The sequence below is a fragment of the Sylvia atricapilla genome, chromosome 16 (genome assembly GCF_009819655.1).
Source record: "Sylvia atricapilla isolate bSylAtr1 chromosome 16, bSylAtr1.pri, whole genome shotgun sequence".
Taxonomy (NCBI): domain Eukaryota; kingdom Metazoa; phylum Chordata; class Aves; order Passeriformes; family Sylviidae; genus Sylvia; species Sylvia atricapilla.
In genome coordinates, this window is record NC_089155.1 from 1 (window position 1) to 107,021 (window position 107,021).

General features: G+C 43.5%; 3 protein-coding genes across 7 annotated transcripts; all 3 read left to right on the top strand.

The window, feature by feature from the left end:
- Nucleotides 1-9,235: 9,235 nt before the first annotated feature.
- ITCH (itchy E3 ubiquitin protein ligase) lies at nucleotides 9,236-73,278 on the top strand. Of its 5 annotated transcripts, none has more exons than XR_010744831.1 (26): nucleotides 9,236-9,271; nucleotides 33,894-33,984; nucleotides 36,439-36,577; nucleotides 38,441-38,565; nucleotides 39,794-39,931; nucleotides 42,019-42,061; nucleotides 44,237-44,406; nucleotides 45,534-45,768; nucleotides 47,037-47,132; nucleotides 48,389-48,563; nucleotides 49,437-49,503; nucleotides 50,982-51,066; nucleotides 52,559-52,687; nucleotides 53,328-53,400; nucleotides 54,802-54,873; nucleotides 55,503-55,591; nucleotides 56,244-56,403; nucleotides 56,686-56,819; nucleotides 58,975-59,115; nucleotides 60,852-60,972; nucleotides 61,917-62,021; nucleotides 62,200-62,296; nucleotides 62,667-62,739; nucleotides 63,426-63,564; nucleotides 71,849-71,924; nucleotides 73,222-73,278. XR_010744831.1 is itself a non-coding variant. In XM_066330456.1 (25 exons), exons 1-24 carry the CDS (start codon nucleotides 12,381-12,383, stop codon nucleotides 63,523-63,525), a joined length of 2,748 nt encoding a protein of 915 aa, XP_066186553.1. In that variant the 5' UTR covers nucleotides 12,361-12,380; the 3' UTR covers nucleotides 63,526-63,564; nucleotides 64,293-66,812. The 5 variants fall into 5 exon arrangements, 2 of the variants coding, with proteins under 2 accessions (XP_066186553.1, XP_066186554.1); XR_010744830.1 differs by lacking the exon at nucleotides 9,236-9,271 and adding an exon at nucleotides 24,250-24,350; XM_066330456.1 differs by lacking the exons at nucleotides 9,236-9,271; nucleotides 71,849-71,924; nucleotides 73,222-73,278 and adding exons at nucleotides 12,361-12,470; nucleotides 64,293-66,812.
- Nucleotides 69,570-74,941, top strand: DYNLRB1 (dynein light chain roadblock-type 1). The gene is made up of 4 exons (XM_066330458.1): nucleotides 69,570-69,618; nucleotides 71,849-71,924; nucleotides 73,222-73,389; nucleotides 74,442-74,941. Exons 1-4 carry the CDS (start codon nucleotides 69,616-69,618, stop codon nucleotides 74,483-74,485), a joined length of 291 nt encoding a protein of 96 aa, XP_066186555.1. The 5' UTR covers nucleotides 69,570-69,615; the 3' UTR covers nucleotides 74,486-74,941.
- A 4,679-nt stretch (nucleotides 74,942-79,620) lies between these two features.
- On the top strand, nucleotides 79,621-95,968 carry MAP1LC3A (microtubule associated protein 1 light chain 3 alpha). The gene is made up of 4 exons (XM_066330459.1): nucleotides 79,621-79,743; nucleotides 89,438-89,493; nucleotides 94,128-94,234; nucleotides 94,763-95,968. The coding sequence occupies exons 1-4, from the start codon at nucleotides 79,704-79,706 to the stop codon at nucleotides 94,923-94,925; spliced, it is 366 nt and encodes a 121-aa protein (XP_066186556.1). The 5' UTR covers nucleotides 79,621-79,703; the 3' UTR covers nucleotides 94,926-95,968.
- Nucleotides 95,969-107,021: the final 11,053 nt, after the last annotated feature.

Genomic DNA, 107,021 nt, shown 5'->3' on the forward strand with positions numbered 1-107,021 from the left:
TCAGTGGTTTCTGGGTGCATAAGGAAAGCTTAAGAAGAAGCCACTCTAGCTGCATGGTTCATCCTGACCCTCTAATATAGAAGATTAATACCTCACAGCACACAGTATCTTACTACATTTCATGTATTCATGCCTTGATTGCTCCTATATATCCTGGTCCTATCATTGTTGCTGTCACTGGTGAACTTGGGACACCAGGGGCACAAGATAGTCATGAAGGGAAGAGAATAGGATGTACTGAAAAAGGACAGGAAAAGGAAGAGTACAAAACCCTATTACCCAACACAGTCCACGACACAGTAACAGAATGTTATTCTGGTATATATCCCGTGACTGTTCATTACTGAAGGATTTCAAGCAGGGAAGTTCTGAGATGTAAATTTACATATTTCAGTGTCATATTTCATAGTCACTGAAATGCTGTGGAACTCAGGGGGGAAAGTCCCACTGCTTTAAAATTAAGAATATGACATTTCTTCAGAAGTACATTTTAAACACGCCACCTCCCTAAGGGCTTACTGGTATGGCTAGGAAGTGCTGTAGATGCCAAGATCAAGAGGAAAACATCAGTCTGAGCCTCTGCAATGCAGATAATATTGACACAGGGCTCCATACAAAGCCAGCTAGTGACTTGCTTGGGACGATTTTATATGCTATAAACATTATGAGAAGGATTTTGTGCAATCTGATTTTTTTATTGATAAAAAAAGAATTATTTGTTCAACCGGATTTTCACTTGACAGGACATTGGGAGGATCTGTATGAGCGTGAATTAGAAACACATAGAAAATGAGACTGTTGTTCACAGGATTTCTGTCACAGTACAGCTGGTCTGTAGCTGACAGATAAATCTGGCCATAATAAGAACCAAATTTGGCTTCCTAGTTGATAAACAAGTCCCTGGGGTGAGCAATGATAGGATGGATTTAAACACATATAAGGGACCCTCAGCCAACCCCACTTGATCCTAAGTACAAACACATCATTGGTCAAGGAGCTGGGTGGTGTTAACACCCAGACCAATCATCTGTCTAAACCCGTGAAATTCAACCCCCCCTATAAAAACAGCTGCCATAATAAACTCTTGGCTGTTTGTTTTTTAAACTCTTGCATGAACCTCGGTAAGGTCATGTTGTTTCTGTCTCCAGCCAACAACCCCTAACGTAATAGATTTCATTTGTCACAGCAGGCAGAAGATGGACACCGAAGAGTGGAAAGGATGGTCTGGCAATTTATGTAGTGCTGTGTGAGCACAGAGAACAGGGTTTGATACCCTCATAGCACATCATCCCCTTGTGGTGATGCCTCAGCCCCTAGGATAGGCTTTGCAGTAATCCTTAATTTCATACTCATTTTCTAAGTGTTCATGACAAGTGTCCTCTGCTCTTTCCTATTTCTTGATCAATGTTCTGTCAGGCTGCATGGACCAAAGTCCAGAGTATATTGCTGACCTTAGTAAATGTTGCACAATGCCAAATACTCAGACAAAGCATTCCCTGCATGTCTCAAAGTGGTACCTACAGAGAAAAAAAATCACATAATGTTACATTCTGTACTTCAGGTTGCCTTTGCATGCAAACTGCAATGATTTCACCCTTACAAAAACTCAGATGCACATTTGCAAACACAAATTCAGTTCTGCCTTTTAGGCACTACAATATTGTGGTGGTGATGTTCAGGAGACCCTGGTTAGGAAACCAGTATTGTTCTACCCTGCATAGTGGTTTGGTGACAAGTGAAGAAGGATACCCATGGTGAATGATGCAGATGAAAGAGGAGGTGTGTAACTGCTGTTCCAGCCAGCACAACTGTTCTGTACAGAGGGACACATGGAGTGTTTGATGATCCAGTTAGATCACATCATGGCAAATGTCACAAGGTGATGAGTGAAGACACCAGTGATGGCATCACTGCTGTCTTCTAAGCAAAGTGCTTTGTCTGTACCCTCACACCTGTAAGAGCCCTAGCCAGCAGTGCAGAATGGCTGGGATCCAGTTCAGTTAATACTGTCTCCATCTACAGAAATATTTATATTACTGTAGCAAGCATTTGCATCATGATGATTATAGCACTTGCCCCAGTGATATTAATTTTAACACATTCCAGTTTTACTTCAGCTGACTTTCTCCCACCCTGTCCTCTGTAAAGGCTTCTGCAACATGCCAGGTCCTGATGCTGTAATGGTACCATCACTTCCCATCATGAACTGCCCAATAGAGGGCAGACAGAACCTTCATTTTGCTTCCCTGGGAATGATGACAAGCAACATTCAAAAGCTGAGTATAATTGAGCTGGTGCCTTTTAAGAGAAGCATAGCTAGTCCACGGATTAAAAGATAGCTATGTTTTTGCTTCAAGAACACTAGAAATTATTAACTCATGAACATGCTCAGTATGTGTACGCCCAGTGCAGGCAGAAACTGAAGCATTACCCAGAAGATAACAAATGAACTGGTGTAAAGGGAAGCTTGGACTAATTTTATTACCTCTTGCATCTTATTTTCCTTTTACCTTCAACAAAAGGAAAACGAGAACATTTTGTTCCTTATGGGAACCCTGGGGCCAACCTATTATACAAGAGGCTGGTTCAATCCCTGAGAGCCCTAGGCTCTGGGTTGGTGTTAAGTCAAGTGCATTATCTTGCCCTTCCTCCCCAGTCATAGCAAGCATGCATAGAACATCAATTGAGGACCAAAGCCTGGGCCTTGCAGAGCAAGTTTAACCAAGAATATTCTCCCTTAATCCAGTCTGGGAAATCATGAGCACTACACCTGGTATGTTAATGGCATGTGATGGGACTGGTACAGCAACCTTCCTGCCCCTGCTGTTACTCACCCTCAGATTGCAATTCAGTGCCCAGTTACTCACTGAACACTGAGCATAACAAAGGCTGGATAAAAGAAATTTAGTGAATGAGAAAGATTTCTGATCAGTCAGGGATCTCTTTAACCTGGACTGTAAGTCCAAGACCAGAGGCTTTGTTCAGAAATCACAAGTGTAATGCTGCAGCTCCAAGGGACAGAGGGACACAGAGGGACACTCCACCTCTCACTCATCAGAATTGATAGTTTGCATGGGGCTTTAATTTTTAGCAAAGGTCATTCAGGTATCGTGTTATGAGGTGCTACACAAGATAAGGAAGGTACAGAGCCCTAAAGCTGATAAGGACTATTGAAGAGTTATTAATGGAAACCAGTTCATTAGCTTTATTTGGCTTTAGATCAAGCTCCAGGTATTTAAATCATACCTCTTCCCTTTGTATTAGTTTTGACATTACATGGCTTTTTATCAGCACCTGCTCTGCTCTGAAACACAAGCTGATTTATACCAGAGCAATTTGGAAGGAGGCAAACTGCTCAGAGGATGAGTCAGCCTTTCAGATATAGATAATTCACAACTGTATAAACGAGGGAGGTGATCAGGGTGGGACAGGAATAAATCTGGGTCTAAACAAAAAAGATCCATCTCTACAAACATCTGTGTGTCAAAAACTCTTTTCAAAGAACCTGGCAGAAGCAGGCATTCAACTCACACTGACATTGAGCATCTGTTCCCATTGTGCATCCTCAGTGCATCATCCAGAGGGCAAAGCCATGATGGGATCCAAGTAGTGCCTGTGGACATGCTGCAGATCTGCTGTGGTGCCTCCCACAGGCCCAGCTGACTCTGTTTGCAAGGCCCCTGTGGAGACAAGAGCTGGACAGATCCACCAGTTAAGCACTGCCTGGTGTGTTTTACCTTTCCCAGCACCAACATCTCATGTCTGCTTTTGAAAACCCCCCCAGCACATTTACAGTGTCGTGTTCTTCACTCCCAGGGAAAAATAATCTTCAGTCTTTTGTGTGGGGAAGAGAGGCACAATTTTCCCAGTAGCTTCTCCTTCCTTTAAAACATCTGTGTATCTTGGTTGTGTCATTTCCGTTCTCAAGACACCTAATCACTCCCTCCCGCTTCTGATTATGCATCATGTTAGATGCTGTAGAGCAATTGAGTAATAAAACATTTAATTAAATAGCCACATGTCTTTGTTACACCCTTTAATTAGATTACTTGGATATAATAATAGCTTCTTGCCAACCTGAAGGATTCATTAATTCCCTCTGCAGATAACAGGAAGTAATCTGTCTTTTTCTACTGGTATTTTTCTAAATACTAAATCAAATGAATCAATTCTGATTTTAAAGTCAATTAGAAATAGATACACTCTGAGACTACACCACTATCTTCATGACTGAAATGAATTCAGACTCTCCTTACAAGGCAGCTTAACAAAATTTCTCCTTCTTGGGATGACAATTTCAAGACAAGAAGTCAGATTTTAAAATATAAAACACTTTCTGGAATAATTACCCAACTAACAAAATGCACCAGAAGAATAAGAAGGTTTATGTTATAGTACTGACAAAGTGCTTTAACACCAATAAAGAAAAATTATGTGAAAACAAAGTACTCCTGCATTTATAAATCACCAACTTTACACAGCCTTAAGTCAGACAGCAGCATTAAGCCATAAAGACTGACAATTGCTTAGGAGCTAATGCGTGCTGATGACACCTGATGATTATTCCACAGTCATTGTGTGATACTTGCTTGGGGCTGTGTCTATCCCAAAACAGGTAAACATCCACACTACCAAACTGCCTCCATGGAGAGATGGTTAGTGTGGTATCCTCAGTACCAGGATCAGCTTCATGTTGTTGATTTGATCAGCAGTGGAGACTGAGGTCCTACAGGAAGGAGGACAAAACCCTAAGGAAACTCAGCAAAGATAAATGCAGGCGGTCAAAGATAGTTCTGTGTCTGAGAGGGAGTAACTCAAATTCAGCAGGACATGGGGTGCTGCCTTGAAAGCAATTTGGTGGGAGAGGTGCTGAGGTCCTGATAAGCTGAGTAGGACCCCAGCTGAGTGCTCTGTGACAAAGAAGGACATTCAGGGCTGTGTCACCAAGAGTGCAGCCAGTGGGGTGAGGAACCTCAGCTTTTACTTTGCACCTGTGAGTGCTGAGACCAGCCTGAGCTCCCTGGTTCCTGCCCTATAGACACATATAGTGCCTATACATATATATATATATGCCTATATATGCCTATACATATGTGCCCTATAGGCACAGATGTACCAGAGTCCAGAGGAGACCACCACACTATCAGGGATGGAGCACAGGACACATGAGCAGCTTCTGAGAGAGCTGGATCTGTTCAGCTTGGAGAAGAGAAGGTGAAGGAGCACCTTACTGCTGCCTGCAACTTCCTGCTGAGAAAGTGTGAGGAGGACAAGCTGTACTCTCTAGAGCTGTGAAGTGAAATCACAAATAAATATAAGGAAATAAAATGAACTATGAGGGGAATCAAACACTTGAGCAAGGCTGTGGGATGTCCAGCCTTGAAGGTATTTATCTCTTACCTATGCAGCATTATCTAAGTTCATTCTGGTTCAAGCATAGGGTGGACCTAGAGGACTCCAGAGGTTACTTCCTACTTGAATTACTTTGTATTTAAGTGATTCTGTCAGGATTCTTGTGTGCCTCACATATACACACACACAAAAAAAAAACAACAACCCAAACCCCAAAATAACCCAAAACAACACCACCACCACAAAAAAACCCCAACCAACCAACCACCAACAACAACCACACAAAAAACCCCAAACCTGCATCACAAAACAAAAATATCATTAAACACTTGTCAAGGAGCTAAGAAACCCAGCCTGGTTTCCAAGACTGAGAAGAGACTTGCTGTGCAACCTTTAGGAAATTATGTATTGTTGGAAAGAAGAGGTTTGTCACATGTAAGGTCAATGGAGTTAGTTGAGAGTGGAAAAATGGAGGGAAAGAAGGCAGAGTCTATTTCAGGAGAGGGAATCTCATACTCTAGGGATGGAACGATAATAAGAGTGTTCAGTGCTTCTGTTACACAGTCTTGTCCCAGCCCTTTAGCTGAGAGAGCCCAGGGCCCAGAGTTACCAGAGAGCAATCTCCATTTGCAGAATTGTGCTCAAAAATCAAATAGAATCCCAATATTTTAATGATCTTGCAGGGGTTTTTTATTACCACACAAAAGGTTCAGAACACGAAAGGTTCAAACATGGAAATAATTTACACCACTCTGCCACACAGACCCTTATCCTCAGAGGCTTCCCAGTCAGCTTTCAGTACTAACAACACTCCCTGAGTGTGATAGCTCTGTTACTACAGGATAGATTTCCATTAGGGATGTGAATATTATAACTTAAAATATCCCAGCCAAGAATAAATGCTACACATATTTTGCCACAAGCACGAATCTCTGTCCCACTGACCAGTCTGGATGGGACTGAGAAATAAAAGAAAATATTATGAAAATTATTAAATATTGTTTCTCGGAAATTGTCTCCCAGAAGCACAGCTTCACCATATCAAACCCAACTAACATGCAAAGCTACTAAGCATTCGATTTTCCTGAAAAGCCCTTGCACAACATCATCCTGCACTACTCTGGGAGACCTTCCTATCTGTTGAGGTTTATACTCGTCAAAGGAAAGCTATGACAGGAAATAGCAAGAAAATTCCATCCTCCCTGAGTATCTTGTAGTTATAAAAGGCATAGGGAAAAAAGACAGTAATCAAGCATTTTACTCCTCACCCCAGAGGTAAAATCTTAGATACATAGTCTTCTGTCACTCAATTATATTCATCTTCACTCACCACATATTCTGTGTAATTATTTATTTGTTTTTTCCAGTTCACTGACAGGTCAGGGAAAATGATATCTGAAAGGGATGATGTGAGGATTGCTCTGTGCTCCTCTTGTCCTGGCAAGCACAAACTGATCAGTATCTCCCCTGGAGTACATTCTTTTTCTCATGAATTTTACAGAGCAGATGGAACCAATGGAACTTGACTGGAGGGATCAGAAGCTGGAAAACAAAGAGATTAGGGCTACTGATGTTAAAAAACAAGCACTTTGTCTGAAATGCCAGTTGAAAAAAGGAGGGGGAAAACAGTAACACAGAGGACAAGTGATGTGGATGTTCTTCAAAAGAGACACTGAGTGTTATCCTATCTGCGTTAGGCAACTTTTACCTCCCAAAGTCCAGGTAAGATAAAAAGGAGACTGCAATGGCCACACTGCCCTAAAGAGGGTAGATGCCACCAGCTGCGGGATTCCACAGGGGCTACAGGGATGCGTCCTTGGGGCGACATTCCAGTTCTTCCTGCAAACACTTCAGCTCTGCTGAAGGGTAAATAATCCATGCAGCTGGGTGAGGAAGGGTTCCAGTGCAGTGTTCCACTGCTGAGAATCAACCACGGCAAACTGCAAATCAAACAGTGCCATGTGCCAGCTGGGAGACAACAAATCCACTGCACAGGAGGGATGCCCAGGCTGGGCAGATGTGGAACTTCAGCTGCAGCCAGGCCAGAGTGATACTGGCCAGGAGAGGACTGGACCAGAGACAACTGGTTTATGTAGGTGATGATGCATGAGACAGAAATCTCTGTTAAGCAAGGCTTATAGACCTCATTTTTTATTGTTATTAATTTGAATAGACCTTTAACTATCAACGTATAAATGTATGTGTGTGTGGTCAAATATCTCTAAAGGAACATAAAGACTTAAATTACATAGAAAAGGTTTAGAGAAAATAAAAAACCCTCCAGACCTTATTTCAGCTGATCAATTTGCCTGTCCTTATACTGGGCTGTAACCTTGGCTCCAAACTTGCTTCCCTAGGATGCCCACCTCTCTGACAAAGCTGCACGCTCCTGACTTCCAAGCTCAGCCTCTGGCTAAGCAAGCATGCAGCGTTCTGTGCTGGAATTAAAGTGATTTCTGTGCTGAAGTGATGTGCACATGTACCTTGGTCAGTTGGAACCACAGATGGCTGATTGGCATTGAACCGTGCATGTTGGTCTGTTGGGGAAACAGTTGGAGCTGTTTTCCTTGCTTAGGCCTTATCAACAGAAACAGTCACTTAATTGTGGCTGTGAGACCTTATGGGAGTTTATGCATGGAAGAGAAGATGGATTTCACATCCCTACCAGTTGTAAGGAAATGCTAAACTTTGCACTTTATGTATAGTGTATATTTTTCTGAAGAATTATTGAGGATATTCTCCTACTGTCTGGATAGTCTTTCCTCCGATTTCAGAGTGTGGACTCTCTCATTCTTCACTGTCAAAAGAGGGACGTATATTGTAATTTCTAAGCATTCACTGAATGCAATAGTGTGTTCAGGTTAAGAAAAAATGAAATTGAAACACGAAAGATTTTATAGAAAGGTTAATAATATCAATGGCATAAGCACCTGCAGTAGATACTTAAAGATCACAAAAGTGATTTTATTTAGAAAGGATTTCTTTTGTGTCCCAAAGCCCACAGTGACAGCAATGATGTCCCAGCTGCTTAACTGTTACAGACTCACGTTAGCCAGAATGTCCCTTTGTGCTGTCAGAGATTCCTGTTACTGGTGCACTGCAGTAACGTTGGTCCAGGGATGGCCCGTGGGTTCCTCAAGGTGTTCTTGTACCAGCCAAGCCTTCAGGGGTGCTTTGATTATCTAAGATTTTTACTGTAGTGTGTGTATGTACATACACATACATACACACACATGTATATATACACACTGTGTTTACAGAATCATAGATTCATTATTTGGGCCGGAAGGGATCTTAAAGATCTTGTTCCAATCCCTGCCATGGGCAGGGACACCTTCCAACCGTCCCAGCCTGCTCCAAACCCTGGTCCAACCTGGCCTTGGACATTTCTAGGGATCCAGAGGCAGCCTCAGCTTCTCTGGGCACCCTGTGCCAGAGCCTCACCACCTTCACGGGGAAGAATTTCTTTTCAATATCCCATTTAACTCTACCCTCTAGCTAGCAGTGGGAAACCATTGTCCCTTGTCCTGCAACTCCAGGTCCTTGTAACAACTCTCTCTCCAGCTCCGTCGGAGCCTCTTTATGCACTGGAATGCGCTCTAAGCTGCCCCTAGAGCCTTCTCTTCCCCATGTGAACACGCCCAGCCCTTCTCGCCTGCCTCCATAGGGTACGGACTTCTGCTCGATAAAGCGGACCTCACGCTCCCTCACGGCCCGTCCCAGCCACTCCCTGCCGGGCGGCTGAGCAATGCGCGGTGCCTGCCGCGGGGCACGCTGGGAGCTGTAGTCCTTGCGCGGCAGCCGGGGGGGGACTCGGCGCCTGCGCACGTAGACGCCCGACTTTGCCAAGTCGCTGGCAGAGGCCGTTCTGGCCGCCCGCTGCCATCTTGGACCTGAGGGACTGGGGGAGCTGCGGCCGGTGAGCGGAGCGGGCCGGGGCGCGGAGAGGGGGGCACAGGGGTAGTGCTGGGGAGGGGACTCTGCGGGGGAGACGCGGGGGGCGCAGGATCCCGCGGTCGGGCCCGGATCTGAGGAGCCTACTCTCCCCGGGAGGGCTCGCTGAGGGCGGACCCGCCGCTCTGGTACCCCCGGGCCTCGCGGGGCAGCTCCGGGAGCGGGGCGGCACCGCTTCCCTCCCGGGGCGCGGGCGGCGGTCCCGGGACCCTCGCGCTGCTCGGCCCCGCCGCCCCTTCCCGGCTGCCGGGGGCACCTGCCCACACCCTGCTGCGTCCAGTTCTGAGTTCCTTCCCCAGCCGTCCCTGGCAGTGTCGCGTCTCTGCCCGGCCGGACCTCCCCCAGCCTTTCCCGGTTCCTCGTCGCCAGGGTCTGCCCCGAAACCTTCGCCCTCTCGGGGCTCGCTCCCTTCAGGACTGTGCTTTCCGCAGCCCTTCCAGCGCAGCCCTCCTTCCCCGGTGTGTGTTCCCCCTGTCCCGGAGCTCCTTCCAGGTGTGCGGGGCTTCGGTGTCTTTGTCTCGGCCGGGTACAGCCGGACATTGAAGGAGTGTTTCTTAGCGTTAAAGCGTAGCTACAGCCAGAGGTTTATCCCGAACTGTGTTCCTTCTTGTAAACACGGCAGAATGGCAGCGTTGGTGCCACCGCTCTATTTTGGAAACACGGACAAGTTCTGGCTGTTAACTCTTCCGTTCCCACGCAGGTTATCTTTGACCTTGTGTGCCAGTGCTATGGAGATAAAAGCAGACAAAGGTGTTCGAGGATGGATTTCTGTAATTTGCTCTGATATTCGAGAATTCTAATAGCTGGTTTTAATCGCTGTGATTTGTGGTGTTAAATTGGCAGAGGACCTTCTAATCTGTGTGTGATGCAGAGAAAGGGGCAGATGTAGTGTTTGAGGTACCTGTGTTGTGGCAGCCTTTACCCTTGATGCTTCAGGAAATATCCCCAGCAAAACTTATCTTTATAGCGTCGTTAGAATTGAAGAAGTCAGAAACCAGGGTATTTTAAAATATATTTTCCCAATATATTACTGCTTATTTTCGAGGGTTCTCATTGTTTTGCTTGGTCTCTGCTATCCTGCCTGTCAGCCTTTTCAAAGAGAGAAATCTGTACTGGTATTTGGAAGAAGGCATTCTGTGCTGAGAGTGACAGCAGATCCAACAATTGCTTGTATTTACCTGAGAAAAGGCACAAGCGTTTAAGAATGAAACATGAATCACAGGCCGCCTTTGGTTCTGAGGACTTTAATGCTTAAAAACTTACTGTTTGAAAAAGAGTAATTATTTTCTGTTTCCTTGAAGTGAAAGTCCAAAGCAGTTCTAATTTAATTACAATTAACTTGCTTCTCACTACAGCTCTTTGAATATGAAATGTGTCTAGAAGTGTGCATTCTTAGTTGTGATTTACATGACATTTAATCACTGCACTAAGTGCATTCACCTCTAGGTCATCTTTGGAATAATATGTAGCATTCAGACCCAAAGTGAGTTTTCTTGTCGTTAAAACAATAACTTATATAGTAGATGTGAAAGATAATTTTGGAGTGGAAAATAACTGAGACTCGAGTGCTAATTTTGAAAGCTTCTTACAGATTAAGGTTATTTTGGGGTTTAAAAGAGATTGAGAGAAGATTATTTATATGAATTTATTAGTTAAGCAGCATCATCTCATTTTCCTTCTCTCATTTTCTCTGCTTTCTTAAAGTTCTGTTTCTTCCCTTGTGAAACAGACCTCAAACATGAGTTATCTTATTTCTTTAAGTTTCAAAACGCTTAGGGGAAAACTACAGGATAAGTTAATAGGAAGAAAGGCAGTAAAGTAGCATGGTGTTTGTCTTGAGGAGTTTGAATTTATATTTTTTAAGAAAGCTTGTCATAGACTGCTTGAAAAATGTTTCATGAAAGATTTACAAAGGAATTTTCTCCTATTTTACAACATGTGAAAGAGATAAGACCTTGTCAGCAACATTATCAGTATCGGTCAATGATAGCATCTAAATAAACATCTTTTGTGAGTTAAAGCTGTTTGAACAAAGTGATAAATGTATTCAGCCATAGTGAAGTACTTTTCAAACAGTAAAACCAAACTGATTTCTTCTTAAAAGCAAGGAAAAGAGTCTGCAGGGTGAGAGTAGAAGAAAAACCCTTTGCACAGGGTAATGGTGAAGCTTCTGGGAGTTTATTTTTAAGCTTTTCTGTTTGGGTGTCCAGTTATGTTCATGTAATGTTCTAGTTTTTGTCATTCTGCTGTACTTACATGTAATTGCAGGAACTTCTTTATGCCCTCACAACTGAGGAAAATGAAGGTGTGTGCATAACCCAGAGGAGTGCTGGCCACAGTTCCTTAGTGTAACTGTACTTTGCCCAGCTGCAGAAGCATTTTGAAGTGAGTGCTCGCCTCAGAAGAGGAAGTAGACAAGCTATGATTATAGTCTAGTTTGGGAGCATTCTAGATATTTAGTTTTACTGTCTCGTAACTTGACTATTTTTAAAGACTTGAGGCAGTGCTTCTTAGGCTTGGTGGGACTGTTAGCTGAGCTAATTCTGTGTGCACATTTTGGTGAGAGAAAGGATCTTCATTTTTCTCTCTGAAGACTAAAGCAATAGAGACTTGGTCATTTTGTCTAAGTGACTGACACTCAGGTTTACTATAGTGCAGAGTTGCTGGAGCTGAAGGATTTGTATTTTTCTTTATAAGAATTGCAAATTACGCGTAATAGAAATTAAAGTATTGCAACAAACTTGGAAAGAGTATTTTGAAGAAGCCAAGGCCCTGTTTCCTATGACCAGCTCTCAAGTTATGCCTGGAATTTCTACTTTTACTATACCAAAGCACAGCAGGTTTTTTCTCCCCTCTGAGGAAACACCATACCAGATCTTGTTGTGCTGGTTTATTTCAAATAGTTTTTTCAAACTTGGCACTATGTTGCTGTTCTTTTTAAAAAAAAAAAAAAGTTTTATTACCCTCCTCTTGTTTAGGAGCTGATAATTCCTGGCTTCCACCCACCTGCTGGAACTGTTCTCAACTCTGCTGCTGGGAGAGGCCTATTTTCAGTCAGGCACAGAACTCCTGTCATGTTTGCATTTACAGGATTGGTTCTGAAGCTGGAGCTCAGACTCAAGGGGTTACGGCTGCTCAGCAAAAAAAGGCCTATTCTCTTCAGGGTAATTGTTCAAGTTTGATTGTGTGGAACCTTGTTTCTAATCTGGAAGTGAAAGTTAGGTGACTTACCTTTACCTGAAATGTGCAGATCTCAGGTTCTGGATTTGTTAGCCCATGATACGGAAGCTGGAGCTTTCAAGAGGAGTGTGTTGCATCAGCCTCTATAAATCTTTGTGTTCTCAGTTTTCTGTTCTTTATAGGTCTATTTTTCTTTCAATGGTAGAAAGAAACACACATACTTTACACATATTTTTTCTTTCTAACTATTAGCTGGGTACCTAGTAATCTTTTTGAAGTTTATTACTAAGGAAAAGAAAGATCAGGTAAAAGATTAGGGTGATCTTGAAACAAAAAAAGACATGGTAATACAGGTCTGCAATCTGCTTTGATTTGTTCATTAATTCATCAAATAAATTGGGATTGGCAATGAAATATCCATCAGGAATATAAAATTTGTGACTAGAAGTATGTTAATTTACTGAAAAATAAAATAGGTTCTTTGATCCCTTAAGTTTCACGTGATTGGGATGGAACTTTTTCCTGGGCAAGTCATTCATAACTTACTACCCTTTTTAGCTTTGCCTCATTCAGTGGAAAAAGAGAAGGAAAGCTCACTGCTGAGCAAGCTGAAGAGATGAACTGAGACATAGAAGGGTGGATTGTGTTAATTTTTAACATGCTTTTGGTCAGTATCTATCCTTAGTGCCTCCCCAGTTCCCAGTGCTAGCCAACTTTTGATTGTGTATTAATAATCACTACTCTTGCTTTAACAGTTAGAGTGCTCAGATATCCATATTTTTTATTTTATTCACTGCTGGCTTCATAAACACTTGAATGGACTAAGACCTGTTGCTCTGAATACTCCTCTTCTATTTTTCTGACACCCTGAGGTTTTTGCTGTCAGTGCTGCTCTTTTCATCTATTTGCAGAGCAGCTAGATGGAGCGAGTTTATATAAGGATTTGTATAAGGATTCCTCATCTTTAAGTTTTTTTTCTTTTTACTTTGGCTTGTCAGACCCTGAATTAAGTGATCTGTAGATCACTCTGATTAAGTTCTCTTAATAAGGCTTGCCTATACAAGTGTGTGTGCCTTGTATATGTACATGTGTATTCCTACTGCTGTAAGTATGTAATTTCAGAGACTAGATAAGAAACATGGTGACCAATATATAAAAATGTCAGTAAAATGGTAATGTATTTAGCCTAATCTTTAACCAGGCTTGCTAACTCTGTGAAAGTCGTGAGCTGTATATTTTCATCAGATTTACCTCAACAGCCTTTCCTGTCTATTCATATTAAGCCTTCCTGGGCAATCCTGTGTGTGTAGGGCACTTTATAAAGCAAATAAAGAAAATTTGTGAGGCTTAGAAGATAAAAAGTGAGACTCGTGAAACTGACTTGCTTTTGGTATCAGGGTCACAGCATGGTTTGGGTTGGAAGGAACATTAAAGACACCAGTTCAAAGATCACAAAGCTCCTTTGGTTCTTAAATGTCTGTGATTGACCCAGTGCATGTGATGTTTTCAATGATGAAACCTTCACAGCAGTTCTCATTCCAGCTATTTGAAGGAGAATAATGTGTATAATGGTAACAGGAAAGAGGAGGGAAATGGTGAAGGAAGACACTTTGATCACCTCACTCTACATGAAAGAAGTTTCCGTAGATACCCAAACTGAACAGCAGTCACCTGTGTTTTCAGGTGAATACTCACCACATGTAACGTGTAATTCCATTTAAGTGCTCATCATCTAAAGATACAGAGGGAAAATTTTGGATCCACTGGCAGTAATCCTGCATGTAATTAGCATGCTCCACTTTGTGCATGTTAAAAGGAGTTTTCCAGTAAGATTTTAGAATATCCGATTTTTGCCTTATACCAGTGAGGCATTTTGTGTGAATATTAAGAGGACCAATTTCCAGGGCAATGCTGCATTTATTAAACATTTGCCTGAACCGAATTGAGTTCAGGTCAATGGAAAGCTATCATGAGGCAGTGGTGTTCTCATTGTTCTTCTGTGCACCAGTTGAAATCAGGATGTTTAACTCCTGTCTTGAAATCTGGTTTGGGCAGGTGGATTTGGTCTGTGGAGACCTGTTGACATTGCTGGGTGGTTTATTTGATATTCTCCATGGTTTAAAGGTTTTAAACATAGCCCTGTGAGGTGTGGCACAGCGTATGATGACTTTTTTCTCCTTTCCCTTCTTTTCCACTTGTCATGAGGCTCTCAGAACTACATGACTTAATGCACTAGTGAGAGCTTGAGTTACAAAAAAAACCCCCAACATTTAAGCAATGTCTTGCTTTCACATCTGCGATGTGAACAAAATAATAATGTCCTTAGGGGGATAATAGAGGTGAAAATATTTTTAGACTAATGGCTGTTCATTTAAGGCTGGAAACTGCCCAATGCACTCTGAGTGGAGACGACACCAACAAAGTGAAATTTGTAGTTAAGGGTGGCTGATGTGGGAGGTGGGAGAGGAGGGGATTTACAGGCAGTAATAACAGGATGAGATCTATTCTAAGAGAGCCTGTGTCACAGCTGGAATTTCTTTGCTTTTTGGAATTTCACTTCCTGTTTTAAAAATAGTCAGCTCTATACTTCATATTCTATACTTCTGCCTTCATGACCTCTCATCTCACAGTAATGTTCTAATGTATTGCAAACTAGATAAAGTGTCTGAACAGAATTTGGAAGAAGATTGTCAGAACTCCTCCATGGTTCAGACTCCGGGTTTGTATCTGTAAGGATGTTTTGGTGATTAAGGTGGTCATTGCACAGCATTATAACCCTATGGGCCAGCTCTTTTCTCCAGTATGTGGGTTCCTTTTTGATGTTCCACATGATGCATGGCCAAGGGAAACCATGAAGGAGTGGATATATGGTGTAGTGTGTTCACAATGAGTTACTCTCCCTGCATAGAATATTTTTCCAGGGCATGCAAGATGTGCCTACTTTGTTTTTAATAAATACACTGTTTCACAGTTATGAGTGACCCGAGGCTTTTGACCCTGAAGATTTCCTGGATTAAACAGGTCAGTGAATGTCAGTTTATGACTAGAATTGACACAAAGATATGGAAGGGACTGTGTGACAGGAGAGTGTCACAGGGAAGGGAGTATCCTGCATCTGGATACTCCTTGGGCAGTATCCAGCTGCAGGAAGAGAATCCCCATCTGTACTGACCGATAGCTGCAGCAGCTGCACTGCTGACACGTGTGGGTGGTGCAGTTACCCCTGGTTCTCCTTACAAGCTTTGGTTTTGGAGCCAGTCCTAAGCTTTTCATCAACCTGTGGGCTTCCAGTTGTCTCCCAGCAGTAAGGCGAATCCCTTGAAATTGAAGTATACAGTCAGTGTTGGTTGTGAGAAGATGATCTTCTTCTTTTGTTTTTATTTAATGTGTAATTGTCAGGTTTGCATGCAGAAGATCTAGGATATAAAGACTGAAACTTTTGTTTAAGGATTATTAGTTTTACTTATTACTTTAGTTGGAAGAATTAAGATTTCTGACATCTGCCTTATCTTTTGATAAAGGTCAAAGGAATTTTAGGACAGCCCTGCAAAACCCAAGTTTAATGGAAGTATTGAGAATATTGGAATAGCAGCACAGTTCTAGGCCACCTTTCTCCTACAGTTTCTATTTACAAAGAGGCATGAGCTGGAATGTAGCAAGCAGTCAGATTTTGCAGTGTTGGGCGGGATGGCTGTGTTGTCCACCCATGGCTATACTTTCATGTTACCATCTGGTCACTTGTAAAAAATTCCTAGGAAGCAGGTAATAGACTTCTATTGAGATTAGAAAACATGAAGATGACTCCTCTGAAGCTCGAAGTTGTGCTTGCAGCAGTTTGCAGTTTTGGAAAAGACGGTGACATATAGCAGACTTTCAGATACCTCAGGGTTGACTTACATAATCTCAGTACTTTTTCCCCTCCCTGAAATTGTAGTTTCCATTTCATCTTTTGGGTTTACTTTAGTAATAAATAATTTAACCTTGGAAAAATGCAGTCTTAATTTTCAGCTTACACTGACATTTGCACACAGCAGTATTATTTCATTTTGTTGGAAGTACTGGCATACCACTTCTAGTTTCTTTGATTCTACTGTTTAAGAATACTCAGAGAGGCAGCTTATTTTTCTTAGGGGGTAGTGTGTATGTAGTCATACCTTGGGTAACAAGTTAACTGTCAGAATTTTAGTGCCTTGTCTACAGCAGTTCTCATTCCCACAGCTGAGTCAATCTACAGGGCCTGTCTTACACCATCTACTTGCTGAAGCAGGTACAAGCAGCAAGTGACGAAGAGTTTTCTTTTTCGAGAGATTTCAAGTCATCAGCATATTTCAGATGTGTGGTTGTCGCTGGTAGTAGGGAATGATTCATCATTTCTTTGATGAGCCTTGCCAGGCTGAGTTGCAGTGCTGTGCAGTCTGTTTCGATTTCGTTTATTGCTCAGGTACCTACAGTGGCAATCTGTTTAGCAAGCTTTTATAGGCAGTATCTCCTGAAAGCTCCACAGGCCTTTTTATCTGTGCTCTTGGGAGCAAAGGAGTGGAGGTGTGTCTGGAGCTCTCAGAGGGAGGTAGTTTTGTGCTCATTTAAACCTTCACCAGTGCTGTTGGATACTTAAAGCAAGGTGCACTGTGTACTGTACAGTCCTGCACAGAACATCCTGAAAAATCATGTTTAGGTTCATGTAGATGCCAACATTGCACTCTTGAAAATTGTATCTGCTCCATTTGAGGCTTCCAGGTGAGATGATCAGGGTTGCCATTTTGCTGATAGACAACAGTCTCTTCAGAACTACTTTTAAAAACATTAAAACTGTATGAATTTGCAAACATAAATATGTACAACAACTATAATGGCTGTTTAAGCTGTCATTCTCAGTAATTGCTGCAGATAATTGGGTAATTTAATTGTCAAATTTTCTGGGTTTTTTCATTCCCCAGAGTTAAAAGCTTTCTGCAGGTTTGTTTAGGTGTGTGTACAAACCATTGATAATGGAATGTAGCTCTGAGAAAGGAATGGGGAAATAATGTGAAGCAAGCACTGAGCTGTAAATAGGAAGTAAAGCTAATGGCTGGAGATGATGAAATCCTCTGTAGTTGCTGTCCTCTGTTAATAACTGAATGTGTAACTGCTTCTGAGGGGACTTGTTCCAAAGCTGCGAAGTGGGTGGTGAAACAGAAGGTGGTGGCCTCATATTTTGTTTCACTGTGCTATTTACAGCAGAGAAAGTGTTTCTTATTGACACTTTGATGTGCTTAGGCCTGAGCAGCAGGCCTCAGCCAGAGCTGACTAGGGAGATGAAACCCTGGGCATTATGTGACTAACACCATCAGTATTATTTAGCTAAAAATAAATGACGCAGACGCTTATGTTAGCTTATAACCTTGTGTAGTTATCTGCAAGAAATTTATCATTTTAAGAAACTTTCCCAACTGACATGAATAGAGGTTTATTTATAGGGTATTTTAGGGGAAAACCCTCCCACCCAAGACCTGGGCTCTGGCCAAGCTCTGGCCCCTGCTGGTCAGGAAGTGTGCCATCAGATCCAGGAGTTTCTTTGCTAAAAATATCATCAGGTCACTTTGACTTACTATTTGGGCCTATAAAAGCTGGACTCATTTTCAAAATGAATTTGGAGACCTCAGTTAGGGGTGGATGCACCCTGTGGGATTTTCCCAATTGCTGGGAAGGGTTCTCCAGGTCCTCACTGTGAAATGGGGCTCCCCAGTGACTGCAGACTGTGGATGAGGGACAACTTAGGCAATCGCTGATGTATCTTTCTCAATTGCTATCTGGTCTCTCATATAGCAATTATTAGGCATATTACCTTTCTTCTTTTTGCATGTTGCTAAATCCAAGTGTGTAGTTTTATTGAACGTATTATTTTACTTTTGTGTTGCCTTAATATTCATAGTCAGATAAGACCATTCTTTCCATTGGTGTCTGTGTCCTTTAAATTGCCCTCCATCAATTGGCAGAACGCACTTCAAAAGTAATGCCTTTGAAGCACATTTAAAAATAGCTGTAATACAAAAAACATGGCTTTTCTTCTGATGACAAGTCACAAAATAACATGTCAAATTAGTTAAAGTTCAAGTGGTTCTCTTAACATATCCAGTGATACCAGTCTTTTATCTCTTTCCATAAGCATCAAATTAAGTTCTGCAGTCTCTGAAATTTGCTCACAAAGATTGACTATTTCCACGTTTTTAATTGGCAAATAACTTAAAGCAGTAATGTAAGTTGTGATGCTGTGTGAGTATGTCTGTACTAATGAGATAGGGAAGATAAATGCTGGCGCAGGAAAGTGAGAGAAGGTCAGTGGATATGTGAAAAATCATCAGGCCAAAGTGGTAGAAGAGCACGCTGATGGGAATGGCTGCTATGTTATGGTATCCAGCTATATTATACCTCCAAAATCAGTTGCCTATATAGATATTGTGGGAATTTTTGGCAGCATCATTTTTGTTTGGTTTTAGTATCATAAGCAGAACTTCAGTGCCAATCTTTGCCACTGAGGTTTGAATTAATTTATATGGACACTTAAGAGAAGCTTTTAGAAACTGTTAGAGGATCAGCATCCTTTAAGCGACTCTCCAGCCTGATTTTGTCACAGATGGGATATTTTTCAGGTGAAAGAGAATAATTCATTTCATTGAAAGCACCAGGACAGCAGCTTTAAAGAACCATGGGAGAGATATGGAACAACACACAAGTAACTGTCCAGATTTGCTTGGACAGGTAATAACCATATAAGTTAAAATGAAGGAAGGATATGAAAGAATCAACAAATTATGATATCTTTTTGAATAAACATAGTATCCAGCCATGACATTTAATGACTTTCTCATCTCTGATGTTGTTTTTATAACAATGGGATACCACTGGTTCCAAGGCGTTGATATGTGAATTTTTAATGAGGTTTCTTATTAGGGCAAAAGAAAATAAAAATAAACCAGGAAACCAGTGGGCATCTGAAGTGTCCAGTAACATCTTTATCTTGAGACAATTGAACCAGTTGACTTTTGCCTGTTTTTCAGTTTCATGTTACCCAGTTATCATTAATTGTAGCTGGCTATCACTTGGGTCTGCATAGTACTGGACATGTAGGAAATTTACTCAAGCTTTCTTCTTTATAATACACAGCAGCAGTAAGGGAAATGGAAGTCGTTTTGGAAAGTGAGAAGAAATAACTGGTGTAGACTTGTGCATTGAATTTTAGTGTAGGACTTAGGAAAGGCTGTAGAAAGGAAAAATCTTGATGTTGAAGATGAATATCACTGAACCTGAAGAAAGTGCAATGCTGAATTTTGCAATCCATGCATTTCTATTCAAACTTGTAAAACTTAAGCTGTGTTAATAACTGGGCACTGAAAGGAATCCTCAGTTTGGAAAAAAAATAGCCTATATGACCAGCTTGATAGATGTCTCTTTAGAGGAGGAATCTGCTATAGGACAGAGACCCAAAAAGAACAAGAAGAACAGGACAGGAGGTTGTTTTAGGGAACTCAAAGAATCACAGAATGCTTGATGTTAGAGGAGATTTCTGGACATGACCTGATCCAAATTCATCTGCTTAGAGGAAGGCCAGTTAGGGCAGTCAGTAGTTTGTTCAGTCAGATTTGGAATGGCTCTGAGAATGGTGATTTACCTCTCTTGACAATTTCTCTGTTGTTCAACCACCCCACCAAAAAATAACTCCATCGCCTGTTTTTAAGTTGAATTTCCAGTATTTTAGTTTGTGCCTTCAGCTATTTTCCCATCCCTGAGCACTCCTAGGGAGAGTCTGCCTTCAGCCTTCTGACCCCTCAAGTATTTATACACACTGATAAGATCCTCCTGATCGTTCTTCTTTCCAGGCTTAACAATCCCAGTTTTCTCAGCCTCTTCTCAATCATTTTATTGTCTCCACAGCCCTTTACTGGTGTCACATCAGTACATCTGTGTCACTCTTGATTTGGGGAGGCTAGAATTAGAATGAAAGAGAAGGATCAGCTTCCTCATGCTGCTAGTGATGCTTTTGTCCTAATCCAGGATGCTGGCAACCCTTTTATTTGTTGTTATTGTGAGGAGGCATTGCTAGTTCATGTACAACAGTGTCAGTGTTGTCTGCAGAGTTGTTTTCTGCCCAACTGGTGCATGGATTTATTCCCCACCACGTACAGAACTTTGCACTTCTCCTTGTGGATTTTTTTGTTTCATCAGCATATTTGCTGAGGGTGAGCTGGGTCCAGGTCATAAATGGGGAAGTTAAACAGCACTGGTCAAGTCTTTACCGCTGGGCTACAGCACTAATGCTTGGATTATAATTGGATGATGCACATCTGATCCCAGTCCCGGGAATCTTGCCCTTCATCCAGGCTTGCAGTCTGCTGCCTAGTCCTGCTTGGCCTCTGCTTCATCCCCTTGTGTGAGGATGTTGTAGGACATGGTGTTGTCCCAGCTACCAAGTCGTCTTTTCAAAGAAAGATCTCAGGTTGATCAACCTTATTTCCCCTTTATAAATCCATGCTGACTAATGCAAATCACTTTCTTGTCCACATTATGTTTGGAAATGGCTCCTACAAGAATTTGTCCCCTGACCTCCCTGGGATCGAGATGACAGATGGTCAGTCGGTAGTTTCTTGGATCATCCTTCTTGCTCCTTTAAAGAAAGGAGTGTAATTTGGTTTCTTTCAGTACCAGGAATATGGGGAGTCATGCACAGGAGTTGGACTTTTCACTTTAATGAGGGACAGAGTGGTCTTCACTTCATTTTCTCTGATGCATAAATGAACAGGAAAAGAAATTTCAGTTTTTCAGCATCTCTCTAGGTGCTTAATAGTTTTGAAATTTATCCTCCTTGTAAAAAAAAAAACAATTGTGCTTATAGAGATAGTGGTACTCAGTTACTGCTCTTCCTTCCACATGAAACAAGCAGTTCTGTGGTCTGGCTTATCACTTAGGCCTCAGGGAGACAATCTATTCCTCTGTTTGATGACACAAATATGTTGTGCTTTAGGACAGACTTTCTTTTACCTACAGCATTCATTGTTTGTATTAAATAGACATATATTCAACATAAACATGCACTGTAATCTTAATCTAGTTGACTAAAAATACTCTGATTTTTGCTTAGACCAGAACACATCAGGTAGAATTTCCTAGTAGTTTTGTAGAAGTAATTTTATGGCCTTGGTTTTGCACTGAAGAAGAGAAAAAGCACGCCTATCCCACTGATCGAGAGTGAGAAACTTTGGGATTTCTTTTTTATAATTTTATAAAGGACAATATTCTGAAAGACTCTTTTCTGAAACTGTCAAAATGGAATGAAAGATGGCAGTCTAGAAACAAAGTGGCCAAGCAAGGTCACATATGCAAATACTCATATCCATATGCAGGAAATTAAAGAAGGAGAACAGAAGTAATGCAAAAAGAGTGAACTTGAGCCAATGGATGTGGGAGAGACCTGTGGAGGTTTTCCTCATGTCCAGAACGCATAGAGAGAGAATGGGAAAAGAAACAATCTTCATTAGTGGTTTAATTGCTTTAATTTGGACAAGGAGGGCATCTTGGAAATTAATTCACTGAATGTTCTCACAGACTGCACTTGATTTGACTTGTGAAATGATCTTGGATCAAGGAAGCTGAGTTGGTTTTGGGTGCAACTAAGCTGGAGGCGGTGATCTTGCTGATGTGGGACGGTGGGATTCCAGTAGAGCTGTTCCAAACTAAAACTCCAGGAACATATCTCATGTGAGTTTCAGGTCTGCAGACCTTCCTGCCTGGCCCCCCTGTTGCACTGCACTGCTTGTGGGTGTGGGCATGGCAAATCCTTATGGAGGAGTTCAGAGACCATCACTGGAAAAGGCTGTGCCATTGTGAAAGAGGTAGTAGCAAAAAAGAGACACATTGACTGCGGTAATTTTGAAAGGTCTGGGCACAGAGTTTTTAGCAAGGTTACAGTACAGGAGGTAAAAATGGGTCTGTAAGAAAATAGGAGTCTGTTTTGGTGAGTAATTCCTGCAGTGAGGCTTAGAAGCCATATGACAATGCAATTAGCTGGTGCAAGCTTCAGGGTAATAGTCTTATTCTTAAATATAGCTTTTATTATTCCTTTTATTTTGATTTTCTCTGAACGTATATTATATCAACCAGTTTTAAAAATGAAGCAGCAGTGGAAGTCTTCAAGAGGAAACAAACAAAAAAAAAACACCTAAATTGAGAATAAGTGAAGCATTTATATGGATTGTTATTAATAAAAGGCAGGGAAATACACATCCTGAGGTATTAAAGGAGTAGCTGAAAAACTGAGCAGGGAGTCCTTCTAAAGGAGTTAGCTTGGAAGCTCTTCTCAGTCATTCAGCTGGAAGCCATCTGAAAGGAATGTACAAACATACACTGAATAAATGATTGCACTTCTAAGAATTAAATCATATAATGAAATAAATCTTGTCATATACAATGTTTGGGGGTTTTATTTTAACTGTTAGGTTTTTTCTCTTAGGTTTTAGTGAAGCAATTTGATTTGTGGTACAAAGTTCGGACAGAAGTAAGCAATCTCGACTGTGAGCAATCTCTTACTGTGTTATTGCCAGTATCAAGAGGAATAAAATTTCTAGGGAATGCATATTTTTTGTAATTTCATATTTAATGCTTAGTTTTCTTGATAGATTTCAGCAGCAGTGTGGCTGGGAGATGTGAAAGGCTGACATGTTAAGAATGGAATTATATTATTATATAAATTATGCACATTTATGCCCTAGTAAAATAGCATGTGTTTGTATAAAGCCTCAGAGCCACACACTTTGTTGTCATTGTATCTGCAAACATGAATGTCTGTTAAGATGCCTTTATTATAACTTATGTTTTGCTCCTACATGAGTGTAGTGAACATTTCTGCAAGACATTGAACAGCTTGGGTTAGCACTGATGCTCCCTGTTTTGGAGGGTTCCAGCACAAATTATTGCTTGTTTCTATTAAAGAAAAAGAGGAAGAAATTGAAAGCAGTTCCTAGAAGTATGTTCTTGTTTTAGGATATCCTTGTATGCTCTTTTAGTAACCCACTTTCATTTATGTTATTTTCATATCAGTCTTAGATCGTGTTTTGCTTAAATGCACAACATAGGAAAGAACAAAAGTACATGGAAAGGATCTGAGAAGTAAAGATAAAATTGTAGCTTGGCACTTGTTTAGACTGTTTCCAGAAATCTCCAAGAGTTAAACCAAGCACACTTTTCTCATCCTCAGTAAAATTTTTCACAAGATTAGGTACCCTGACTTCAAAGTCAGTGTCTGTTCTGTGTATTTTGTCTCCTTGTCCTTAATATTCTCGGCTCTTCATAACAGGCAAAATTTTGGGGTTTTTTTCTGGTATCTTTTCACCTTTTCAAGTTTTGTTCATGTGTCATATGTTTCATGTTTTTAATCCATTAATGCCTTTGTGTTAAGTACATAAGTGTTAATTTGTGTTTTTCCTGACTGCTCCTACTAACTTCTTGGATTGCAGGAAAACTGTTGAATCTGCAAAAAGATGGCTAAAAAGAAGGTTATTTGAATTACCTCTTCCAGGCAGACATCAGTTAACAGATTATAAGTAAGAAAATTGCCTAAGGGAGGGAAATAATGCAAAATTTTGGCTTGATACTTTTCCTCTGAGTGATCACATTATTTCATTGCTCTGATCAGATATTAATTGAATAACATGAATAAGTAGCTTAAAGCTTGTGGATTTATGTGACTATCTCTTTTCACTACTGTGTCTTGCAGCTGAAACAGTGATAAGCAGAGGCCTCCAGATCAATTCATTCCTTCCCCTTCCCATAGCAACAGGCAGGAAGGAATTTTGGGTAAACTTCTTCAGAAGATTCCTTTGCATGCTGTCATGGTAAGGTCTAAAATAACCTGTTGGGAACGGTACCATGAATATTTGACTAAAATGCTCAAGCTTTGTAGGAGCCTCTCTGCCTTTAAGCCAACTGAAGCTAAACATGGCTGTAGGCCTAAATAAGCTTTTACAGGACATATGGAACAAAACATTATTGCTTTGGGTACTGTTTTGTTAACTATCTACTGCTACTTCTCTTCAGTTCTTCTTTGGACTCAAAGTTGTCCTTTCCGATAAAATGGGAGCTGAGTTGGGAAACCTGATCTCTGAATTACAAAACAGATATATGTATTTCTACAGTCAGGGTGGGATGTTACTTTGGTGAGCCATAACTGAAGCTGCATGCTGTAGGATATTGTGTTTATCAAGCAGCTGCAGTTTATAGAAATCACTAAATGTTCTGAAGTACCTGGTCAGGTTAATGTCAGAGCAGTTTAACAGTGACTGCTTGGAAGTGTCTGGCTAAGTGTGTGCTTTTCCCTGGAGAAAATTCTCTTCCAAGGTTACCACTGAAAAAATACTATTTATACTTTCTTGGTACTTTCTTTATAGAAACCTAAAAATGTAACAGTTGTTTTTAAAAGTGAAATATAAAATATTTTAGTGTCTGCTAGGGAAATACATGCTGTTGGTTACATTGCTTCAGTCTGTCTTCTTCATGTCTGAGGAAGGATATCCTTGAAGGTACAGCACATAATATTTCTTTAACCTCTGTTTTCTCAAAAGTCCATGTAGGACATGGTTCAGAGTGCAAGGAAGTGGAAGAATTAAAAGGGGAATCTGTAATTAATTTGTACAAGATACGAGAGTTCTGACTGCTAGAACCTGATGCCTTTTTTGTTAGAGATCTATTGTAACAATCATAAAGTCCTAGTAGCAGAATTATTTAAGATAAGAGGGATTTTGGAGATGCTAAAAAGGTATTTCCCTGTGGAAGAAGAGTGTTGCTCATTCTGAGAAGTTGGTTCACTATATAGTCAATTCATTCCCCATTCTAGGACTTTGACCTTTTAAGGGCATAAACTCTCACAATAATGTCACCTGGTGGGTTTCAGATTGTCATTTTAATTTGTGTTTTGAAAGCTGAACTTCATTTAAGTCATTCTGTAAAATATCTGATGGTCACAGCAGAACAATGGAGTGGGTTAACCATGGCTGGCTGCCAAGTGCTCACTCTGCCTCCTCAACCAAATATGATTAGATGTGTTTGATAAGTAAAACTGTTGTATGCTCACACCTTTAGGGGTTTCCATTGAGAAAAGGCAGCCAGCAGTGAATTAAAACTCTTGACCTTCCAGAAAAGGGGACCTAGGAAAGAGTTTTGCCCATCATGAACCAGATGAAAGTGCACAGACCCCTATAAATGAGCTTTTACTTTGTGTATTGCCAGCCCATGATAACACTTGGGAACTCTCAGCTGTAAAGGAACAGGCTTGACTATCTGGTTTCTTCAATGAAAAGCAATTTGTCTTGCTTTGCAAGAAGCTAGGTAACTGCTTACCTTTCACTCCACAGATTGTAATTTTGTTCTGGTTGTGAACCCCCACTGGGAAATTTTCCTGAAACCTCATCACAGAAGCATTAGAATGAAACAGTTCTGAGTCACTGCAGTATTGTGTTGAAACTGTGTGATTACCAAATTTTTTTTTGCAAAGAATTTTAAGGGCCAAAATTAATTTCTAAAAGCAGTGGTTTGTAAAACACAGGAGTTAGTCTAGTTAATGTCCAGTTAATATGGGTAAATCCAGTAATTCAGATATCTGTTTGAGTTTCTGGTAGTTACTTACAACTATTTTGGTTTCACTGCCGTCTCCTCTGTCATCTTAATTGTAGCTTAATTCTCTGTACTGGAGGTTACTGTGCGTGCCAAGTTTCATAAATGTTTTCCAGTGACAGCATTTAAGAACCAGCCATTTTAAGTAGAGCCATTTTCTCTATTTTGAAGATTACAGCAGTGAACCAGTTTTAGCTTAATGGTTTGCATATATGAATTGTTGTCCTCTTTGAAATGGATTGTACCATGAGAAGGAAATGGCTAAAATAAAAATAGACCATCTCTTTTGTTTTCACAAATGGTTTTAATTATCCTGTGCAGCTCTCTGCAGTGGCTGCTCTTGCCAGGCTTTTGGAAATGAAGCCAAAGGCATAGGATGTTCATGTACATTTTTCTTTTTTTCCTCTCTTTGAGCATTTCTTAAAAGTTAGTAAAAGCTAACATCCTCCTAGTTAGGAAGGAAATCCATTGGGAAGTTGTCTGAGTTGGTGGCAATGCCAATTTTATCCCTTTTGTTCTGCCTGCCACAGTTTTAGTCTAAGAACAGCTTGTGGATGGGGAATTTCTGATGTACTGCTGAGAGTGTGAAAAACTGTCAAATTGTGCTTATCTTTTTTGGATTTTTTTATATTGCAATTCTGTTTCTTTACATGTCTTTTTCCCATTCTTTTATTCAGGATCAAATGCTACATATGTGTAGAAAAAAGTCATGTGAACTCTTTCTACTGAGGTTCAGGTTTTATAAGCAGGCTTCTCATTGCAGAGAAATTCTAATGACTGAATTCTGTATAATTTTGCTGTAGGTTTCCAGTTTGGGAGGCCTGAAGACAGTTTAATTGGGACTGGAAGCAGTGTTGGAAGCATTTTTCTCTTCGGGCTGAAGTTGATAGACCAGTTTTTCTAACCTGTGCCATTTGCACAAGGAACACTACCTGGTGATCCCAGCTATTCAGGGAAAGTCACTGGGTGTCTGGCTACATTTCCAGAGTTATTCTGCCTTTCATTGGGCATTGTCTTTGTTTTGGTAGGCAGGGTGAATGTTTCTCAACACTTCCAACTTAAAAACTTCATATTCAGAGTAGTTTTCCATGCTCAGTTCTCTCTTGAAGTGGTAGATATTTATGAACAAGAAGGAATCAGCACTGAGGATTACTGTTGTATAAATAATTGTTTCTAGAAAAGTTGTTCAAGGTTGATAGTATGCAATTTCTTAGTCTTTGCTGTAATTTAAGATCTGTTTGCAATCATTTTTTGATGCAATGTATATAGTATATATATAGTATCATGCTCATTATCATTCATGTTGCATTGAGGATGAAGGAAGTTAGTAAAACAAAACTAAGTATGAGAGTTTAGAGGGTAAAGAGACTCAGTCTCTTTGCCACGGACAATGTGACATTTATCTTCAAAATCTCACATTACTTATACCCTGGCAAACATTTCATTAACTCCTCCTCTCACTGGTGTCTCACTCTCAGACACCAGAACATTTCCATGTGTTGAGGTGAGCTAGCCAGTGTCTCTTTTATGCTTTGCAGAGGATGGAACTAATGGTATCTGTCGCTGCTTACTATGCTTCAGGTTCCTGTTGGTGACGACAAACCACTTCACATACAGATATTTTATATCCTTTGGGAGTCAAGAGTTGTTTTTTGCTAGTCCTTTGCTTCAGAATCTGGCTTACTTCAGCTTCCATAAATCTTCTGTGGATGCTAGTGCTGCTTGGTTTTTTCCTTATTTGGAATATCCATCTGTTTAAAACTATAATATGTTTTCCTGTTGGGCTGACAGGAAATGGAATGACATATGTGATGTGACATAACCCTGTTAGCACGCTTCTTTGGGGCACAGGCTGTTTTGCTGGTCAGGCGTCTGTGCTGGAATCTTATCAGAGTGAAGGCATCCTGGCCTTGACACAAACACTCCTCAGTTTTATTCCTGCAAGAAGTGGCCTTTGTTATCAGTCAAAGCCATTTTAACACTTGTTTAGCTGATTTATGCACATTTTCATCCCTACTTTGTTAATTTCAATTTAGCATCTTCATCACATTCTCTATAAGGTATATTTGCTCATATGGATTCAGATAATCTCACTTGTAGAATTAGACCTGTTGATTTCGAGAAGATGTTACTTCTGACTCTTGATAGATCATTGTCCTTGGAAAGGGTACAGGAAATGATCATCTGCAAGGAGATATAACAAGAAAGCGATTCCTTTGTTGAGGCAGGAGTACAGTAGATCATATATATTGTATACATGGATCAGGTATGAAAAAAATAAAATACACAATTTTAAGACTGGATAGTAGATGAAGCTTCTACTTCAGCATCGAGGATTTCTCGTTAGTAAGTCTGCTGTAGGACTGGTACAGAAGTTGGGCACCTCTTTTCATTTGTGTTTTTGGTTTACATATCTCGCTTGTCCCTCCTTGCAACCTCTGAAGGTTGTGTCACTTGGTTTGCTTCCCAAACCTATTAAATTGTATTCCCCACAAATACATTTTTAGCCTGTGTATTGAATTAGCTAATTCCGATCCAATCTTTCAGTTGGGATCGCTTGTTGCTCTTGGAGCAGCTGCTTGGATATTTGCTGTTACCGGCATAACCTGAGTATGGAGGCTGCAGGGAGCTGTGCCTGTGCTGACTCTGATGGCAGGGGAGACAGGACCACACAGCTCAGTAATCCAAACCACAGCCTGTTTTCATACCCACCATGTATTTCACATTTGTTCAGAAGACAGTTTGGGTATTTTAAATTCCAGCAAGTCGTATTATGGTGCAGACTTCTCGGACTTTCCAGACTTGTCAGTGAATGGATGTAGTGCTGCTCACAAAAGTCATCGCCAAAGGAAGCCAAGCTGCATTCTGTGTTAAACCTCTCTGATCCATTCCTTATAGAAATACCCCTTGATGCAAACCTCATAATTACTTCCCTTTCCAGTGTGTAGTCAACACTCTTAAAATCTGTTTCTATTCTTTTCTCCCTGGTTGATTACTCAGCAGTTTCTTCCTTTCTGTCTTTTGACTTGTTTGAGCAAACCTGACCACGTCCTTAAAACTTATTTTAGAGGGGAAAAAAGTGTAAACCACTAAAACCAGCTTTGTCAAACCACATTTTACTTTAAAGATGAAACTTAAACAGTTAAAGTAACTGCAAATTTACTAAGCAAGGAAGTTGCCAAATGCCCTGTCTCTGCCTGGACTAACTGTATAGTTAGAGCGAACATGAAAGAGAAAAACCTTTGCCACAGTCTGCATTCCTTCAGTTAAAGAGATGCTTCAGTGTGTGGGGGGAAGGAGAGGAAGTATTTCTATAATTTCTCACACACAAAAAAGTGCATATATTTATCACATATACTTGTTGATAAAAGGGATACGTTACATTTTACATGCAGTTTTTAAAACAAAATTTTGTATATTTTATGCTTTTTCCAAAAGTTTGTATTCCTGTTACATAGTGAGGTTCTCAAAAACATTTTTAAATTTTCTACATATGCAAGATTTTTTTTTTTTCATTTTGCAGTGTTTTTTCTCCATTATTGAAATTGAAATGTACTTTTGATAGGAACACCTGCAAAGAGCAGCTTAGCCTATTCTTAAAAATAATGACTTAACATAAGACTTAAAGCAGCCAACAATGTGCAATTATTTCAGTATTTTTTAAAGTATAGGGAGCATGTGCCAACATATTTCAAAGTTATGGGTGTGTAATACAGTCACAGAGTTTTATTCTCACCCTGGTGTCCTCTTTTCTTTCAAATAAATATAAAACACAGTTACCTTCTTCAGTAAGCTGGTTCCTTACCAGATAAATTCCAGTGCTGAATAAAGTCGTCACCCAAGTTAAACTGGTGTGACAGTGAAGGACTCTCAGTCTATTGATAGCATTTTTCTTCTGTCTATGCTCCCTGATTTTGTGGGTTGAGGAGCTCCTCCCCAGTTCTTCCCTTCCCTTGCTTTAACCATGAAGCACTGTTAAAAAGATGGGAAGAAAAGCAGCTTTCTCATGATTTCTTAGAAAAATAACTTAGGATCCTCTTTTGCTGCCTTCCTTTTTCCCAGTGTAGCATTTGGGCTGCACTCTCCTCCTCCTTCGCACCCCTCACACTGTAAATTGTAGTAGAAATTTGTTGTCTTGGATGAAAATGCACCAAACTTCCCTTGGAGCAGGTATGCAGCTCCTGAGGAAGTTCAGACACCAGTTTCAATGGTTTATTTTTAATGGCAAGAAGATATTCCTTCTCTGTTCTATTTTTTATATGCCGAAGAATTTGGCATATAAAATCTTGTTTATTTCTGAGAAAATCGTGCCTACCTGATCATGCTCTGAATATCCATTACACTGCCCCAGTCATTCTGTTACAGCTCTCAAACCTTTCAGCTAATGTTCCTAAATTTTAGATTCTGACAGTTTCTTGGAAGTGAATGGCAGCATCTGAGAGAAAAATGGCAATAGGAGTTTACTATAATTTAAAACATAATGAAACCAGAACAACAAAACAAAACACCAACCAACCAAAAAAGAACACCTCAAAACCCAACCCAGACATACACAAATCCCTAAATATCCATGAAGATGTGCTTAATTTTCTACTGCAGGAAAAAACCTGAACATGCATGCCCAGGTTTGGAATGACAGTTTCAACTTGTGAAAGTGCTTGTAGCATTACATTGAATTTATAAAGACGTTTGTTTTTCACCTTCCTAAGTATCATATCTATAATAAAACTAGGTGGAAGTACTTTAACAATTATTGAGGAGTGTATGCTTTTTCATTTTGTGATTAGGCTTATAAGTAGCCCTAGGCTGCTTTTGAGTTGAAATCATCTGCAGCTTTTAATAGAGTAATTTTTTACACACAAACAAAAAAAAAATGTTTGGTGTATTTGTTACATAAATAAAGAGGAGTAAAATGTTAAAAATTCAGTGCAATTAGACAGTAGTTGAATATGTGTGGCTGATGACATTACTGCCTTTGCACTCTTGCTTCTTTCTAAGTCTAATTCATTAATCACCATAGATTCTTCTTTGGCTAATCAATATATTTTAGCTTTGTTTCGTAACACAGTGAGGTATATATAATTCCACCTGCTCTCTTCCCATTTTCCTGTATGTTGCACTAAAGACTTTCTAAATTACTTATGTATTCCAGCTAAAAACTTAATGGAGGTAGAGAAATAGATAAAATTTCTATGAGTTGTGAAAAATCCAGATAAAGTATACATATGCATGATAGGGAAGAGACTTAAATTAGTGCCCAGCTGAAAGAAAAGCTGCATTGTGTTTTTTTCCATGATTAGTCTTTGCTGGAAGCTTGGCATGGAACCGGCTATTCTGCTTGTGGAGTTTTTTTTCAGCAGGCACTTAAGGGGAGTGAAGAGCCACTGCAGTAAAGGTATTAGAAAGCATGGAAAGAGAGGTTGGGATGTTGAAGTGCAAGGCAGAGGTAAATTGTTACTTCCTTCTTCTTCCTCTGGAACTCTGCTTTTCCTGGTTAATTAATGGAGCTTGCTGTAAGTGAGCAGCATCTAGATTTTAAGCAAGAGTAAAATAAAATAAGACTCTTCAGTTTTATTGTTCAAAAATAATTAGAAACTTTCTAGCAGCTGAGAGAGCTAAATAATGTGTAGTCCAGTTTCTTTTTTAAGAAGTTTTGGCAGGTAGTATATTCCTGGAATTTTCCTTAAGCTGGTTGTTGGTGAAGGCTGTGTCTCCCAACATACACATTTCTACATCCACATGTGTTAACTTAGCGGGTGTTTGCAGGACACTCATTTCAGATGTGGTTAAGCTGCTAGGTTCTTCTCTGCATATTCTCAATGAAAATGATCAGTTGTTACTAAAATCATTTAAGGAGTGTATTTGTTGGGTTAGAAATTAAAGTTGGCTTTAACATGTGCTTCTGAATGAGTATTGTATGGTGTAAGTACTTAGTGTGGGAGTTCAGTTCAGAGTGATCCCCTTCAGGGATCCCAGGTGTATTCTGTGCAATGTTATTTCTCCAGGTGGGAACTGGCAGCTCTTTTGTAAATCCAAACTCCGTCAGACTATCCAGTGTGTCTGTGTTGGTGTAGATGTAATCTGATTGCTTTCATACAGCATAAAGGATACCCAGGGAGGTTGGTACAACCAGTCATAGAAGCAGAATTTTGAATTGCCCTCTAAATAATTTAAATTTAGGCTACTTTTTAAGTACTTCCATTAAAATATTTTTCACTCTAACATGATTTAAATTTGTGATTTACATCTGAAATTTAGCACACAGCACTGAGTTCTACTAATAACACCAAATACTATTTGACCAAGTCATTTTGCAATAGGGTACACTTGCATCAGCAGGCTGCAGGATGCAAGAATTACCCATTTTGTGACTTTCTAATACCTGTGGGATTAAAATTTCTGCAGTCACTGTCACAGACATTTGCTTCAGGTTGCAGCCTTGAAAAAGAAAGTTGCTGTATCGAGACCTGATCTTCTTGTAAAAATTGTGGTTTCCTTGGTGTGGCTGAATATGTTTGGGGTTAGATAAACTGCTTGTGGTGTTATCAATTTTAAGTTCATAAATGGAGTCTTTTGACTCACAGATAGCATTAACCTAAGCTAACACTTGCCTTTCCTAGTTGGGAGTAATGTGTGCAGAAAACGGCCTGAGAACTGGCACGGGATGTTTGCTCTGCGTTGGGATCCCATTTGGTGGCTGCCCAAAGTGGAGCCTCAGTGGGGGCTCAGGGCTGATGAGCTGAGCCCCACAAGAGGAGGGTCACCCAGAGAGGTGCACAAATGGTTTGCAGTAGGTTCTGAGCAGGGAAATGGTGTGGAAGTGGCATAAAGGATGGAACATGGCATGACAGGGATGCTGTGAGTGGTCTGGAAGTTGCAGCAGGCTTTGCAGTGGAGTTCAGTTGGTAAGAGATGCTGAGGTGAAATGTGTTTTATAAATGGAGAGGTGACAGGGGTATCTGGGTATTTCCAGAGTGATCTCTGTGTTTTATGTAATAGTACACAATTTAATTTTTCTGGAAGCTCTATGATGTCCATTGTCGACTTTGCCTGCCCCCACCCTCCTTCCCGAAAAAAAACAACCCAACAAATATTGCAAGGAGGGACCTGTGCTGCCTGGGGCTGGGAAGGTCAGACCAGCCTTGGGGTGAGTGGTGGGGTGTGCCAGGAAGGAAAGTTTTGCAGTGGCTGAAAGTTGTCTTGCTCTCTTTCAAAAGTGATGTGTTTCCTTTTTTAAGTGCTTTGTAGAGCTACAGCCCCTGTCTCTAGACTTGTTCTGACTAGGAAAAAACAAAAAAGATACAAAAGCAGGTTTCTCTAAATTAGAAATTCCCGTTTTCATTTAATAATTTATTTTCAGTCTGTTTGCTATGCTTGTGGATTGTAGTGTTTGTTTATTTTTTAAAACCAAGTAGTACTTGATACAGAAAGATAAACTTTTCCAGGTTTTACTATACTAAGACAAGCAGATGTTTTAGACATAAGAGGTATAGCAGACTTTGGAATTAGAACATCATTCACTCATTAATTGGCAAATTGAAGTGACAAAATAAAAATACCTTTTTTGCCTAGAACCTGAATACTTACATGTCATGTAATAGAGACTTGAGCCCTTTTTAAGGGATTTTCTGTGCTTTGGGGAAGGGGAAAGGAACTAGACGAAAAACAAATGTGGTGGGTTTGTTTGCACTAATGTATCCACGTGTCAAAAACCAGATGAAGTTTTAAGCTTCTGAGTATTGAAATGCTTGCATTCTCTCTTTATGCAGATTCAAGATCCAGCCCATATTATGGCTGGCAGTGGGTCCAGATCAGGACCAGCCAGTGGGTTGTCCATGAAATCACAGCTTCAGATCACTGGTGAGCCTTCTGAAATTATCTGTCTTTTCTGGTTAGAAGTGTGACAATGTTTTTCCACAATTAAACAGAGTTTACTGTGTTGCATTTCAGGAAGTTTTGCACTGCAAAATGCCCAGGAGAAGTCAAGATTGATGTTAGGCCATCATTACTTGGCAACTATTTTATTCTGGATTTTATCTAAAATGCATTTTGAAATTATACAGATTTGTGTAAAAGAAAAAAGAAAGGGATTTTCTTTCTGGGTGCTGTTAAATAAATTGTAGAGGGAATCCTTCTGGAAATGTAATAGTGCATTATGATATTGCTTGCACTTGCTGAAACATGGCGTAATATCAAATTAACACTTTTTCCTGAGAACTGCTGTTTGTTAAAGTTGACTTACAGCTTCTCCCTTATTACATGTTTTTATGGCCACCATTGAAATGGGTAAAAAATTTGACAGAAGTGTTGGTGAGGCTATCACTGTAATTGAACACCTCTGGATCATTTGGAAATGGATTTACATTACAGACTTTGCTTTTTGTATTGCCTCACCAACAGAGCAGCTGTTGAAACTTGATTACTAATGTTTCCTCACTTTTGCTCTCTGGAAATTTAACTGAGGCATCAAAACTGAATGGGAGATCCAGGGGTGTGTGCAGGTCTCTGCTTAGAAGCCTCAGGAGTAAATTTTGCACCCTCACTGTGAAGATCTGTGGGGATATGCAGTAGATTCAGAAAAGGGATATTGTGGGGATGAAAAGAATTGTCAAAAATAGACGGGAAAGCTTTAGATTAAGAAGGAGGTTGGATCTTACTGAGTTATAGAGGCTGTAGCTGTCCCTCTGAGGTCACAAGCTCTGTGTTTCCTCAGTCGGTTGTGAGGCTGTAGAGAAATCTTGTCCCTACAGGTTGATTGGAGAGAAATTGGAAGAGGTTTTCACAGAGATACCTCCTCCATATGGGGGTGGAGAGCAGAGCCAAGGATTGAAGTGGTGATTGCTGTCCAAAGGCTTTCCCTGTTAAAGGCCTGAGACTCACACAAAGACAGTGAAGCTGAATAAATGTCTTAGTGTTTAAAATTGAGACTACTGAGGTATTTGAATTTCATGTCTGAATTTCTGTAGGTGTTCAGCCATTATCTGCAGCAAAACTATTGCTGGTGTTACCTCTCACCTGCCCTACTCTCAGCGCCCCATTCTGCTGCCCTCATGAATGTTTTAAATGAATTTTCAGGGTGTCTGGATAGGAACAAACCTTGAAAGTAGGTTCAAATTTGCTGATTTCTGCTGCTGCAAAGCAGGTTTTCAAGATAATTAGAGATGTCGAAGTATGATGGTATAATAGCACAGAAGTACTGAAGATGGGAGGGAAGGGATGGGGAGCTGTTTGTGAGAATTAGTTAAATTCTGTGTGATGTCTGTAATATACAGAGTAAGAGTTTTCTTCGGGAGTAGTTCAGAACAGTTTATACTAAGCTACTTCTCTAAATCTCTAAAGGAGCATAGACTATAAAGGGAATCTGGAGAGATTAGCCAGATGGGCCCGAATTAGTCATCTCTTTTTTAAGGATGTAGTGAAGCTGTGGTGGGTGACAAACACTCAGAAGAGCAAAATGTTTTTTTGTTAGAACAGTGAATTCAGGGGCCAACTGGAAATGCTAATATCTTTGTGTTCAGTACTGTTTTGTGAGTTCAGTGTTGCCAGTGAATCCAAGAACACTTGGGACTCAAATATCAGGGTAGACACACATTGTAAAGGAGGCAGCATTGCAATGGTATTTGCAAAGATGGGAGTGCTGCAGTCAGTAATAGTGAATGCCTTAAAAAAACCCAAACACCAAAAAAAAAAACCCCGGTCAATACCCAGCACAGCCACTCCCCACCAAAATTAAAGCTCCAGAGCTGCTAACCCTGTCCAGATTTGTTGTTGCTAGAACAGGAGGTAATTACTGGAACCCAAGGTTTGGATTCAGCTTTTCAGTAAGTTTGTTTAGCTACAGAAAACTTTACACAAAATTAATTTTCTCCGTGATACTCTGTTCATGAGAAGTTGTGGCAATTTTCCACAGTGCCTTGATGAGAGGCAGATCATGTTTAGAGGTTTTTAACAAGCAGTGTAATAAACTTCAGGAATTCTCTTGGCTGGTGATAGACAGAAGGTTTTAGAGGATATTTTCTGCTTTCAGCGCTTGAGCACTTCTGTGGATCTTGTGCTGGTTATGGTTAATTAGAGTGTCTGATGTTACAAAAGTACTGTTGCATGTTTTAGGCATTTGTGTGAGCTGTGGCATTGTATAAATGAGCTGGAATGCAAGAAGGTTTTTACCCATCTAATGTGGGTTTTTTTCTTGAGTGTTGCCTTGAGTCAGGCATCAATGACCTGACACTTGAATACTGAAGCACCCACCTGAAAAATACTATTTGCAATTGAAATCTTCCTGAGTAAACTACTGTTTTTTCTCTTTCTTAACAGTTATTTCAGCAAAACTAAAAGAAAAGAATAAATGGTTTGGACCTAGCCCTTATGTGGAAGTCTCAGTAGATGGACAGTCAAAGAAGACAGAAAAATGCAACAATACAAATAGTCCAAAGTGGAAACAGCATCTTACAGTGTAGGTTTGGTTTTATTTTCTAATTTATACAAGCTAAATGAAAGCAATTGATAGTGAGCTTGAAGACTGTGCTTTTATTTTAAGGCAGGAGTGGAATGTTGCATGAGGTGGTAACATTTTTGTAATTTTGAATAAATATAGTACAGTCTGGAATAGATATTTACAAACTATTACAGTGCTTGTACCTATATTTTGTATTGCTGTGTGTGATATCAGAGGAGCTCTAATTCTCTGAGTAGTAAGGACAGTAAAGTAATTTAGTATTAAAACTGATGGTCCCGTACACATTTTTGTTGTCATATTTAAAGTTACAGTTTTCAGAAGTTCTGTGGCTGTGAAAAGTGTAGCTGTTCTTTATGTCCCACTGTGGTGTACCATGCCATAACACAGGTGGTTGTCTCTGCCTTGTGCACCCCTAAATTCAAGCACAAATCCAAAATTCTCAGTTAGTTTATGCAAATTGTTAGTACAAAACTAACATTAGATTCAAGATGAATATAGCTGTTGATGTTTGCTTGGCCAAGTATTTGTGAATAAAGAAGGTACACAAGGTATTTTTACACCTAAAATCTAATTTTCTCCTAATGTCACATGGAACACTGGGATAAAGATCATTCTGTGCTTGCACATTGGACAGGGACTTTTCACAAGGGCATGCCAGGTAGGATATTAGGAAGAAATTCTTCCTTGGGAGGGTGCTGAGGCCCTGGCACAAGTTGCCCAGAGAAGCTGTGGGTACCCCATCCCAGGGAGTGTCCAAGGCTGGATGGGCCTTGGAGCAACCTGGGATAGTGGAAAGCAGAGTGGAATGAGGTAGGCTGTAAGGTCCCTTCAATGCAAACCATTCAGTGATTCTGTGATTTGCTTGTACTTAAATTGTTGACTGTTCTTCTTGAAGTACCTGGAACATTGCCCGAGGAAAAGTCTTTTTTGTATCTGTACTTTTATTGTAACTTAGATTATTGTGAGGTTTTAGTTACTACTATTTATTACCTTACTTTGCACTGAGATATATTAAAAAAAATAAAATCTTGCACTTTATATGCATGTAATGTAGAAGAGCAGAATTTTCTTCTACCTTTTAAAGCTTGCCTTTTTCGTATTTTAATGGGAATGTTTGTGGTTTGTGCTGTGCAAGTCCATACAATAATACATTTGTATTATGGGCCATTTTTGCTCTTGCTGAGTAAGAGCAGAGCACAGACACTCCCTGTATATCAACTTCATTGAAAATTGCACTAAAGCTGCATGAAGCTTAGTGAGGTAAATTGGTTTTTAGGAAATATTTTGGCACAGATGCCTATATTCAGATTCAAGATAAAAAGAAAAAGTGTAGTGGCTTCTGGAAATGAGGGTGAATCCTCTTGGGGTTCCTCTCCTTGGATTTTGTTAGGTGGATCTTCTGAAGAGATTGCCTTCTGTGAAAATCTGGACTTACCAACCATATACAGCTGCAGTTATCCACTGAGAAAATATGCAGTCGTTTGTACCCATTTCTCACAATGAAAATAATCTAGAACTATACAAACATTAAGAGTGTTCCTTATGGAAAAAGAGTATCAGTATTAAAAATTACTTTGGAGTTGCTGTCACAGAACTTACTGTATATTACTAGTTTTTCTATATTTCCCTTAAAATAGTAATAACAAAAAATACATTTGGTCTGTGAACAGTCTTGCAACAATCTTGATTGACATGACACATCCAGGTGACATGAGAATGTGATAATTGGAAATGGTTTGACATTGCCACCGTTATTTCTTTGTTTTTAAATAACTTCTCGTGACAGTGGAAGTACATGGTTCAGCTCACCCCCTTCCCCACCAATAAATCCCCTAACAGTGCTCTACTTTTTCTTTTCAGAATTGTCACTCCTGTAAGTAAATTAAACTTTCGAGTTTGGAGCCATCAAACATTAAAGTCTGATGTCCTTCTGGGAAGTGCTGCTCTGGATATTCATGAGACTTTGAAATCCAATAGTATGAAACGTAAGTCGAAGGTGGAGGGTACCTTGGAATGCCACAGAGTTCCTCAGGAATTGTCTGTTAGTGGACATGAATGCTGTGTGCACCTCTGAAAATGGCCCTTAAGGGTTCCTTTTGGTGCTTCTAGTTGCTTTTATGAGCATTCTCCTTCTTTTTCAGAGTAATCTTTTGTGGTTATACGCAGGTTGCTATGAAGTCCCTGAAAAAAAGATGCTTTTCGCTTTGCTAGTGTGTGCAAGACTGAGTGAAAGGCTAATTAAACAGAAGAGTTTCCTTTTACATAGCTTAAAAATTAAAACTATGGTTGAGACTGGTGCTAGACAGGAAATGTGTAAAGTTATTTTTGTTTTAAATAGTGCTACAGGTATATGTTGCATTATTTCATTAATCTTGGAACTAGTTAGGGCTTTGGGCAGTATGTGCATCCCAGAAGCTTGAAGGAGAAATACAAAATTCTGTAGAGCCATTACAGCACTCATGGGGCTGCAGCACAGAGCTCTGTGCTGTCCTCCTTTTGTTCTGTCTGTTTAAGAGGTGTTGGCTTCCTAACTGTCACACATGGGTGTTGCAGATAGAGAATGCTGACAGCAGTGAGAGATGCTCTCCTGGCAGTGTCTGTCCTGCTGAACCTGGGTGAAAATCCCTGTGGGTCAGTGCATTTGCTGTCTGGCACCAGGCACCTGTTGGAGCTCACTGGGGTTTGTTTCAAACCCTTTCAGCAAGAATGTTTATTTAAAGTTCTGTTTCGCTGAAAACCCTGAATATACCACTGGTCTGGGGTTATGATGGAAAATATTCACATTCTGAATGTGAATCTCAATACCATTGGGTAAATGTGAAGCTTTTTAGGCAGAAGACAGAAATAATATCTGCTCTTAATCAAGAACAAAGTAAATTACACTTCCTAACTCTATATTGAGGCCAGGTGCATTAATTGCTGTAGAAATGTGAGACTCAATCTCTGCTGTAATAAGAATCCTTTCTAGGTAGCAACAAGATGATGCTCCAGTTTTCCCCTTTTTGTAGAAACAGTAACTTTCCAATGATACAGGAAAATGCTCAGCTTTACCGCACACAAAAAAAATGGAGAGGCAGAGCTATAGTTCTGGGGGTGGTTTCTTTTCCCCTTGATCACTGAGGTGTGCAAATGGCTTCTTGAATAAAAGGCCTTCTTTTCTCATGCTGTAAGCATGAGAAAGGTAAGCTCCCTTTGTTCTGTGTTCTTTTCCAGTGGAGCAGGTAGTGGTGACGTTGCACCTCGTCGGTGACAGGGAGCCAGCAGAAGTGGTGGGAGATCTGTCAGTCTGTCTGGATGGGATGCAGGTTGACTCCGAGCTCCTGACCAATGGGGAAGCCTCAAGTACAAGAAGTAAGTAACTTTCAGTCCAAATCTACGTATATCTGCTATGCAAAGCCGTTTTTGGGGAAGCTTTAACACAGTCTTTAAGTAAGCTCAATAACAGCAATTTCTGTAACTTTCTGTTCATAGAGGTCAGAAATTTCATACATTTTTGTTTGAGCTAGAGTCATAGTTCACAGGGCAGACATTCAGCCTTATTGCAACAAAAACCAGATCAGCATCTTTATTTTCTGGACTTTGCAAACTTTTATCTAGTGATCCCAAATGTTAATGAAAGCCTCTAGCTTCCCTGAATTTTAATAACATCATAAACAGAAAAAATAGAAAGTTGGTTTGATCTCATTATCATCCTAGTACTAAGCGTTCTGCTTACTATGAGACCTAGGTTTATATTAATTTTTCTTAAAATAGCTCATTTAAATAAATGTATTCATAGATTTAGTTCCCTTTGGAGAGCTGCAGAGAGAGATCCACTTTTTGTTTAGTTGGTGTGTACAGTTTTTTTAACTGAAAACCTGAATACATGTAAAATTTCTAATTACAGTAAAATGAAAAGGTATTTTTAATTCCCTTGAAGCTGGACAGTGGAGCATTTCTGAAATACTGTGCATTGAGAAGTAGAACTAAGTAAGAGTTATTTTCCTAGAAAGCAGCAAGAGAGACTGCTGTCTGCAGTACTGACCAGCTGGACACTTAATTGGCAAGTTCTAGGTTTCTGGCTTTCTAAGGAGCATTCTTAAAGTCCTAGAGATAGTTGCTTTGGAATTTCATCTGAGTATCATAGAAAAATTGAATTTAAACACAAATTCTGTAACCATTATTTCTTAGAGCTTTTAGTCCATTTTCTTTGCATTTTGATAGAAGGATCATTTGCACAAACTGATTGTGTGGAATTTTATTTGTAAGTAAAAGCCAAATGCTGGGATTTTGTTGACTTACAGAGCAGGGCTGACGTGTAGGGATTGAAATATCAAGTGAAAGTACCAAATTTTACTTTTATGCAATACTTGATTTTCATCTGTGCTTTCTTGGATTTCCCAAAGTTCACCTGCTGAGAAAAGTCATGCAGGTAATGGCATTGAGTATTATTTATGGGGTTGGGCTTCACACAAAGGCCCCAAGTTCAGTAGAAGGTTCCCAGATAAACAAGGGACTGGAACACATAAGGAAAGGAGTTAAATGTTAAAGTCGTCTGGCACATTGTAGAGACTAAAGGCACTTCAGGCAAACACATTCTTTATGGAGATGCTTTTAATTGAAGATTTCTCTTGCTGGCATTTAATTCCTTCCATGCACAGTCCACTAACAGCACATTATCCTAAGCCTTTCTGTAACTACATCCTTGTCTTTGGCCTAGATCTGTCCACAGTTCTCATCTGAACTGAAAACTGATTTCTTTATTGATGACATTTGTTTAAGTCTATGGAAATAAAGTATTGGTGCTGTCTACATGAATGAGCAGTTCTGTGCTGCGTATTCAAAGTTTGCAAATAGTGGCACAAAAGGCAAATATTTCCAAGCTGGCTGAATGAGCATTTGCAAAACATTTGCAAATATAGGCTGTAATGCTTTTGGAGTGCAGCCATATTTTTGTACCTGCTTCAATGCCTTTATGTTAAATTATTTACTGAGAAGGGGAAGGGTCTGAGCTAGAGAGCCCCAGAAAACAAAGCCCCCAGCCAGCCAGAGAGGAGATTTTAGTGAAGTTTTTGCCCTTTCTGCTCTGCCTGCCATCACTGAAAGGGAGAGAGTATGAAAAACCAGTTTCACTTAAAAGAATGAACACTGCTTTATACTGCAGGAAAGACAGTGTTATTAACTGTGTGTGTTTGGGAATATTCATACAGTCAAATGATGTCCTGTTACATCTTCCATAAGGTGGAAGTATTACAGTGGCAATGATTAAAAAAATTGTATTCACACACACAAATAGAGACATGCAAAATATGTACAGCTTTGAAACCCAGTAGATAAGCAGCACACAGTGTCTCACCTCCATACTTGACAGAGGTGTGAGCATTAAAGGCCACTGCTTTCCTTGGAAATGGTTCAGTGTTGCTTATGCTTCTGTTGTTTTTTTGTTCCTGATATTTAAGGTCCTACACAGAGTGAAAGATCCAGAGTAAGGAGTGATACACGGTAAGACTTTTTTCCTCTTTTTTTTCATTATTCTACCTTTTAGTATTCACAGTTTTGAAAGAGGAATTGTGTGTTTTGTAAAGAAGACAATGAAAAAATTATGAATATGCCCTGCAGCAGTATCTGTTAAAATCTGAGCATGCCCTAAACAAAAATAATGAACTGTTGCTCAGCTCCATTGTTTGGCCCCAGTTCTGCCCCCATACCTAACTGATCTTTTTGTTTTTTCCCTTTGTGTTCTTTATCCTTCTCCCAGGGATCACCCAAAGTAAATTATGTATTTTAAAAGCCCCAGACAAATGGCACTGGATGTTTTACACGGGTTTGCTTTATAGGATGGAGGTATCAGAATTATATTTAGCTTTCTTAAGAAGATCCCAAAAGCTGTCTGGCACTTTAAGTGCACTAAGGCTGATATCGGATTATGAACCTTGATGCCTGGTAGGATAAGAGTGTGCCCAGCACCATGTTATTTTAATTTATTCCCAGTATTACAAGTATTTTAAGGATCTGTACGAGACACAGCACTCTGGATGACATCTGGAGTAGCCAAGCTAAATTTCCCCTTTTTTTAACAGCTTATTCTTGGTATGTCGTCTGAAGGCTTCCCATGAAAGTTTGGTTTTGTTCTGTTTCCTTTTTGTGTTTGAAAGAATGTTTAGATGTCTGGCTATTCAGAATACCGAAGTGTATATTAGAATAATGACAGCAATAGTAATAATGATTCGGTTTTGGTATCAACCGGGGGGCATCTTGTGGCCGTTGTGAGGGTCTTGTAAATGATCAGGGAAGCAACTTTCTACAAGGGCATGAAAGACTGTGTCTTTCTAGGGAGCACTTTTAAAGTCCTAGAGATAGTTGCTTTGAAATTTCATCTGAGTATCATAGAAAAATTGAATTTAAACACAAATTCTGTAACCATTATTTCTTAGAGCTTTTAGTCCATTTTCTTTCCATTTTTGGAAATATTGGAAAAACCAGGGGAGGTTGGCTGAAAAACTGGGGCTAAACCTCCTACATACTTGAGGTCACTAATAATTTGGACCCACTTTCAGAGTCATTTACTTTGGGGTTGGTGTAGTATGAATTATGTGCACCACACCTGGTATAGAGCAAAAGTGTGTTTGACCATGATATTGAGGTTAAATGAACATGATTTTATTTGCTTCTTTATGATTTGTGATTTACTTAGCCTTACCGACTGGGTTTTATTTTGTGTACATTTAAAGGATTGTAATTTTAGAGATACTGGGTTGAAACTGTACCCTCTTTCTGATGGCTTATGTGCTTGACCTGTAAATCCACTAGAATTTTGTTTGACAGTGTTTTTGTTTTGCCCAACATATTCTGAAAATAAAATGCTTTAGAATAAAGGTGTAGATGCCTCTAACTCTGCTTAAGGAGCTACAAATATATCAGAATAATACTCAGCTAGGCATAGGTGAACAGCCCAGCATGGGTCAGTACTGCTATGTAGTTTCTTAATTCTTTTAAGGTTGAGCAGTTTATATTCATAGCTCTTGGTCAGAACTTTAATGCTTAGTCCTAAATTTTCCAGCCTATTCCAGAATTGAGTTTAGAGGGAAAAATATAGATGCATAAGTAATATTTCAAAAACTTCGTAGCATTTTGTATGTTCTGAGCATATACCTGCCCTGTGGAGTAAAGGCACACAGGCTGTTCTCAGGTGTTAGTTAGCTGCTTGTCTCATTAGGGATTCATGGGCAGAAGTAGCTGAGCAGCAAAATCCAGAGCCTGGACCTAAGGGCAAGTCTGTCAGATTGGGAAATGACAGAGGAGATTTTGGTGGCAGATGTTATATACCTCTCTTTCACCAGGTTTCGATCGACAGAGGTTTCAAGTACCTCAGGAGATAAACTCTCAGTGTGTTTATACAGATGTATAGCTACTTGGAAGTATTTTGAATGTTATGAATTTCACCTAGTTGTAACTGTTGCATTCTAGTGTCTTTTATGCATCTTTTCTACCTCTCTGAAAGTGTCTCTGGCCAGGTTGGATGGGGCTTAGAGCAATCTGGTCTATTGGAAGGGGGCTGGAACAAGATGAGCTTTAAGTCCTGTCCCAACCCAAACTCTTCCATGATTCTGTCATTTGCAAAGTTCCATGGTACCTATGCGCCACTAGAACAGTTCTCTGTGTCTTTTCCTACAAAAGGACTAATTCAAATGGCCTTGAAAACTGTGAGGATGCTGCTTCCAGTGAAAACAAGACTGTTAATGGCAGTGACTCTCCATTACTTACAAATGGAAGCTGCAAACCTGCCAGACCTCCCAGGCCTGCCAGGCCGCCACCTCCCACTCCCCGCAGACCTCCATCAGTCGCTGGTACGTCCATCGGGCTGGGCACTCCTTAAGTGTACGTAACTGTTTCTGCTCCTGATGTTTAACTGCACTTTTGATGGTAAATTCTTTGGCAGGTCATTTCTGAAGGGGTATTTTTTAGTTCACATTTGGTACGTGTTGTTTGGTCATTGTTCCTGTTAGTGGAAATTTATTGTTTCCACATCTGCTCGGGATGGTGGCAGTCAGTGATGATGCTACAGAAAGTGGAGGTGGGACCAGGAGAACACAAGTGAGTGCTGCTGCTGCACTAAGGCACCCACTGAGGGTGACGTGAAATCCACTGAAGAACTCACAGAACTACCTCAAGTTGATAATATGGGTTCTGAGATACAAGTTACTGGTTTCTACAATTGCAGTTAGAATCTGTGAAGTTGCAGCGCTTAAAACGTTCATTCCTCTTCTCTGCTAAAATGGGTAGTTTTTTAAAATCTAGTTATTTAAAAACTACCTGAAGGCCACTAATTCTGAAAAGTTACTTGATTGGTTTTGGTGTAATTCTTTCCCCCTCATACAATGCAATGTTTTGGTAGTCTCAGTATTACAATTGATAAATGCTGGGTCTGGATGGGCTCTGCAATACGGTAATTACTTTAAAAGATTATTCCAGTGCAGTTAGTTAATGAGACTTGACCTGTGTTCAACTTCTAACCCCACCCACCAAATGGCATTAAGATAAAACCAAAAACATTTAAAGAATGTCTGTGTTCCCCTCCCAATGTGATTGTTACTTTCCATGCAATATCAAATCTCCTCTTGAAAATTTTATGCTTACCATCACTGAAATTATTATTCCAAATAATAAATGGAAAATAATTAATTCATTAGCACAAGGAAGGAGTTTTTAATCATCATTTAATATTTACAGAATGCAGACACAGTAAATATTTATCAGAAACATAAAAATGTTTCAATGGCTGTTGATGGCCATTCTTGGATTAAAGCATTTTTACAGTGAAACAGAATTGCAGTTTGGTTTTTGTTTGAGCTGCAAAATGTGGCTGTGGAAACAGCAGTTCTGGCAAGTTTGCTGTTGTAATGTGTAACTTCTGCAATAGATGGGTGATAAATGTCAATTAAAGGCCTTTTCTCTTCTCTCTCTGACATCATAGCAAGTGCAAATGGTCCTTCATCCACATCCACAGAAAGTGATGGGGCCAGTGCAGGATCACTGGCAGGTACAGCCTCAAATACACCTTCAGAGCAGAGCCCTGAGGGGGCAACAGCCGCAACCACAGCTCCTGCCACTCCTGCACTCACCACTCCTCCAGTGTCGAGACAAGTCCAGCCAGTAAATCCTTCACCTCAGGCCCTTACTACAGTCAGCCAAGGTCCTCTTCCACCTGGGTATGGGTTTAACGACTTCTTTCTCCCCATGAGTGCTGACTTCTCTGGTTTTACTTTATTTTATTTACAGTAGATGCAACAAACCATTGATAACATCTGCCTTTTGCCTATTTTGACAATAAGCCTCCAATATGAATTTATGAATTTGGACGATTTATAACTGTTTTGTATGGTCAGTCTTCAAGCATTCAAGGAAGGAATTGCTTTTATGATATTTATCGTATGTTCCCATGCTAGTGAAACGTAGGTTTAAAATGGTGTGACAGCTTGTTGTCTTCAACTTAAAATAAAGTCAGGTAGGAAAATACTGGTATGGATAAGTAGAAGAAAAGCTGCTGTTGCGCTCCTGAAGATTTGGATTTCATAGTGCCGGTCCTGGGAGTAGTGTAGATATGCTGCTGTGATTTTGGTACGTGCAGAATTTGTCAGATGGTTGGCCTGTTGTCTCAAAGCTCTAAACTTTAAAAAAAAAAAAACAAAAACAAAAACAAACAAACAAACAAAACAAAAAAAAAAAAAAAAAAAAAAAAAAAAAAAAACAGCAAAAATGTTTCTGGGCTCTCTGAGTGAGGGAAATCAACAACTTCCCGATGTGAATGGTGTAACTGGTGAATTACCTGCCTTGATTTGCAGGTAGTTAAAGCAAAAGGTAGGAGAGATCTGAATTACCTCTCAGGATAAGAGAAATAAAAAAGTGGTCATGAAAACATCAGTTGTTGCTTTATAATTTTGATTTCCAAAGAAATGGCAAATAGTGCTTTTGTTCTGTGATGTTACATCTGATGCAAATACAGGGTAAGTCATTATCCCAAATATTGCATATTCAGAAAGTGACCAGTGCCCTTATGGTGATCTCTGCATATACTTGTTCATTGAAAAATGTGCACGTATTGCATTAATGCTACTTTAAAAGGGGATAATGATCTGTAGTTGGTTCTGTTCAACAGGTTATTGATCCACTTGATATTGAATATGAAATTTTGCTAAAATTGTACATCTAGGCACGAATTTGAGCTTCCACCCAGAAATGTGGTCATGTACAATTTTTTTTTTAAACTTTAGTTGACATAGAATCACTGTTAATATGAATAGTACCACTCTATGCTGCACACTGTGGTGGTGCATCTCACGAACCAAGGGTTAGTTTTAAGCATTTTATTTAGAAATAAGTATTTTTTGAAAACACATGTTTCTCATCTTTATGCTGTAGATGAATGGTTGGAGTGGTTTGATCTGGAGGAAAATTAAACTTTTTGCTCTATTTTCAGGTGGGAGCAAAGAGTAGACCAGCATGGTCGAGTGTACTATGTGGATCATGTTGAAAAAAGAACAACGTGGGATCGGCCAGAGCCTCTTCCTCCAAGGTGAGCCGGGATCAGCCATACGGTCATCTCAGATATCTGGGTTTATCAGGAATTAATTGCCTGACAGTTTGCTAAAGCTGGAACAGATATTTGAAAATAGAAATGTAAATCGAGTTGCTCCAGGTTGTCTCCAAGGAGTGCCTACAGAAAAGAGCTGAATGTCAAAAATAACCAAATCTGAATTTCCTGTCAAAGATTAAGCAAGTGCATCTTTACTGACTGAGAAACAGATTTCAGTTAAAGACAGTAGACACCGCCAAGAGTAAAAGAGAGCCAAAACCACAGAAAAGTATTTTGGGACTGATGTAACTATCAGCTTGAGCAGGAATGCTTTTGGTTACCTCGTATCCCGAGGTTACTGTTTGCAGGCCTTTGATCTTGTCTCAGGGCTCCCAGCTGCCAATTTATTATGCACATAGAAACCAGCTTTCATTATTAAACTTCTCCAGCCCTTGGCATCAGAACAGCCAGTGATGTTAGTTCACAGTTGCTGTTTCTTATTTATTAACAATATAAGAAAAATAGAAGAGTTGTTCTGTTGCACTTTTTCATCCTCAAATGGTTCACGTGCTATAAAGAATTACTAAGTGAAAATGTGAGATAGTAAAGAGAACTTGGTATTAAAGAACAAAAACTGGCAGTCTCATAAATGGAGCCCACCTGTCATTTTTCAAGTTATTTTGAACTCTTTGAGCAGATGAACTCGTATATTGCTTAAGCTTACTTAGAATAGGAATGTTTTCTTTCAAGTTTTGTAAGTAGTACTGATCTCATATAAACTGAAAATCAGAAAAGAAACCCCAAAGAAAATCAAAACAAAACACCATCCCCATGCCCAAACCTTTCTTTTCTGCCAGATCAGAATGTGAGGAAGTCTTGTATTGAATACCTTAAAATGTAGGGGGTTGCTGTGTTTTAGGAGAAACCAGCAGGCTTGTGTTACAGGCTGGGTGGGATAACTGTAGTGATTCCAGCACAGTATGGACAGTGGTCTAGACAGCTCTTGAAAACTATTTCAAAAAACCCTAAAAATACAGTAAATGGAAGGGGTCTGACTTTGTATAGTATGCAACAAATAAAAATTATTTTTGTAAAACAATTCTAGCTCTTGCACAATTTTAGCAGAGGGTACAAGGAGAAAAAAACTGCTGATGAGCCCATGCTTTCTGTTCCCTTCTACCACATCAGTCACCGAGTGCCTCCGAGCCCTTAAATTGCTGGCTGTTGACAACTGTGCCTTGTCTTTTTTCCCGAAGCTGGGAGCGCCGAGTTGACAACATGGGGAGGATATATTATGTTGACCACTTCACCAGAACAACGACGTGGCAGAGACCGACACTGGAGTCTGTCCGGAATTACGAGCAGTGGCAGCTGCAGCGTAGCCAGCTCCAGGGAGCCATGCAGCAGTTCAACCAGAGGTTTATATATGGGGTAAGGAATACATGGGTGACTGAGGATTAGGGTGGTTTTGGGGTTTGCATGTACCTGTGGGTGTACTTTCCCCATAAAGGCAGTGGACTCTATTATGGTTTATGATAATATATCTCTGTGTGTAGCATGGCAGGGAGGGCTCACTGTGATGTTAGTTCATCTCCTTGCAGTCAGCAGATGGGGTTTAGTTGTCACCTCAATATAAGGCTTCTTGGATAAAATTTATGTACAATATTGATGAAGCCTTTGGTTCAAAACAAAGTAGAGCTTAGTAATAAGCTGGTTTATTTGTATTGTGTCTTGTGCTACCCTGGCCAAACAGCTGGGAGGTAAGCAAGCTCACAGGCCATACGTTTCTGCTCTGGGTAAAATGAATTATGCACAGTGAATGTTAGGAGAGCAGGGAAATTGAAAATAATCCTTCAAACACTTTTAATTCATTGTTTGCCTCTGATGAATAGCAGACATTAGATTGCTCCAACTCATGCTACTCATGCTCATCAAGAATAGTGTAGGTTCTGATTTGCTTTATGTGTGAAAATAAAATGGAGCCCATAAGTAGTGGTAGGGGGAACTGTACTGAGTGCAGGAATGAAGTTTCTGATTGTTTTGGGTGCTACTGTACTAATTCCCTCCTGCGTAGGCAGGGGTGCTAAACAAAGAATAATTATATCTTGGCATTGGAGTTAGTTAAGCGTGCCGAGGTCAGTAAAACAGGCCTTCTCTGTGGAGAAAAATAAATAGTTGGCATCTTTGCTTATGTGTAACATTAACAAAAATGCATTTACTTCAGTAGTTCAGGATGGCTATGGTAGAACATCTGGAAAGCAAATGACTAGTCATTAATGCCTCATTTGTTCGTGTGACTTGCAGAACCAGGATTTTTCATCCACACAGAACAAAGAGTTTGATCCTCTTGGCCCTCTGCCACATGGATGGGGTAAGACTAACTTGAATGTGTTTTGTAATGCAATGTAATTAAACATTAAAGTATACTTCTGCCAAGTTATTTGTCAGCTGTTCTAAGTTAGTTTTTAAAAATTAAAATGTGGACTAAAAATGTTTTAAAATTATATCTAATCAAATGTGCTGTTAAAACAGAATCCTGACTGGGCTCACTATTTCAAAGTGGTTTAGAAACTATAAAGTGTTCTGTTTTACTCCACTGGTAACAAGTATAACAGCTGCTTTAACACGGTAATGCTTTTGGTTCCCCACCCCCCGTCTCGTTCCTGCTAAATCAGGCTCCAGATCCTCTCTAAATCAAACAGCCAAATTCTCTCTCCAAGACAACTTTTGAAGAGTTTTGTTGGTCTGAAAATGTTTTTATAGTGACAACTAACCACTTCTTGATTTGGCCCTCTCCCTGGAATAAATTTGTTCTTGTACTTTACAGAGTTGAGAATTTACAATTAATACAAGTTTTGGCAGGGTGTAATAAAAAAATAGCATCTTAAAACTGCTTTCTGGTGTGACTATCAAGCAGATACAAAAATTCAAGTTTTATGATACATAGGCAAAGCTCTCAGAATTCTCTTGTGGAGTTTGGAGCGAGTAATTACTTGGCAGAGTTGGACCTGAGATTTTGGGTTCATTTGCTTTTCAGACAGAACTATTTGGATTTTTAGTCCTCATATCGATGCAGCTTTGTGCCATAAAACTGTCGTTCCCCACACTTGTGCTTAGTTACATGGCATATATAGCATTTCACAGAAAGGTCTTTGGGCTGGCATTCTCCAGGAAATGGCAAACTGAGTCTCCACATCATGTGGAATTCTGCTGTCAGGATCACAGGCAAATGCCTACTTACAGACTTCTCTTTTGAAGCTTTTGTCCTGTGGTAGTCAAATTTTGATCCATTTTTGTAATTTGTTTCTCTTGCAACACTAAATAAAAATGGTATGAAGAGCTGCAGAATTGTACAGAGGAGCAAGCCAGGGCATTTCTCATAGGCAGTGTTAGGTCAATGTATGCCCAGTGTTCACCTGAGAGAAAATATAAATGGGTTTTCTTGGAAACTAGATTGACCATTTTTTATTCCCTGCTATAATTGGAATTTGAAGCCCCATTGTACCTTCTTGATACTTCTGTGTATATCTCTTCCTTCCTCTGTGTTTGATTTCTGTGTTGCTTGTCAGGCACATCCTAATATTTTTATGCAGCTGAAATTTCCTGTGGACAAAACAGCTCAAGGTTTTTCCCTTTTTCCAATTAATTTTTCCTACAATTGAAAAATAAGTCATGTAGTAAGGAATAATGTTAATGAAAGTGAAAATATGTTGGGTCAGAGGAAGTACAGAGAAACCTGAGAGCAGGAGTGGCTGTGGCAGGGTTTGGTGACTGATATTATTTATTTGATATAGTCTCAGCAATATATTAAAGATGGAGTTGATTTTTTCCCCTTTTACATCTTTTCAGAAAAGAGAACTGACAGCAATGGCAGAGTGTATTTTGTCAATCACAACACACGAATCACTCAGTGGGAAGACCCCAGGAGTCAGGGGTAAGAAATTGGTTGCAGCTGTGTGTATGATGAAAATGTAAATGAAATTAAAATGTAGCCAAGTAGTGGAGTAGAGTGAGCCAGGACTTGCTGCCCACAGGTGAGGCATGGATTGTGCTATGCAAATATGAGAGAGCTTGATAAAGAGTTGAGATATTGGCCAAAATGGAAACTGTTGCAATATTACTTCCTCATCCTACATTGACCAGAAGAGCATTGGTCAACAGTAAGCAATAAGCTCATTCCCCAGGACAGATTCTACTTTTCATAAGTAATCAATTACATTTGTCTAAATATTTGTGTCATTGGAGGAAGGAGATTTTTTCTTTGTATGATGATGAGATAGTGCAGAATCTTGAATAAGACTTTGGTTGTTTCCCAGGCAGTCATAGAATCACAGAATGGTTTGGGTTGGAAGGGAGCTTAAAACCCATCTCATTCCACCCTCCTTCCGTGGACACTTTCCACTATCCCAGGTTGCTCCAAGCCCCATCCAGCCTAGCACTGGGGACACTTCCAGGGATAGGTAAGAGACAGAAAGAATACAGACCCAAAAAACTGTAGCAGCTTTCCTCACACCTTTTTTTAAAAAGGAGGAATAAAGGAGACAGAGAATTTGAGGCACTACTAGAAGCACTAGAGTTCTGTTTATTTTGGGCTCTGTCACTGTGAAATCTGCAAGGTAAGGAATGGAGGCAGGAAGTTGAGGGTGAAGTGTGTTCAGTCCCAACTGCTGTTTGAGCTGAAAACGACTGTGTGGTGAAGCAACTTCACCTGTCCTCCATAGAAGAGAGGAAAGGAGACAGCCAAGGCTGTGTTAGAGGGGTCACAGCTGTAGCCACTCACCTCTGCAGCAGCCAGCTGTGGAGAGCAGTTAGTCTTGGAGCAGCCCAACAACAGAATGTTTGGGCTGCACAGTCAGGACATGGTATTTATAGAGGGAAGCCACTGGGGAGCACTTCACAGTAGTACTGCTCAGGTCTTCCAGCTATGTTGAGATTTGCTTTTGTGTATAACAAAACTGAGTTGGAAATTGTCAGAAAATTCTACATGATCAGTATTTGCATTTTCTTTTATTTTTGTCATTCTGGAACATTTTGGGTGCTGAAATTATACATGAGGTACCAAAAGCTGCTAATTGAAATTACGACAGTTTTTGAGTAAAAGCCTCATAGTTAGATGATAAAATTCTGTTGTTTGTGAAATAAACAATAAACCTTCCTTACACTTTTTCCCTAAGGTTTTTTCTTTCCTTTATTTAGGGTAGTGCAAGCAAATGAGCTAATGTTTACTTAACTGGTCATTTTTGGTCTAATTGAAAGCTGACTGTAAATTTAGGAGAGGGGAGATAAAGCAAAAATAAATCCAAATGGAAATTTTTTCCATCTATAGATTTTCTAGATTTTTCCAAAATACTTACTGTCTCAGTTATTACTCCATTGACTTAATCTATTAAGTTGATCAATTACCATGTATTTTCTTGTGTCCATAGTCAGTTAAATGAGAAGCCCTTGCCAGAGGGCTGGGAAATGCGATTTACTGTGGATGGAATTCCCTACTTTGTGGATCACAATAGAAGAACCACTACTTACATAGATCCCCGCACGGGCAAGTCTGCTCTGTAAGTATTCTTAACATTTTACTAAGGTTTCAAAAGTCAGTTTAGCACACATAATTTTTGAAGTCTTTGGTTTTTTTTCCTCTTACTACATTATTAGGCAGTAAGGTTTACATGGAGCATTGCTTCTTAATTACTGGGGGTTTTCATTCGCTGAAAGTCCGTGAAGAAGGCAGAGTTCTGAGCACTGCAGAATCCTTCTTGCCATGTAGTGTATGAGATTTGAGAGTAATGGAGGAGCTGCATCTGTCCTGTTGATGACCAAATCCCTTCCTTAGAGTTACTAGTCTCTCTTTTAGAAAAGACCCAACCCTTCCTTTATCTGACTTTTTTAGGAACCAGAATGAAGTTGAAACCAGAATTTACCTCCCAAGTTAACTGAATATCGTCACATCTTTAACTGTAAAAAAAGATTCTAACAATAATCATCAGGCAGTGTATTAAATATACTGTTAAGCATTCCACAATTTACAAGGGAAGATTTTTCTTTTTACTTTAAAAACAAGATATTACACCTCAAAATCAAAAAATCTGACTAGATAGCCAGCCAGATCATACAGCTGTATAACTAATACATTTGCAGGCTTTTACTTCAGTTACAAAAACAGTTGGACATTCATTCTTTTCCTCCTTTTGGTTGCAGAGACAATGGACCTCAGATAGCTTATGTGCGTGATTTCAAGGCCAAGGTCCATTATTTCAGATTCTGGTGTCAGGTATGGATTAATTTTTTAGCAATATTTGCTTGCACTTTTGGTTTTGCTTACATGCTTTCAATGCCTTCTTTCGTGCCTTCCAGTAAAGGGAATCAAACTGCTCTCAAGTTAAAGGTGAGTTAAATTAGGAAGGAGTAAATGCAGGAATTGTATAATCTCATACAAGCTTTAAAGCGATGTAACTTACGGCTTCAAAATGTTTTAGAATGAAATTAAAATTAAATAAAGGAAAACATCTTTCTTGGAAGTGGTGCATTTCTGAATAGTGTTTTCTTGCTACTGTTAATGCATGAATATATGGAGGCACAGTATTTTTAGAGTTAATACAAGATCTACTTTCTATGTAAATACACACTTCTGGCAGAAAATGTAGGGCATTTGTAAAACAACAGACATGTCTAAGCACTGAGGGATGTCCCGTGGTGCACGTTAGGGTGCTCTAACATAATATCACATCCAGTGTGTCAGTCTTGGTCCTCTAAGATCCTTACATCAAGAGATGAAGTAACTTGATGTTTAGGAAAAACACTTTGTTTAAAGAGTCACTGAATTAACCATTGAAAATAGTGGAGATACTAGCCTCATTTTTCACATGGAATTTTGTGCCGTATAGCCTGAATGTTCTAATTTTTTATTAAATTAATAGAATCACAGAATGGTTTGAGTTGGAAGGGACCTTAAAGATACCTCATTCCAACTCGCTGCCATGGGCAGGGACACCTTCCACTATCCCAGGTGGTTCCAAGCCCTGTCCAGCCTGGCCTTGGACACTCCCAGGGATCCAGGGGCAGCCACAACTTCTTTGGACAACCTGTGCCAGGGCCTGCCCACCCTCACAGGTGCTGGGAACTCATTCCCAATATCCCACCTAATCCTTCCTCTGGCAGTGGGAAGCCATTCCCTGTGTCCTGTTGCTCCTGGCCCTTGTCAATAGTCTCTCTCTATCTTTCTTGTTGATCCCTTCCAAGTACTGGAATGCCACAGTTAGGTCGCCCTGAAGCTTCTCCAGGGTGAACAATCCCAATTCTTTCAGCTTTTTCTCATAGGACTCATAGGAAAGGTATTTCATGTGTCTTATCAATTCTGGGGTAGGAAGCCTTCCTGAGCTGGAATATGGATGGTATTGATCTTCATGTTTTCCAGTATCTTGTAGGAGTACAATATTTAACCTCTTCTGAGGAGCATCTGGAAGTGTGTTCATGTTACTATAGACAGCAAATGTTGAAACCAGTCTGTTCTTGGAATAAATTGCAATTCAGATACCTTGATTGCTGGGTTTATTTTACATTCATTAATGAATTTCAACTGTTCCTTTTAATATATACAACAAATAGCAGTCCAAAGTCAGTAGTAGAAACTTTAAGTGATTGTACCCTTCACCTTTAAAAAATTTCTTTTCAGCAACTGGCAATGCCACAGCACATAAAGATCACAGTGAGCAGGAAAACATTATTTGAGGACTCATTTCAGCAGGTATTGTATTAAAAAATGGGAGTAATGGGCATGAGAAGTGGAGTTGTCAAATTTATTCTCACATAGTTTTTTTGAGCCTTTGATATCTTGCTTATGTTTCTTTAAATCAGACTAACAAAAAATGCTAGTTTAATAGTTAGGCTGCATTCACACTTACAAGATCAATCTAAAATAGGAAGTTCTGGCACTGATTTATCTGACAAAGGTAATTTTTTTTTTTCCTCAGAATGATTTAATATGTGAGCTAATAATTTGGGCAGAGCAGCAAACAATTCTCAGGAAGTTTTTGTGTTGTGCTTATGTTTGTTGGTGCATTTTTCCTCACAATGTGTTGTACTAGCATGGACTATGTACATAAGTTGATCTTAGTCTGATTGTCTTGAAAGGAGTAATTAAATGTTTTTTAAACAAAAATTATTAATTCTGTTTGCATTATTAGCAGTGAAATTCTTATTTATCTCTGTAGACCTAAGGTTAAAATGTTAAGGTTTTGTTAAGGTCTGTAGACCCTGATAAAAATTTTTCCAAATTATTAAATGTCTAGTGCTTGTTAGAAAATAATAGTAACTCTCTAACCAGTGCTTATAGCTGTTTTCTTAAAAAGAATTGATTGTTTTTCTTTCACTAAGATAATGAGCTTCAGCCCTCAAGATCTTCGGAGACGTTTATGGGTTATTTTCCCTGGTGAAGAAGGTTTAGATTATGGAGGTGTGGCAAGGTAAACTACACTAAAATGGCAGATAATAACTTGTTCTGCAAGTGGTGATGTGAAGGCTTCCACAAAGTAGATACTTAAACTACAGTGCTTTCACAATGGGAGTGAGGTTTATTCCTTAACTTGGAACATCTGAGAAAGGCAGTTCTGCAAGATGTTTGCATGTCTTAAAACTGTATAAAATTATTTTCAGTTTGCATTAGGAATGACTTTAATCATCTCCACAATTAAAGAGATGCAGTTTACTGAAATAAATTGAGCCTTTGACCCAACTGTTAATGTCAAAGTAGAGTTTATTGAAAAAGTGACAGAAATCTACATTTAAATCAAAAGTCTTGACAAGAATGTAACTGAGAAGTGTGTATGTTAGTTGGCATTCCCCAACCCCGGATGTTTAGATCAGTGGTAGACTTGCAATGTGCTCATTTAGATAAGAGTCGGTTTTATCTAAGCCACTGACAGTTGTCTACCATTGCAACTTTGCATTTTAATATGTCATTTGCTGTAGTTTCCCTTAGGTGTCAGTGTGGGCCAGCTGCTCTCTGGGGAAGGAGGTAGACTGTGCCAACAAGAGCCTGAGTCAACATGAGTTAGCTACAGTAATTTCTGCTGTGATTTATTTTGAAATGTGTTTCTACTGTTTGTGTGATTTCAGGGAGTGGTTCTTTCTATTGTCACACGAAGTCTTGAACCCCATGTATTGCCTGTTTGAATATGCAGGGAAAGATAACTACTGCTTACAGATAAACCCAGCCTCTTACATCAATCCAGACCACCTGAAATACTTCAGATTCATCGGGAGGTTCATTGCCATGGTAAGTCCTAAAGCTGGAAGCAGGTCTGTCCTGTAATTTTCCTGTAAATAAATATTGTGTCATCAGATGGATAATTAGATAATCCATTTTTGAGTTGACAGTATCAAGTATTTTGGCTGTAACTGCTGTTGGTAAAAGCTACTTCAGCATATTGGCTATCATGGTACTCAGGTTGGTTTAATCCTTTGGTTGTCAGATTTCATGGGCACAGAGAACAGAATGTTGTCATATTAAGTCCTAAAGCATCCTTTGCATTATTTTGTATGTTTTTGTGTTCCTCAGGCTTTGTTCCATGGGAAGTTCATTGACACTGGTTTCTCTCTGCCATTCTATAAACGTATCCTAAACAAGGCAGTAGGACTCAAGGATTTAGAATCTGTTGACCCAGAGTTTTACAACTCTCTCATCTGGGTAAAGTGAGTGACTTCATTTTGTTCTTAAAATAGTAATACAATGTTTTTGGTTTTCACTTCTGCCAGGAAGTAGGTGTAAATCTATTACTAACAGCCCCACAGAAAAATATAATCTTAACATTGCAGAGCAGTATGGATTTTTTACTGTGACTTTAGATACAGAAAGCATAATTTGTTAATGCAGAGCCTTTCTGGTTCATTGAATATTATGTGCAGCATCTTGTGTTGTGTTTTTTTGGCTGTTATTAATTCTAGTTAGACTTACAGATGTGGCAGTCTTGAACATAGTTACAAATAAAATGGCTTAAGTAAATTCGGCTGAGACTTCTTGGATAACTGATTAAAAGAAATCAGCAAAAACCCATTTAATGGTTTAGTTAGAATACAAAATGTTTAGTGCTACAATAACATGAAGTTAACAAATGTAGTTTATTATTTACTACCACATCATTCTTCTGTTAGTCACACTTGCAATTTGACTTCAAGGTTGGCATTGAAGATTTAATGCTTTAAAGAAGTTCTAGCTGTTCTGGTATTTTTTCCCGAAGCTTAATGATTCCAGACCATTCCTACCTGCAGCCTTCCACGTCTGCATGATCAGGCACTTCTCTGTCTATGCTTTTGAAGAGTCCTTCTCTTCCACTCCTTTGCAAATTCCTCTCCAGAGACTAGCAAGTAAAAAGGATGTGGTGTTTCTAGATCACAATTATTTTGGAATTATGTATTACAGATATTTTAAGAAATAATTTTTAAAACCCCTTTAGCCTAAAACATTGTAATTCTGTACTGATTTCATCATAGGAGGATGCCGCGTGTTTTAATCCACGGTTGATGTGCATCATTTGTTTCAGTAACAGATTTTTTTTTTTAGTTAAAAGTGTTAACAAATATATTAGAAGAAAAAGACAAACTGAGTAATTTCTTTTTCTTCAGCTATAGTAAAAACAATTTCACAGAAAAATTAGTCTTTCTTGTGACTAGAGACAAAACATTTCACTTAAGAATCACACTAAGAATAGTTTGAAATGTGATTTGAAAACTTCATAGAAGGTGTGAGAATAGACTGGGGTTTGAAATGCAAAACTAAATATAAAAGCGAGGACTTTCATCTCTTGTAGTGGTGGTTCTTAGAAGGTTTATCTTAGATACTGAGGAGCAGAGAAAGGAGCATATGAGATGTTTAAGAATTGAGATAGGAATTTTGTTTGGTTTTCAGAGTAGTATGTTCTGCACTCCATGGATGTACTAATGTGCCTTCTTTTTAATTCAAAGCAATTTCTGTAGTGATAGAAATCTTCTAGGCTGGAGTCCAGAAAAGGTTTGGCCCTTTGAAAAAACACTTAAGGATGTGAAAATTGGAGAAAAGGCTTCAGCTCCAAGGCTGCAGTGTCCTCTCAGTCCAGACCCACACTTCAGTGTAGCTGAGCCTGCTTGTCTGTAGTGCTGCTTGAGGTATTCCTGAGTAAAAAACTGCACATTTACAGGGGAGAAGAGCCTGTCTGTCAGGGCAGACATAATATAGTTCCTCACAAAAAAGCAAATTTTGTAACTTTGCAGGAAGCATTCATGGGCACTTGTATCAGGGGGCTATTTTTCTCATTCCACAAGTTTGCGGATTTCACGGATTGACAGAGTTTGGAAGGGGAATTTGAGAGATCATCTGCCAAACCTCTGTGCCTAAACTGAGTTGGAGCATGTAGCTTCCGTTTCGAAAGGGATGGATGATGAAATAAAATCAGTCCTTCATCTGAAGCCTGCCTACCTCACCCAAGATTTCATGCAGTATCATGTGTTTTGGAAAGATGAAGTTCAGAAGTGCAGTTGCATTGTGGGGCTCAATAAATCACAGCCATGTTTTCAAGACTGGCATTGCTGTGTTACGGGTCAGGATAAATATCTGGATTTTGCACTTTATTTTGGAGGAAAATGATCATCAAAACCTCTGTATATACAGGCAGTTCTTCACTTTGCAAAAGCCTAAATCAACATATAAACTCCAAGTCTTCTTGCAAGGCCATAAATATTGTGTAAGGAACATTTCCTTATCTTGACTATTTACCTCAAACCTTCTACCTTGAGGTTCTTTGTACTTATCTCCTCTACTGTGTGCAAGTTCTCAACACAGTTATTTAAAACTGTATTTTTTTTTTCCTTCCAGAGAGAATGATATTGAGGAATGTGGCTTGGAAATGTTTTTTTCTGTGGATAAAGAAATACTAGGTGAAATCAAAAGCCATGATTTGAAGCCAAATGGTAGCAACATTCTGGTCACAGAAGAAAACAAAGAAGACTACATCAGGTAAGAATAAGTGAAGACTTTAAAATGACTCCATCATTTTCCTTCTTGAGTTCTAGCAACAAAAGACTGTCCGTGTAATCTAAAGCACTGCTGAATAATTGCTGATGCTGGCAACAAGTGGCAAGTGTTTGGATCTCATATTTGAAAGAGGAATATTCTTAGAAATAAGTTTGTAAAATCCACTTTTCCTAAAGATCACGGTTAGAAGAAGTCTATTTTTTTCCTAGAGTTATCTCAGTTTTGCTGAATACCGTGACAAAAATTATGACTGTCATGTGACAGTCATATAACAATATGACAATAATGAAATGTTCATAACAATAATGAAATGTTATATGTGTTTATTATTATTATATTGCTTCATAGCCTGTTGATGTTCTAGCCAGCCATTTCTGATTCATTTGGGGTTTTGAGAGGTTGGTTTTTTGGGCGTTTTTTTAAAAACATTTTTGGATGTCTTTGTGACGATTTTTATTTTTCAAAGATACTTGGAGTTGCTATTAGTTTTATCTGAACTGGTATTGTAGTTGTAAGTGTTATGACTGATGTCATAGGTTGTATTGTCATAAAGTAAGGATCATATTTGCAGCACCAAAATGTTTTAAAGCAATGGATTAAGAGTGAAGGAGCCTAAGAGTTATTAAGGAATAAAAATACTTTGCCCTGAAATATCCCCTCCTTCCTCAGTGTGCAGCAATACAGCAGCTCTGGTTTAAGGTGTGAACTTCAACATAAACGCTTGAAGGATGTGCTTGCAAAGAAAAAAAAAAGTCCTCACACATTGCAGGCACAAACTAAACTCAATCACAGAGAATTTTCTTCTTTGTTATGATGTGTTCCGTGAAGGCTTTTTCCGTGGGCAGGGTGAGGGAGTCAGGAGTGGGCTCTGTTTTCATCGCATGAGAAATCTGCAGACGTTTCAGTGATTCACAAAAGAGGTGGTGTTTGCACAAGAAACATACTGGCATTTGGCAGGAGGGAGGATCTGCAGAAAATCAGTCTTCTCTAATTTGTAGGAACCCAGGGAGAGCTCGGATTCCAGTTTGGTTCAGATTCTTCTGTCTTACTCCAAGTCTCTCTTTAAGTCCCCCAAGTTTCTAGGACTGAAATGAGAAATAGCCACCTCTCCTTTAGACTCCAGTGCTCCTGACAGGTTAGGCTTGAATTCAGCATAATATCTGCTTCTCCCTGGGTTCAGGTTCTCCGGGTCTCCTCCTGCCTGCTTTTCACCCTTTTATTAATGGAGAGTGGAGTTTCTGCCACAGAGCAAAGTTTCATGATTAACAGAAACAAATATGGAACTTTCCAAATGGACATAGTCACTGCTTGGTAAGCTGGCAGTCCTGCTGCTCTTCACCAGTACAACTTGACTTGTTTTTTACCTTGTCATGGATTACAACTGAGATTTCTGGGGAGAATATCAGACAAAATCTTAAATTCCTTGGGACTGCTGTGCTCTCTTTAATGTAATCAGTGAAGAGATGCTGCCTCTTCTTTGAGTCCAAAATACTTCTGTAGCAGAACAGTTGAACACTTAGGGTAATTTAGAGAAAAAATGAAATAATTTGCACAGAGTAAAGGCTACTGATAAAATTATACAGTGCTCTATCCCCAGAACTTTCCAGACCTTCCATGGTTTTTTTAACTTAGCTTACAGTTCATCTCAAAATAGGCAGAGATGTAGACTTGGGTTAGCATGGGTCATTTAAATGATCTAGATGTGTCTTCTTTTCCAGGCTAGTAGCAGAATGGAGACTGTCCCGAGGTGTTGAGGAGCAGACACAGGCTTTCTTTGAAGGTTTCAATGAAATTCTGCCACAACAGTATTTGCAGTATTTTGATGCAAAGGAACTGGAGGTAAAGGATTGCTTGGCTATTGCTGGATCCACGTCATTACACATAAAATAAATTCCCTTCAGTACATCTGAAGAGCAGAACTCACTAAGGCTGACAGCTCTTTTATAGGGAATATGGGGGAAACCTCATGGAATAGAATTAGATTAATGTGTTTTCCTTAACTTTCCTCTTTGCAACCAACTTAGATATTTTTAAATTACAACATTCTGTCAGCAGAAATCTCTTACTTTTTTTCAGTGATTCTTTGATTTGTCTGTGTTCAAAGAATGAGTAACTTGACAGAATGAGATATAAAACCAGATATACAATGGATGCTTGCATATAGATTGGGCCAAGTTCTTGGTTAGGGTTTGATCTCTCAAAATTATACTTTCTGAAGCATCTGTTCAGTTTGAAAAGTAAAACTATCAGAACAAAACATCCCATCCCTAGCGAAGAATTGTATGGCTGGGCAAAGATAAACTGGCTCGAGTGTCTACACAGAATCCCAGAATGGTTTGGGTTGGGATCTTAAATAATCTTGTGCCAGCCCCCTTCGATGTGCAGAGTCACCTTCCACCAGCCTGGGTTGCTCCAAGCCCCATCCAGCTTGGCCGTGGACACTTCCAGGGGTCCAGGGGCAGCCACAGTTTTTCTGGGCACCCTGTGCCAGGGTCTCCCCACCCTCACAGGGAGGAAATTATTCCTGAAATTGCAAATGATTACTCCATTTTTCACAACAGTGATGCTTTCTAATTTGTGACCTCTCCAAGTACACTTCATGAACCATCACCAGTCTTTGCTTATGGAAGTTTTGGATGAAGTTCAAAATTAAAACCAAATAAACTGGTTTTACAGGTGCTGCTAAGTGTGAGTCCAGTTGTTCTCTTTTGCTGCGTACGAGGTCACAGAAGGAAAGTGGAAATTTGTACTCCTCTGCTTATTTCCCTTTTTCTGCCCCAAAGGTGCTTCTCTGTGGAATGCAAGAAATTGACCTGAATGACTGGCAGAGACACACCATCTACAGGCACTACACCAGGACCAGCAGGCAGATTGTGTGGTTCTGGCAGGTTTGCAGATTTTGCTTTATTCTCAGACAGAGCACACCTGCAGAATGCAGATAGAAACTGTTACTGCTATCCCAGCTGTTTCCAACAGCCACATTACTGTTCATCTGTGGATGGTGATGATGTGAAATATGAAGATTGAATCTATACCTAAATGTTTATTTCAATTACTGTTTTTCAGTTTGTGAAAGAAATAGATAATGAGAAGAGGATGAGACTCTTGCAGTTTGTGACTGGAACATGCAGATTGCCAGTGGGAGGATTTGCTGACCTCATGGGTATGTATTAATAACCTTTCTAATGCAAGAGATACTTCTAAAAACTAAAAATAACCAAATTATATATTTATGGCATTTTAAATGAATTTTATATTAAATGTTGTTTTGTAAGCCATGCATATACTTGAGCTATGATGGAAAAAGATGTAAGGAATGTTTACAGCTCTTTATTGCACTTCAAAATCACTTCAAATTGATGCATTTCTCCACATGCATACTTTGATCCAGGCAGAGATGTATAGTGAGACAAATGTCCTTTCTCTGTGCAAATAATGGTAATCCTGTCTTTAAGCTTTGCATGCTTCAGGTGTGTGTTGTAGTGATACAAAGGTAGCTGGACCTATGCCTTGTCTATTGGAATTTGTTACAGGGAGCAATGGACCCCAAAAATTCTGTATTGAAAAGGTTGGAAAGGAAAACTGGTTACCTAGAAGTCATACCTGGTGAGTACATAACAAATCAGAATATTGCTATTGCTCTGGTTTTGGTGATCACAGTCTGCTTTGGCATTTTAGTAAATGGGTAATATGTTGAAATGCTTCAGACTCTGTGAAAGCAATCACAAATTGCACCAATAGACTATGTTGTTGAATGATAGCTGAATTTCTGAAAAGCTCTTGTGGCATGGCATAGATTCCATTGTGGAATCCATAGGTTTGTGTAATATATTGCTGAACAATTAAAGTAATTAACAGTACTGTCTAACAAGATAGTCCCAATCTTTTGTTATCACTGCACTCCTTAGTAAAATGGCCATATTCACACACTTCCAGAGAAAAGGTCACTTCTAGTCTTTTCTTTGGGTGTTAGTGGTAGGCAAAACCACACAACATTTTCAATTTGTATCTGAATGATGACTCTAATTAACCACCTAGAGGTTGGGCTTCCACCTAATAGGAAAAGTTAATGAAAACTATCACTGTATGAGCACTTTAATCCTAACCTCTGCCATCAGAAATACATACATTTGTATCAGTACTTAGCTTTTCTTGGGGTATAAATACCAGTGTCCATCTCCACAGCAAAAATTCAAATCACCCATATTCATAATGGATTTTGTGTTCCTATTGAATTCTTCATCTTTTTTTACTTTTTTTTTCTTTTTTATTTTTTTCTTTTTTTTTTTCAGTTTTAATCGCTTAGACCTTCCACCATATAAGAATTATGAGCAGTTGAAGGAAAAGCTGTTATTTGCAATTGAAGAAACAGAAGGATTTGGGCAAGAGTAGCTGAAATTTGCACCTTGAAGAATGTGAACCCAACACGATGTATGTGCTTCACTTCTGCTTGTTGCACACTTCATTGTAAAGTAGACATGAGTTGGATTTATTTAACAGTACTAATGTGTAAATAAATGGATGTTATCCTGCGGTTATCCACATTAACTCTGGATTTCTACTGAGCACTTTCAGAAATCAAATGCGCAATCAGATATGGCTACAAGTGACTAATGACCGAAGTAGAGGTTTAATACAGCTTTGGGCTCTGCTTTGTTTTACCATTCATTAATTAGAATGTGTCCTTAGTGACTGACAGATTTTTAACAATAGTTTTGTCTTTCCTTTTTAGTAGCATTTTTGCTACTGATGCACTGGGAAGTTCATTGGTGGCTGCAATGCTGCAGCAGCATCCTGAGCCTCTCAACAGCAATTTCAGAGCCAGCCTGGATCCACCTCTGTGCCATGAGCAGCTCCATTCCTTAAGCTCCTTTTTCTAACTCTAGTGTGGCCAGACTGTTTTTCCTTGCCTGGAGTCTGCTCATTTGCCAGTTGGGCTGAAGCTGCTGTTAAGGGGACGTCAAACTGTGGCACATGTCCAGGGCATAGCTTTGCTTTGGTTTATCCCAGTCCTGCTCCTGTCAGCAAAAGAGACACCTGCCCAAAGTTGTTGGAACACTGGTTTGTGCCCTCTGAAGGGTTCTGAGCTTTTGCTGTGTAATACATTTTAACTTTGAAATCAATATTAACACTGTGGTACTCCACTTGTTTTGCAAAAGACAAGCCCAGCTGGGATTGCACTGATTCCATTGAGGTTCCTGTTTGCAGGCTGTCAGCAGTGTTAATGGACATTACCCTCGGTGTTTTTCCTACATGTTGCAGTCAGTTTGCTCCGAAGAGTTCGTTTGGCTCTCAGGAAGAGACATGAAACGACTGGATTCAGAAAATTATCCTACTCATCATTTTTGCCGATGAACTGACATATGAGACTGGCTGAGGCCAAGAGGACTAGAAAATTGAGACATGGATTACAGGTTTTTGGGAAGCTGGAGCATCAGTAAATACTTCTATAAAGGTTGAAACTAAAGTTTTTGGGGAGGTTTCTAAGCTAATTTACCCTAAGCTGCTTACAGCTAGTAACTTTTGTAGCAAGTTCCTGTTAAATTAACATCTTTATTTCTTTTTAGAATCTGTTAATTCTTTTCTGGTTTACAATAACATTTTGCATTTTACTGCTCCTTTAGACTGAATGCACTTTTTGGGTCTGGTCAGCCCTTTCCCTTCCCCTGAAGGGGGGAAGTCAGACACCAGTGAAATGAGCTGTAGCCACAGTGAGAGAAGTAACACTTGAAATAACATGTAGCACATATTAAAGCAAACCTGCGGCTCAGAGCACTGAGGCAAAGAGCTGCATTTAAGACTCTTTCAGATGACAGAGCTGAAACAGGACAGTGGGAAAGTGAAAAGCTGAACATTCAGTCTGGAAAAGAGTATTTGTTTCCTGCTGTCTCATCCATCTAAACTTCAGGAGGGAAAAACTGATTCAGTAGAACCAAGACACTACAGGTTTTAACTGACTTCACAAGTGTGTTAGGATTCAGTGATAAATACTTTGGGAAGACAGGAGGGTGGGACTTGTCAGGCTTAATCGAAGGAAGGCCTGGGGAGAGGTGCTGATGATATAGAAATGCCCCTTGTTTAAAGTTTCACTGATGGTGAAAATTCACCTTCAGCTGTGAAGGGGAGAAGAATTGCCAACTTCAACAATATTTGAATCTATCACAGTATACAGCTCATGAGGAAAAAAAAGGCCTTATATATATTTTCTGTTTATATTAATTCCTACAATGAAATGTAGTTATCTAACATATTTACAAGAGAGATTAAATTAAGCAAGATAATACAAGGTTAAGCTATGAAAAAATAGTCTATGTTCTGCATATTGCTTTACAATTCATGTAGGGAACCTAGAACTATTGTTTATGTATAAATATCACCCAAAAGGCTGTCAGCCCTATATTTTTAAAATAAAGAATAGTTATAATTGAAATAGCCTTAGCCCTAGTTCTATAGGGTTTGGCTGTTGAATATTTTTATGGTTGAAATGTTTAGTTCAGGAAAAACATACCTGCTTGTATATATTTTTGATGTCCAGGATTCCACTTATTCCATTGTTTCTTTAATTTAAATGGCATGTTTATATGTCTTTTCTGCTGTACCAGGATGGGAGAAAGGGGGCTGGATATCCCAAGCACCAGATATGATTTAAAAATATTGCAAATAAAGAATTCATTGAGGGGGAAAAATAATCAGTGAAACATTGGATTTGGCCAAATATAAAAAGGTTAAAGCAGCATTACAATGTTACATTGACAATATTTCTGAAGGCACAAGTTCAGATTCTTTAGGCATTTGACTTGTGAATACTAATACAGCATTGCGTAGAAGATAAAAGGAATTGTACAAGCCACTGGTGCACTTTTCAGTTCTTTCTGGGGATCTGGTGAAGCAATACAGGGATGAGCCCAGAGCAGCTGCTGTCCCAGATAACAGGTTTTTGTGGATTGGATTTACAAGTGAGATTTTCAGTTGAGATTAATGAATTTGTCTCCCACTGCTTCAACTGTTTTAGCAACCTGAGCTGCATAAATTCATAGTATGTCACAAACGTACATAGATATGCAACTGTCAGTTGATCCTAATTACCAAGTATTAAAAGAAATTTTATTTAGACTTTTCCCTCATGAGAATGACATGAGAGAATGAAATACTGAGAATTAACAAAGCCTTATTTTAGGAGTAGCTCAGGAACTGTTCATTTACTAATAACATGCACAGTAAATACATCATGTCTTTATCTGATCTAGTATGAAAGTTTGGGTTTTTTTAAATCCAGTTCCTTGTGTTTAAAAAAAAAACCCAACCTTCTTTATTATTTTGAGAAAAATAAATTGTTTGGGGGGGTTAGGTGGTTTTGTTGGGGTTTTTGGTTGTTTTTTTTTTTACTTTCATTTTATTACATGCTGCACTGGATTTGTCATCTCAACTCTGTTACACTGGTATCTCCAGCCCCCTTTTTTGTGGTGTCTTTTAATTTTCTCCAAGAATCACTTGTGTGTGATTGTGTATATGTGCTCTAGTGAACTCATGTAGAAACTGGGATCAGCAGCACTGGATTGTAAAATACTGTACTGTACCGAAATTCATTGTCGATATTTCCTTGCATTGTAATTTCAAATACTCAGGTAACTGTAACAGTATCTCAGTAAGTCAAATACTTTTATAAAACTACTTAAAGAGCTGGTGGTCTGGTCCTTATTCCTTAATGGGACAGAAAATCCAGGTGGAAATGAATTGTTTGTGTGCTCCTGGGAGCAAGGTTAGGCTGCCTGGACTTGTCGTTCCACAAGGATTCTTTTCCAAGACCTTGTCCGCCCTTGTTCATTGCATTGGATATTGAACAGGAGATTTCGGACACAATTTGTGGAATTTAGTGCTTGTGGATGCTGTCCTGAGGAGTTAGTGAGGGCTGTGAGGCTGGTGAGGCCTGAGGGGGTGGAGGGAGGTTCTGCAGGAGTCACAGCCGTAACATCTCATTGCAGCACTGTTGCAAGGATACCGACAATGAGGAATGATACTGCAAATTGTTTGGATTGACAGAATGCCACAAAGGAGGGGGAGACGTTCCACTGGGACCAACCAGCCTTGTAGTGTCTCTGATCCTCCCTGAAAGGGGGAAATGGGATTTAGATTCTTCCTGTCATCAAAATCTCTCCTTACGGCCACAAGCTTACCCTGATAATTGAGATGGGCTTTGCAGTGAGGTTTCAGTGCTCACAGGGATGTCCCATCGGGTCTTAGGTCATAGGTTGGAGTTGATGATCTCAAAGGTCTCTTCCAACCTAGTTAACTTTGTGATTCTGTCTCAGGGGCCTGATTTTTGTCCAGTTTGGTCAAATGGTCCCTGGAGTGGTCATCCTTCCCTGAGGGTGATATTCCTTGCTGCAGACCTTCCCCCTGGGTTCTCCCTCTGCTGACTTTTCCAGGTGTTCCCACAGGCTTTAACACAATTTTGTCAGGGCCTGCAAATCCCAAGGATGATTTCCTGTCCCAGGCAAATACATGCAATAACAACTGCCTTTTTCTGCAGCAGAGATGTTGGTGTGGAGTTGCTTCCTCCAAGCTTTGAATGGGACCACTTAAAAGCATCCTAGTAAATTGTGAAAACCCAAAATTTGACACTGCTTTGGGCAGCTTTATATGACTACAGCTGCAAGGGTATTTCACATACATCTGAAGTTTATTTTTTAAAGGCAAAAATTAATCACAGTGCAGTGTATGATAAATATACATCTCAGTTGCACCATTTTTTATTCTGTTTGCTTTGATGATGAGAGCACTGTCAGCACCAGCCCTGGGTGGGGATGTTGAAGGTTTTGTTCATGACAGGATGGTTGTTTAAACAAGCCCATGTTTGGTTTGGGTGTCTGAGGGCAACTGTGCACTGCTTATTATTGCCCAAATTATCCACCCTATCTTACTATTGCCCAAATCTTACCATCACATACTAGAAGTTAAATGAATCCATGGCAAAATGACTTCTTGTAGCCAAGCTGTAAACCTTGCTGCTGGACTGCTAAGAGAGATTAGAATTTAACTGAATTAGATTGCAGAGTTGTAAATAGCCAGTAGAAGAGGAAATACCCATATCTCTTGGATCTCTGGCAATGCCTGATGCCATGTCCATTCTCCGCCCAACAGTGCACAAATGATAAGGGCTCACTGGAGAAATCTTGTTTTCACTAAGGAGAATGCAAACTAACAGATTGGAGAGGCCAGTGAGCTTACCTGCTGTGTCAAATCCTGGCTTTCCGAGGTGAAAAAATAATAATCTAAAAATACTTTGTGAGGACGTTTTACATTTCACCCAATACCAACTCTCTGTGACTTCTGTGGGAGCTCAGTGAGCCCCACAGTGTCTGCTGAGTGTCTGCTGATTCCAGGGTCGTCGTCCTGAAAGGAGCGTTCAAAGTGACAGGGAATAGGTTGAGACTGGATATTGGGACGAAAATCTTCCCTGTAAGGGTTGTGAGGCTCTGGCACAGGGTGCCCAGAGAAGCTGTGGCTGCCCCTGGATCCCTGGCAGTGTCTGTCCAGACCCAGCTTGGCTGGGGCTTGGAGCAACCTGGGATAGTGAAAAGTGTCCCTACCCCTGACAGGGGGTGGTGTAAGATGGCCTTTAAATGTCCCTTCCCACCCGAACCATTCTGGGACTGTTTCACTTCTAGCAGAGCCCGAGGTCAGGAGGGAAGTCCCAACTGCTGGTGTTGTCTGTAGAACAGAGCTGGAGTTACGTGGGATGCAGTTCTTCGGTGTGTTATTTTGTTTTACCGTGGTCATCCCTAGTCTTTTCCCCTTGGGAGCTGAGAGCTCTTCCTTTCTCCCTGGCAGGGGCAGCACACACCTTTACCCTCAGGACACGGACCCCGGGGCTGTGGCAGGGAGCTCCCTGAGCTTCAGGGCGCACCGTGCCTTGGAGTGGCTCTGCCCCTGTCCCGGGGGGGCTCTGGCAGCAGCTGACGCAGCCATCTAGGGGGAAAAAAGAACTCCCCAGCCCCGTTATGGAATCACAGAATGGGCTGGGTGGGAAGGGACCTTTAAAGGCCATCTCATTCCACCCCGTGCCATGGGCAGGGTCACCATCCACAATCCCAGGTTGCTTCAAGCCCCGTCCAGCCTGGCCTTGGACGCTTCCAGAGATAGAGCAGTCTCAGCTTCTCTGGGCAACCTGTGCCAGGGCCTGGCCACCCTCACAGGGAAGGATTTCTCTCTAATCTCTAAACCTCCTGTCTTTCAATGGGCACCAATCCCCCCTTGTCCTGTCACTCCAGGCTCTTGTAAATAGACTCGTTCCACCTTTTCTCTAAGTCCCTTTCACACAGAAGAAGGCTCGGGTTTCCCGCTGATGTCCCCGAAACGAGACCAATGGCCGCCGGGCGCTCGGGGCCGTTCGTGAGGGCTCGGGGCGTGTCTCCGGAGCGGCGCCGCCCCGCGGCCCGAGCGCTTCCGGGGCAGAGACGGGGCGGAGGCGGCGGCTCCATCATGGTGGGTGAGGCCGGGCCGCGCTCCGGGCGGGGCCCTTGTGCCGCCCGCGGGGGTCTCTGTCCCTCCCCGGCCCTCGGGGGCTCCCGCGGGTGGGGCGGTCCCGGTGCCGGTCCCGGCTCCCCTCAGGCACGGGCGCTGCCCCGCGGGTGGGGCCCGGGTGAAGGCGAGGCCCCGCTGCGGGCCGCGGGTGCTCTGCAGGGCCGGGAGCGCTCGGCCCGCTTCGGTTCGTGTCGGGTTGTGTGTCGGGTTGTGTGTCGGGTTGTGTGTCAGGCCCCCGGACGGGGTCGTGTTTGTGCGGGGCGGGCCCGGGGGTCCCGCCAGCGCCGGCCCGGGAGCGCTGCGGGTCCCGGCGCTGCCTCCGAGGGGCTCCCCCTGCCCCGGCCGGCCCTGGGGCACTGCGGGAGAGGCCGAACCTCCCCCCGCTGCCGGTCCGCCCGGCCCTGTGCCGGGGAAACGCTCGCAGCCAAACCTGCATTTCCTGCGGCTGCCGGGGCTCGTCCCTGAGCTGGCAGCAGGCAGGAAAAAGAGACTGGGTTTGGATGCTTAGTAACCGGGGCTGTATTCGTTCTGTTGTGATTGTATTGGAGGCTTCTCCCTGCTCAGATGTGTTGCTAACTATTGCGTGTTGATGAAACTAGGGATCAAAATATGTCAAACTTTCTAAAAAAATAAAGGCTGACCGAAGTTGCAGAGGGAAAATTGAAATTATCTAATAAGATGAATTTTTTAGGCAAACCTAGGAGCTCAGGTATTCCAGATGAAAATGAGAAGATAAAGGCTGCTACTGTACTTATAGCAAATCTGAAGGTGTCAGAGGAAATTTAAAACTGGTATCCTTCTTTACGGACGCTTCTTTGCATCTGAAGAGGTTTCCTAAGGTCCTATGAAGGAAAGTATTTAATCAGGACCTAAATAGTGCTAGTAAGAAGGCAGGGAATCAGATCCTAATTTCATAATAGATTGAACATTTTGCCACTGTATTTTCTCAGCATTTGTACACCCTTTAGTTTGTTCTTTGTTTAATTTCCCTTGTCTTCCACTTGAGAATAATCGAGCATTCAGAAATAATCAAGAGTTTTATGGAAAATACTTGAATTTTTCTGTGCTGGATCACCCAGAAAAACTTCTGCTTTAGGATGACCAGCTCAGGGGGTCTCATCTCTTATGAATCTCTTATGTGTTACCAACAGCACCCCGAGGAAAGTGCTGGTGGTGCTGAGCTGATGTCTTGTGCTGTGCTGTGTTTGTTGTTGGACAACATCTCTTCCCAGGGAACAGGGCATATGACATCTTTGTGCCTGTTTGCTGTGGGAGGAAGTGAAAAGGATTGTTCAGGGTGCCCAGGGAACACAGCCTTGGCCAAATGTCCCTTTTAGGTCTCACCTGTCCTGGTTTGGGTGATTCTTGTCTCTCTTCCTAAACCATTTCTGGGAGACTCTGTGATGCAGGATGTGAAAGATGCTGCTTGTTTCTATTTCCTTTAATGGGAACAAAAAATGCCAAAATCTCATCCAGCTGTGGAAATCAGCTCAGGTGCAAGGATTTCCCACCTTACTAGGGATGCCATAGTTACATTTTGATGGGCATCTTATAGCAGGAAAGTTGTGTAGAACATGCTGAAACCTCCTTTGATGTTTTTTATAGAGCAGACAAAGGACTATTGCCTTGGTCTCCCATTGCATTTTTCCGTTTTTAAGTTGTAAACTATTGCCAGGGGTTACGGCCTTGCAGCCATCCCAGCACAAAGCCAAATTACAAACAAAGAGTGATCATTCATTATTTTCCCCTCACTTCTCTTGTTTGTAATTGCTTTTGGCATTCATTTGATAAAAGGGAAGGTCATCTTGCACCCACAATGTATCTTTTTTCTACTTTTTTTCATAAATTCCTTATCCACTTTCAGAGATGGTTTTTGTTTGACACCTAAATTGTAGCAGTCTGACTGCAGCTTCCAGCAGCAAGTCTTCAGCAGGCTTGGGGAGGAGGAGAGAGGGAAGTTCCAGGATGATAATCACAAGTGAGTGGAGAAGAAAGGTAGATGGAAAATAACTAGAAAGATCATGCAGAAAAGGTGGCACCAAAGTAGAGACACTTGGCTGTACAAACCAGTGTAGGCAGTGGCTGTTTACTCATCCCTGTGCAGCTTTGTTTTCAGCCACGTTGTCCCAAAGCTTTGGTGGGAGGTAAAGAGCAGCTTTTACCCTGTATTGATTTGTGCTTTGTCTTGCAGGCTGAGGTGGAGGAAACACTGAAGCGAATCCAGAGCCAGAAGGGAGTGCAGGGAATCATCGTGGTTAATTCGGAAGGTGCTGTGTCAGCCTCACTTTTCTGACCTGTCACTTACTCCAGCCACCCACTTTGAGGGCTGCTGCTTATACCACTTGCAATTAGCTTGAAGTCTATCTTTGGGAGAGGTTTTCCTGCAGCCCAAGGAGACAGACAGTAGTCAGGCTACAAGAGAAAATTGGTTTCCAATTTCTGTAAGCTCACTTTATTATTTTAGGAAATAAATTAAAATAATTTGCAAAAATGTCAAAATATTTGAGTTATGGCAATGTCTGAAAAACATTGAGTCTGTGAAAATTTTAACCACTAGCACTGAGGCTCTCACAAGATGTAAATCTTGCTGCTGGGCCTATCCAGAGCGCTGCTGGCCTGGCAGACTCCAGTTCTTTAGCAGTGTCTAGTGCTTGTGGTCTCATGGAACTCATCAGCAGGTTGTCTCTTTTTGGAGTCTCTAAAGAATTCAACAGAGCAGCTCCTTTGGAGCACTCTGAATACACTGTGAGCAGCCCAAAAATTGAATATTTCCTACAAATAATCCTTAGAAAAAGTGACAGTAGCTACATGCGAATATGTTGAGGATCAGATCATGCAGCTTGGCTCCTGCTTGCGGCTTTTCTGTGATGGTTGAGTGGGTTGTTCTCTCTGTGCTGCAGCTGCAGTTGCTGGAACACACACCTGGTTCTGCTCTGCAGAATTTGATACCTGAGTGCTGTGTTTGACCCAGGAGTTGGACTGGTTTTTGGTTGGAAAACACATCTAATGGGGGGAGTGTAAGGGAGGGAAAGCTCTGGCTGAACAGTGTGTCTGCCCTCCAGGCTGATTATCACTGAACCAGGGACCTCCCAGGACTGCAGCAGCTCTTAGGGCTGAATGTTGGAGCTTCAGCCTTGGAGCTGTGTGATGCAGCAGCTGATGTCTTCCATAATCACTGATCCCAGCTTGGCCTAGCTCAGTATAATTTAACTGGCGTTGGGGAGCCTTTCTGAAGTCAAAAAGGTGTCCCCAGTCAGGAGAAAAAACTGCAGCATGAGTATTTTCTGTCTCCTCTACAGATAATTATTTTTGTTTAATTTATTTCTAACTCTCAAAATACAAAAGTAAAGCATGATGCTACTAGAAGTAAACAGTTCTCACCTACACCTGTGGTCCCACATCTCAGCTTTTTCATGTCTTGTTTTTCTTCCTGTTTTCCTCTTGCCTTCAAAGAGAGCACTCCTAACCCCTGGTGCAGTGACAACTGAGGTGTCACCTGGGGATGCCCAGTGCGAGGTTGGTTCTGGAAGTTTGTCACTGAGCCTTGCTGTCCCTCTCCTGCAGGTATTCCCATCAAGAGCACCATAGACAACTCCACCACCATTCAGTATGCTGGCCTCATGCACAGCTTCATCATGAAGGCCAGGAGCACCGTGCGGGACATCGATCCCCAAAACGACCTCACATTCCTGCGGATCCGCTCCAAGAAAAACGAAATCATGGTTGCTCCAGGTAGGAGACAGCAGGGTGAAAGCAGGAATCTGGGAATCCAGCAGGGTTTCTCTTGAGACTGACACTGTCAGCCTGGAAGCACTCTGACTGGTGCTTGTGTTCACATTAGATAATCCCATCTTGCCAAGAAGCTGTTCTACTTTCTGGAGAGTTGAAAGCTTTATCATTGACCTAAGTTTCCTTTGTCATGTTTGAATGTGGCAAACCCCTTCTCTCATTTTGTCTAGATTAAAATATATTAGATAATGCTTGAGAGAATGCTGCACCCTCTCATGCTTTGTTTTTCAGTATAAAACTCTAGAATTTGGAAAGAAATATGTTCTGGGAGCAGTTTCCAACACTGTGGACTAAGTGATAAGATAGTCCCAACTTCCCAGTTCTGGGAGAAGTATTAGAGCACACTGTAGCTGTAATAATGAGTTGTGGTTTACAGCAGCAGCAGCAGCAACCTTCTTTTCAGGCAACATCCTCAGTATTTTGTTGAATTCCAAGCTGGGAAGCAGCAAGATGAGTGCAGGTCCCTCATGTGGCAGGAATTCAGCCTCGTCCCTGTGTGCTCCCTGCTGGGATGGGCTGGTGGAGGGGCTAAGCAGGGGATGGCAGTTGCCCTAGGCAGGCATGGGTCAGGGCAGATCTTAACACAGGCTCTGGTTCATGCTGAGGCAGCCTTGGAGTTCCACAGGAAGGGTGGAAAGAGGAACAAGCATTGCTCCAGAAAAAACAGCTGCAGCCCCCAGCGTGCCTGAGGGAAAAGGGCAATGGCCACCTTTCACCAGTGTGGCATGTGCCAGTTACTGTAGTTTCCTGGCACAAGCTGAGCTAAATTCAACTGCCTTGGGAACATGGAGTTTCTAAAGCTGAGAGTTTTTCTCAGTAAAACCCATAAAATAAATGATCTGACACTTGGAGCCTGTTTTGCTCATTGAGAATGAATGTCAGGGCTCTGGAGTTCCCACAGCACATCAGAGAGATGTGAAAAATGTTGGAATTTACCATTTCTGTGAACAAATACCAGCAGTGAAAGAATAATTTTCTTTCCTTTTTCTCTCCAGATAAAGACTATTTCCTGATTGTCATCCAGAATCCTACTGAATGATTACACTGACTCAGTCTGGTTTTTTCCCTTCGCCTCTTTTATTTTCCCTGTTTTATTTTTTATTTAATGGTAAAGAATAGAGCATTAGTGTTAACTGTGCTGTGACTCTTCAGTAAGGTTTAGAAAAATTAAAGCAGATGGTTTTGTTGTCTACAAACAGAAAAAAATGGCGCTTTTTCTATCACAAGTTTTGAGGGGGAGCTGGTGAGTTGGAATTGGGCAGTAAAAAATGCAACAGATTCTTTTAATAGCTAAAATAATATAATAAAATTCTAGTAATAACCAAAAAGAGACTATTTGTATGCTTCTATGCTTCTTTCACCACTGAGCTGTGCTTTTACACTCTTAGTTTTGAATGGCTGTATATAGTACTGCCTGTCCTCTAGTTCTGTCTCACTCTGTTGGTTTTACTTCAAAAAAGTCTGACGATAAGAAATTAAAAAGTGTCACCAGTAACCAGTTTTGTCGTATGTATTTTTCTTCTTAAGATTTTAAGTTTTCTCATGTTTGGTTGAATTTTTCTTCAAAAAACACAACCTTTCTAGGACTGTTTGTGCTTGTTGCTTTCTCTGAACAAGGATTTGGCACAAGGGCATGTGCAGCACACTCACAGTTGGCTCTTGTGTTGTAGCGTTTTCCTACCACTTTCTTTCTGTTCCAAACAGAATTTTCATGATTAGGAAAGGCCATTGAGGCCGCCCATGGGAGAGCTCACACTGTCACAGTTCAGTAGCCAGTCTGATCTGCTATTTTCTTGTAGTATTTTTTATTGATGCCAATAAGGACAAAAAAAGCCCGCATGGTTACTCCAGAATGCTCAAAGGGTTGTTTTGGTGGACTTTTTTCCTCAGAAATTAAAAACAGGGCTGGGGGTTGCTCTGGAAAGTGCAGCTGTGGAGATTTAGGTAAAAATGTTGGTGCCAACTTTGCACTTGCGGCTTTCAGAGTCCAGCAAAGGATGGGTGTGTGGGACTCAAATAGCCAAGGTAACCTGCATGAGCAGGGTTTTCTCTGTGCATTTGCAGACCTGGACATTAATTTTCAGACTGTGTCTAATCTTGGTGGTGGCCATGACCCTGAAGGTCAGAAATGCCTGTTGGGGTCTGTAGCCCTGTAGCATTCGTGCTTTGGGTGTGCCAGCTGCCCCTGTGACCCACTGTTGGTTGTTGCTGTTGATGAGCTGTTTCTCCCTTTATACTAGGTCTGGTTTAAGCCATTCCATCAAAACAAGGAATAGGGTCTGGAAAACTGCTTGGCTTTTGGAGCAGCTCCTAATACACAGCAGTTTACATAATGCCTGTGATCTGCAATAATTGCTTCCTCCCAAAAAAATAACCTCCAGCAAGCTGAAGTCTGGGTAATAACTGAACAGTGAGCCAAGGCAGAATAAAAATGTGACCTTAGTGATCTCTCCATGTTGTTTGTAACCCAGAGAAATATTTCCTTGGAGGTGGCGATCTGCTTATGGATTTTGGCTTTCCGAAGTAGATGGCAGTTCTGCTTCTCTGAACAGTGAAAAACCTGCAGTGTCCTGTATACTTTTGGACACTTCCTTAAGGACAGCTGTCCTACCAGTAGCTTTGTGTCTCAGGAGCTTGGGACAGAGTGTGTTGAGTGTTGATTTTACTTAAAACAAGCTGTAATAACCTATTGCAAAACAAATGGCCCTTTTCTGTTGTGTTGAGATCATAAACTTGCAGTGAAATGACTGAGCTCCTGCTGTGTGCTGGTTGGTTGGACGTTTTGGGGTTGGTTTGGGGTTTTTTTCTCAGGGATTGAGAGCAACCTGGCATGAAATATACTTGGGAATCCGAATGAAAGACTCTTAAACTGAGTTTGGAGTCAAGGAGCTTGTCAGATTCATCTGGGCCTTGCTTAGGCCATGTAATGTCTCCTTTACACCAGCATCCCCAGTTAATTCAGATATATTTTTTTAAAACTGGCTCGAAGTGAAGAAAGCTGAAGAACAACAACTTCCATTTAATTACTGTGGAACAAAGTAACTAAACTAAATAGTAACTAAACTAATAAACTGAACTAAGGTTTTTTGGATCAAGACCATTAGAGGGTCACAGAGCTGGCAGCAATTTCCATGTTTGAAAGTTAGGGGAGGATTTCACTTTCCTGCGTTACCATAAACAAGGTTAAAAAAAAAAAAAAAAGGTGGATGGAGCTCAGTTTCTGATCCTGTGCTTCATGAGTCTGGGCCTGGTTATTTGTATGGTAAAACTACTGCCAAACTGAGGAAGAGTAGAAAAATGAGCATTATGGTTCCAGTCCTTTTTCATAGCCAGGATCACAGGGGGCATGAACAGCCTGTGTCACCTGCACCACCTGCACCTGCTCTGTGCTGGGACTGGAGACTGGCTTGGTATGCTCTCTTGGAAAAGTCAGTTTTGGTGGGGCCCTGTCAAAGGCTGAAGAACCATCTGCTGCTGGGAAAACAAACCCTGATGGATTAACAAGGTAATGAAAGGGAGTTTGGGACATGGCTCTGGGCTGGAAAGAGCAGCACTTGGGGCCCAAGGATATGTCTCTTGTGCTGCCTCTGTTCTGAGACAAGGCTCTGACAGAGGGGTGGAGGTAAGCTGTAAAAGCTGAGCTTGGACACACCTTCCGTGGATTTGTGTTGGCTCCAGAGCCCTCCCAAGTAACTTCTCCCCAGCCTAAGGTGGCTGATGACAGTGTCCTTCACATACAGCACAGAGGAACTGAAGCTGCCCCATCCCTCGGTGTGTCCATGGCCAAGTTGGATGGGCTTGGAGCAACCCAGGATAGTGGGGGGTATCCCTGGTCATGACAGGGGTGGGACTGGATGAGATTTAAAGTCCCTTCCAACCCAAACCAGTGTGTGATATACATTTGATCTTCTCTTAGCTACTTCTCTAGAGGACAAAGGCTAAGGTCTCACGCCAAGAGAGGCTGGGCTGAAGTGAGCAGAGCTACAGCAGCTCCTGGGACTCACCAGCTGCAGGAGAAGCAGAAGCAGCTGGGGGTGCAGGGGCAGGAGCTCAGACACTGCCCTGGCCAGCAGGAGCCTGAGCATCAACACAGTCCTGTTGACAAAAATACACTTCCTTTACCAGCATTACAGGATTCCTTCAGGGAGATTTCCCTCACCACCGTGGTTTCACAAGATCCAGGAGTGCTCCTTATCAGTGATGCTACACTGTGGAATGCTGGCATGCGGGAAGCTCCTTGTCGATTCCAGGTCATGTTAGGACAGCTCACTGGTGCCTTAAACCTTTGACTGATCCGCGGGAGGGGGGTTGGACCTGAAATGCGCCTCCTTAAATAAGGAGTTTTGCCAGTGACATAAGACCAGGCAAGAGAGGCATTAATGTGTGCAGGATTGTTCAGGAAGCTGAGGGCTGAAGGAAGAAGTGTATAAATTAAATCAAACTTCTTTGATCCAGATCCTATTTCTGGAAGTACATTAACATGCTGAGAAGCTCCAGAGTTCCTATGAAATGGGGTTTTTTTCTCTCTCTCCAGGTGTTTGAATAATAGTCTGTGGAATTATGGCCCCAGTCCTGCAATGAGGTCTGCATGGATAAAACCAGGGGCCAAATCACTAAACTGGAAAGACTTCCACATTCCTCTCATCAAAAAGAGGTTCACACTTTATAGCAACAGTAATAAACCCCTTTGCTGAGGATGAGGTCTGTAAGGGTCATCACTTGCCATGTCTGATTCAACATTCTTGCTTTCCCTTCAGTATTGTCTGATTAACAGGACCTATGTCAGAGATTAATATCTCTGCTTGTATCTTAATGATGAAAATGAATCTGAAGAGTTTGTACTTCCTTACCAGTATGTGCTTGTTTAACTACTGCTTGGTCAAGGAAAATGCATTATATTGGCCACAAAAGTGTTTTCTTTCTTTGGTAAACTCAACAAGAAACCAGGAATTTCTTCAATTCTTGTTAAATGTATATTTGTTTTAATTGGTGACACAATAATTCGAGCAGTTCTTTCAAAACTGCATCTTTAATGTTTTTTGTTTTGTTTTGTTTTTTACCAAGGTTGTACTTAATCCCTTAACATTTTGTGTTTGCTCCTGTTTTGTGCCAATTCACTGTAACAATGAGACATTGCTCCAGCATGATACAGCTCCTGTTGTGGCGTGCTGTGAGGAGGGATATTAGACCTGGTGAAACAGTGACGCTCTGTTTGCAGTTGGTTTTGATTCATTTACCAGCTCCAGAAATAGCTGCCCTATTTGTAGTCGTACTGCGGGCTTTAATATATTCAGCATAGCCATGGCTCTGAATGCAGCAGGGAAAACAACGGGCTCGAGAGCAGGGAGATCATTGGGGTAGATGTGGGAATTGCAAATGTGTGAGTACCTGTGTCAGAGTAGTTTGTCTAGGTTTTTGGCTGGAGAATGTGGTCTGAGCTGTTGTGGCTTCATCCCCACACATTCTTCTCCTCCACCCTTCTCACAACAGCCACGTTTGCTGCCCAAAGCTGGCAGTGACACTTGGAAGATGTTTGAGCCGAGACGTCCAGAAGATGCCACTGCAGGCTGGACTCACGGACACCTCTGTCCTTTGAGCCCCTCTGGAAATCCCAGTCCAGATGTACTTCTGCTGCCTTAAACAAGGCCCTCAGGTGCTCTGCTCCATCAGGACTGGAAAAAATGCTCATTTTGGGGTCATCTCTGAATAAACCATTACGTCCCATCGGAAATGGGGATGCTCTGCCATGGTGCTCCTACCGCACTGCTGTCCCCATGTCACCAGCTGCTCTCTCTCATGTTGGGGCTTATAAAAAAGAGAGAGGCAGATAGTAATAAAGCAAGAGGGAATCGTTTTAGACTAAGAGAGGTTAGACTTCGATCGGATATTGGGAAGGAGTTCCCTACGAGGGCGGCAAGGCTTGGGTGCCCAAAGAAGCTGCGGCTGACCCGTTCTCGGAAGCGTCCAAGGCCAGACTGGAGAGGGCTGGGAGCACTCTGGGACGGCGGAAAGTGTCCCTGCCCGCGGCAGGGGGTGCAGGGGCTGGGCTGTACGGCCCCCTCCAGCCCGAGCCCGTGTGCGCTGTTCCCGGCGCCGGCTCCCGGCGGGGGCGAGCGCCGGGCGCGCGGAGTAGGCGGGGCCCCGGGCGGGACAAGCCCCGCCCCCGCCGGGCGGGGCCGCTGACGTCACCGCCGCTCCGCCGCAGCCGCAGCGCAGACGGAGCCGCCCGGTGCCGGTGCGTGCCCGGTGCCGCCGCCATGCCCTCGGACCGGCCCTTCAAGCAGCGCCGCACCTTCGGTGAGCCGGGCCCGGCCGGGAGCTGCCGCGCGGGAGGGAGGGAGGGACGCGAGGATGCGCCCCGCGCCGCCCCCGCCGCGCTGCCCTGAGGGGCGGCCCCGCCCGGGCCGGGAGCAGCGGGGCCCGGGCCGGGGGCGGCGGTGCCGCAGCCGCCGCGGGCGATGTCATCCCGGCCGGCCCCGCGCCGGGGGGGCCGCACCGCGCCCGGCGACGGCCCCGGGCCGTGCCCGCTGTGCCGCCGCTTCTCCGGGGCGCCGGGCTCGCCGGGGCGCGGCGGCGGCCGCAAGGGGCCGTGGGATGCCCGGGACGAGGGTGGTGGCCGGGTGTCCCTTCTGACTGTCAGAGCGCAAAGGCCTCCCCAAAAATCGCCTTCCGCGCTCCTCATCTCGTCAGCGTTAGGGCGGTTGTTGTTCCAGGATGCCGCACGCCCGCGGTGATGGTTGTGGAGACCCAGAGGGGTCAGTGCTCGCATCCTCCCCGCCTCTTTGGCAAAGGTGCGTGGTGGGGAGGCTCAAAAGATGAGGAGGTGATTGTAGAAAGTCCCAGATTTGATCTCCAGACCCGATAGTGGAATCCGCGGAAACATCAGCTGCTGTTTTTCTTGCCCTTTTCCAGCTGGCGCAGGGAGAGGTGTGTGTTTCTGGCAGGTTAAATTCCTTTGGAAGGGGTATCAGTCGAGTTTTCCTGTCTGTATAATGCTGAAATCTGGGGGTTTGGGCCATAAAAAACCTCATCTTGTGCCAGAGACTTTCCAAACACAAGTGAAGGTGTTTCCTACATGAGGTTTAAAATTGGAGCTTTTTTGCCTGCTGAAAACTGCTGATCCAGCCCCTTGCTGCTCTCTTGGAAACTGTAAATATTTGGTATTTTATTAGCACAATCCTCCTGGCCTTGAATGCTTACCCAGCCCTCCCCTGCCACAGGGCCGAGCCAAGGGAACACGCACAAACAAGAACCGGCCGAAGCCTGGGAGCTTGGGATACTTGCTGGGACTCTGCTCCGTTCTCCTAAGCTATGTACTAAAACCAGTAAAGTCCTAAATCAGCCCCTTAGTAACTACCTACTGTTAAACTGGTGAGAATCAGCTTAATACGGTCAAGAGGAGACTGGTTCGCCTTTGTGGATTGCTCAGACTTTGTGTGAGCCAGAAGGAAAACAAAATCCGAGGCTCAGAGTAGTTGAAAGAAAGCAGGATTAAAATAGCCCAGGAGGGACAGAGGGGGTGAGGGAGTTTGGTGCCGGCAACTGCAAGTGCTCCTTGTTTCCCTGTACTTTTCTCTGCCCTTTTGCTCTCTCAGCTGACTGGGCTGTAGAGCTCAGCCAGGAGGAGGAGGAGGAGGCCTGGCAGCCCCCGCAGTTGCTTTGGTTCAGGGCTGGAATTATTCTGTTGGAGAAAGTAAATACAGCTTGTTTCTGTCTTTGAATCATTACACAACAGGAGCAGGAAGCGATTGTTTACAATGCAGTTGGAGAGGGCTGGTGGAAAACATCTCCAGTGATTCTGTACCCTCAGAATGGCTTAATTTTTGAGGCTTCAAAACTTCACAGAAATGGAATGGTTCCAAAAAGCAGCAAAAAGGCAGAGTCAGGGCTATGGCTGTTTACAAATGGCACCCAGGCTCCAGTTTCATGGCAAGTGGCAGCTTTAGGTCTTGGTCTGCTGGCTCTTCAGTGGACATTCTCCCTTCCTCAATGCTTGTGTTCCCCCTTCTTGTGTTTTTTGGACATTTTCTGTGAATTTCTTCTGTTTGTTCATCTGCTTGGCCTTGGGTCTCTCCTGAGTAAAATTTCCCGATTTCTCTTCATCGTTGCTGAGGACTTGAGAAGGGGACTGGTTGGGAAACACCAGGGGTTTGATCCCGGGTGTGTGGAGGGCACAGAGCAGTGACTCCTCCCGTGCCCTGAGGGGCTGTCCCTGGTGGGCAGGTGAGCTCTGTGAGGTCCTTGCCAGCAGAACGTCCTTGCTGTGGTGCAGGGGGTAAAATGTGGCAGCACCTCTGTATCCATATGCTGAACCCAGGGGCGTGTTCAGTTCTGTTGCAGGAGTCCAAAACAAAGCTGTGGTCTGTGTCAGAGGAACAGGCTGTCCTGGCAGTAGTGAGAGCGTGCAACAGCCTGACGACACCGTTACACTTCCCGAAAGGAACATGAGTCCTTGGGAGCATTGTCCTGCTGCTGCTGAAGTGGGGGTTTGCATTGGGCTGGCAGCAGCTGCCAGCTGTGTTTTCAGTGCAGCACAAAACCAGCGTGGTGATGGACACAGGCCTGGATCCCAGCCAGATGACCCACGGTACCTCAGTCCTGTGCCCCCATGTCCAGCCAAAACGGAGGCAGGAACACACCTATGTGTGTCCAGTGGTCAGCTGGAGCCCCTGGCATAGTGACAGACACAGAGGTTTGACCTCAGCCTCTGTGGACAGAGTGTTCCCATCCCAGGTTCCGTCCTCTGGGAGATCTGCCTTTGGTTGTGGGAAGCCACTCCTCTTCAGAGGAAAGGCAGTGGTGGGTGTGGAGTGAAACCCCTGTTGGTTCTGGGGAGCAGTCTCCCTGGGGACTCATCCAGTGTGAGCCAGCCATGCCTGTACCCATTGGGAGACCAGCAGCGGCTGAATTGTCTGCTTCACACACCATCCTGTGCTTATCACAACAGTTCTTCTTGTTGGTGGCTTGGAAAAACATCTGGATATTGATATGGGGTTGGTCCTTGAGTCCTCACTGATCCTTGGCCGGTCCTCAGGGTGCCTGTGCTCTGGCAGTGCTTTGAGAGATGGTATTCCTTGAGAGGAGGATGTTGCTCCAAGCTGCTGCTTAGCTGCCTGTGTCTTGGATTAATTACCGAGGACATTCTGTGACTTGACTGGATGTGAGGGTAATAATCAGTGTTGAAGAACTGAACAGGCGTCCAGAACAAATGCCAGCCTGACATGGAGACCACAAATTTTGATTTTTTTTATGATTATTCTTTTATATAACACAAAGTCTTGACTGGCAGCCAGGAATAATAAAACCTGTGTGTTTTGTTCATTACTTAATTTTTTTTCATTATAAAAACCTCAGATCTTCCTTTGAGCCAGAAGGGTGGAGACTGGTGAATCCAGGGGCTGTCAGGGTGTAGGCCCTTGCCACCTCTGTCATCGAGTAGCCACGAGCCATGGATAAGTCATGTCCCTTGGCTTTGGTGTTCCTTCTGTGGTCAGTCCCAGCAGGGATCACAGCCAGTAGAGTCACTGCGGGAGGTCTCACAGTGTGTCACCTGCACTATCAGCTCTGTCATGCTGTTGTTTGCTGCCTGTTGTCCTCAGAATGCGGTTTAAGGCTGTGAGAGAAAATGCAGGAATGAATTCAAGACTCTGGTTTCTGGCGCATGTCCCCAAAGCATCTGTGCATGTCCAGGCCTGTTTGTGCACTAATAGCAGTGGCCTGTGCTGGGCAAAGGCTCTTGGTACATGCAGGTGCATGGTGGGCTGCACCAAATAACAGTCCTGCCAGCAGTGCCAGGTCTGTCTTTGAGCAATTTCAAGTGTCCTGAGTAGTTCTGAGAAATCTGAGTGTGTTCCTGCTGTCTGGGAGGCTTATGGATGGGAAGGTTTTCCAGGTGGAAGGTCACACAGCAGGCAGAGGAAAACCCTGGCACAGCAGCTCCCCAAGGGCTTGTACAGAGGGAACTTGATGTTCCTTTACCGAGGATAGTGAAACTGTGATTAAATGTTGAGCAAAAAACCAGTTCTTTGTCTGAAACTGTCATGTAAATACTCTGTTTGTCTTCATGACATGACACAGGGGGTGCTGCCCATTTGCCCCTCGTGCTCATGGGGTGCAGTGAATTTTAAGCTGTTTAGATGATGGAGGTCCAGTTCTCATCCTGCATGGCTCATGGCAAGGGTGGATCACAGAATCCCAGAATGGTTTTGTTTGGAAGGGGCCTTAAAGGCCGTCTCACTCCATGCCTTCCACTACCCCAGGTTGCTCCATGCCCAGTCTAACTTGGTCTTGGACACTTCCAGGGATCCAGGGGCAGCCACAGCTTCTCTGGGCAGCCTGAGGCCAAGGCCTCACCACCCTCACAGGAAAGAATTCCTTCCCTGTATCCCACCTAACCCTGCCCTCTGTCAGTTTAATGCCATTCCCCCTTGTCCTGTCGCTCCAGTGGTACTGTACAACCAAAGGAGAAGTGTCTTGACATCTATTTAGAGTTCACAGTTGTGCTGTGGCTCTGCTTGATCATGAGCTGAGCCCTTATCATGATTTGCCAGATGCAAATGCTCATTCCTGGAGCCAGGCTCAAGATCATACTCCTGTTACATTTTTAAACTGCTAAGAAAAATGTTGTTTCCTCTTCGTGTTTTAAAATCCATTTTTAAGCTCTATTCTGGAGCCAGGAAGATTGGGAACTTTTGCAAATGAGTAAAGCTGCTGAGATCCTTCTGCAGTCACAGGACTCCAAGAACCTGGCATTCAGAAATCGTCCTAGACACTGCACATCTGGTATTGCAACTATAGTGATGGGATGGAGAGTCATGAAGACAGAGCATTCACTGTTCCATGTTCGTGTTGGTAATACTTTTCAGGGACAGTGGAGCTTCAGGCTCCACCTACTTCATGATGCAGAGACATGCTTTCTATTTGTTCAAAGCTTTTAGGTTCAGAGCAATGTAGGTTTGGTCCTGAGTCGTTTGTTCTGGCCAGAGCACCCAACTTTGCAGACAGACAAATAAAATAAATCTGACGATCAGAAGCACTGTCAGGTGTCTGCAGTGGTGCTGTCCTATGTAGCCTGGGAAAAGTGCCCTTTGGAGTGCTGAGGACACGTGCCCTGGGCACAGCCTCCTTCCATTCTGGATGTGGGAGTCTCCTCTTGCTCCTCCTGCAGCACCACTGGCCTGAGAAGGAGCACTGGGAAAGGACAGGTCAGGTCAGGTGCTGGGTGAGCTGTGACAGATTCATGGGGGTGTTTCCTGGTGATTAGAGATGTCTGGCCTTAGGGTGGTGTGATATTACAGAAATAGTCATTGATGTTCATCTGGAATGACCTGCATAACTGGCCTGTGTCTCCAGCACTTGCCAGCCCATTCCACACATATCCTGATTTCAAACCATCCAATTCCTCCTCTCCTGGAAGAAAATCTCTTGGAGAGAAGTCCATGCTCTAGCAGCACTCTGCCCTGGGACTGACCACAGCAGCTTCTTGAAGAAACATGTTCGTTTTTGCATCTGCTTCGAATCTTAGGCAGATCCCTCTCTGGGCTGGCTGGCAGGGGGCTTTGTGGATGGCAGGGAGAAGCCACAGGGCCAGCAGCCTGCTGGAGATGCCAGGGATGTCTGTACACTCCAGAGCTGTGGGACACAGGAACAGGCAGTAGCTCATGGCTGTATTTCTGGTCTCTGCTTTGCTGCCAGCACAGAGCCCTTGCTCAGCTCAGGAGCTGTTTATCTGGTAGCATGCTGATGACGTTTCCAGGTGGCATTTTTTCTTGCTGGTGTTTTCCTAACGGCATTCCTGCTGGTCATAGGCAGCAGGGCCTCTCCCTATCATCCATCTGCTGCTCTGGGGCAGCACCAGTGTCTGAGCAGTACTTGTCTAGAATCTCCTGAAAATGGTGCCCCTTATGCAACGGCACTGTTGGAGGACTTGCCATGTGTTTTCCTTCTGTCCCACCATCTGTATCTTTTGTCTGCTGAGGCTCTTTTGCATCCAGGACTGTCCTTTCATCCCGTGTCTGCACAGCACCCAGCGCAGCAGGGACCTGGCTCCTGTGGCCAGGGTTCCTGGGCACTGCTGATAAAAAAGGTTAATGTTTGCAAAGTGTGGCTTAAAATTTTCCACTGTTCTCCTCAACTGCCATAATGATCTCATCTTGCATTGCCGTGGGATACACTGTGTGCTTGCATCTTTTGGAGCACAGCTCGGGAAGGACCTCAGTCAAGAAAACAGCCAAGATTCTGGTGTTTTGGGCAATTTGCAGGCTTTGCTGTTGGTACTTAACAGCTGAAAGAGCAGTTGGAGGAGAAATAGGCAATTTCCTGGTATATGTGATGCTACAAAAATACTCCTATCTTTCAGTTGGCCCTAGCAGAGAAGTTTCCCTGGGAATAACCAATATAATTGTGTGGTTTTTATCTTGCTGCCATCTTGAGGTCTGACATTCTGGCACTGGGGAGAAATCTGACTTCCCTCATGGCAGAGATGTAGTTCCCACAGCTGGAGCAGGGATGGGGTTCTTCCCTCTCGTGCAGGTCATCACTCTTTGCTCAGCTCCTTGGAACAGCAGGAGGATGGAGCCCCTCTTGCCCCTCTAGCCCCAGTTGCTGCAGGGAAGGGGAAACTCTCTACTTCAGCACAGTTTGGGAGAGCTGCAGGAGAAGAACAAAGCTCAAAAGATCAGGCCTGTTGTGTATGAAGTGTGAGTGTGCAAACTTTGCTGGGGTGGGGGGATCCTGCCTGTCCTCAGCACCGTGGGGGCTCGTGTGCTGGGCTGGCACCTCCAGCCAGGTTTCTCTGAAGTGCCCTTTAACCGTTCTCTCTGTATTCCTGTGACTTAGACTGTACAGACACTAAATTAAGGCTGGTATTTATAGCTGTTCCTGCTGTGTGATGTTGATGCCTTCATGAGTCACAGGCTCAGCCTCTCACTCCCACCCCAGGCTGAGGAGGGTGTGGGTGACCATCACTATCTCTTGGTGGAGATCTCTTGTGTCTGAACTCCTGTGTGCACAGAAATTATCCAGGGATTGATGCAGATTTTCCCGATTGCTAAGGCTGCTTCCTTGGCTCTCCAAGTCTAGGGTGGGACAGAGTGTGCTCTTCAGCAGTGCTCCAGGTGTCCTGGAAACTTCTGTCCATATATTCAGGAACTAAGCACCTTAGGGGACATTGCTCCCAACTGCCTTCCCAAAAGAAGTGTCTGAAGTGAGCAATTCCAGGCCAGAGGAAGAAGTGCAGTGCTTGAGGTGTTTGTAGTTTCAATCAATGGACCTGCTGGAGAGATCCAGCAGCCCTCGGAGTAACCTGCTGCCATTCCACTGTGGTAGCCTGCAGATCAGCCTCCTGAGGTCAGGAAAGCTGTGAGTGCCCTGGGTCCTGCTGGCCAGGGGGAGCAGGTCCTGGGCATGTGGCAGGTTTTAAAGGGTGGGACAGGGGAGCTTCCACTATCCAGCAGACTTGAGGGTAGCTGAGAGCTTTGTCACTGGTGTCTCGTGCCCTTGATTCCTCCTGAGCACAGAGGCAGCAAGACCTGGAAGGAGCTTTCTGCAGCAGCCACCTCTGTCCAAGGCACCCCCTTGGCTCCCCTTGGGGGGCAAAGGACTGTGGTCCCAGGGCTGGGATCCTGAGGCACTGATGTTCAGCTGGAGTGATGATGGACCCTCTTCTTCTCGGTGTGGTGCCTTTTTCAGTGTAATGGGCAGGAGGCACCTCTGTTTCCACTGTGTAAATGAAGGTGGTGATGGCTTGTGTCATCTCCTTGTGCTGTAGCTGGTGATGATGCCTCCAGGGAGCAGAAAGGAGTGTCTGGCATGTGGCTGCCCTTTGGCACACACAGCTTGGGCTAGTTGGATGCTCCAAGATTATCTTCATATACTAGTCATAACATGCCTTCAGCAAATTTCTTCTTTGACCCTTCTCACAATTACCTGCATCGTTGGGGCTTCCTGTGCAAACAATCCTGTGACCTTGCAGGGCAGCATATGGTGTTAAGGAAGCTCATCCACATGGCCATCTGATAGTATGGACAGAGAAGCAGGCTAGAGTGGGCACTGAAGCCAGGATGACTGGGCAGAAGTGAGGACACAGCTCTCTGCAGGCTCTGTTAACACCCAGATGTCTCAGCTGGCTGCAGTCAGGCTGCTGGAATTTCCATGGTGATCAGTGTTGTCCAGTTGAGCTCTGGATCTCTGGATCTCCAGCCTTTTGGGTGCTCCATCCTGGACACAAGTGAACATGTGGGAATGGGGCTCTGTGGGAGGGGGCAGCTGCTTCTGCTCTGGCTGGGTGATGTGGGCTGGATGCTGCTGGCACTGTGTCCTTCAGCACTCCCAGGGAGATGTCTCTGTACCAGTGTCACGTGTGGTGCTGATGTCTGTGTGACTCCCTGGCTGATTGGTACCTTAGGGGAAAGTTGTCTGTATCACAAGGATAACTCTGGGTCCCTGGAGCACTGGATTGGATGAAAAGGAAACATGAGAAGCTGCATCTTCAGTTATAAAAGCCAAAACAAATATGCTGAATTTTTCATGAAATCCAAATAATCTTGCTCTGTGTTGCTCACCTATGGAGTCCTACAGAATAAAAGGTCTAACAATTCCTAGCAGAGTGATATTTTTCTCTCAGAGGAGGCAGAAATGGTGCTCAAAACTTTCTATGATCTGGTGATTTTTTAGTCTTGTGGCTTTTAAAGAAACTCCAGTTTCTTCCCAAAGTCATATCTAGCCACATTCAACATAGAAAGAGTAATGTTTTATTGAGTGCTCAGAGGAGAAATTCTCAGTGTTTCTGAGGATAAAGCACTCAAACACATGCATTTATCCTGCCCTCCATTATCCCAGTGGGCCATGAGAAACTGGAGCTGTGTCAGCTGATGAGGGGAGTGGGGCTGGAGCTGGTGCTCTGCAGGTGTGGCAAGATAGTCCCATGACAGATTCTGCAGTACCCAGATCTCTTTTCTAGGCAGTGCTTAATCACTGACCTTCACCCCCTGCACCCCTTTAGTTCCTGGGCATTTCAGATGGGCCACTGTAGGTTGTGGAGCACTTCCCAGAGTCGTGGCAGCTCCAGGAGGAGTGCATGTCTGTAGTGTCCCAGGGAGAGCTTGCACAGAGCCCTACCTGGCTCTGCTACTGCTTCTTCGTCTGCTTTCTGCTGCTTTGGGTTATGGAAAGTGGAGAGCCCTCTGGTAAAGCAGTGAGGGGTTTGGAACTTCTTTGTAAACTGGAAGAGTGCACAAGCTTTGTGTGCTGCCATTGTGTGTGTCAATAAACATAAACTCTGGAAGAAAATGCAATAGAAACAGAAAGCATGAGAACAACTGCAGGAAAAGTCTTTCTGTGTGTGGGTCATCTCCATGCTTAAGGTTTTCTTCCTGCATCCAGGCCTAGAAATACTTTCTGTCAGGCCAAGAGCTGTTGTAGCTACTCCAGAGATCTGTGCTAGGGAAGGAGTCCTGCTTGGCAAGGTGCAGCTCCTGTGGAACTGTGCCAGAGAGTGCTTGGAAGTGCACAACAGGCAGAAGGAAATGGCTAAAACCCAGCCCCAGCTGGAGAATTGTCTCCCTGGGGGAAGCATCCAGGAGACACAAAGAGCCTGAACTTGCAGAGCACAGCCCCCGAAGTTGTGCTGCTGCCCTGCACCCATTGCCAGGAGCTGCATTTGCTTGGGGTGGATTTAAGTTAGTTTTGTCATCTTTCTGGTCTCCTTTCACTCTCCTGATTTCCAGGTGTACTGCCCAGTTTTAGCAGGCAGAGTGGCATGTCCCAGCCTGGGGGGATGGTTGGGGCAGGAGGATGCCAGGAGGAGTTGGTCACTGAAGCTGACATCTGGCAAACCATGCTCAGAAAAGGCCTGGTGAGCACAATGTGCATTCCTTGGGAAATGTCCCTCTCTCTGGGTCAGGCTGTGGATTGCAGGGTGGGTACCTCAGTTCTGCCTGCCCTACCACACACAGGTGTTTCTAACTTCATTTCTTTACTTCTTTCTCTCCAGCGGATCGTTGTAAAGAAGTGCAGCAGATCCGAGAGCAGCATCCAAACAAAATCCCAGTAAGTGATTGTTCTCACTCTGCTGTGTCAGACTTTTTTCTCAGGACCTCTCTGTGCTCCTTGGGTGGCCTCCATGGAGCTTGCAAAACTTTGCTTCCTGAAATCAACACAGGATGTTGAGCCTCCAGTGTCTTGTATGTGCCAGCTACTCACTAGCAGATGTGTTCTCTGCAGTGCAAAGGACAGTCTGGCTCTAAAGCTCCGTGCTGCCCTGGAGGCAGGGGACTGACTTGATCTCAAATCTATTTCCAAGCTAGTGCACTAGGAGAAAACTCTGAAATGGCTTTTCTTTTAGCTGTAGTAGCTACCTGATCTTTCCTGGATAATGTGGTAAGCATTTCTCTCAGCCCAGAGAAAGATGTATGGGCTGATCTTAGCTGCATTGAAAGCAGAGTCTCTCTTAGGATCATTCTTACCTGTTTTGTGCTTTCCCAGTACCTGTAGTTGACAGGCACAGGGGAGACATCATGAACTCGTAGTTCTTCCTTCCCATGTCACACCTAATATGCTTAGTTGCTCTTTGGCTGTGAGTGTGCTTTTGGGTTCCTACTTGAGTATTTGCTGTTTTTCCTGAGAAGATGGAGAACTTAGAGGAACACCCCACTCCTGGAAGTGTTCAAGACCAGGTTGGATGGGGCTTGGAGCACCCTGGTCTAGTTGAAGGTGTCCCTGCTCACATTTAAGGTCCCTTCCAACCTAAACCATTCCATGATTCTATGAAATTATGTACTTGAGGCTTGCTTAACTTACTATTTGCAATATCACAGCATCTATGACCAAACAGACAGGATTCCTAGTTCAGCTCTCTCTCAGTGTTAGATTAACGTCAACCTTGTCTTAAAATTGTAGACTATCAGTATCTGGTCTTCAAGACTGAATATCTCAAACTGCTCTTGGCCCATTTTAGTCCACTCCTGCCTCACTTTTGTTTTGTTTTTAGCACAGTTTCTTCCAGCCAGAAGAATCCTCTCTCCTCCTCCCACCACCACTGTGGTGTTCACATCGTGTTCATGTGTTTCCAGCTCAGCAGAGCAGGGCCTGCCCCTCACAGCACCCTGGGTACCAGTACTTCAGCTTGTCAACACATTGATTCACCTCTGATTTTAACGTGGTTTTAATGGCATTAAACTGGTTCTGCATTTCTGCAGAGTTGCGGCAGAGCTAATTGCAGTGCATTCATGCTCTGGCAGTAAGGCCAGACTAGAAGTAAGTTGTACATAAAATGCACACATGTGCATGTATCAAGTGCCTGCACACAAATGTGTGTTGCTTGGGGAATGGACAGAAGGAGCCAGAGCTGTGCATCCACAGGCAGTTTTATGGCATTACTGAGACATGTAGGAGAGCTCCCGCAGCTGGAATGCTCTTTGTGTTGGGGTCAACATCACAATGTAAGTTTTGCTTGGAGGGGTAAAAAGAACCAGCAGGTGAGAAGGGTCATGAAGGCCTTGTGGGGTCCGGCCATGTTTGTGTCACTGGTTTCTCTAAAGACCTGGTCCCTATTAGACTCCAACACCAGTTTGGTGCTGTCTCTCTTCTCTCCCAAGGCAGAGCCCCTGCAGGTTTCCATGCTGGGCAGTGATCAGAACTGTGCAGGAGGAGTGTGGCACATCGGCTGCAGGAAGGTCTTGGTCATCTGTGAAAGACAGGAGCTGTGTTTTCCAAGTGATTGGCTTCCCTGGAGAGGCATTTGGAATTAGCAGAAGGGTTTGAGCCCACAGCCTGGGGGAGTTAGGGAGATTCAAGGTCACACCCTTACTGCTGACAGAAACCACAGCAAAGCTGTGCAGCACCTGCTGCCCTCCTGCATCTCCAGTTTCCAGCTGGAGTCCTTGGGCAAGTCCCTTTTGCTTTGAGGGGGGGCCAGGAGGATTTGCAGAGGGCATGGACTGGCTGTGTGCCCAGGGAAGAGCATGTCTCTCCTGTTTCCATGAGTGTACTTGCAGGGAAAGCTGAGGAAGGGACTGACGTGGAGTTCTTTCCTTGTGTTTCAAGGGAAGTCACATCCCAGGACGCCCCACTGGCACATGTAATAAGGACATAGGCAGGAGCCAGGTCCCCTGTCCACCTCGTGCCAGGGGCTCCTTTGCTGTCACTGCATTTCCCAGAGCTGCCTGCTCTGGCAGAAAGTGCTGACCACAGGCACATGCAGCTCTTGCTGAGAAGGTGAGATGGTTGTGCTGGGATACACTCAGATCTGTTGGGAAGAAATCTCCAGCTGCTCCTCACAGGGCAGTTCCTCCTCAGGCAATCAGAGAACTTCCAGCCTTTTCACTGGAACCCCCATGTTAGAGGACAGGGACCCTGTGCCCCCCCCACTGTCCCTGCCTGCTCTCAGCCCCAGGGATCTTTCTGGAGATGATTGAACCCTCAGAGAGACTGAAATTGCTGGGGAACAGCTTGTGCTGGTCAGCATTGGGAGCAAACCATTTCCCAAAGCCCTGCAATGCTAAATTCAGGCCAGCCTGGTAAGTCATGGGCTGCAGAGGGTGGTGAAGGCAGGGCTACCCCTCGTGCTGGTAGGGAGGGCTGAGGTGGTATTTGGGCTATGCAGAGAGGGCTCTGTAGGGTTCATCTGAACACTCACAGAGGAGCACGTGGAGGCAATGGCAGGGGGAGATCCCACATAATGCCCTGCCCTGGCACAGGGATGGATGGAAACCCAAATTACGGACTCAGAGGAAGGGACAACCTTCCCTGGGCTTCTGGGAGGGCTGTTCTGGGGAGCTGCAGATCCAGTATCCAGCAATGACAACTCTGGATGGATCAGTACCAGAGCACCTTTTTGACTGAGGGCTACTGTGTCTGTTGCCACTAAAGGACCTGTATCCTGCTCTGCTAGAGGGGGACAGGATGAAGCTGGTGCAGTCTGTGCTCGTGTGAGGTCTGTGTGTGTGTCTGTCAGTCTCTGTTCCTGGCCATTGATGTCGGGGAGGTGTTACATACACACATTTGAGCCTCTGTGGCTGCTGGGATTACGTTCCCAGCCTCACTCCTGGTTGGACCTTGCCTCTGTCGACCACCACATCTGGCCATATTCCTTACCAAACTCTCTTTACATCTCTCCAGACTGGCCCCAGAACAAAGGTTATGTTTATAAACACTGTCCAAGCCCCCTTTGCAGTGGGACCAGGACTTCAGGCTCTGCCCTGAGTGTTTCCTCTCCCCACCCATGCCTACTCGTGATTTCTGCAGAGATTGGTGGTGGGTTCCCTCTGCAAAAGCAGGTGTCCCACCCTGAGGAATCCCCTGGCCCAAGGCAGCAGCTTGGAAGAGGATACGGGGTGGGGGGGTGGCTGTGTACACTTGCCCTGTGGCCACAGGGATGTAACTTTAGCATTTGATCATGCTTTTCCCTCCAGAGCTAGATAAGAACGTTTTGTCCATTGGCCACCTGTTCTCATAGCTGGGTTACCCAAATAGCAGCTCGTGTTCTGGGAACAGACACTCTTGGAGCTGTTCTACATGACAGGCTCTGTGTCTGCTCAGGGCACAAGGCAGCTGCTGCTCCTAGAGCCAGGGCAGCCATTGCATGCCATTCTTGGATTAATCTAAAGGTTCTTCTTCTTGGGATGGAACTGGCTGGTAAAGAGAGACATCAGCCTCTGGCCTTGCTTTTATAAGAATTGAGGGATCATCCAGGTGTGCAGGGCCCTCTCTGACGGTAAAGGTGGGTGCACAAACAGCTGCTGTGCAGCTGCCCCTTCATGCAAACTGAAATGCTGAAGGGCCACTGTTGCCTGTGTGTTTCCCAGCAGCATCCTTGTATGTGGCTGTTATGAGTGCTCAGCCCCTCAAGACTACTCCTCTCTTCACAGCCAAAATACTCACCTGTCCTTGTGAGACTCAGTTAAATGTAGTAGGATGGTTCTGCTTATCTTGTCCTTCTGCTGCCCTCCTTGGAGGGATGTAGGGATGGTAAGCGCTTTTCCAAGCAAGATGTCTGGCAGAGGAGGACAGCCTGGGTTGTCCCTGTGGTGACACCATGCAGGAGTGCCTGAGAAGCTCAGTGCACAGCTGGGGTGGCCCTGGCTTTCTGATCCTTCTTGGAGTCCATGTGTCTGACTGTTAACATAAGGAGCGGAACTGGGAAATTCAAACACCCCCTTTCTGAAGGAATGCCTGAGTGGCTTCACTGGGACTTCTAAAAACTGCTTTCTTGGGAATATCCACAGCTGTTCCTGAGCAGGCAGAAGGATGCTGAATGGCAGTGGAAAGGAAAGGGGAAGGAAGCTGCACCAAGAGCTGTCTGTAGCTCAAGTAAGCAAAACCTGTGGGTTTGGTCAGTCTGAAAGTGATATTAAAATACTTCACTCCTCTGCATGCCAGAGGACAAGAATCTGTATCAGTCCAGTGGTGCCCTCTGTGTCTCAGCCAGCCAGAGCACTTGGTGCTTTAGTTCATTATTTTGGACACTCTTCACTGCCTGGCTCAAGCACAGGTGACTGATGAAGAGCCATCTGCATCCAGCCTGGTGGTCACTACTTATGTCCTTTTTCTGTTTGGTTTCCTGTGAGAGTGAAGCAAAGTGAGGCTTTACCTCAGCTTTTCTACCTGTGCTTTGTATTTGACCTTGGGACCAGCATGTGGGGCACTATGAACATGACTAATCCTACCCTTGAATTTCTCCCCAGGTCATCATTGAACGCTACAAAGGGGAGAAACAGCTGCCAGTGCTGGACAAGACCAAGTTCCTTGTCCCAGACCATGTCAACATGAGTGAATTGGTCAAAATAATCCGGTGAGTGGGATGGCCTCAGCTGGCATGTTGAGAGTCTGTCCTCACCCACAAGCCACTCACTGCAGAGTGGTGGGGTGAGGATGAGGCAGAGGCAGCTGCTGAGGGCAGGGTTGGGATGTGGCAGCTGCAGCCTTGGGTGTGGTACGGACTATTGTGGGTGGCCAGAGGAGGGCAGGTTTAGTACCTTGTGAAGGGCTGGGGTCTCTCCCTCAAGAGGACACTCATGAGCAATGAAGGGGTCCCATCCCCTCTTTTTATTCTTCAGCTCAGAGGGAAGAGGCTCTGCTTTGCCCTTGCAAGTAGCACTTGTGGAAGAGGGCTTTGCAGAATCCTGACTCAGGAGGCCTTGAAGCCTGAGCAGCTCAGCTGGACTCTTGGATACCATGTCCTGAGTGGTGGGAGAAGGTCCTAAGGAGGCCCTGATTGTGCTATTCCCAAGGGAACAGCATTGCTGGGGAGGTGGAACTGGCTGTCAGGGCACCCACCCCAGGTGGGCTAACCCTGTCTCTCCTGCCCTTGCCCCCACAGGCGCCGCTTGCAGCTGAATCCCACCCAGGCATTCTTCCTGCTGGTGAACCAGCACAGCATGGTCAGTGTATCCACTCCCATCTCAGAGATCTATGAGCAGGAGAAGGATGAGGATGGCTTCCTCTACATGGTCTATGCTTCCCAGGAGACCTTTGGCTTCTGAGGGCTGCTGAGAGGTGGCATGTGGAGACAGATGAACTGTGGCACAGAGGCCCCTTGGCCTCGGAAGACAACACAGCCAGAGGCTCACAAGAGGGGGGCTGTGCTGACCCCCTTCCTCTCTCTCCCTCCCTCCCCCTCTCTTCCCATCACCTTGTCACCAAAGAGGCTCGTGGCGTGTGTTGGACTCGCACAACCCTTCCCCTCTGTGTAGGTCAGTCCCGCTCCCCGCAGGTGCCCGCCCAGGTGTGTGACACCCCCACCCAGCCGTGCAGACCCCACGTGGGCCTGTCCCCGTGTCCCCACGCTGCTCTCGCTGTGCTGTGTGTGCTGTGCTGCTGCCAGACCTGCCAGGCCACCATCACCCCAGCACAGGGAGAGCCACCTCTTCCCCAGGCACTCATAAAGGGCAGGAGGTCTGCAGAAGCAGCTAACAGATGTTACCATTGCTCCCAAGTTTTAATTGATTTTAATTACACCCATATCAGATTCTTGGTGCTACTGAGTAGATGTAGGCATCTCTATAGGACTGTGGATAATGTATATCCTTTAGATTTATTTTATTGGTTTATTTGTTTGGGTATGTTTCTTTGGGTTTTTTCTAGAGATAGATTGAAATGGGGAGAGGGGGAAACTTTCCTGTATTCTGTTGGTAAATAAATCAGGCTTCATTGCACTTTAAAGCATAGTAGATATCAGAGTGGAATTTTCTTTTAATTTATACAGGTTTGCCATCTTTAGTGCTGTTCCTCTGTTGACAGTTGTACCTAGATTACCTTGTTTCTTTTTTTTTTCTAATAAAATTGATTTCCCTTCTCTCTGACTCCCCATTGCATGCAATTTTTCAGTCTCAGTGTGTCAAGGAGTTCATTGAAGGAATGTACTGATTTATATTTGCCGTGTTCCTGTCCCTGTTTCTCATGTATTATACCAAAAAAATGTATATGATAAAATCCCTCCCAGTTTAATCTATACAAAGGTATATATATATATATATATAAATATATATATAAAATAAACATAAATTCAAGTTCTGTCTTGTAGGAATGTTCTGTTCGCATCTCATTTGTCCATGTTAATGTCTCTGTTATATCAAGTGTGATATATGTTCCCCATATATGTTCACTGGTGTGTGTGTACCTGCCCAGGCTTCTGAGCTGGTTAATCCAAGCTGTGGAAAAGCAGCTGGTTGGGACTGAGGGGCTTGGGACAAAGGAAGAAGATTGGTTTAGAGAACAGAGCACTGGATAGTGACACAGGAAACATGGTTGTCCATGCCGTTCCTGGGCAGAGTCTCCTTGTCCTTTGACTAAGCTTCCTCATCTGGGAACAAAAACTTGAGGTGGAAGCATTTGTAAAGTTTGTTTTTAAGGAAAGCTTTGAGCAGTGGCTCATCCTGAGCCCTCCATCAGACTTGCTGTCCAACCACAGGCAAGGGCTGATGGTCATTTGGCCCCTGATGGTCAGTGTCTCCCTGCTTCTTGGCTCATTCTACTTCTGCACTGCCCAGCAGAGGGCTTTAGGCACTGAAAAAGCTTAGGGCTTGCCTGATTTGCAGCTGACTGTCTTGGTTTTGTCCTACGCCTGCAGGGAATCCTCTGTCCAGGAAAGGAGCTGGCGTGAGGGACAGATCCAACAGAATGCTGCAGGAAGATGTTGGAAGCCAGCTGGAGCACAGCTCCCAGCAGAGTGTAGGTGAGAATAGCTGTCCTGCTGGTCCCGGCAGCTGGAGCAGCTGTGGATGTTGACCCTAGCACCAGCCTCACGCTATTTAAACTCCGGTCCCTGAGGGAGAGTCCTCTCCCATCCACCTCCCTGTGGTGCTGCAGGTGATGGGGCTGTGTGCCAGTGGCCCCAGGTCAGCCCATGGGAGGTGCTAAAGGAGTAGCAGATGTGCTCCAGGAGCTCCTCTCTGCCCTGTGCTGGGACCCCAGGGCTGGAGACAGCTCTGCAGATGGAGTCTCCCCTGAGTGCAGGAGAGGGGCAGAATCCCCCCGGCTCCTGCTGCCCATGCTGTCCAGGACACAGAGGGGATTCTGAGTGCCAGCACACATGGCCAGCTCATGTCTACCTTCACAGCTGCTGAATTTTCTACAGAATCACTTGTCTCCCCAGTGACCCAAAGGCCATCCTTTAGTCACCATACAAGGGGGAAAGGGAGCTATGGAGAAAACTGAGGATATCCAAAACTAAATCACAATAACATAACTATACATCAGTAAAACTTCTCTTAACTTACACATAATATTCATCCCTTAATTGTGAGAGCCAACCATCACATTACCCAACTATAATACTCTTGTCCCATTGCTGGGCAGTGCCAAGCAGGGCCTGGCTCCTGCCTCTTGGCACCCTGTCTTTAGCTATTCACCCAGCACTGTGACAGCGAATGCTCATGCAGAGCTTCTGCGGCAGCTTGGTCTGAGGAGAAAGGGTCCTACAGAAAGGATCACAAGACATCATTATCCTTCACATGAGGTAAAACCTAAGCTGCCTCCAATGGGACGTGTCCCTCCACTTGCCCGACAGCAAAGCTTGCTGTACAAGACAAAAATGCTGGCTACTCCTTGCCTCCCTAGCTCAGATTCCCTGTAAAATTGGCTGAGGCTGTAGAAGGGAAGAGGATGAGACAGTTTACAGCAGGGAAAATGCATAGATAGGGTTTGGCATGGTTTGGAGGAAGCACAAGCAAGGCCTTAGGAGTAAAGTCTTTATTGATGGAACAAGGGTGTGAGGTCTGCCTTCCAGAGGGTCTTCAGCTCTCCTGCCACACACCTCACTCGCCTCAGATGAGCTTTGGGTGCACTGATCTACGCCGTGCTCCAGCCTGGGCAGGGGGCTTTGGATCCTCTGGAAGGATGGGCTCTTGGGAAAACTCTGGGTCCACGGAGGGGAGAGTGTTCTCATCAGCAAAGCTCTCCTCTCCGCCTTGGGATGTGGTTAGATTTGGGACAGGTCATTGAAAATTCTCTTCAGGGGGCAGTACAGGCAGACACTTACAAATCTGCCCTAATACAGACTGAACAATCTTCTTCTGCTGTGGTCCTTGTATCTGAATGTTGCCTGAGGTTGCTGGATTGCGTTCTCCCACCAAGCTCTCCTTCACCATTGCAGGATCCTCAAGCTCCATGGCTTTGGCATAGCCAGTCTCTTCTCCTTGGAGCTGTGGTCCTAAGGGAGGCAACTTTAGTCTCATGCTTGCTTCCTGGCTTTGCTCTTTGGATGCTCCAGGGAATCCTGGCTGCATCTGTCTGTTGGAGAACTTACTCTTGGGAAGCTCCAGGATTTCACTGCACTTGCAGCTGGAGTCTCCTTCAAACTGAGAAGCTATCATGGATTTCAAGAGGCAGTGAACATTCTTAACAACTTGGATGGTGAGATTGTCAAGGGCAGCCTGTATACGAGCCGTGTCTGAGAAGGTTGTTTCGGCTTCCTTGGATGTGTCTGCTTGGGTGACTCCTCCATCAACAGGCTTCTCCTTCTGCCTGGCTGCCCTCCCTGGCTCAGAAGCTTTGGACTCCAGATGGTCCCCTAAGCTCTCCAACACCATGGCTAGAAGCTCTTTGGCCACCATTTCCATTTCTTGACGGTGGTCTAGAGGTGTCTCTGCAGGCTCTGTTCTCATGCAGCTGCTGAAAATGCTTCCTCTGATTCCCTGGGCAGCGTTCCTTAAAAAGACGACACGCTGGTCTCGAGGAACCTTCAGCCTTGCAAACACTTTGTACACAATGGCCTCAACCAGCTCTTGGAGTTTCTCAGCTTCTGCTGCAGTATTGTCCAGCTGGCTGTAGGAGTCAGTGGCAGTGCTGGCATCTTCCTGACCCAGCTCAGCTCTGGGGTAGATTTGGCCCCTGTCCAAAGCTATTTTCCCTCTTCTCAATTTCCCTGACATCAGGGGGGTCTCTTTGCTTCTCTGTGGATGTGGAAAAGAAGGTTTCTGAGGCTGCAGCCACCGCTCTGCCTGGCAGGAAGTGTCAGTGGTTCCTGGCAGTTTGGGACTATCTTTTAATTTGGCCAGAGGTGGCAGGAGCCCTTCCTGAGAGGTGACACCAGCTTGTGGCTCATGTTGCTCAGCTCCTCCATGCTGAGGCTTCCTGCAGGCCCAGGCCAGCACTCTGCTTCAGCCAGGCCATGAGGGCAGGAGAGAAGGGCTTCCCTCATCACTGTGTGTGCCTGCACATGGCCCTGCTGCCCGTGCCCAGCTCAGCCCCCTGCGCTGGCTCAGCTCCCAGCCGTGGAGTCCTTTCCTCACTGCAGAGCCCGGCCCAGCAGCACAGCCCTGCACAGTCCCGTGCCCCTGAACACAACGTTTTGCCTACCTCTTGCTGCCCCAAGATCTTCTCTATCTGCAGCTTGATCCTAGTTAGGTAGTGCCTGTAGTCATTGAACTCCTTCGCAGTGCAAACCACCTATGGAGGGATGAGGGCAGAATCCCCCAAGTCCTGTCAAGCCATGCAGACAGCCTTCCCAAAAACAGCCCAACCCCAGTGGGAGGGGAGCTGCCCCTAAGCCCTACCCCATACCCTGGTGTTGGAGGCACTGATGTCCCCCTGGCCGGGGCTGAACTGCAGTGTGGGGCAGGCTGAGAAGGGCAGGACTGGGGCTTGCCAGGGGGATGCTGGTGCTGCTTCTGCTCCCAGGGACACCAGTGCACAGCCCTGCCCTCTGACAGCAGCAGGCGGCTGCAGCAAGGGCTGTGGGAGCCCCGCTTGAAGAGGGCTGCTCTTGATCAGCCTGATATCCAAACCTACCTTGTTGTCCAAGGTGATGACGCCCTGTCTCTTCAGCATCCGCAGGATGTCCTTGCGCTTGTGGTAGTCCCGAAGGTGGGGGTCATGCAGGCAGTTGTATTGCAGGCTCGTATGGTGGATGTAGGGATCATCGAGATTGAAAGGACTTGGCTGGTGGAGCTGTAAGAGACATTTCCCAGAGTATGAAGGAGGCAGGAGAGAGCAGCAAAGAGGTGCTCATGCAATACTTCTGAAAAGCTGCCAGAAACCAATGAAGAGAACAAACAAGTGCTTCTTCTCTGTGTTCCAGAGAGCCTGGACCTTCCCTCTGCTGCCCAGCCCTTTCTATTTGAAGGGCTTCAGCTCCTGCTGTAGGCGGCGTAAAGAAGTCTGCATGATGGGGACCACATAAAAAGGAAAGCTTTTCTACTTTCTCTTTTTCCTTTACCTTTTCCCCCAGCTTTCCCCTGGAGAGGACAGTCTTGGTCCTGGGTTTCACAGGGACCTTGACTCCAAGTGGGAGGTCCAGCAGGTCAGAATCCATTTCAGCCATATCTCGTTCTTCCAGGTGTGGTCTTCTGTGGCCAATCTGTGAAGATACAGACAGTCAGGCAGTAGCTCAATATCTTGCATGGCAGGTGCAAGAGAGCACAGGTCCTTAGGCTCTAGAGCAACTCCCCAAGACCCAGAACCCCCAGCTAAGCCCTCTCTATCAACCCACTACTTTCCTCCCCCTAATTCCCAGTGCAATCAGCAGTGCTTCTGCTTTTGGCAGGACACCAGCACTGAGATGGAGCTCCACAGCTCCTTCCAAGAGCTCTCATGGTGCTGTGATCCCACACTGACTCCTCGTGCTCCAGACATTTCCCAGTGATGGGCCATTGTTACATCACAGTGATGTCCCATCACCACATTGTCACATCACTGTGCTGACCCCTGTCCTGGTTTTTGTGTTCTCACCTACTCTCATTTCCTACCCCTTCTTGGCTGGATTTGGTGACGTCTCCAGTGCCCGTTCCTCCAGCCCGTCTGGTTCCTTGGGGCAGCTTTTACACTGCGGAGCCCTGCTGGCCTCGATCATTGCACAAAGGCAAGAGACAGGCAGAGCAGTCTGGTGGACGTGCAGTGGCTGATGACCACGGGGCTCTTGGGAAACAGCGAGGGGCACATCCCAGGGACAGTGTTCCTCTCTTCCCAAAGCAGTTTCTGGCACACGCTCCAGCTGCAGCTCTTCTCCAGTCTGGCAAGAGCTGGAGCAGCATCGGCTGCACCCCAGCTTCCCTGTGCCATGTGTCCTGCTCAGCCACTGGGGCCGTGAGCCCTGCAGCATTCACACACACCCACACCTGGGGCAGTGCTCAGGCAGCTGCAGCAGCTCCAGCCTGAGGTCCTGGGAGGCCGAGTAGGAGGCCCTGTGTGCAGTTCCTTGGCAGCTGCAGAGCACAGCTGCCGAGGAATACACCTGGGCAGGTAGCTCGGGGTGCAGCTGCACTGCCAGCTCCAGGCTGAGCTCTGGCTGGCAGGAGCCCAAGGCAAGAGCCCATGACCTGCTGACCCTTGGCAGGACAAAGAGCCTGGGGGTCTGTGGCACAGACAGGCCAGTGGCCACTCAGAGACAGGGCAGATGCCAAGCCTCAGGAGGAAGAGATGAGACTTTGCTGTGCTTGCACTGTGAAGGTGTAACAGCCCAGGGGTTCAAGGGCCCTCCCTGGAGGCTCTGGTTTGAGCTGTTTCTGTGTTCCCGTGCTGTGAATAAATTGTTTTGTGGAACGAGATGTGTGAGACTGTGCTGTGGGAAACCTGGTCTGACTGTGTGAGAGTGAGGAGAGTCAATGGGGGCACCCTTTGGCTCAGCTGAGCCACCCACTGCAAAGGGGATTTGGTCCCAGCAGGAACAGTCTGGTGGTGGGAGTGTGACTGCCAGAGTGCCTCCGGGATGCTGATATAGGGAAGTTTCTGTAACGACAGGGCTGCCTGAGAGCTGGAGCAGAGCCCAGGTCGTGCACCTCCTGTGCTTTCACTCTCTGATAAAGCAAAATCTTACCTCCCTGTCCCACACAGCTAAGGTAGACAGAATGATTTCTCATGGGATGAATTATCTCAGCTGAAAACCTCCTTAGCCAGCAACAAACATCCTGTCTTGGTGTGAGGAAAGGATAAACCAAACTTAGTGACTGACAGACAAGTACTTTTTACAACAATATAACATCACAATGATTTTCATGAAATCAGAAATCTTTTATTTGATATATTTTGTGGAATTAATTAATGTTTTATTGTGAAATGTGGTATAAAATCATTCATGTATAAGAAAAAAAGGTGTTCAGGAATCATACTGCCTCTGCCGGGAACAGGGGAAGCAACCCATCTGCAAGAGAAAGAAGGGTGGCTCCAAGAGGAGATGGGTCTCCTCCGAAGATGGGTCTGCCAACAACTCAGTGATCAACACCTGATGAACATCTTATCTACATCATCATGGATGTGCATCCTAATGCCTGGTTCCTGTAAATGTAATCAAATGTCCGTCCCTGCCCGGAAAACTATTCATTGGACAGCAAGGAAGAAAAGAAATATGAATATGCAACAAAGACAAGAAGGACAAAAGAATGAGGCAACCCACTATCCAGTCAAAAAACTGCATAAAAACTAACCCTGTGAAGACAGACTTTGTGAACAGGGGAGATTCAGTGCGATAGAAGCTGGATCTGAGGTTCACCCAGTACCGACCCCAGGCTCGGTGCTGATCTTTGATTGTGGCTTTCTCAGACTTTCATTTTGCAATTTTTCAATAAATTTCTTTATTGATAAAATTGGCTGATCATTTATTACATCTTATACACTGAGTTTGTGGACAGTCCTCCTCAATGCTAAGCCATTGGAATTTAGAGATTCTCTGCACACCACTATCATTCATTGGTAAGTGACACTGACTCCTAATTTATCTTCACTAGCTGTAACATAGGTACCTTTATATTATGTGCTGTATTTTTATCTACTAGTACTTCCTTTTGGGTAGTAAGTAGTTTGTTTAAAGTCTTATGTCTATTTTCCTTGGTCTACTCAATAGGTAATTCATGTTGTAATAGGCCTGACAGGTCACTATTGAGAACTTGCAAGCAATAGTAGGTTTTTGGGGTGTTGACCACCTCAATAAAGCTGCTGTCTAAAAGCCAGAAACTTGTTAAAGGCGAGGCTTGTCTAAGCTCTGCCCTCTCACTTCATAACACTGTACTGTTGAGAGCAGGGGGATGTCCCTACAGTGAAGTTTACAGAGCAGAACTGAACTGAGGGCAGGGATAATGAAGCTGCTGCCCAAACTCGGGGTCTGATCCTCAGTGGGCAGACCTGTGTGAGTCAAAGGAGACCTGCCCCCAGCTCTTCCAGCTTTGCTCTGCAATCCTGCAGTGACACCATGGCAAAGGATGGCACTTACTCTCCAAGTCTTTCTGCTGGATCTTCTGGTCCTGTAGAAGTCACTTTATTTGTGAAGAAAGAGAGAGAATCTATCAAGGGTCTGTCCAATGGGGTCTCAAGTAGCCTGCTTTTATTCTAATTTCCCAGCTGTATCAACCCTTTCTCTTTCCCCATTACCTGAGGTACTTTGAAGGTACAGACTTTTTGATCCACTTGCTCCATGTTCCCCCTTAGTATGAACCTCCTGTGTAACACACAATCCATGATCCTTGAAATTAGCTTTAAGTCTGCCCTGGGCAGAGAAGTTAATATTCATAGTCGTATTAGGTCTTTGTGCTTCTTCCCAAGGTTCAGGAGTTTAACATGATCTCAGAGAAGCAGCAGTCCATGTCAATTAGCAAAGCTTTCTACAACTGATGTCCCTTGGGTCAGCTGTGAAGACAGCATGCTGGAAAACAAAGCATTCTGGCAGAGTGCTGGTGCCTTGCAGGAAAAAAGAAAGGAAAGGAAAAGGAACAGGGGAAAAAAGACAGAAAAGAGAAAGGAGAAAAGCCCGAGTTTCTCACCCATCTTCAATCCTTGTGGTGCTTTTGCCACCATTTGGTTCAATACCACCTTAAATTTTTCATCTCAGGGAACAGCTCTCGCCTCCGGAAGGGAATGGGCAAAGAGCCGACAAGAGCCTCACTTGGGCCAGTGAAAAGTGAGTCTCATCTTTTCCTGAAAAAGCTTCATTTACAGAAGGAGAGGCAGCTGCTGAGGCACATGGGAGCTCCTGGCTGCTCCCCACACAGCTCAGTGCTGTCCTGCCGGTGCCACTGTTCTTATGGCCAGCTGTGAGTACAGATGGGACACCCGAGAGAGGCACAAGGCCCAGCTCAGGTGTTGCAGGATCTGGAATTCTTTTTGGATAGAAGCATTTGTTGCTGCAGTTATTCAGGTCTGGGATGGTGGAGTGCCTGTGTTTGTGAGGCAGTGGCTTAGAGTTGCTGTCTGCTTGCTTTTTGTTTTGATCAGTTCAGTCTGTCCCATTCCTGATGCAAAAGAGAGAAAAAAAGTCACTCATTCCTTCTCTCGATTTGCTTTTCATACCACATCTGGACTCCTGCCGCAGGCCCAGGCACCCGCTGCCCCTCTCTCTCTGCCTCTCAGGATGCTGCAGACCTTTGCTGTGCCTCACCTCAGCCTTGGAGGAAACAAGACACCGAGATGAAAAATCAGTTGTGATGGGCACAGTGGACAAGCCAAGAGAGAGACAAAGGAGCAGGAACACCTGTGCAGCTGTGCTCCAGACAGGCCAATAGCCTGGAGGCTCTGGCAGGGCCTGGAGTTTGGGGGAATGGAGCTGAGGCACCCAGCTACAGCTCCTTAGCACAGACAGGGCACCTGAAAGGCACCAGCTGTGCATGGGATCAGCCACAGCACAGCCAGATGGCACTGCCAGCCACGGCATCTTTCTTGAGAAAAAAATTTCACTGGCACTTGAATGGATAGATCTCCTGCTGGTTCTTTTATTCCACTCCAAATTCTGACTCCTACAATGTCCCCTCAGGCTCCTCCATTCATGTTCCACTTGCCTTTTGGATAAAGAAAGGGTCCCAGAAACCTGGTTGCAAATGTGGAGGCAAAAGACCTATGGACTTCAAGGAAGGATTTGAACAGCAAGCTCCTGCACAGCCAGCCCAGGGACAGGAAGCAAACTCTTTCTCTCCCACACTTCAGAGTATTCCACACAGAAGCAGGGCACAATGTGGGTAATCAAGCCCAGGGGGAGAATGAGCCTTCAAGCAATGCCTAGATCATGAAGCACCTCCAGCTCTTCCTTGCTGACACCATGAGCTTGTGGCTCCTGAGCTGGCTGGTGGCAGAGCCACCTCCTGCTCGCTTTGCAGTGAGTGAAGCCACAGCAGCTCTGGCACGGTGCTCTCTGTCTGCTGTGAAGCACTGGAGATACCAGCCCTCAGGGCTTGCCTGGCTTGGGGAAAACAGCTCAGCTCACAGCTGCTCTTCTGCTTTCTGAGTGACATGTGCTTTGGCAAGGGCTGTGTTCCTCCCACCACAGAAGAGTCTGTTCTTGTCTATCCAGAAGTTGACATTATTGTGCTGGGCAGATGCATAGTACACAGGTATCTGGGAAGAACACTCAGCAAAAAGTTCTCTTTATTTTCCTCCCTTCATGTTACACCTGCACCTTGGCTGGGAGAAGGGGTTCCATAAACTTGCCACCAAACATGGAGCAATCTGACCTCTGGAAATAAAAACAAAGAGATTTCTGCTCTGAAACCCTGAGTTGCACCAGACAACACTGGGGGAAAAAAGCTCTCTCTGGGGGCTGTGCAAGAGAGATCAGTGTGTGTCTGGGGACACAGGGACAGAGAGGCAGCAGAGTGAAGGTGCCTTTGTGAAAGCCATGGGCTGTCACAAGAGGGAGAACAAACAAAAGGGTGTGCCCACAGCAGGCACAGGGAAAGGCAAGGAAACAAGCAGAGGTCTCCAAAGCACTGCCTGGGCTAATGTGTTGTGTTCCAGAGGAGCCTGAGGCTCCTCACAGGCAGCACACTTTACCTGCTCGCCAGTTCTCCTGGGCTCAGAGTTGCCTTTGGGCCTCACTGTCCTCTGTTATGGTCTGCCATATAGTTGCTGAAATTCCAGGATGGTCTCTGAGACAGGTGACAGCTGCTCCATTTCTGCAGCAACAGCCTGCTGGGTATTCAGATAGAGGATCACTCTAGAAGAGTAGGAGTCTTGGTTTGAAAGGCAGGTGTCACCTCTCTTGAAATGAAGGATATGACACCCCTCCCCTTCCAATTACTGTAATTTTGAAACTAAGGTGGTTCTAGGCAAAGATATAAGAAAAGGAATCACAGTACTTTTCTGGTGTGTGTATGTACAACGAGGCAAACAACAACAGTGGTAACAACAAAAAAACTCAGAAAACTCAATGAACAGTCTCTTCCAGCTCCTGAAGAAGTTTCCCCTTTGGTGCAGTTCCGGGCACAGCCGGCAGGGGCGCTGCTGGCTCCCGGCCGGGCAGGGCGGGTGCCATGATTCCCCCGCGGCTGCAGGGGGCGCTGTCCATCTCCTTCTCAATGGTCAATGGCGGACACAGCTGGCGGGAGGGGATGGGGAAGGGACTTCTCTCATCAACCCCCGGGGCAGCCAATCCTAGTGCCTCCTCTAGATAGCAAAAGCAGCTGCAGCAGGAAACCTCAGAAGGAAGCTGCAATGGCAAGACCTCCAGGTAGACAGAGAGTGAAAGGCTACAGTGTAACACAAACCTGGAGCAATGGTGGAGATACAGTGGGGGGTTAGGCAGTAGCAGTCTGGCTCCTGAATGCAGTAGAGATTCTTTGGGATTTTCTCACCAGCTCCTTCAGATCCAGGTTCGTCACCCCATAAAGGGTGGAGCAGCCCTCCAGCAGGTAATAAAAGTAGTCCTGGGTCCTGGCAGGGCATGCCCTGGTTCTGGGCTTCCCAAAAGCAGAACACCAAAAGAGCCTCAGCATTAACTAGCTTTCACATGACTACAACATATTTTCCTCCTCTTTCAGAAGACTGCAATTAGAAAAGTTAAACTGAAAAAAGGTGCTCCTTCGAACTAGTGACACAAGGTCCAACCACAGCCAGGAAATGGCCCGTTGGAGCATCTGCCAGTCTCACCTGCACATCCTTCCTTTCCTGCTCCAGGCTCTCAAATTCCCTCTGCAGAGATGCCACCTCTTCACGAAGGGTTGCAGCTTCTTCTTTCAGGGCAATTTCTACTGAGGTATTCTGGTGTTCTGCTCTCCACATTGCTGCAGGAGGGAAGGAGAAGGGGAAAAGCAAAGCAAAGGCAAACTGATGTGTGTCCTGCAGACACAACGGCACTGTCTTCTCTGCCTGCCTGTGATTGCCAGGCCCTAAGCCCACAAGGGCTTCAAAGCTGACAGAAATGAAGGAAACTTCCAGGCAGACAG

Bases quoted from the DNA above. Each gene is read 5' to 3' on its own strand.
- MAP1LC3A (XM_066330459.1), top strand. From the start codon at position 79,704: ATGCCCTCGGACCGGCCCTTCAAGCAGCGCCGCACCTTCG. The intron at 79,744-89,437 runs GTGAGCCGGGCC...CTTTCTCTCCAG, and splicing joins CAAGCAGCGCCGCACCTTCG to CGGATCGTTGTAAAGAAGTG. The intron at 89,494-94,127 runs GTAAGTGATTGT...ATTTCTCCCCAG, and splicing joins AGCATCCAAACAAAATCCCA to GTCATCATTGAACGCTACAA.
- DYNLRB1 (XM_066330458.1), top strand. The intron at 71,925-73,221 runs GTGCTGTGTCAG...CCTCTCCTGCAG, and splicing joins CATCGTGGTTAATTCGGAAG to GTATTCCCATCAAGAGCACC. The intron at 73,390-74,441 runs GTAGGAGACAGC...TTTTCTCTCCAG, and splicing joins CGAAATCATGGTTGCTCCAG to ATAAAGACTATTTCCTGATT.
- ITCH (XM_066330456.1), top strand. From the start codon at position 12,381: ATGTTTGCATTTACAGGATTGGTTCTGAAGCTGGAGCTCAGACTCAAG. The intron at 47,133-48,388 runs GTGAGCCGGGAT...TTTTTCCCGAAG, and splicing joins CCAGAGCCTCTTCCTCCAAG to CTGGGAGCGCCGAGTTGACA. The intron at 48,564-49,436 runs GTAAGGAATACA...TGTGACTTGCAG, and splicing joins ACCAGAGGTTTATATATGGG to AACCAGGATTTTTCATCCAC.